The 144,179-nt window shown below is 46.0% G+C and overlaps 1 protein-coding gene across 1 annotated transcript; it reads left to right on the forward strand.

The window, feature by feature from the left end:
• The first annotated feature begins 25,373 nt into the window (after nt 1-25,373).
• Nucleotides 25,374-29,118, forward strand: mex3b (mex-3 RNA binding family member B). Its single transcript, XM_078530451.1, has 2 exons — nt 25,374-25,977; nt 26,733-29,118. The coding sequence occupies exons 1-2, from the start codon at nt 25,716-25,718 to the stop codon at nt 28,160-28,162; spliced, it is 1,692 nt and encodes a 563-aa protein (XP_078386577.1). The 5' UTR covers nt 25,374-25,715; the 3' UTR covers nt 28,163-29,118.
• The last annotated feature ends 115,061 nt before the right edge of the window (nt 29,119-144,179 follow it).

Genomic DNA, 144,179 nt, shown 5'->3' on the forward strand with positions numbered 1-144,179 from the left:
AGCTGCAGAAACCACGAAAATAGATCATTATCTATCTATAAAGCAGGCATGTGAGTGGGTAATATTTTCCAATGCTAATCTCAGGCTACACTTTATTATCAGCTAAGGTGCAATGGACCACAAGCCATATTTCTGGTTTTGACTCAGTCACCTCCTGCATTTTATACATGCTGAACTGTTCTGTGATGGCTTTTCCTGCTGTTGTGATTTTTGTATTCCTGTATGGCTGGAGGCTGAAGGCTAGTTTCTGTTTAGCTGGTCTTCTTAAACACTGACTTTCTGTCATACTCTATGGGCTGCAGTCTTAGCTTGACCTGGCCAAAGCTGCCCTTTCACTCCCATACAGGCTGCTTCTGGACTTTATCTTCCTGGCTTGGGGTGGATTTTGTTTTGCTTAATGGCCAGTACAGAAGTGTTAACTCCTGGACATAAAATATTTTTTAACTGGACATTAAAAGCTTGTTGAAATATTACTTGGGAAGTTCTGGGTGGAAGTCTGAGTGATGAAAGTGTCAATGAGTTATCTCAAAGAGATGTCCAACAAACTACATTATGTAAACCAAGGCCACACCTGCCCTCTCAATTAGACATAAAAGATCACATGGAAAGATTTTGGAGAAGAGCAGGGGAGTTATGCCCAGTGCACTGGTCAATATTTATTCATCAATCAACATCACAAAAGCAAAAGATTATCTGGTCATTATCACATTGCTGTTTGTGGGAGCTTGCTGTGCACAAATTGGCTGCCGCCTTTCCTACATTACAACAGTGACTACACTTCAAAAGTTCTTCATTGGCTGTAAAACACTTTGGTACATCTGATGCTATATAAATTAAAGTCTTTCTTTTTTTTTTGATATAATGAAGCTCATTAGGTTTGGTCCTGGGAATTTCTCATCATTTTGATATAATGGGCAGAATATTGCGCTTGTCGGGTGGGCTTGCGCCGGACCCGAACGAGCGTGAAATGATGCGCGATATTTCGGTTGGCGGGAGCGCGCAGGAGTCGGCAGCCCGCCCGCTGGCAATTAACAGGCCTATTAAGGCCATTAACGTTCTAATTAAATGAAATTTTCCGTTGTCTGTCCAACCTTACAGTTGCAGAGCAGGTGAAAAGGCCAAGCGGCCTTTGGGTTTTTCGTGAAACCTCATTCATGGGCGGGGTGAGATTTCGATCAGCGATTAACAAAAAAAAAAATGTTTCAAACTAATTTCTAACATATCCCTGCTCATGTGACAGACAGAGTCACGTGAGCAGGGACGTGTTATTAACATATTGAAATTCTTTGTTTTTTATTTTCAAAATCCTTCAGCTCCCTGAGGCAGCTCTGTGCGCACCCCCTGCCTATGCGCACACTTCCGCGTTCACGCTCCTCCTGTCCCTGCCCCGGCCGCGCTGAGCGCTGCGGCATGTGTTACCACGCTGGCGTGAAAATCCACGTCAGGGCCCGATTGCTGGTAGAGGTTGGCTTCGTGACTGCTCCCACCGTGTTCGACCGACAAGGGCAAAATCCTGCCCAACGTTTTTTGTACACTGCACTTGGCAATGGGTTTAGCTGAAGGAACACATTAGGCGTTGTAATTTCCCACATCATTTAAGATGGAAACTTTGATGGCCAGATCAGTAGGCCACCTTATCACAAGGCATTGAGGGCTGGGCAAGAGGCTTGCCAATATATCTTTCTTTCTCTTTGTAATATTCGCCAGGCAATATGAATCAGCCAGACAGAGAGAGAAACAGGCTCCAGGATCAGGTACGGTAACAGGGCATATGTGCTAGTTAACTTAGAGGCAGCTAGTTTACAAGTGTGTTTTCCAGAAATAATGGCAGAGTTTTCTATTTTGTTACTTTTCGAAATGTGGGGTGGTTAAAAAATGCCGGCATGTCACTGAGAATAAGTATCCCATTTACAGAAACTAAATTACTTCATTGATTTCTGAATTTTATTAAACACAGAACAAAAGCTGCAACAAGCGCTTAGCTGCATTTCTGGATTTTCAAAACACACAAACAAAGCATTTGTTTGAATAAAACACACGGTCCTTTTGCTAGATTTTTAACTCGCCACCTGGGTGTAAAACTGCCACTGCACTTCGGCCGTCCATTATCGAAATGGCCTAATATTTATTTCCAATGGTCACTTTACTCCATTGCGGCAAGTTTAAAATCTGCCTCTTTGCTTCCTTATTTAAAGTCAATGTGCCGGGTTTTACAGTAGGATTAACAGTGAGGCTAACAGCGCTGACCATTTATTAGACTAAATCAGAAAGCAGCTTCAGCAACTGCACACGCACAGTTAAATGTGTCTTGTTCCCCCAAAACTGCATGATAATCTGAAGAAGAGATTCGCCATTAAAATCCATGGATTGACAAAAAGTTGCTGTTCTTACCTGGTATGCACATCAAACCTGCCCCACCCCGCAAATAAAAGGGGCGGAATCATCCCAGATTTGCACAAAGTGCGGTAGCGGGTGGGATAAAGGAACGTTTTACCTACCGGCCGCAATGGCGGCTTCTCATGCTGTATCATTCCGTTCCCAGCATGTCCCATATCAAAAATAATGCATTCCCAGGAAACACGCCGGGTCGCTGACAGGGTGGCATCTGATTCACCCACCGTGCCATCACCACAGGCCTTCAGTAATCCGGGTGTCATGATTAAAGGGCGCCCCTGCACAGAGCTCGCTCTCTCTCTAAGGCATCGGAAGCTGCTGGAAAGTCATGGCTGCCAAAGGGAGGAAACATGCTGCCCACAAATTTAGTGGTGCCTCCCTCAGGCACCTACTGGGCGCTGTGGAGACCACCATGAAATCCTCTACCCCTGACCTGGGCAAAGACCAACAAGCAAGGTCACCAATACAGCATGGGAGGCGGTGGCAGCGGTGGTCAGCGCCAATGCCCTGCAAAAGAGGACAGCCACCCAGTGCTGAAAGAGGATGAATGATCTCCTCCGTTCTGCCAGGGTAAGTCACTCTGCTCATCATTCTCAACTCACACATATACAAACCTATCACACATCCACTGGGATCTCACTCACTGCCAGTTCAAGAGACATCACCATTCACTCTCTCACACACACCTTCATCTGTCCTGTGGATCATGTCCTCACCCTGTCCATGGGACCACTCACCACCCACGCATGTGAGGCATCCTTATCATCTGGCCTGATAGGCATCCTCCTTACACTCTCTCCATCTATATTCATGCAGGACCAGCTGGCACTAAGAGAACTAAGAGAAGAGGTCGCAGACTGGTGGAGGAATGCCTGACATCAAGATCCTCACAGACTTTGAAAACAGAGCCATCCAGCTGGCTGGTGACGATCTGGACCGTTCCTGTGCTGATGGTGAGGTCGGTGCTGTTCTACCAAGTGAGGGTCCAGCAGTGCAACATCCCTCAGATAACCATGCTGTGAGTGAGCTCCCCTGTTCTGCAGTCCCCTGCCCTGCACTAGTTATCTCTCCTCGCTTTCACAGACACATCTGGGAAGCAGCCAGAGGGGGTCCACAAGCCAGGACATCGAGTGAAGCCTCGAAGACACCGCAAAGGAGAATATGATGACACCCTAATTGAAGTCCTGTCACAGCGCTGACCCACACCCCAAATTCATGGCCACTGGCAGTGGATGCCCTGCATGTACCCATGGTGCCAAACCCTGTAGCAGATGGCGTATGTGACCAACCATTTCAGTCACCTGCAGTAATGATAAGCACCGTCTTTCGGCCCTGGGTCTAACGAGGGGTTTCCGAGCGACGGCTCTCTGTGGATTTTCAGCTGTGAGTGCAGCAGGCCCTGCCGCCCCTTCATCCTGAGGGAGGTGCTGATCCTCCTTTTGCCGAGTCAATCGCCTCTGCTGCTCTCTTATTTTTCTTCTCTGCTCTCTGTAAGCCATGAGGCATCCCGCTAAATCACCAGGCTCCATGACCTGATGTTCTCCTCCTGCAGGATCAAAGAGAGAGGCGAGTGGGTTAGCATAAGTGTCCTAAGCTGTGAGCGCCATGATCACCTTCCGCAAGCGGATTCTACAACTTGCCCAGTCGGCCAATTGCTCTGCTACCCCTTAAAATGCACATTAATTTGCAGCCTGTGCCTGAGGGGTGAAAAGTCCTGCAACATTTGGTGGCACTTTCATGCTTTTGCGTTGCTTGAGGGGGCAGGAGAGCTCCAGAGGTCCGACGTGTCAATGGAGCGGCTGCTGAACAACCTCAGCTGTGGAAGGATACTCACTTTAGAGCATTTTTCAAGCTTTTCCAAGCGTGTGGCCACTTCCCCATCCCCCTCCGCCAGGCATGTGTTTGAGTATTTCCTTTAGTCTGTCTGTGCTGCCTTGTCCCCCCCACCAGCCTCACTCCCACTGGAGCCCTTGCCCTGGCACCGCACTGAAAGCCAGCCAGGGAAAGCGGCTTGTCTGTGCCCCTTCTTCCTGGATGTCCTACAGTGTGATGCTTGCTAAAAGTTGTGTGCACTCACCTCTGAGTTCCCCTCAAAGTTCAGGTTGCCAAGGGGTGCAGGCCTTTTAAAGGCAGTTATGAAGCACGTCCTTCAGAAGTCATGGGCGGTAAATTTGACATGGGGGTGGGAAATGATTCTGACGAGCAGGGCTTATAACTAGATGCAAATGCATCAAAATAGCATTCTTGACTTGCAGGGCTATTGACGGGTGGAGTGGGTGATTGCAAACTGGTTTCACGGTGGCACAAAACCGATTTTTGGCCTTCTTGCCATATTGTCCCCCGCTGCCTGCAGTGATGGCCGACGCCAGCAGGGCTGGAAAATTCTGGCCAAGGGGTTTTTCATTCCAGTGTGAGTACCCGTGTAACAGCGTGGTGAGCCTTAATCCCATAAGGACGTAAAAAGTCAGACCATGAGTGTGGCCCATTGAGCCTGCTCCACCATTCGATTAGATCCTGGCTGATCTTTGACCTCAACTCCACTTTCCTGCCCAATCACCACCTCCCTTGATTCCTTTAGAATCCAAAAATTCATCAATCTCAATCTTGAATATTTTCAACAACTTTGGGGTCAAGAATCCCTGAATTCATAATCCTCTAAATGAAGAAAGTTCTCCTCATCTCTGCTAAATGGCCAACTCCCTATCCAGAGACAATACTCCTAGCTCTAGGCTTCTAGGCGGGAAAACAACCTTATAGCATCGACCCTGTCAAGAGCTTTCAGACTCTTATATGTTTTAATGAAATCACCTCGCATTCTTCTGAACTCCAGAGATTACAGCCCATTCTACTCAATCTCTTCTCATCGTACGCTGGCCCTGAAAATTAACTTTAACAGATGTGGAATCTCATTCCTTCTGATTTTAATTTTTGGAGGCTTAAAAAGAGATAAAAATTTAAACCTCGTTTTAACTTTTCTGTCTGTCTCTTTTATCTCTCTCTCAGTCTAATCTATTTTTCCATCTCTTTATTTAGCAGACACAGAAATGCTTGCCCTGCTCATTCACAGAGTTCCCCAATGCCCTGAAGAGGGAGCCACGCTGTTTCGATAATTGGCTGACAGAAGCATTAGGCGGGAATTTCCGTTCTGGAGACTAAGGGCAGGATTTTCCGGCCCCGTCCGCTGCCGGGATTGTGCGGTCCCGCAGAAAGTCAATGGACTTTTGGCTGGGCTACCGAATCTCCCTTAGCGGGTCTGCCACAGCTGGGCCAAAAAAACCCCGGCCTGGGTGGCGGTGGGGCCTCACGGTGCGTTTCCCGCTGGGTGGCAGGTGGGAACTTGCGCCCGTTTCACGTTCAGAGGCTTACTAATCATGCATTGGCGAGTAGCTCTCTGAATCGTATGGCAGGGCGGGCACTGATTGGTCTGCTCCGCTGTTACCTTGGGGGGTCGAAGGTCCGGGCGCCATGTTTAATCGCATTACTCTCCGCAGGCCCGCAGGGAATGTAGGCAGGGAATTTCTTGATATGGCTCCACTGAAGAAACAAGCTGCTCCCAGGTTCAGCAATGACTCCCTGGAGGCCCTCATCCATGGAGTCTGTCAGCACCAAGGTGACCTCTACCCGAGGGATGACTCCAGGGGGTCCACCAGCCTCACCTCACCAGCCTGGGATGTGGTTGCAAGGGAGGTCAGATGTTGGTCACCTGCCTGAGAAATGCCATCCAGGGCAGGAGGAGGATGAATGATCTGATCCGCTCCGCCAGGGTAAGTCAACCCTCAGCTCACTCCAATCTCACACTCTTATAATGGCATCAAGCACTCAAAGGGTTACACTGCTCAGGGATCTCACACAATATTAACGAGGGACACATCAGCACTGATTGTCTCACGGGCACTTTCACATCACCACCATCTCATCTATCAGGCTGCACATTCTCCATCCTCAACCCTCACTGGGAAGGGCTCAGCACACTCAGCAGGGGTGCTTCCCAACCTCGCCTCCATCTCTTCCCGTCACGTTCCATCCCATTTCTCTTCTTGCAGGCCAAGCTCGCCCACAGCCGGAGGGTGATATCCCAGATGGGAGGAGGGACGGCAGGCATCTGGGAGCTGTCCCAGTTTGAGGAGGATGTACCCGAGCTGGCAGGTGAAGACAAAGATCGCACCTGTGGGGAAGGCGAGATCAGCCTCTCCCAGCAAGTCAGCATGAAGGATCCCTCTATGAGTTGATCATATCCTGATAATCACATGTGAGTCACATGCAATGTTGTATTCTGCCTGCTTATGAACTAAATCTATTTTCCCTCTTTTACAGGTACCAGCAGGCCCCAGGCAGAGCTCTAGGCCAATTCCACCTCAGAGCAGGATGCTGAGGATGCATCAGTTGAAGACCCACCTCTGTGTTCACCTGTCCCCTCCACCAGCGCAGAGACACACACGCCGGTGGGTCATAGAACTAGATTAGGCTCGGGGTCACATTCTGGGGAACACCTCACTGACACGTCTCTGCAGCAGTCAGAGGCAGTGACAGCCCAGGTCTCTGGCACTCGGAGGACAGCTGGAGAACAGCCACCCGCTGAGTCTGAGTCAGATGATGAGCCCCTGCAAGCGGCCATCTCTAACATGCTGGAGATGCAACGCTAGGCGGCGGAACATTAGGTAGAGTTGCAAGAGGCAGTCAACAGACTAGAGCGAAGGATGGCGGAGTCTGTCCGCGTTCTGACTCATGTCGTGGCTCCGACATGCGAACGCCTCGAGGTCTCCGTGGGAAGGGTGGCGGCCGCCTTGGAGACTTTGATCCAGTAAATCCTGCTGGATTTGCACTTCACTCCATCGCAATAAGCATTGGTGGGATCCATTAGTGGCTAGGCGAGAGGGGGGCTGGGCACCTCGACCTCCCACCAGGTGCTCCTTCTCCTCAGGGAATCAGACAGGAGCCCTCGGGCACTCAGAGGGAGGAGGACCAGCAGCTGGATACCCCAGGGCCATCCACCCAGGTGACTCCGAGAGTGCCCAGGCCATCCCAATCCCCTCTGCCTGTGACCCCGTCACCTCCAGCTGCACAGGCCAAGGAGGGTGCATCTGCCCCTCAGCAGGGCACCCACAGCAGACCAGGGCCCTCCAGCTTTCGGCCCTCCAGAGGACACCTGCTAAAGTCATCAAAGACAACAAGGTGCAGCAGTCAGCAGGCTGCCTCCACCTCTGCTGCTGGTGTCAGGGATGAACCTAGATGTAGTGGTAGGGTTAGAAAAATGATGAAACCTTGACATCACTTCTGGGTAATGGGCATTCAATCACTGTATGTATCACGCACCTTTGTAAATACATTTGCTGCTCATGAGAATGGTCTTGTCATTTGACAACGTTGTGTGTATGCATCTATGTGCCCTCTTATTGCGAGGGTGAGCCATCGCCTCCCTTTGTGAGCCTCACATTCATGTAATGTGTACCTGAGTCATGGTAGTTACTCGATCCTTGTGTTGTGTCCAATTCTTTACTGGAAGCGTTTGCAAAATGCATTAGCAAGTATACTCCTTACAAGACAACGTGGAGTCAGGCATGCTCAATGGCCTCGGAGGGTGAGCTGTAATTGTCTCTCAAAGTGAGATGGCTGTCTGGCGATGCCAAAGCACAGGAACTAGAGCCATGCTGGTCCCTCCAACCATGCGCGCATCTGTGTCTGCTAAAAGTTTCCCATTAAGGTGGTGATGACTGCGTCAAGTCTTTTGATGCCGTTGACCTTTCCAAAGATTATGAATCATGAGGGTTAAAGGTATAAGGCCGAATGGTGAACTTACTACTGGTTGTAAAGGCCTTTCAGTTCACTGGCATGGCACTAAGGGACAGAAAGAATGTTCCAATGCCTGTACCTTAATCCTCCTGGAATCTTGTGGCTATCAGTGTGGCACTGGCACGCCTTCCACCTCATCCTTCTTCGATGGCATCCTCACATGGAAGCTGACTCTCATCTTCCTCTTCAGTTTCTTGCCCTTCCTGCCCTTCATCATCCGAGGAGCTCTCAGCCTCCCCCATGTCTCCCTCTGACAAGGGTTCCCCACTTTGAAGCAGCAGGCTGTGAAGGAAGCAACAGGCCACGGTTATGTGAGACACCCCCTGTGGAGAGTACTGCAGAGCCCCACCTGAGTGGTGGCGCATCTTCAGGATGCCAATGATCTGCTTGATGATGGATCATGTTGAGTTAGGCACTATGTTGCATCTCTCCTCCGAGGCACTCCGAGGACAATGCACAGGCGTCATGAGCCATCGTTTGCGTGGGTATCCCTTATCCCCAAGCAGTCAGCCCTGTAAGCACTGAGGCTCTCCAAATACATGAGGAGCTTGGGAGTGGCTCAGGATGTGTGTGTCATGGAAACTCCCAGGATACCGGGCGCAAATATGCTTCTGATGATCACACACCAGTTGAATGTTCAGGGAGTGAATCCCTTTTCTGTTAATGAACATCAGGGGCTGCTGCCATGGAGCTCTCAATGCCACATGTGTGCAATCGATTGCACCTTGTACTCTTGGGAAGCCAAGCCCCAGAAATCCAGCAGCCTGGCTAGCTTCATCGAGTGTGAATGATGAGCCTTACTGTAGAGGGCATCTGTCACCTCCTTGATACATTTATGTGTTGAGGACTGTGAGATGCTGCACAGGTTCCCTGTGGGTTCCTGGAATGATCCAAAAGAAAAAAAGTTGTGCCCGACGGTGACCTTCAGGGCCACTGGCATGGGATGTCCTCCCAGTCCACGGGATGTTAGATTCTCCTGCAGGATGTGGCAGATATGATCTGTCACGTCTCTGGGCCAGCACAGACGGGCACGGCATTGTCTGTCCCTCATCTCCAGATAGGAAAGTCTTCTTTGGTCACACAAGTCACCTCCGTGGGAACAGTCTGACCTCCTCATCCTCTGGTTCCTGCTGGGACTCTGCTGGACCATGGACCTCAGGCCCGGCCTCTTCTCCAAGTTGCGCTGGGTTGCGCTGGGCTCTTCTCTTCCTCAATCAGATCACGGCCATCAAGAAGGCAGCATTGAGCCCAGGCTCCATTATTCAATCCCCCTTCTCCCTTTTGGACTGATAGGTGCAACAGATTAAGGAATACTGGGCAAATATAGCAGAGCTTCCACTCACTAACAGAAAGCCACTGTCATGCCCTAGAGCTGCGTCTGCACTATTAACTTGTCGCTAATACGGCCTTGCAGCTGAGGCGCGCACTCGCAGATCTAGGTGACCAAGACGCCAGCCCTGATACTTGACATCTCAATCCTATAGAGCTTGGAAGAGGTTTGGGCGCATTCATGAAATGTGTCACCTTACCAAAGGCATTCCTGCAATCTCTGATCTGATATGCTGATCAAGCTCATCTTGCACTTCAGCAATGACTGGATCCCTCATCAAAACACACCAAAAGGCAATGGCTCCAATTGCACCTTCTTTAGGAAGTCTCTTTTCGTTCAGCTCTGACACTATTTCGATGTTGTGACTCTCAGCGGTTTGAGGGTGTCCCCCTGAAAGGGCCCCTTTGTCCAGCCCTGAGCTCCTGCTACACTGCCTCAGACCCCTCCCATGCACATTCTTTTCCAGTTTTGATGTTAAACTGGGACATAACTTTGGTGTTTTGGATGGTGATGCTTCATTTCTACTTCAAAACCAGCTTCAACGTTCCCCCTATCTGTGTTTGGGTTCCTCCAATCTTCCTGGAACTGCGCAATGTGCAGGTAGACCACCCTCGGGCTATTCTCCAGCCTCCCCCAGTAATCCTGGATTACATTGTAATTGTGATGGACATTCCTGCCCCCTGAACCCGTCACTGTTGATGTCCCCATGCCTCATGTGGACCTCACCCCTCCCCATCTCGAGCATTGTGTGTACAGTGACTACAAAGGAGAGCTCCCCCAGGGGAGCTTGGAGTATCCTCCTCTTTTTTACAGGCTGCAGGTGCCTCCCCCAACCATGACCATCCCATCTGTAGTCCAGTACCAAGCCAGACATCTCCATCGCCACCGACTGTAAGGCAATGACCACGCCCAGCACACCAAGCTGTACCTTATCCCAATTCAGCACACAGCCCGTGCCCCTCCCTGGAGTGGGACTACAAAGTACACTCCATGCATAGCCCTGTAACATGGCCGCAAAGCCCCAAGACTGCCTTTAATCTCTCACTCTATGAGGTCCACAAAACCCCAGGCTTAGAAACATAGGGCAGAATTTTTCCCTTGATGGGCATGTGGGCCCCACTGGCTCAGCGGTAGGCGGACAGCTGACCCCCACCACCGAAACGGGGCTTGCCGCCATTTTGAGCGGGCGGGCCAATTAAGGCCCACCCAGCGGCCTGCCCAACAGGAAGCGCTATACACTTCCTGTGTGGGGGGAGAGGGATTCCCCATCTGTCAAGTGCGTTCTTTCACACATGCGCACAAAAGTACACACTGCTCCCTGAGGCAAAGTCCTGTCTCAGGGAGTTTACTGACAGGTAAGAAAATTCAAAAAATAGAAAAATTAAAAAATTATTAACATGTCCCCCTCATGTGACAATGTCACACGAGATGGGACATGTTAATAAAAATGACATAAACTTAATTAGACATTTTAAAAATGGACATGAAACTTCATCCCGCCAGTGGATGAGGTTTCATGTATTATCAGAAGCCCCCTGGGGCTCCTGGCCTGCCCGCCAGCCTTAAGGTTGGACGGGCAGGTCTTTAATGATCTTAATGAGCCTGTCAATGGCCTTAATTGGCCATTGACAGGTCGGCCGGTGCACAGCTGATTTCGCTGTCCGCCCGCCTTCCTGAAAATTTAAAGGGACCGGGATGACGTCGAGGGTTCCTCCCAACCTTATTCCGCGCCATTTTCCCGTCGGTGAGCAGGCCCCGCCCCCAAATCGCCGACGGGAAAATTCAGGCCATAGAAAATAGAATCGGAATAGGTCATTCGGCCTTTTGAGCTTGCTCTGCCATTCAATATGATCTCAACTGATCCTCTTTCTCAACGCTGTGCTCCCACACTCTCCCCATACCCCTTGACATCTTTAGAGTCTAGAAATCTATCTAATTCCTTCTTAAATATATTCAGTGACTTGGCCTCCACAGCCTTCTGTGGGAAAGAATTCCACAGGTTCACCACCCTCTAAGTGAAGAAGTTCCTCCTCATCTCAGTTCTAAATGGCTTGCCCCATATCCTGAGACTGTGACCTCTTGTTCTAGGGCACCCCACCCCTCCCCCACCCCCCCACCCCCCGCCACCCCAGCCCGAGAAAACATCATCCCTGGTTGCCTTAACCTCTCACTCCGACCCCTTGGCCCCAAACCAGGGTTTATGACTGTCTTTCAATGAGCTCTCCCATCCCTTCATGACTGATCACAATAGTCTCCCTTCCCCCCTCCCTTATGGGTCTCAGTGCAACCCATCCCTCTTGTTTCACACTAACAAAACACCACGCACCCCTGTCTATTCCGGAGTCTGCGTGCACCCCCTCCCGTTCATAAAATTCGATTCCCATCCACCTTTCTGTATTCTAGTCTTCCACGTCAGGCTCCAGCTTCCCTGCCCTTGGTCTCCCCTCGGCCTACCACCGCTCCCCCAACCTCAGCATGCCCCATTGTCCCTCATGTCTCTGTCAATCCTCCCCCCCACCAAACCCCACCATACCTCATTGACCCCCATGGGTCATCCTTTCCCTCTACCCCACCCCCAACCCCGGTCACAATGTTGGTCTCTGTTTCAAAGAGCAGACCTATTTGAGAATCGCAGCACGCTTAGTGCGGTCTTACTGGAGTACAGAGGCACCCAACATGAGCAGCCCAGCTCAACACCTTAGGAGCCCACCATGAGCAAACCAACCCTACACCCCTGCCATTGTGACATTAACACTGGCATCGCTGAAAAACTGGAGCAGCGATGTCGCAGGTAGGCTTTGAATGTTGCACTCATCTCAAAGTCACGAGTGATGTGAGGGCGGACAGCTGCACGCCACCTATACCCGGTCATGATTTAGACCAATCGAATTTCCCGCTGGCGTGGCACGGAATTGGCAGGGGGAAAGTGATTCCGGCAAATTGCGTTTTTAATGAGTATTCGTGACATGGTGATGCCTGAAAATGGCATTCCCAACATGGATCAGCCGGAAAGCTGACCTGCCATCAGCCCGCCACGAAAGCGGTGAGGAGAAAATTCCAAATCGTCGGCGGGATTCCGACCTTTGGCCTCTCTCCGAATTTTCCGCTCCCACCCGCCACAAACCCCGCTGCTGGCTGGACTGGAAAATCCTGCCTGTTCATTGCAAAAGCCTATCAAAAGACTGCGGCCAAGTGCAAGCATAACAAGAGGGACCACAAATCTAGCCCCATATAAACCTTATCTGAATAAAGCTTTTGAAATTTGCCCTCCAGCTTTTGCTGTAAATAATTTTGAAAAACAATTGAGCTAACCATTGGAAGATAAAGAAAAATGTTCCAACATTTCCAACTACTGGGTGGTATTGATACATCCTTCGAAAGGGGGTGGGTGCATTGTACATTCTCAGACTATGTCAGTTCTCAGAAAAAAAAATCAAGTTCAAGGCCCGGCGTTCTGGAAAGGCTATGTCTTTAATTAACAATTTCAACTTGACTCAGTAATTTCGCTCTCATTACTAGAAGTTATAAGTTCACAACCCTGATGCAATGCTTAGGCATATAATCTAGTCTGATATTTCACTTCAGTATTAATGGAGTGCTGTGCGTTTGGAGGTACTTTCTTTAGGGTGAAACTTTGAACCAAGATGGTGGATGCAAAAGATTTCATGGCCTTATTCATGGTAGCGTCGGAGTTCTCTAATGACCTGACTAATGTTTCTCCCTCAAACAACACCATCATTCAGTCCTTTATGTTATTGCTATTCTTGAGAACTTGCTGTATACAAATTGGCTGCTGTGTTTGTTTACATAACACTGGCAAGTACACTTCAAAACAAATTATCTGTGCAGCATTTTGGGATGTCCTAAGGACATGGAAAGCACTGTATAAATCCAAGCTCGTTCTTTAATGAAGGCGTTAAAATACACAAATGCAAACTGATGGATAAGTTAAAACCTGTTATTGCAAAATGCATTTTATATGAATTTTTAATTTAGTTTGAACTCTTATTCTGGATATTAGAAATTTTAGTCACTGAGACGAAAAGTGATAGCAAGTTTTTAAGAAAATATTTTGAGTGATTGATGAGGAATAGAGGCACAAGTGCAATAAAAGAGTGGGTCTTATGTGATAGGCAAGATATGACATTGAAGGCTCTATCAGATCTTACAGATAATCAAAAAATGAATACTTTTATAATGAGATTCCCCATAAAAGCTGGTTTATATCAAATGTTTACAATAGAATACGTGACCCACATACCAAATTTAGAATATTATATCCTTGAATTCACTGCAGTGGTGATGTTAGTGACAGAACACTAAGGGCAGAATTTTCTGCTTGTCGGGCGGGTGGGCCTGACCCAATCTCTGGCGGGCGGGGAGCCGATCCCTGCCGGAGAAGCGGGCCCCACCCCAATTTTACGTGGGCCGGCCTATTAAGGCAGGAAGCGCTACGCAGGATTCCCCAAAAGCGAGAGTGCGCTCTTTCGTGTATGCGCACGAAAATGCGCACATCTCCCTGAGGCAAAGCGCTGCCTCAGGGAGATCACTGACACTTTTAAAAATATTAAAAATTGAAAAGAAAAATTCCTTAACATGTCCCATCTCATGTGACAATGTCACATGAGATGGGACATGTTCATAATTTACATAATAACTTTATTACAATGTTTAAAACCCTGCATGAAACCTCATCTCGCCGCTGGATGAGGTTTCATGTTTTTTCTATTCCCCGCCGGGGCTCCTGGCCGACCCGCCAACATTAAGGTTGGACGGGCAGGTCCTTCAATTGTTTAATTGATCCTGTCAATGGCCTCAATTGGCCATTGACAGGTCAGCAGGCCGTCAGCTGATTTTGCTGCGGGCCCGCCTTCCTGAAAGTTTAAATGGGGCGGGATGATGTCAGGGCCCCGCCCCCTGCTCGCCGACAGCAAAATTCTGCCCTAAAAGTTAGACTGTGATGCTCCATGATCCTACAGTGGCAAATTTACATCAAATTTTGCTGACAGTTAGGTCACAGGGAGTGTAGTGAGGGATAAGCCGGGACAGTGGATGTCTGATACAAATCTCCAATACAGAGCAACAGCCTATTTAACAGGGGCAAAATGGAGGGGCAATGGCTCTGTTCTCATAATGTGGGGATAGGTTGTAAACTGTAGGGAAAGAATGCCCTACTCAGGTTAAATTTGATCGATGAGCTTGTAAATAAATAAACTGTCGCCAAGAAGGGTCCTGTATGCAGAGGGTTGTCTCCCAAATTGTAGGCAATCCATAGCCATATTTCATCACGAGTTACAATCCACACTTAGAGCACAAGCTCAATAAATATTAATTTAAAAATAATGGGCTGGAGCTTGCTGGACCAGGGCATCTCACCGTGTTCCCTGCTATAGTTTTTTTCTGTACCCTTCAGTTCAACATTTTCTTGCACCATATCTTGCTGGAAATACAGGCTGAGAATGATGTGGCAATGGTGCATCTGGGACCTCAGTAAATGGTGGACCAATGGGGTACCTCCTTAATAAAAGAGATTTAATGATTGAGAAAGTTACAGAGGAACAACTGGGTAGGAGGATGACTTAAGAGTTAAATCGGGTACAGCGAGAGAGGAATAATGAGAAGAGAAGAGGGATTGGATTAAGGGACGGAGGGAAAGTGACAGAAAAGAAAAGTAAAAGGTAAAATTAAATTCAATCTTGGAATAATTTATCACTTAAAGGATGAGCCCCCACAGTTTAAATTGTTCGACTCCTGGGCCGGGGTTTGGCTGCCATTGTTGCCACATCGTCAAAAACGTACTCACCATTTTAATTACCAGACTTAACAATCTGTGGCAAGTTTAATGAGTGGCTAATGTGGAAATCCAGCAAGTTCTTGAAAATAATGAGGTGATTAAGGATGAACGAAGCTGATGGTGGAGTGGCATAAATCAATCAGTAAATTCTGGAGATCTGCAACTCACACCATGGGCGGAATTTTCTGAGCCCTCTGGTGGCGGGCGTGGGAAATATAGCGCAACGTGCTTCACTACAGCATGAAGGCAGAACGCGATCGTCCGCTCAGCCTGCCGACAGCGAGCTGCGTTTCCCGCTATCGGTCGGTGGGGAGCTAATTCTAATACATCAGCATACCATTAAAAGGCCATCCCGCCAGGTTCTTGGACCCCCGCTGCATTGTCCGTCCATGTCACCGGGAAAGCACGCCGACGTGTTTCACAACAGCACACAGGCGACATGCACTTGGCGGCCGTCACTTTGGGGGAACTGAGGTGAATGAGCAGCAGCGTTCTCCACAGCTCGGCCTGTTTTTCACAGGCCCCAGGGGCACCGGAGGGGGTTGGGGAAACTGATGCTTGGCCCAGAAGGCGACTGCTGAGGGTGGGGGGAGTGTCCGGGGCAAGTGCTGGCCAGCCTCCGAGGTAACTGCTGAGAGGGGGGTGTCTGGGAGCAAGTGCTGGCCAGCCTCAGAGGCAACTGCTGAGGTTGGGGGGAGTGTCCGGGGCAAATGCTGGTCAGCCTCCGAGGCCAGCATTGTTGGGGATGGGAGGGTAAAGTGCCGCTCTGGCACTGCATCCCACACACAGGCAATCGAGGTGGGGGGGCAGGGTAAGCGAGGGAAGTAGCATTAGGGGCACCTGTATAAACTGGCCATCCCTCTGCAACTGAGACAGATCAGGCACAGCCACTGTGATATGATTGGGGTTGAGCTCCTAGCCTGCCCGCCCATGCAAGCAATGCAGAGGCACCAAAGGGCCACCGAGCAGTCCATACCTTACCATTCCCACCCCAACACCCCACCCCCCAGCACAGATTTCGAGGCTGCCACCACTTTATTGGACCACGGAGCAGTTGGTCTGTACACGTTGTACAATCTCCTTGCCAACACTGCAATTTCAGCATCATGGTTTGGACCTGTGCTCCCCATGTCGTAGGTTGACAGGGCAGCCATGCAGCGCACTCATCTCTGGCCATCCGAGGGGTGGCCAGCACTCTCCGGGACGCATTAAGGGGAGTTCACACAGGGTCAGGAAAGGTGCTAAGTACAGCCATGATAACCACGTCTCTCTCTCTTTCATGCTGCAGGAGGACCACGTCAGCATCATGGAGCTTGGTGACCTAGCTGTATTCCTGATGGCCTACAGAGACCATAGAAGACGGAGGAGAGAGCGACTGAGGCTCCTGGCTGCACAGAGGCAGGAGCAGCAACCTCAGGAAGAAGGGGCAGCAGGGGCTTCCACACAGGCTGCCCAGGAGTGACAGTGAGCCATGGCTGGTCGGCGCCTAGGGACACCCAGGGTCTATGGACACCGCCTGCCAATCCTGCAGATGACTGAGAACCAGTGTTGCCGATGACTGCATATGTTTAGGGACCTGGTGGCTCACATCTGCCACTTACTGCAGTACTTGGCACCAAAGGGACATGGAGGACATCCACTGCCAGTGGCTGTGAAAGTGACAGTGATGCTCAATTTCTATGCCAGTGGCTCCTTTTGGGGATCCACAGGTGACCTCTGTGGGATTTCACAGTCCGCCACCCACAAATACATCTATGAGGTCATGGATGCCATCTTCTCCATGGCACACAACTTTGTGCATTTCGCCCGGGACCGGGACAGCCAGGTTGCAAGGGCCATTGGATCCGCCCAGATCTCGGGATTTCCATAGGTGCAGGGTGCGATTGACTGCACTCATGGGGGTCTCAGGTCTCCATCGCTACACTCGGTGGACTTCACCAACCTCAGGACTCACTGAATGTTCAGCTGGTGTGCGACCACCAGAAATGCATCCTGCAGGTGTGCACACGGTTTCCAGGGAGTGTGTGCACGACGCCTACATTCTCAGTCGGTCACAGATCCCTGCAGTCTTCCAGAGTCCACAGAAGCTGCAGGGTTGGCTCCTCGGGGACAAGGGCTGCCTTGTGGCCGTGGCTGATGACACCCGTGCGGCGGCCTCAGACTGCAGCAGAGCAATGGTATAACGAGGTTCATGCTGCAGCTCGCAAATTGGTGGAGCAGACCATTGGGATACTCAAGATGTGGTTCCGGTGCCTGGACCGGTCTGGTGGAGCCCTGCAACACAGTCCGCAGAGGGTGTCATGCATCATCATTGCCTGCTGCGCCCTTTACAACCTGGTGCTGCAACGGGGAGAGGAGCTGGCTGAGGAGGAGATGGAGGAGCTGCATGTCTCCTACGATGAGGGGGACACCGATGGGGATGAGGGTGAGAGGGTCCTTGGTGGTGACGATGATGAAGATGAGGCTCTCGCACTGGCTAGACGAGGCAGGCGTACTCAGGAGGCCCTCATAGCTGCTAGATTTGTGGAGGATGATGACGACATGCAGTGAGGTATCCCTGTAGATCCTCACATTGTAGTTGTGAACGTTTGACTCCAGTCTGGCTTATGGCAGCGCCAATACCCTCTGTGAGAATGCTCCTGTCATGGAGATGCAGTGGAGGCCCTAATAGTCACTCGATCACAGGAGGATGATGACGACATGCAGTAAGGACACTCCATAAATCTTCACATAGCCTCTGAGAATGTCTGAATTCTGTCTGGCCGAGGGCAGCTCACTTGCGTTCCATAATCAGGGCCATCTCAGAGATGCAACCATGAAACTTTAGACGCACCTGATGCTGTGACCTCAGCCCTTCAGGAGCTGGTGCACAGCATCACTGGTCGCAGATGCTGGTGTAATGGGGGCCAGCCCCACCTTAAAGATGCTGAGAGCACATCGAGAGAATGATGGAACTCTGTGACACCTGCCCACTACATTCTGGCAGCAATGACCAGCACCATCGAGGTGCAGGCATCAGTAATGTGTCCAGGGAGTGTGAGGCCGGACCATCACTTTGGTCTGAAGGCTGCACAGAGCACAGGGGAAAGGCCCTGGACTGAGACACCTGCCTTTATCTTGTGCAGAAAGGTTTCACATCTGAGTGACAAGAACACTGCTCATCAGAACAAGGAGCCATCAGCAGGGAGACATTCTTGAGAGTTTATTGACAATAGTGAACACCCCTCTCACGTACACACTGTTGGAGGCCAAATATGGTTTCTGCGATGGAGTTAAGCCCGCGCAGCAGTGCAGGAGCGACATCCTGAACCAAGGATGGTGGCCACCATCCTGCCAGTGTTGACCTCGGTGTGTTGGCATGCCGGCGCTATCACCTCAGACTGAAGGCGGATGGATTCCTCCATCGTGTCTTGCAATCTGAGGAGTGCAGCGGACATCCCTTCCTGATGTTCCCGAACTTGCCTTTACAGCTCCAGCAACTGTGACATGACTGAGTCCAGAGGCTCATCATCTGACTCGGGCTCAGCAAATTTCTGGCCTCCAGCAGTCCTCCGAGTGCCGGAGACCTGGGAAGTCTCTGCCGCTGCCTGCTGTGGATCAGAAAGTGCGATGTGCTCACCCGATTGTGATCCTGAAGCTACTCCAGAACTAGGTCCCACAGAGTTGAGTGTCTCTGCGCTGATGGAGGGTGTGGGTGAGCGCTGTGACAGGACTTCAAGGAGGGTGCCTCCAGATTCCTCTTCAGAGGTTTCCTCGGGGTTTGATTGGAGGCCCTGGGCATGGATTCTGTCGGCTGTTTGGTAGATGTGCCTGCGAAAGCAAGGGGAGGTAATTAGTGCATGGCAGTGGCCTGTGAAACAGGACACATCACTCACAGCATGAAACAAAAACAGAAAAAGCTGGAAAAACTCAGCAGGTCTAACAGCATCTGTGGAGAGAAAAACAGAGGTCACATTTCGAGTTTGTATGTTCTTTGGATGTTTCGGACTTGAAATGTTAACTCTGTTTTTCTTTCCAAAGATGTTGTTAGACCTGCTGAGTTTTTCCAGTATTTTCTGTTTTTTCCCCCAGATTTCCAGCATCCGCAATATTTTGCTTTCACTCACAGCATAGTTGTCTGATGGATGTTGCACTGCTGGAACCTCACTTGGCAGAGAAGTGCCGATCTCACCGTCAGCACAGGACTGGTCCCGGTCATCGCCGGCCAGCTGGATGGCTCTGTTTTCCAATTCTGTCAGAACTTTGATCTCCAGCATCCCTCCACCTGTCTGCTTTCGTGAGCCAGTTTGTCCTGCATGGATAGAGATGGGGAGAGCGTATCAGGACGCCTGCTGGGTCAGATGATAAGGATGCCTGGCCTGCGTGAGTGGTCCCATGGACAGGATGAGGACAATGACGGTGAGTGTGAGAGAGTGAATGGTGATGTCCCTTGAACTGGCAGTGAGTGAGGGCCCTGTGGATGTGTGATGGGTTTGTGAGCGTGTGAGTTGGGAGTGATGAGGAGTGACCTACCCTGGCGGAATGGAAGAGATCATTCATCCTTTTGCGGCACTAGGTGGCTGTCCTCCTCTGCAGGGCATTTGCGCTGACCACCACCGCCTCCCAAGGGGGACAGAGCACATCCCGGCGGGCCTCCATGCGGTTACTCGAGGGACCTTTCGTTGTAGCGGGGGTGGGGGAGGTGCAGTCTTTTTTCCATTACTGGCCATGTCTCCTGGACTGCGGTGGTGAGTTGGTGGTGATGAGCGCTTTGCTGGCGGCTGCCTTTTAAAGATGGCGATTGGCGTGATGCAACAGCGGGGTGTTGGCGAGCGGGCAAATGAGGGCGCTCTTGCCATAGAAACTGCGCGTTTCTGGGGATTAATAAATAGTGAGGTGGGCTTGGGATAATACGGTGTGAAAACCTGCCATTTTCGCAGCAGGTGGGGCTCCATTTTACCCACCCCGCTACCGCAGTTAGTGTAATTCTGGGAAAATTCTGCCCCATATCTTTTAATCGCCTGACATTGCTGGTCAATTTGCACATTAATAATGACATGCATTGTAATATAGCAAGATCCAGACCAATATCAGTTGGGGAAAATGCCCGGCTGGCAAACTACTTATTTTATTAGTCGGTTCAGGTTTTGAAGTTCCTACAACAAGTCAGAGAAGATGTTACCCTCAGGGCAACCTGATGAATGATTGAATATTTTACTGTTTCTGAGCCCTCCAACACAATTCTGCAATGGTCTAAGCGACATTGATGATCATAGTGACGTTAATGCAGTTAACTCGATCTCATCATTGATTTTACTGGGAGATGGGGTGAAGGGGTGCGCAGAGTTAGGCTAATTGGAAAGTGTCTCTGTGGAGTAGTACAAAACTCCCCAGAAATTATGCTGTAACATACATTGTGGTATAAGTGACTCAAGCCATAATTCTGCAGCATGGTAATGGCTTACAATTCGGCACATATTTTCAGCTAATGCAGAGCTATGAATATATGTCTCTGCACTATATAAAACTGACAATCTAAATGTGTGTGTACATATGTTTTATACATGCAATTGTTCTATCTCCCTTAGATTTATTATGGCAATTCTTAATCTTAATCAATCTTAAACGATTTCCCTCCTCTATTTTCATGAACTTGCAACTGAATGTTTTTCTGCGCCCATGTGGATTAAGAACTAACAGTACTCACACTGAACACCAATTATCCTAGCTGCTTACACCTTCCGTGTGCAGCTGCACTCCTGCTGCATGTATTTTACCTAAGGTTCTCAATTCATAATTCAAAAAAAAAATCTTATTTAAAATCTCTGCACTGGCAAGTTTGATTGGAACAAGCAAACAGAGAAATGTAAGATCACAGCTTGGTTTATAGGGCCACAGAGGAATGAACTCCTGGTACAATCAGTATTTTATGGGGTGGGGGATGATGCAAGCCAGGATCTCTATTAAAATCCACCTACAACAATTTCAGCACAGACGCTCCTTCAAATTCCCCAACATATGCCACCACAGATTGTTTTTTTAAAAAGGCATTTCTTGGACTAAATTGAGCACCATGAAAATCAATCCAAAGTGAGTAATCAGCCATTTAAAACATACATTTAGAATCAGCCCTCGTGCTTGTATTGACTTTGCACTGACCGTGTGCATCCTTAAAATAAATGCATAAATATGTGGGAATATTTCAGTACTATAAATGATTCAGAGTTTTCGATGATAGCACAATTACCGACAGAAAGTGTTAAAATTGGCGCTTGAATTAGCACAGAAATCTGACTATTTTCAAAAAGATTAAAACTGGTGAACTAAACACAATTGAAGTATATGGTGCACACTCTGAAGCGGGTGTGAACATAAATTATTAACAAGATGTGGCTCTGACCAATAGCCAAAGCCTGTTATATTTCCCCTATAATTTGCATGATTATATGTGTTTATCAGATTTTATTGGCTACTCAACATAACCATTCAGCAATCATGAACGAGGCAGTTTACCACCAAATACAAGAATGGTGCAAATGTTGGTATCATTATTCATCTATTGATGTGGTGTGTCTTTCTTTTATTGACAATGCTTTTGAATGCTGATTTACAACTTAAATAAGTGAAAGGTGTGCAGATGATCATGATAGTGGAAAAAGATAACTGTCTTTCTTATGACACATAAAACTGGCATTCATGCTGTATGGTGAAAAGTTGAATTCTATTGTTTTTTTTATGTAATATTCAATTTGAAAGATTTTGCCCTTGGGCCTTATTTCTGCCGTGGTTTGTACATTGTAATCATTAAGAGTATTACAATTGCATTGAGGCACCTCAGTGTAGAACATGCTGTATAGAGAAAAGTTGAATTTTATTGGACTTTCTATAATTTTCAATCTGAAATGTTTTGTGATGTACATTTACAAATGTCATACATGAAGTTTATTTTTGGAAGAAACAACACGAGGCTCGTGAAACGTCTTTTGGTTTTTATTTTCCGAAACTCATGTGGCGTTTTAAAATCAAATCAGACTACACTAACACCGAAGACCCCCCCCCGCCCCTATCCAGCTACCAAAATGACCTTACTCTCATGTTGAGATGCTGCTTTACAACAGCAATAAAAAAAATGAGACCTGTTTCCTTCTTTTCTTTTCTCTTGATTCCCGGGAAGGGAATATCGTTGATGGGAAATGTCCTCGGGAACTGTTGACTTTTAGTCTTGCCTAAGCTTTGCGGGGGTGCGGCGCAATGTCGGGCATGTCTTCACCTGAAGGCACACAATAACCTTTCATCTGGAAGACCTTGGGACATCTGAGTGGAACCTTGGCGTTCATAAAAACATCGGCAGATCATGAATAGCAACGAAATAGTAACAGGGATAAATTCGCTAAAGCTTAAGAGATGGGATGGAAATGAGCTTCTTGCGCATCCTGAAAGGGGAATTTCGTAGGAAATAATTTAGGGCAGGAAAAAACGCGGTTAATGTGTTATAAAGCTTGATGTGATTATGTTAACTAGACAGGCAAGAGACCGATGGACAAAAAAAAAAGCCTCCCCATGGTGAGAGGTTTTTAAGCATTCCATATTAACATAAGCATTGTGAGGGCAGAGCAGGTACTTTCCGTCCCAGCGATTTCGAACTGAGCAGAAATGTCTTTTGTGATCGAGGAGCCGATCCATCTCCCTCCCCAAGCTCACGTCCACAAATAGTCTTTTCTTCAAATCTGAATGAAGGGTCGAGCTTTGTGGAATTCTCTTCTGTGTGTGGCTGTTACCATTCTCAAACCATGTGTTCCTCCCCCTCGTTCCCATTTGTCAAGCAAAATACCTTTTTTTTTAAAAAAAAATGTTGCATTGTAAACCTTAAACTTTTTAAATTTAATTACTAGTTATCCTGAGAGCGTCGGCAATTATGATCTGGCTTTTATGATGCTTCTTTTAGTTTCTATACATTACATTACAAGCTGCACCATTTTTGGAAGGCGTTAAAATTTCACCATACAAATGGGGTTTGAAACCTTAAACCAAATGGCTCACTAATAACACAATTGCAATATCATCTTTGGTAAATCAGTTAATAACTGGTGGCACATAAAGTGCGTTGATACTTAGGTATTTGAACCAGTTATTTCAATTAAAAAATGAGAATCTGTATTCTAGGCCATTAATTTAAAAAAAACACGAATTAGATATATTTCTTGCCCGTCTTATGTTTGCCTAATAGCCATTGAACAAGCCATCCTAGAAATCTCAATGGAAATGCCCCATACTAGTTAACGGGGTTGAGTAAACACGGTGCAGAAATGGATATGTTTACCTGTGTTGCTCATCTGCACCGAGCTGTTAATTGATAGCAAGTTGACCCTCTTTGACACATGGGTGCGATTTCTCGCTTACATGAAACAAACGAGAGAGAAAAAGGCGCTATCGTGCCTCCCCCCCCCGCCCCCGGCAACCTGTTATCAAACGGATGACAATATGCTCGAGTGATGTCGCCAGTACAATGTAGATATTTCTACCTAAACCAAGGTGTGTCCGTAGTAACAATGCCCAGGAATATGGTGCACTGCAATGGAACTTGCAACACAATTTCCGAACCATCACTAATTGTCTTAAATATATATGGAGAGAGGTATTCTTTATTGTGTGTATGTATGTTGGGGGAGGGAGATCTGATTTGCGATTCTCTAACTCGCAGAGCTCCGTTCTGACGTAATTACACACAAATATGAGACGGTTAATTCTTCAACAGTTCACAAAAAAAAAATCATTTTCATTTTATTTGAAGGTTCAACTGTTCTAGCTGTAATCACCAGCAACTCAAACCTCAGACCCCGCCTCCAAAATCAGGACTGCAAAGTCGCCGAATGAAATAACAGTTACAACAAAGACACGTTTGGATGTTGTTTCTGGAGAATCTGGGACCACCAGCTCTCTCCGTGACAAGTGTCGCTGGACAATCCCTTCATTCTCTCACTACACATTTGGCAAGGATGGTGTAAAATATATCCTTAAATGTTTCTGTTGGATTTCAGCGTGCGCCGCTCGGTTTTGTCAAAAAAACACCTTAAGGCAATAAAACCTCTCAGTAAACAATCACAGAAAGGTCCCAGTAAAATGATGACACCCATTGTTGGCATCTGGTTACAAATATGGCCCACTATGTGCAGCATGGGTCATTAATATTAAGAGCAGCAATGATATAATGCAGTGTTAGTGTGCAGTCCATAAGTGATCCCACTGCTATTATTAAAGAGGGTACACATTTTTATCTTCATAACATCGTGCAATATCGTTAATTTGAAAGGAAAATATCCCATGAGCTATTTATAACACCGTGCAGACTATAACGTTGATTTTGGTGGCTGCTTCATTAACATGTTCTGCACATTGCACCATAGGCACACGGTGACAGTAAACTCATTGTGGGGGGAAAGATTCAATATTTGCAACTCAGACTGCAAGAAAAACCTTTCAGGTTCTATATATATGTCGACTACCTGTTCTATAGAAAAGGAAGACCGTCTCCATGCTGCTGCTCGCATTGTTTCATTGTTGGAGAGTTGTAGGAGAGAGGGAGGGAGGGAGGGGAGGAGGAGGAGGCGAGGGGACGGTCCCATTCACTTGCTGCTGCCTAGCTCCCTCCTCCCTCGCCGGGCCAATGAGGCGGCTCGCCGCTTCACCTCTGCCCGCCGACCCCGCCGTGTGTGGCTGATGTCATGGGGCCGCATTGCTCGGCAGCACTGCCGGGGCTGAGACTGGAGCAGGACACGGCGAGACGGTGCTGAGAGCGGGCGAGAGAGAGAGAGAGAGAGAGAGAGCGAGCGAGCCAGCCAGCTCCCCGCCCCCCACCAAATCCACCCCCCCTCCCCAAAATAACACACACACACACAAAGAGGGAGAGAGAGAGAGGGAAGCCAGCCAGGCGGAGCCCATACCCTGCAGCCGGCCGGGGAGGGAGGGAAGGAAGAGCTGCTGAGGATATATCATCTATATATTGTACAGAACTCCCACCCCCCTCCCACCACGACACCTCAGTAAACCGGCTCTGGGTGCCCACTCGCTGTGTTCACTGCCTCCCTCCTCCCACTGGGAGCAGACACAAAGGCAGTGGGGGGGAGCCGCGGCCCCAAGAGCCGGCCACTGCCTTGGCTTCGGGCTCCCACCCGGGGAGCCTCTCCTGCGCTGCTTCGATCTCACTCCAGCTTTTCCTCTCTTGTCTCTTTCCCTTCCCCCCTCCTCCTCCTCCTCCTCCACTACCCCCCCCCCCTCCCCTCTCTCTCTCTCTCTCCCTATACCCTCCCCTCCCGTTTGCTTTTGTCTGATTCCTTCCTGCTTCTCCCGGGCTCAGCCTCTCTTCTCTCTTTCTCTCTCTCTCTCTCTCTCCCTCTCTCTCTCTCTCTCTCTCCCTCCTTTAATAAAAAGATGCCGAGCTCTCTCTTCACCGACATGGAGCGGAACCCCGGCGGCAGCAGCAACAATAACAACGGAGGAGGAGGAGGAGGAGGAGAGACGCTGGATGACCAGAGAGCGCTGCAGATCGCCCTGGATCAGCTCTCGCTGCTCGGTCTGGACAACGACGAGAACTCCATTTACGACAACGAGCCGAGGAAGAAGAGCGTCAACATGACCGAGTGCGTGCCCGTGCCCAGCTCGGAGCATGTAGCAGAGATCGTGGGGAGACAAGGTAAAGAGCAGCCGGGGGTTTGTGTTGGCCTTTGCGATCCCTTCCTGGGTTTGAAATGTTGCAATTTGGCGGTGACATGAGCTGATATGATACAGTGTATCTTTATCCTGTGTCTCTGGACTCTATCTTTGTTTAGGCTGCCGATACAATGTATCTGTTCAGCCTGGTGTGTATCTTTATTCTGTAACAATGTATCTCTTTATTCGGCGTATCTTCATTGCATCCTGAACAGTATCTCCTGAAACTATGCATCATTTCTCTCTCTCTCTCTCTCTCTCTCCCCTCTCTCTCTCTATATATATACGTGGTCTTCATACTGTGTCACCCAGTATTCTACAGCATGCATCCTTATACACAGTGCATGTGTCTCTTTATTCGGGAGCTGGTGTGCCGTTGCTAGTTACAAATAAATCATTTGAGTAATGATCACAATAGGAAAGTGCAGATCTGTAACAGAGGCAGAGAAATGCTGGCAGCAGGAATCCTGCGCACTGAGTGTTTTCACTCTGTTGCTTTGTGTTCTCTCTCTCCCTCTCTCTCTCCTTGAGTAATGGTGATGACAAAGGAAAGTGCAGACATGCGAGAGGAGCGCATTGTACAAAGGGGGAAGAAATGCCATGTTTGGGCTTTCAGTCTTATTTTCATTCTGTTGCTTGTGTTTTTTAAAGAGACATTTGGTTGTTTTGTGACTAAACGATGGGGTTTGTTTTTCTCCCTCTCTCTTGTCTCTCTCTCTCTCTCTCTCTTGCTGTAAGGTTGCAAAATCAAAGCTTTGCGGGCAAAGACTAACACCTACATCAAGACCCCGGTGCGCGGGGAGGAGCCTGTCTTCGTTGTGACCGGTCGCAAGGAGGATGTGGCCATGGCCAGGCGGGAGATCATCTCGGCGGCCGAGCACTTCTCCATGATCCGAGCTTCCCGCAACAAGAACACGGCGCTGAACGGGGCGGCGCCGGGGCCGCCCAACCTGCCGGGCCAGACCACCATCCAGGTGCGGGTCCCTTACCGGGTGGTGGGGCTGGTGGTGGGGCCCAAGGGGGCGACCATCAAGCGGATCCAGCAGCAGACCCACACCTACATCGTCACCCCGAGCCGGGACAAGGAGCCGGTCTTCGAGGTGACGGGCATGCCGGAGAATGTGGACCGGGCCCGGGAGGAGATCGAAGCTCACATCGCCATGAGGACGGGCGGCTTGATCGAGCTCACCGACGACAACGATTTCCACGCCAACGGCACCGACGTGGGCTTCGAGCTGGGAGGCCCCGGCAGCCTGTGGAACAAACCCACCCCCGGCCGCAAGCCCTTCTCCACTTACCGGAACGACAGCTCCAGCTCGCTGGGCAGCGCGTCCACCGACTCGTACTTCAGCCCCGCCGGCCGCCTGGCCGACTACAGCCCGCCCGCCCACTTTCCCGCCAACGGCGTCAACGGGAACGGCAGCAGCTTCGTGTACGGCGGCGAGCCCCTGCCGGCCTCCCTGGCCGGGGAGAGCGAGCGGGACCTGGGCTTCGAGTCTCCCAGCTTCGACCCGGCCCCCGCGCCCCCGGCCTCGGCCATCATCTGGTCCCAGTTCGAGCGTCCCAGCGCCGGCGCCGCCTCCAGCAACGGCGGATCCTCGGCGCAGCAGCAGCATCATCACCACCATCATCATCATCATCACCATCAGCAGCAGCAGCAGCAGCAGCGGCGGGCCCACAGCGTAGGCTCGGCGGGAGTCCCGCCGCCCCGGCTCTCCCCGCCTCCGCCTCCCCCGCCTCCCCCCCCGCCCCTGCAGGTGAACGGCGCCGCCGAGCACCATCCGCTGGCCCGGCGGGTGCGCAGCGACCCCCTCAGCGGCGTGGCTTCGGCGATCGGATTGGTCCCCTTCACCAACGGCGGGGGGCCCGCCGCCTCCGCCCTGCTGCCCAGCGGCGCCCACCTCGCTGGCGGGGTTGCCGCCGAGCCGAGTGGCTCCTGCTCGTCCTCCTCCTCGTCCTCCTCCTCCTCCTCGTCCTCCTCCAGCATGAGGCGGAAAGGCAGCCGGGACTGCCTGATGTGCTTGGAGAGCGAGGTGATCGCTGCTCTGGTGCCCTGTGGCCACAACCTCTTCTGCATGGAGTGTGCAAACAGGATCTGCAAGACGAGTGAGCCCGAGTGTCCTGTCTGCCGCAAGGCTGTAACTCAGGCTATACGTATATTTTCTTAATACAGCAACAAAGCAACCAAGCAGAAAGCAAGTCCTTTGTAATACTGCATTACCAAGATCCAGAAGAGTAAAGTTAGCAAAAAAAAATAAATAAATAAAACTACATATCGCGTATATTATGTGAAATCCGCAGGTTTAAAAAGAGAATTCTAAAGGAGAATTGCGTTACAGATTGAAGTATTTTATTCTTTTTTGACTTGAAAAATTATATTTCGTATGGCAGATGTTTACAAGTATTTTAATTTAATTTCAGTGAGACTTTTTTGTAGCTGGGTTAAATCTTTTTATTTTCGAATGGCCTTAAACCAGGGCGCCACCGAACACTGTATATGGTTTTGTTACTATCTCACACAATACTGTTGTCTGGGTCTTGAGGCCACACCGTGTGTCATAACAAGCAGTATTTCAGGAGGGGAGACGGTTTGAGTAGAAATAGAAACGGAAAAGAGAGACTTTTAAAAAAAAACCCGCTTCACCCAGCATATTTTCTAGTCAATGATATAAAACATATTTTATTCTATATTATTACGAAAATAAAATTATAAAAGTAGCAAAAATCAATGAAAGGAAACAGTTACGCTTTCTAACATTTGTACAAGTAGAAACCAGTGAAAAATTACAAATTCTGTTGCACCACTATAGTTTTTAGTATTTCTATTTTAATACATTTGTTTACCACTTGTTTATGTATATGTAGGTGAAGTTACTTGATCGTAAATGTACTTTATTGAGCAAAGTTTAAAAACGAAATATATTTTATTTTATGATAAAGGGCCTTTAACCTCATGGTCAAATACTAATATTATATTTGCTGAGACGAGAATTGAAATTGTATCAAGAGTTTTATTTTTCTGACATTTAAAGTTCTACATAATAAAGGTAAAACTTAAGTAATGGTGCTACTTCATGTTTTTTTTAAGTATTTCTATATAAATAAAATTGGTACATGGAATCAATTCTTGAAGCATCTGTTGGTCTTAATATACTACACACACTTATAGAAACACTACAAGTTGCCAAAATGGTAGAGTACTTATATGGAAAGCTCCAAACCTCATAATTGACAAATTTGTGAATGGGTTAATAAATCACTGACAGCAGTGAATACTTGCTTTAGAACAGAGTACCTGGTTCTACTATGCATGCACACTGTAGACCCTTAGATCTGCTTAAAATCTGTATTAAAGTCATGCTTAAGATACTGTGGATAAAACCGTATACTACAGCTGCATTAATAGTTGCTGCACGTGCTGTTTGGCTTGTAGTTCAGACTGTTGTTAATTTGCAATAAATACCAACTATTTTTAAACGATTGTGGCTTTTTCAGAATATTGGGTAGCAGAAGTGCAATTAATTGTTTTTAATCTTCATTTCCACTGCTTTTTTAAATTGGGTGCACCTTAGCTAATTCTAGTGCTCGGTGTAGTTGTGAAATGGTTTTTGGTCTTTGGGTGCCCTGGTCTCACAAACAGACGTACACTCCAGCTGTCGTGACAATAATGGACCAGAGCAGACTTGGCCTTATGTGGCTCATGATTTAATGAATTGGAAACGTTTCCTTTTCACTAGCCTTGCATGACCCGTCTTCTGTTACAGTGAATTTGCTGCTTGGACCTGTTCCAGGGGTATGAAGCTGCAGCTGCTTTCAAAAAGTTAACTGTTATTAGGTGTGGTCTGAGCTTACGTTCGGAGGGAAAAAAAGTTTCTAAAACAGTAAAGCAGATGTTCTACGGGGAAAACTCTTTAAAATAAAACACTCTTTTCTGTTAATTGGGCTCAAGAACAGGATTCAGCCACGTACAGATATTTATGATGTTCAAGATGCTCACTGTAGGTATGAGTGAGCTGTGGAAAGATAACAATCATTGGTTAGCTTTTTAAGATGAGAGACCCATTCTGATTTGGTTTGTGCTCCTGTGAAATTGATATCCTAGTGGCATGAAACCTTGTTAATGTGTTGTTACGCATTAGAAAGTTTGCTGGTTTCAATAAAACAATCCGTGGACTAACATGAATGATACTATACCTTAATTTCCTATAGATGGATATTTGCATGAATAAAATCCAGCTAAACACAATTGCCTGGTAAGCCTTAAAACCACACCCAAAGAATTTCACATTCACTAGCCACCACAGTTTGTTTTGGTAGGTTTTCTATTGTTTTCTATGTGTATTGTTTTTGGTATGCTGCACTCAAATGGTGTAGCTCTCAAATGTTTTGGTTGAAGGACCTATTTTCAAATGGATTAGTAATCAGAAAGTCCCTATCTAAATTATGGTGCTATATAACAGCGCAAAAGTGCTGAGTGTAAATGGTGTTTTTTAACTTGGAGGAAAACAGGTATTTATTTACTAATATCAGTGAGATTGCTGTGCGTGCTTCTCATTGGAAGAAGCCTGGGCAGAGCTGTACCCAGAGAAAACATCAGGGGAGCAGGCGCCCAGAGAGAACAGGGGCGTAGATAGGGTACAGAATGCCTCCAGCTGCTACTCGTACAATTACCGCAGTACTCGAGGCGGTTGCCCACTTGTAAGGCTGGCCCTGTATCGCGGACCCTCTATAAAGTCTCTAAGGACCCCCAGTTATCCATGAACTCCAGTTTGAGACTCAGGTCTAAATTTTTAACTGGCAGACTTCTGACTTCCCTCAGTCCTGTTATTTATTTTACCAACAAGTAACTGTTCCACATACAAAGTTTTCCCCTTTGACTTTCCAACATCCAAAGCTTTAGCGAGAAGGCCAGGAGTGAGTGAAATACCTAACTGCTACTACAGGCTTTATTGCAGTCTTTAGGAAGCTGCTCTGCTTTCAGATTGGTTTTATCCCTGAATATATGACATTTACTTAATTCAGCTATTTATTTCTTCACCTCTGTTGTGGGGCCAATACTAACCATTCCCATCAAAAGTATTTTTTCTTAAATTGTAAGGAATTGACCATATAGCAATCAACTTTTAGAGAAGGTAGGATTTTATATTGTGAAACTCTGAATCTTAGTCAAGGCCATTAAATATATTAATGGCATAATTTTTTGTAGACAATCTTGATGACGTATTGAATTAATGTTATTAGCAAGGACCAAAATGCAGAGACTTTTAAGGGCTGAATTGTATTTTTTGTTGATTTGTCATTTATGTTATTTTTAAAAATCATGCACATCAACAAACATTTGTTTAAAATTATGTTGAGAAAGCTTTCTTCATGGGTTTGAAGCTGTGGGGTCAGTTCACCACTGGTGCAGTTATATTTGTTCTGTTAAAGCATGGATATATTTTAACATTGCTTCTCATTCTTAATTTAAAAGAGTTCTCTTATTATTTTATTTCGGTCCCACTTGACCATATCCAGTTCATTGATTGTGAGGGATGCAGCAGATCTTTCTGGTGTCTGTCAATGCCACTCTTCAGCCAATCATTCCTGGGTGTGGAACAATGACCTGAGGCCACTCTGCCTCTGATATTTTGTCTTTGTGATTGACTGACTGGATTGTGGGTGTAAATCTGTGTCCTGCCACTTTGGGCCAGCGATTTATGAATGGGGTTTGACTTCATTGATAGCCCTCCATTGTCTTGTCAGGTACCTATTCTTTGTCAATGTGCCCAGTGAATGTCAGCAGGTCATTCCATGGAGGAATTTGATCAAACCAAAACCTGTCCCCAACAATAAGTTGAATTTATACAACAGCTTTAACATACATAGTAAAACATCCCAAGGTGCCTGACAGGAGTGTAATCAGACCACAATATTGACACTAAACCAAAAAAGGAGACATTAGGAAAGGTTTAGGTTCTAGGCAGCTGAAGGCATGGCCACCAATGGTGGGGTGAAGGAAGTACTTTTGTGTGAATAGCAACGGATTGGTGACTGATCTTCACCCTGGACCAGGGGCCTCAGGCCAAAGGTAACCCCAATCACAGTCCTTGTTGAGCTCCGGCCCATCATAAAACAGCTACCAAACTCCACATGGCCCAGTCCCATACCAGATGGTGCTTCTATTCCTTGGGCCACAGGGAGCTCTATTAGAGTTTATGGTAAACATGTTGACACAAACTATTATATGTTTTGCTAGAGGCAATGAACTGATGAATTGTGTTACTTAAATCACTCATTTACATAGATACAAATTATCCTTTTACTTCTGGTCATATTTGTGCTTTTGACTGACCACGCAGTCGTAAGCTCAAAACGAATTCAGAATGTAGATCATTGCGATTGGGTAAATATCAATCAGGGAATGCCAGGGGAGTGTCTAATTGCATAGCTCTTTCCAAAGCGCATTAATGGATGCGATGGGCCGATTGGCCACCTTCTGTGATTTAAGATTCTATGTCCATTTGTGTTTAATCCATGGTCTAAGTTAACTCATAACAATTTTCTTTGCAGTTGGCAGAATAAAGCAAGCATACAATACCAAATGAGTACAGTATCCCTGGATCATATGTGAACACTGTTCAGTGGCTTCTTGCCTCTGCATTTTTCATCCATGACCCAGATTAGATTTTGGCTTGGTCCAATTGGCGAATGCCAGCTGCTGACTGAAGCTGAAAAACCCAATATGTAAACATGTACAGTATTTAGCAGTTCCAAAACTGCTGGGGCCACTGTTTTGATGTCAACAATAACAATAATATAAGAGATAATTATAGCACTGAGAAGGCATTTGTGGCACTAAGTATCTAATGGCAAAATCCAAATGCTTATTATACAGAATGTTTACATATACAGTGTGCTCATCATGAACGAGGTAACACAAGGAGACCGGAAACCCGGATGTGAATCCCGAGTTTGAGCTGACGTTTTCACCGGGCATTTGTCCAGCTGGTGAGCTGCCAATCCCAGCCAAATTTACTTGGCACAGCACAGAGCAAGCTTCTGAAGCGATGGAGACGGAAGGAACTTGGCAGGAGTTCCAGCGCTGGTCACACTTCAGTAATCCCTACTGGTTGGCTAGAAATACAACACTGGTAAAGGCACTGAAGCTCTCCACAGTTGCCTGTATAAGTCTTAGGATTTGTGAGTGATCTGGGACTGCCTGAACAAGATTAAAAAAAAAAGCACTGAACATGTGATTGATGCTGAAGGAAATATCTTGTGTCCTAATAGAAGAGTCACATGATTAGCTCACACACGCTGGTTGGAATAGAAAACAAAGGGAATGCCTTGTCCTCTTGAGCAGACTCAGGCCTCTGTCTGTATTATGTTTGGAAACTTGGGCCTTTACGTTGAAGTAGCAATGATTTCTTCGGTGAAAAGGATTTAATGTACTTTACTTAACTTGCACTTCTGTTTATTTTTAATAAAAAAATAATGTATTTTTGTTTTGGTGGATGTTGCTTCCACCCATCACTTCTGCAGGGAGAGGGTCAATTTTATTTTTATTGCACTGCACAGCGGAAGTGGTGGAAAAGATTAATCGGGCTATTTTCAATGCAACAAGGTCAAGCGTCTCAGATAATTGGGAACCTCCTTGGAGCTGCTCCCACTCTGCCAAAATTTGCTGACAGATTCTTCGCCACACTTCCAGGAAAGGCTCAGCAGCTCTGAGGAAATTCACGGACTACTGCACGAAGTTCCGGTCTATTGGCTGAGTGAGGAATTGATGTGCATCATCTGGCTGAGACCAAAAGTCCTGTGGGAGTTTTTGGATGGCAGACAAGCACATAATTATGGTAGGGATACTCGATCATTTATGGGAAGGCAACCTGTGATCATTTACACTGTGCAATGATTCTTTTGTTACTTGTTTTTACAGTGATCACACAGGTCTGCCAGCTGACCCAAGGCACTTGTGCTGAATGAAGAAGGTATATTTTGCACCCACTCACATGCTGTACATTGCAAGGCATCAGTGGAAAACAAGAATTCCCTTTTCTTCTTGTGGATATTTACCACTTCACCTTCAGATAGCTTAACCTTCTTCAACCAAAACCTCCAAAACAGACAATCCAGTCATTATCTCATTGCTGTTTGTGGGAGCTTGCTGTGCACAAATTGACTGCCACATTTCCTACATTACACCAGTGACCACACTTTCAAAATACTTCATTGGCTTTAGAACACTTCAGGAAGTCCTGAGGTCGTGAAAGATGCTATATCAAGGTAAGGCCTTAAGTTCTTTCTTTGAAAGACATTTTGGGAGGGGGACAGTCAGCTTTTAGCATCTTTCTCAACTAAGCACTATTCATGAGCCAAGGCTGAGATCGACATCAGCAGATTTATTAGAACAAGACATGAGCATTGAGTCCAATTTTATTGTCACTAGATATCTACACAGACTCTTCCAATAGGGCGCAGTGGGCAGAAGTGGAGATGTTAACTGCGGACTGAAGCAGATCACTTATAACCCTCAATCTTCCATTCTGACTACCTAATGGACTATGTTTAGCCAACTCATATAGACTGGGAAAACAGACAATTGAAGTATGGTCACAGGCAGGTTTAAATGATTTGCTTTTGCTACTGCCATCTAGTATTACTATTGAATACACAAGGGACTGCAACAAGCACAATCGTATAACATTAACACGTTAGGTCCGATTTTCCCAGTGTGTGCCGCTGGGCTGATTAACCCAGTGTGTGCCGCTGGGCTGATTAACCCAGTGTGTGCCGCTGGGCTGATTAACCCAGGGTGTGCCGCTGGGCTGATTAACCCAGTGTGTGCCGCTGGGCTGATTAACCCAGTGTGTGCCGCTGGGCCGATTAACCCAGTGTGTGCCGCTGGGCCGATTAACCCAGTGTGTGCCGCTGGGCCGATTAACCCAGTGTGTGCCGCTGGGCCGATTAACCCAGTGTGTGCCGCTGGGCCGATTAACCCAGTGTGTGCCGCTGGTCTGATTAACCCAGTGTGTGCCACTGGTCTGATTAACCCAGTGTGTGCCCCTGAGCTGATTAAGCCAGTGTGTGCCGCTTGGCCACTTAACCCAATGTGTGCCGCTGGGCCGATTAATCCAGTGTGTGCCATTGGGCTGATTAACCCAGTGTGTGCCCCTGAGCTGATTAAGCCAGTGTGTGCTGCTTGGCCACTTAACCCAATGTGTGCCGCTGGGCCGATTAACCCAGTGTGTGCCCCTGAGCTGATTAACCCAGTGCGTGCCCCTGGGCTGATTAACCCAGTGTGTGCTCCTGAGCCGATTAACCCAGTGTGTGCCATTGTGCTGATTAACCCAGTGTGTGCCCCTGAGCTGATTAACCCAGTGTGTGCCCCTGAGCTGATTAACCCAGTGTGTGCCCCTGAGCTGATTAACCCAGAGTGTGCCGCTGGGCCGATTAACCCAGTGTGTGCCCCTGAGCTGATTAACTCAGTGTGTGCCATTGTGCTGATTAACCCAGTGTGTGCCCCTGGGCTGATTAACCCAGTGTGTGCCGCTGGGCCGATTAACCCAGTGTGTGCCGCTGGGCCGATTTTCCCAGTGTGTGCCGATGGGCTGATTAACCCAGTGTGTGCCACTGGGCTGATTAATCCAGTGTGTGCCCCTGAGCTGATTAACCCAGTGTGTGCCACTGGGCTGATTCTCCCAGTGTGTGCCGCTGGGCTGATTAACCCAGCGTGTGCCCCTGAGCTGATTAACCCAGTGTGTGCTGCTGGGCTGATTAACCCAGTGTGTGCCCCTGAGCTGATTAACCCAGTGTGTGCCCCTGAGCTGATTAACCCAGAGTGTGCCGCTGGGCCGATTAACCCAGTGTGTGCCCCTGAGCTGATTAACTCAGTGTGTGCCATTGTGCTGATTAACCCAGTGTGTGCCACTGGGCTGATCAACCCAGTGTGTGCCACTGGGCTGATTCTCCCAGTGTGTGTCCCAAACCCGCCTCATTATGTATGCACTCTTGGGAAACACGCCATTTCCATGTCGGGCCAGCTCTCGTTCACCCGCTGGCCATCACCCTGCCGTCGCATCATGCCAGATGCCATGTTTACAGTCCAGCTGCCAGCACAGTGCTCATTGCTTCCAGCTCACCTCCGCTGCACAGAGAACATGGCCAGCAAAGGAAAAAACACTGCAGCCCCCCCGCTTCAATGACAGGTCCCTCGAACGACTATTGGATGCCATGGAGGCCCACTGGGATGTCCTGTACCCCCGCACTGGCTGCTGGATGGGCAGCAACATGACCAATCCAGCCTGGGAGGTGGTGGTCAGCGCCAACGCCCTTCAGAAGAGGACAGCCACCCTGTGCCGCAAGAGGATGAATGATCTCCTCCGTTCTGCCAGGGTAAGTCACTCTTCTCATCACTCTCAACTCTCACACTCACAAACCCATCACACATTCACAGGGCCCTCACTTACTTCCGGTTCAAGGGACATCACCATTTACTCTCTCACACACACCTTCATTGTCCCCAACCTGTCCATGGGACCACTCACCACCCACACAGGCCAGGCACATTTATCACCTGGCCTGGCAGGCGTCCTGCTTACACTTTCTCCATCTCTACCCATGCAGGATAAGCTGGCATACAACAACAGGGAGAGGTCACAGAACCAATGGCAGAATGCCCGAAATCAAGGTCCTCACGGACTTTGAAAACAGAGCCATCCAGCTGGCCGGCCACAACCTGGACTGTTCCTGTGTTAAAGTGAGGTTGGCGCTGCTTTACCAAGTGAGGATCCAGCAGTGCAACATCCATCAGATAACCATGCTGTGAGTGATGTGTCCTGTTTCACAGGCCACTGCCATGCACTAATTATCTCTCCTTGCTTTCACAGGCACATCTGGGAACAGCCAACGAGGTCCATGACCCAGGACTTCCAATCAAGCCCTGAGAAAACCTCTGAAGAGGAATCTGGAGGCACCCTCTCTGAAGTCCTGTCACAGCGCTCACCCACCCTCAACCAGCACTGAGACACACACCTCAGTGGGACCTAGCTTTAGAGTAGCCTCAGGATCACAATCTGGTGAACACATCGCACTGTCTGATCCACAGCAGGTGGAGGCAGGGACTTCCCAGATATCTGGCACTCGGAGGACTGCTGGAGGCCTGACCTTTGCTCAGTCCGAGTCAGATGAGGAGCCTCTGGACTCGGTCATGTCACAGTTGCTGGAGCTGCAAAGGCAAGCTCAGGAACATCAGGAAGGGATGTCCGCTGCTCTCCTCAGATTGCAAGGCACAATGGAGAAGTCCATCCACCTTCAGGCTGAGGTGATAGCGCCAGCATGCTAACACACTGAGTTCAACACTGGCAGGGTGGCAGCTGCCATGGGGACCTTGGTCCAGCTCTTCGCTCCTGCACTGCTGCGTGGGCTCAACTCCATCGCTGATGCCATAGTTGGCCTCCAACAGTGTGTACGTGAAAGGGGTGCGGGGCAGTTCAATCTCACTCCTGCTACCCCTTCTCCTCAAGGAGTCAGCCTGGGGCCCCCGGGCACCCATAGGGAGGAGGATCAGCAGGTGTACACTCCAGGCCCATCCATCCAGGTGACTCTGGGAGTGTCCGGCCAATCTGACTCCCCTCTTCCTGTGACCTCAGCAGCTCCAGCTCCACAGGCCGAGGAAGGTTCCCTTGCCACACAGCAGGACCCTGAAAGCAGGCCGGGGTCCTCCAAGTCTCGGACCTCCAGAGGGCGCCCGCCAACGTCATCACAGTCAGCAGGCTGCTTCCATCTTCATGTGGATGTCTGGGGAGGAACAAGATGTAGCAGCAGGGTTAGGAACGTTAAGGAGAATTAGTTACACAGCCTGGGCACGGGTGTTAATCACTTGTACATACTGTTCAACAATGTCAATAAACTCCCAAGAATGTCTCCCTGCCTATGGCTCCTTGCTCTGATGAGCAGTGTTCTTGTCACTCAGATAAAGGCAGGTGTCTCAGTCCAGGGCCTCTTCCCTGTGCTCTGTGCAACTTTCAGACCAAAGTGATGGTCCAGCCTCACACTCCCTGGACACATTACTGATACCTGCACCTCGATGGTGCTGGTCATTGCTGCCAGAATATAGTGGGCAGGCGTCACAGAGTTCCATCATTCTCTCTGTGTGGCTCTCAGCACCTTTAAGGAGGGGCTGGCCCGAATCTCCTCAGCATCTGTGACCAGTGACGCTGTGATCCTGAAGGGAACAGGTGCTGAAGGTGGACAAAACATCAGATGCTTCTAAAGTTTCATGGCTGCATCTCCATATGACCCTGACCATGGAGCACAAGCGAGCTGCCCTCGGCCGGACAGGAGTCAGACATTCTCAGAGGCTATTTGAAGATCTATGGTGAGTCCTCACTGCATTTGTCATCGTCTTCCTGCAATCGAGCCACTATTAGGGCCTCCAATGTGTCTCCATGACAGGAACATTATCACAGAGGGTATTCGTGCTGCTATAAGTCTGTCTGGAGTCAAACGTTCACAGATGCAAAGTGAGGATCTATGGGGTCACCTCACTGCATGTCATCATCATCCTCCACAAATCTAGCAGCTATGAGGGCCTCCTGAGTGTGCCTGCCTCGTCTGGCCAGTGCGAGGGCCTCACACCCGTCAATGTCGCCTCCGAGGACCTCCTCAGCCTCATTCCTGTTAGTGTCCTCCTCATCGGAGGAGACGTGCAGCTCCTCCATCTCTTCCTCAGCCAGCTCGTCTCCCCGTTGCAGCGTCAGGTTGTAAAGGCACAGCTGACGACGACGATGCACGACACCCTCTGTGGACTGTATTGCAGGTCTCCACCAGACCAGTCCAGTCGCTGGAACCTCATCTTCAGCATCCCGATGGTCTGCTCCAACATGGTGCGAGTTGCAGCATGAGCCTCATTATACCGTCACTCCGCTGCAGTCTGAGGCCGCCACACGGGTGTCATCAGCCACATCCCCTGCAGGTAGCCCTTGTCCCCGAGGATCCAAGAGAATCCAATGGCCCTTGCATCCTGGCTGTCCCAGTCCCGGCAAAATACACAAAGTTCTTTGCCCTCAAGAAGATGGCATCCGTAACCTCATGGATGCATTTGTGGGTGGAGGCTTGTGATATCCCACAGAGGTCACCTGAGGAGCCCTGAAAGGAGCCACTGGCATAGAAATTGAGCACCGTGGTCACTTTCACAGCCACTGGCACTGGATGCCCTCCATGTCCCCTTGGCACCAAGTCCTGCAGCAAGTGGCAGATGTGAGCCACCAGGTCCCTAGACATGCGCAGTCGTTGACGACACTGGTTCTCGGTCATCTGTAGGATCTATAGACGTTGGTAAGCACCGACCAGCCACAGCTCGCTGTCACTCCTGGGCAGTTTGTGCGGGAGCCCCTGCTGCCCCTTCTTCCTGAGGCTGCTGCTCCTGCCTTTGCACAGCCAGGATCCTCGGTCGCTCTCTGTAGGCCATCAGGCATACAGCTAGGTCACCAGGCTCCATGCTCCTGATGTGGTCCTCCTGCAGCATGAAAGGGAGAGAGAGACACTTGGTTATCATGGGTGTACTTAGCACCTTTCCTGGTCCTGTGTGAACGCCCCTTAATGCTTCCCGGAGAGTGCTGGCCATTCCTTGGATGGCCAGAGGTGATTGCACTGCATGGCTGCCCTGTCAGCCTGTGACATGGGGGACACAGCTCCTAACCGGGATGCTGAGATTGCAATGGGGCTGTGAGCACCTCCAGCAGTGACTGCGCCATGGCCAGTGTTGGCGAGGAGATTGTACAACGTGTGCAGTCCAACTGCTCTGCGACCCAGTAAAGTGGTCGCGGACTCATAGTCTGTGCCGGAGGGGGATGCGGGGTGGGGGTGGGATGGAGGGGGTGGGTAAGGTCTGGGCATTTGGTGGCCCTTTGGTGCCCCCACGTTGCTTGTGTGGGCGGGCAGGCTAGGAGCCCAACCCCAATCATATCCCGGTGGCTGCCCCTGAACTGTCTCAGTCTCAGAGGAACGGTCAGTTTATACAGGTGTCCCTACTGCGTGGCCACTTCCCTCGCCTACCCTTCCCTCACCTCGATTTCTTGTGCACAGGATCCAATGTCAGGGCAGCTGTTACCCCCCTGCCCACCCCACCTTCCGGATAACAGTCGTCTCTGAGACTGGGCAGCAGTTGCCCCCCGGACAGTCCTCCCCGCCCCCGATAACAGCTGCCTCCGTGGCAGGGCGGCACTTCACCCTGACACTGCCCCTGGTGCCCCTGTAGCCTGCGAAGTAACAGGCGACCCTGGTGAGCTCTGCAGAACGTTGCTACTCACTCACCTCAGTTCCCCCAAAGTGAAGGTGGCCAAGTGGGCATGGAGAATTCCGCCCCCAGTGTGTGCCGCAGGGCTTATTATTCCAGTGAGTGTTGCTGGGCTGATTATTCCAGTGAGTGTTGCTGGGCTGATTATTCCAGTGAGTGTTGCTGGGCTGATTATTCCAGTGAGTGTTGCTGGGCTGATTATTCCAGTGAGTGTTGCTGGGCTGATTATTCCAGTGAGTGTTGCTGGGCTGATTATTCCAGTGAGTGTTGCTGGGCTGATTATTCCAGTAAGTGTTGCTGGGCTGATTATTCCAGTGAGTGTTGCTGGGCTGATTATTCCAGTGAGTGTTGTTGTGCTGATTATTCCAGTGAGTGTTGCTGTGCTGATTATTCCAGTGAGTTTTGCTGGGCTGATTATTCCAGTGAGTGTTGCTGGGCTGATTATTCCAGTGAGTGTTGCTGGGCTGATTATTCCAGTGAGTGTTGCTGGGCTGATTATTCCAGTGAGTGTTGCTGGGCTGATTATTCCAGTGAGTGTTGCAGTGCTGATTATTCCAGTGAGTGTTGCTGTGCTGATTATTCCAGTGAGTGTTGCTGGGCTGATTATTCCAGTGAGTGTTGCTGGGCTGATTATTCCAGTGAGTGTTGCAGTGCTGATTATTCCAGTGAGTGTTGCTGGGCTGATTATTCCAGTGAGTGTTGCTGGGCTGATTATTCCAGTGAGTGTTGCAGTGCTGATTATTCCAGTGAGTGTTGCTGGGCTGATTATTCCAGTGAGTGTTGTTGTGCTGATTATTCCAGTGAGTGTTGCTGGGCTGATTATTCCAGTGAGTGTTGCTGGGCTGATTATTCCAGTGAGTGTTGCTGGGCTGATTATTCCAGTGAGTGTTGCTGGGCTGATTATTCCAGTGAGTGTTGTTGTGCTGATTATTCCAGTGGCTGTGTGGCATTACCCTATATATTCGTGTAACCATTGATCTGATATAAAAGTCAACCCCATGATTTTTGGCCTAAAAAACGATAATTTCTTTCCTATACCTCATGTAAATGTTAACTCTAGTTTTTCGGGGATCAAAGCCAAAAATTTCAAAAGCAAAGTATAATCCAGGAGCTATTAATAATTTGATTTCAATGTAAATGTACAAATACTGCTGTAAATGAGTAAAGTAAATACTTAAAACATTGATGTGTTTCAGTTTTGTATCAATTTATTTGAATAATTAAAGTGATCAGATTTTGAATGATAATTATTATAAATTATTTTGTTTTGTTGGTTGTTACTTCAGTCCATTGCGATCGTCTTTTTTGGGTCCAAATCAACCATGTATGTCAACCCCTCGAAAACATTACTTGTGTTAAAGTTGACCCTTCGAAAATTGGTCTAAAAAATTCAACTCTTACACAAGTATATACAGCATGTATTTGGAAAATGAGCCCTGCAGAGTAATGATAAGATGATGATGTTAAGCAATGCTTCAGAAAGCTTGGTGCTGATTTTATATTAAAAAATCAAACATGAAATTTTAATAAGTGGGTTTCATAAAACAATTTTACAGCATTTGAAGAAAATTATGCAACGTAAGTTATTAAGTTTTCTGTGAAAAGTAAAAGCAGCTTCTGGCATAGTAGCTGACCTTGAGGATGTTTTCTGTGATTATACTGGTGTAAAGTCAGGATATGCTTAAAACCCTATTGGTGAATCTAACAACGTGAGTTCAAGCCACATAAATCAAAGAGGTTATCTGAAGAACAATAGTGTTTTGAAATGAATTTGAACAGTATTTATATGAATTGTTTTATAGCCTAGAGGTAACCTCTGGTGGAAAAGCTTTTGATGTCCTGTTAGAAATAAGTTAGTTGCAGATAGATCAAAGGAGAAAGCAATGTTCACCTTATAAGCACAGAGGATCATTGTTGATTGAAGTTATTCTACTTATTCATAGTTGAATTATCATTTTATTAAAATATGCATGAACTTTAAAATTAAGTTTTAACTCCCATTACTTTGTCCAAATGGATTTGTGAGGCCAAGCAATGATTATTGCAATCAAATTTGACCCAGGACTCATCCAACATCCATACAAGCACCATCAAGAGATTTCAGCACACAGTCTAGGCTGAGCTCTGGTACTTGCTCAGAGTCGTGCAATGTTGGAGGTCCCATCTTTCAGTGAAATGTTAATGCTCCCTCCCAGGTGGACATAAAAGTCCCATGGCACTACTTCGAAGAAGCACAGGGTAGTTCTCCTCCGTATCCTGGCTAACATTCACCGGTTTTCTTCAATCAATGTCGCCAAAAAAAATTACCGGGTCATTCATTTTGCAGCAATCTCTCATGCCATGGATGATTCTTCCATGTGGATGGTTGGGTACTGAAACAGTCTGTGTCCATATGCAACAAGACCTGGACAATATTCAGGCTTGGTTAATAAATGGCAAGTGACATTTGCGCCACACAAGTGCCAGGCAATGACCACCCTCACAAAAGGGAATCAAACCACCTCCCCTTAACATTCAATGGCATTACCATCACTGAATCCCCCACCATCAGTATCCTGGGGGCTACCATTGACTGGAAACTGAACTGGACTAGCCATATAAATACTATAGCTACAAGAGCAGGTCAGAGGCTAGGAATCCTGCAGCAAGTAATTCACCTCCTGACTCCCCAAAGTCCGTCCACCATCTACAAGGCACAAGTCAGGAGTGTGATGGAATACACCCCACTTGCCTGGATGAGTGCAGCTCCAACAACACTTAAGAAGGTCAATATCATTCAGGAAAACACAGGCCACTTGATTAGCACCCCAACCACCACCTTAAATGTTCACTCCCTCCATCACCCATGCACATGGCAGCAGTGTGTACCATCTACTAGCTGCACAACCGCAACTCACCAAGGCTCCTTTGACAGCACCTTCCTGTACCTGTAACCTCTACCACCTAGAAGGACAAAGGCAGCTGATGCATGGGAACACCATCACCTGCACGTTCCCCACCAACTCACACACAATTGTTACGATCCCAAGCTGAGATTACCGCTGGACAGGCCTGGTTCCGGGGTGGAACCAAGCTTGATAGATCCTAACTTTTATTTGTTTGTTTAGATACGTGGAGAGTAGCAACTGAACAGAGTCACAGGAGTCAGTTGATGAACTTTTAACAAAAGAATAACATATTTATTAAACAAGGAAAGATGAACTATTTTACAATATCCTTCAGCCATAACTGTACCTTTACAGATCTATACAGATTTGTAAGGATAACACAAGTCACAAAAGCTATCTTATACTTAAAGTCCGCAGTAAGTACACAGTCCATGTACCAATAAGCACCCTGTGCTCAGACACACCACAGTCTGAAACCAAGGGCAGAATTTTCAGGGCAGTGGGTGGGTGTGATCAGCCGGGAAACGGGCTGCCACCCGTGATTGGCCCATGGTGAAACATGGATCCCCAATGGTCAGGAAGGGGGCGGGGCATGTCAGCAGCTGGGTCCAATGGCGACTGATTTATAAACGCCACAGACAGCCCCTTGATGGCTGCCATGGAAGAATGTATCTTCTGTGTTTCCAACAGTAAAGTGATGGAATCAAGTGCAGCTGAAGACGCCAGGTGGGAGGGTAGGTCGGGTGGGAACTTGGCCCCCTGCTTTTTGGATGAGTGCCTTGCCATGCTCCTGGGGGAGGTGGCTGCCAGAGGGACATCCTTATCCCAGAGGTGGGAGGAGGAGGACACCACATGTCACAAAGAGGGCATGGGGGAGGTGGCAGCTCAGCAGCCAAGATATGGTGCGGCGCACATGGGTGCAGTGCCACAAGAGGTTCAGTAACCTGCTACACTCCGGACGGATGAGTACCATGTTGGCATGGATCAGTGCGCAGAAGTGTTAGGCTGGCCATCTCCCCATGGAGCTCAGGGGTGTTAGAGTCTGAGTGCCAACTGACAATGACGCTGGAGCTGGCCAAGAGGACGATCCCTGGCTGCTTGGACTGAGTGCCTTGCAGCTCGAGGGCTACGACTCAGATGTGCCCTGTGTGGTGTTCCTCAGGTGGGGTTGGGCAGGCTGCAATGGCGCTGCAGGTAGAGAGTGGACTAATCAATGGTCCTCTGTCCTTTCAGGAGAAAACAAGCCATAACCAATTGGAGATGTCATTGACAGGCGGAGGCCCTCCCAACCTGCTGCTGCTGACCAGGTTCGAGCAGGATGTCATGGCGCTGGAGACTGTACGCTCCCTATGCAACCAGTCGTGGAGAGGCTGGGGTGTCAGATGAAGGTAAGAGTGAATTGCACAGTTTTGGATTGTGCAACTATTCTAGTGTAGTCTCTTAATTAATGGAGTCTTAATCATTGATCATTGAAAGACGATGGCACCATGAAGCAGATCTCCATTGTCTCACCAGGGTGCCTGGCATGCACAGTGACAGTGTGGTGACTTTAACTAGTGACTTGTCCTTGTTCTCCCTTAGATTCGCCAGCACGCATGCATTCTCAGGACCCCGAAGGGCCACCCCTGACACCAGAGGACCGTCTGCACCATCGTCACGCCCACACTCTGAACCAGGCACCAGCGCAGATACCAGCACCTCAATGGGCGTTAGATCATTGGCTACAATGACAGTGCACATTGGTGAGGGCACTTCACACTCTCTGCCTCCGCCTGCACCTCAAGTGAGTGCCCAGGGCTCCGGCAGTCTGAGGACTTTTGGGGACCAGGATGATGCTGGGTTGAAGGCAGGTGATGAGCCTCTGAAGTCATCCATTAGGTGGCAGATGCTGGATGACCAGCGGGATGTGCGGGAGGATCTGGCGGAGATCCATGAGGGTATGCATGCCATGGTCTCCATTGTGGAGGATTCCATGCGGAGCGTGAGCACTGCATTGACATTCATGGCCGAGGGCACTGCCTCCTCCATTGAGAGAGTAACGACTCTCATGGACAGGCAACTCCAGTGACAGAATGAGGGGTTCCCGGGGTTGTGCTCGGACCTGCAAGCCCTCACACAAGTGATGACCTCAGGCAGTCAGTGCCAGTGTGGGAGATGGATAAGGCACCCAATACCCCAGCTAGGTGCCCGTCCATCAATGGCGAGCAGGGAGGTCCAGAGCGACCTCACGTTGGCACACGACCTGCTTGTCATCTCCGTGAACTCCACTCAGAGTGCTCCAGATGATGGCAGCACCTCCTCTGCCCCTCCGCAGCATCTGATGAGGTTGCGGTGACTGGGGAGATGCCAGCCGTGGCACTGGCCGCTCCCTCCCAGGCGGGGCCAGCACAGGCTCCACTGGCCAGAGAATGATTGCCAAGGTCATCAAGGCCAACAAGACAGCAGAGTGAGCAGGCTGCCCACAGTGCCAGTGCCAGCGAGGTGGGGGTGGGGGACACACACCAAGATGTGGCACTTGCAAACGTAAGTTTAAGGCATCTTGAACACAAGAGGGAATGTTCATGGGTAATATTATGTTCAGTTGTGTTTGATTTATATGTCTACACCAGTAATGGTCATGTCAAAGCAATAACATTAAATTTGCTTTTGTTGTGATGGTCTGAGTATGCTTCACCTTTTATTTTTGGTGCAAGGTACGCCAGTATGTAATGGGTGGCTCTAAACTTTATTGCACAGGCACTGAGTGGACTTTGGTTACACATGACCGGGGCATTTTGGACATCCTGGATGGAGGTGGCAGCCCTGGCATAAGTTGGGAGCGGTCATTTGGTAGCCTAGCTGAAGGAGTGTTGGATTAAGGTGTCCCTTCCTCCCTGGAGATTACAGAGATCTGCCTCCACGTCCTCAGTGTTCTCCTCACCGTGCTCCTCTTCTGACTCACTACTGGATTCATCCTCTGTGGCCTGTGGCAAGATCCTCTTACTCCATTTGGACCCCCTTGCCAGAGTCAGATTGTGAAGAGCGCAGCATTCAACCACTGTCAGTGACAACCGCTCTAGGGGGTATTGTAGTGCTCCCCCTGAACGGTCCAGGCATTGGAAGCACATCTTCACAAGACTTATGGTTCTCTCTATCACTGCCCTTGTGGAGGCATGACTCCTGTTATAACGCTGCTCTGCCTCTGTTCTTGGGTGGCAGAGGGGCATCATAAGTCACTTCCTCAATGGATAGCCCTCGTCACCCAGCAGCCATCCATCCAGTTGGGCTGGAACACTGAAGTTTCTCAGCACCTGGGAGCGTCTCAGGATATAAGCATCATGGGAGTTGCCTGGGTACCTTGCAGAGTTGCAGAATATGCATCCTGTGATCACACACTATCTGCACGTTCATGGAGTGGAAGCCCTTCCTGTTAACGAAGGTGCCCGGCTGACCCGCTGGCGCCTTCATGGCCACATGTGTGCAGTCGATGGCATCCTGGGTGCGAGGGAACCCAGCAATCGCTGCAAAGCCTCTGGCTGACTCAGCCTGGCTAGCCTCATCCGTATGGAAATGAATGAAAGTCAATACCCGCCTGAACAGAGCTTCTGTCACCAGTTTGTTGTAACCATGGACAGCTGATTGGGAGACTCCACACAGGTCCCCCACTGACCCCCGGAACGAGCCGGAGGCATAGAAGTTGAGGACGACTGTGACCTTCAGAACCACTGGCATGGGGTGTCCACCCACACAGTCGGAGCTGATCTCAGACCCAATCATCTGACAGATGGAGGTCACAGTCTCCCTGAAGAGGCGGAGCCTCCTTCGGCACTGCACCTCGGACATATTGAGGTAGCTGCATCGCCGCCTGTAAACCCTGGCAGCAGGATAGTGGTGTCTTCTGCGGCCCCTTCTGCCTTGGACTTCCTGCTGGCCCTGCGCCCCTTGTGCCTGCGCCTCTCCTCCCACAGGTCCCTCCCCTGGAAGCTGCACTGGGACACCTGGCCTCCTCTCCCTTCTGCCCCTCTCTTCCTCCTCAGAGGAGGTGCCTCCAGTGGAGACCACAATCCCCATCACCAGGGTAAGGGAAGGCTGTCTGATACCTGGAGGGGTCCACATGGTCAAAATCCTCCAGGGGCCTTGGAGACACCAAGGAGTCCTGAAGTGAAGCCTGGAAATGCTAAGAATGAAGCCCTGAACAGAGATGAAGCTGCCAAGTACCAATAAGCAACCAGCAGCAAACTATCTCCAAAACCCCTCACTACTCACACTGGCAATGCTGCTGACCCCTTTTATCCCTTCCTTCAATGAGGTTCTGCAAATTGTCGGCTGCCTGCCTGCCCGTTTTACCCATGCGACGAGTGCCAAATTGCACGGGCAATGTGAAGTCTTGGTCTATTGCCTTTTAAATTTGTTAACTGGCCTCTTAATTGATGGCAGGTGCAGCTCTGACACCCGTACGTGCCCGCTGACCAAAATATCGCTCGAGTGCGGTATGAGATTGGGGCACTTGCCCAACGTCATCTTGCACAATTTCACATCCAATCAGGTTGGGCGCACGCCCGCCCAATCAGCGTAAAATTCTGCCCCAAGTGACAGATGCCACCTCAACCAGATGCTATGGATCGCTCTTCAACCCCCAGACGCTTGTCACACCTTGAGCCAACCAGTCTCACTGAATTCCTTCTTTCACTCTCCAAGACCTCACCTTGGAATCTTCTCCCAAACCGATGCTTTCTCTCAGATGCCTTCTGCAAGGGTTCACCTTCAGGGTTTCAAACTCTCCTTCTGATGTTCCTCTTCCCTGCGTCACCACATGCATTCAAGCTGCCTTCCACGCACTCTCTCTCACTGACTCAGCCATTAACAATACACCACAGCTTAACATGTGCATAGCAAAGAGTTACAAGGCCTTCAGTTGTCTCTCTGGGCCTTCTTGCCTCTTGCAAGCAGCCTCGCTTTAAATCTGCTTTATGTAGCTTTTGTCTCTTTAAATCTGAAACTTGGAGCCTTTCTCTCTGCCCCTCACTCTTAACTTCACTTCACAGGAAGTTTTCCAGGTTCTTGTCCTTCCTTTGACTAGAAGATCTTCTTTGGACTTTCCCCTCTTCCACTCCCCTGGATTGTGGGGTTTTTCTTTAGCTTGGGACTGGCTATCTGTCCCTTCTAGGTTGCTTCTGCTTCACAGCTGTCTTCAAACCAACTGCCGGCCTCGCCAGTGACCCTCACATCCCATGAAAGAATAAAAAAAGTGAAATGTCAGCGTGTACTGTGAATTTGCTGATGGTTTACGAGCCCTACATTAGCCTCGCAGGTTCTCCCACAGTGAGGACATCAGTTGTCAGCCGATAGAGGTGATGGCGAATTGTTGGCTCGAGCAGTTGCCCTCTCTTGCCGTTCTCTCTCACTGGCTGCTCTTGTTGATTGGCAGGCCTTGACACCATGTTCGATGATGGATCACCATTTTAGTTATAATTGGGCATCTGATTCCCATATGTCGACGTTAATAGAGCAGACCTTATGGAGGTTTTGAGATTGTCTTTGAAATGTTTCTTTTGGTTCTTGTGTGAGTGGGCCCCCTGTCCAGGGATGGCTGGTCATTATCATATTGCTTTTTGTGGGACCTTACTGTGCATAATGAACTGTGGTGTTTCTTACATTACTACAGTGACCACGCTTTCAAAGCACTTAATTGTTTTTTTTAAAAATGTATTCTTTGATGGGATGTGTGAGTCACTGGCAAGGCCAGCATTTGTTGCCCATCCCTAATTGCCCTTTGGCTGTGTAGCTTGCTAGAACATTTCAGAGGGCAGTTAAGAGTCTGTGCGTCTGAAGTCACATGTCAGCCAGACCAGGTAAGGATGGCAGATTTCTTTCCCTAATGGGCATGAGTGGACCAGATGGGCTTTTACAGCAAGTGATAATGGTTTCATTGAGACTAGCTTTTAATTCCATATTTTTATTAATTGAATTTAAATTCTGCCAGCTGTCATGGTAGGATTTGAAACCATGTCCCCAAAGCACTTGTGCCCTCTGGATTCCTAGTCCAGTGATATTACCACTACAATACTGTCGCCCTACAAAACACTTTGGGACGTCTGAGGCCATGAAAGATGTTATATAAAACCAACTTCTTTCTTTTCTTTTTGTCCTGACTGCTACCCTGCTGAGATCAGTTCAATGAGAGTTGTAATGAATCAAACCTATGACTATTATTGCTACACCAGCTGTTGCTTTTCCCCACTACGCTATCAAGGACAGTGATCTAATTCATCGCTAATTGTACTGTATCCTGGAGACAATCACAACGAACGAAGGAAGATTCGCATCCGTCCATTTTTTTTCAGGAGTGAGACATTAAAATGATAGCTGGATATTTGTTTTCCTGTGCCAATGCCAAACTTGGCTCAGTGGTAGCGCTCGCACCTCTGAGATGAAGTGGCATCAAAGTTCACCATGGCCTGGAACCCATCACCGCGGCTGACTCTGCAGTACAGTACGGAGGAATTGTTAGCTGTGCTATCTTCCTGCTGAGGCAGTAAATGGAGGTCCTTTCGGGCCTGTTTAGGTCAATGTAGATGTTCTCCTAGTGTCCTGGCTAATATTTATCCATCAACAAGCACCACCAGACCAGAATAGACAGTCATTATCATGTTTGTTGTTGTTTGTAAGAACTCGTTGGTTGCAAATTGGCGTCCACATTTCTTACATCACAATACAGTAATGTGATAAGGTGCTAAAGTGCTCCTTAAATGCAAATTCTTTCTAGGCTTAAATCCAAACAACATCTAATCTCAGTTTAGAGAAATCGTCAGATTTTATCTATTTTACCTCTCGAGCCATCAGCCTGCTGTTCATGCTGCAGCCTATGGAGTTACGGAGCAGGTTTTTCCCGGCCCATGGGTTGGTGGAATTGGAGGCAGGGAACGCTGGGAAAATAGTGTTGGGATCACACCCCAAGGCATTTCTGCTGCCAGGGAAGCTTCCCAGGAGCAGGGGTGGAGTTGATTCAGCTGCCTGTTGAATGGAGGTGGGCAGCAATTTGCCTGCTGAGGGCCCCAATTAGGGGCAATATTAATAAGACCATAAGACATAGGAGCAGAAATTAGGTCATTCGGCCCATCGAGTCTGCTCTGCCATTCAATCATGGCTGATAAGTTTCTCAACCCCATTCTCCTGCCTTCTCCCCGTAACCTTTGATCCCCTTACCAATCAAGAACCTATCTATCTCGGTCTTAAATACACTCAATGACCTGGCCTCCACAGCCTTCTGTGGCAATGAATTCCATAGATTCACCACTCTCTGGCTAAAGAAGTTTCTCCTCATCTCTGTTCTAAAAGGTCTTCCCTTTACTCTGAGGCTGTGCCCTTGGGTCCTAGTCTCTCCTACTCATGGAAACATCTTCCCCACTCTATCCAGGCCTCTCAGTATTCTGTAAGTTTCAATCAGATCCCCCCTCATCCTTCTGAACTCCATTGAGTATAGACCCAGAGTCCTCAAACGTTCCTCATATGTTAAGCCTTTCATTCCTGGGATTGTTCTCGTGAACCTCCTCTAGACCCTCTCCAGGGCCAGCACATCCTTCCTGAGATACGGGGCCCAAAATTGCTCACAATATTCTAAATGTGGTCTGACCAGAGCCTTATAAAGCCTCAGCAGCACATCCCTGCTTTTATATTCTAGTCCTCTCGAAATAAATGCCAACATTGCATTTGCCTTCCGAACCACCGACTCAACCCGCAAGTTAACCTTAAGAGAATCCTGGACTAGGACTCCCAAGTCCCTTTGCACTCCAGATTTCTGAATTCTCTCCCCATTTAGAAAATAGTTGATGCCTCTATTCTTCCTACCAAAGTGCATCACCTCACACTTCCCCACGTTGTATTCCATCTGCCACTTCTTTGCCCATTCCCCTAACCTGTCTAAATCCTTCTGCAGCCTCCCCGCCTCCTCAATACGACCTGTCCCTCCACCTATCTCTGTATCATCTGCAAACGTAGCCAGGATGCCCTCAGTTCCTTCATCTAGTATCTTGGTTGCAGTTCAGTGACCTCCGCAGCATTCGGAAACCAAGTGGGGCTGCTGAGGGTCAGGAGCTGCCAACCCTCTGATTAGGCCAGCAACATCGGGCCCTGCCCACTGCCCTTAATTGGATGGCGGGCTCCGAGATGGCCAATTAGAGGGCTTTGGATAAACGGCTGCCCTAGTCTCACTGCTCAGTGCGGGCTTAAGATGTGGAGCCGATGCTGCAATGATAGCATTTGGGAAGGTGAGTGGCAACCAGTCCCTGGGTAACAGGCGTCTAACTCTCTACCCAGCTAGATGTACATGAGTTCAGCATCCGTGTGCTCATAGGGCTCCCTAATGTTGCCACAGAGGCTGCCCAGTCGCATCACTGGGATACCAGCCGCCCTCACATGTGGGGCACAACTGAGAAGGGGACATCAGTGAGGAGCGCAGCAGTTCATGTCAATGTCACAGTGTGAGAGGTGAGGGAGGGCAGCCTATTTATCCATCATTCTCCCCTCACTCTGCAGGAAAAGAGTCTTGCCAAAACCCGTGTGTTGGCATGGGCAGGGGGCAGAGTGCTGGACTTGCACCAGCTTATGCCATGGAGGAGGCATCACTGGACATTGTGCGGGTACCATTGTGACAGGCCACTGGCGATCAAAAGGCTGGAAGTCAAGAAGAGCAGGGTCGTTTGATTGTTTTATCTTTAGGTGAAGAGTATGGAGGAGACTCCTGCCCGATGCGCACAGCGGCTCATCGACCACTGTCATCTCTGGGCTTGGGTGATGCTGTTGCGACTGCTTTGTTGTCCAAGTTTTCATCAAGACCTGTCTGTCTCCTACAGGGACTGCAGCTGGTGGAAAGCAAAGTGGGTGAACGCAGACATGGTCACCCTCCTTGGTGGAAAATCGGAGACAATGCCAGTGCCAGCTGTGTTTCAGTTGGTATAGCGCGATCACCTGTGAGTCAGAATGTTTGGCTTCAAGTCCCACTTTTATGCTCCTGTCCTATTTTCAGGACACCAGCATAAAAGAATACCAGGCTGACACTCCCGTGCAGCTCTGAGGGAGTGCTGCATTGTTGGAGATGCTGACTTTCAGGTGAAATGTTAAACTGAGTCCCTGTCTGCCCTTTCCAGTGGATGTGAAAGGTGCTACGTAAATGGAAAGCTTTCTTTTTTTGATCTGTAATTAAATAAAGGGAAGGTGGGGTTGGATATCCAATTTAGCCTCCAGTTATATCATTAACTTAAGTAGCACTTTCACAAGCTGTAGATTGTATGACACACTATCCATTAACAGTATTGAAGGGATAACAATATTTGATTACAAATCACATTTTTTCCAAACTTAGTTATTCATTAGCCATGTATCGCTGGTGAGTAAAATACATGATCACTGTTAACTGCTTCTCACAGCAGTACCTTAATATACTCTTGTAAGCATTGTTTATATGAATGATTTCATGATAACCAATCAGCTTCCTGTATTACCTCAGTTACTGGGACTGTGTCCCAGTAGAGCAGTTTGAAGGTATATTAAATGGTGAATATTTTAAGAGAGCTGGGCAAGTGTAAACAGCAAAAAACTTGGAGCAAAACATATGATCTATATGCTCTAGCTTTCTCCTGTTCTCTGCTGTGATCTAACTGTTGCTGTCTGTCTGGATGGCAGACTTAGTAAGTACTTACTGAAACACAGGAAGTTACGACATTAGCAGCATGAAGTATGTAAGAAAATGAAGCACAGAATTGGGCATCTTACAAACATGGAGGGGTTAATTTTAACCTTAGCAGGTAATATTCCCATGGGATTCAGTGGAATGCTGGCTTTAAGCCCTGTCAATTTTACTCTGTTGACTTCAAAGCAGAGTATATTCAGGCAGAGTCTAAACCCAGCATCGCGCCCAATCCCATCAGCTTTCCGACAGGTGAGCGAGATAAAAACTGTCCGAGGGCTATCAGTAAATCACATGCACGAAAGATGGCTAATTGTTCGGTGGTTGATTGTATGTGTCTGTTGAGTGGTTCTCTGTGCTGTAGTCCAGCCTGTGGGTGTGGCTACTGAGAAAGAGAAACTGAAAGTAAAGCTGGTGGCTGCAGACATTCAAAAAAAAGACTTTTGTAATTAAAGTCCTGTTCACGCAGAGAACCTGGGGCAGTATTTTACATCCTGCAGGTGCGCGCGTGCCCGACCTGATTGGGCGTAAAGTAGTGCGCGATGACATCGGGTGAGCGTCCCAACAGCATCGCACACTCGCGTGATATTTCGGTCGGCGGGCACGCGTGAGAGTTGACAGCGCGCCCACCGACAATTAAGAGCCTATTAAGGCCCCTAATCGATTAATTTAAACCTATTTTTTGCTGCCCGTCCAACATTAAGGTTGGCGGGCAGGTGAATTGGCCAGGCTGCCCTTTGATTTTTTTAGGGTGGAATGAGGTTTCCACAGTTAAATAAAAAAATATATATAAATTTTTGGGCAGAATTTTTATTCTGCTGATGTTATTGTGAGTGAGTCCCATGTCGGGACTTTTTTTTTAAAGATTTTAAAAATCTTTATTTTCAATTTTAAAATTGCTCAGCTCCCTGAGGCAGCTCCCTGTACAGACTTTCGCACTGACATTCCTCCCGCACCCCCATCCTGGCAGCGCTGATGTTCTCAGCGCGCGTTTCACGTTGGCTGGCCGTTAATTGGCCGGCTAGTGTGAAATCGCAGCTGGGGGTCGATCGCGGGCGGCTGACCGTTTCCCGGCCACTCCCGGGCCCGCCCACCGTGACCGCCCGATGACCCAAAAATCCTGCCCCTGGTGTGTGTCATCTCTGCCTATCTCCGAGGTACAAAACAAAGTACGAAATGGCATTCAGTGCTTGATTTTGCTGCAGATTCATTTTGCATGAATGGGTTAAGCTGCGTATGTCATTAATATGTATCCAGTTTTTGGAACATGCGCTCCAGCACTTGCTAGCACAAGCTTCTAAGGGTGATAACCAGTGAATGCCAAATACAGTGGCCTGAACAACATGTGGATAGACTTCCAGATGGAGGATTAGAGGCAAAACACTTGGAATCATTTAAGAGACAATTGGATGGTGCGACGGGTGTGTGTTAGGTTCTCTCTAGATAGATAAATGGCCTTATCTCTAATAATCGCATGAATTTCCGTGGACTGTCGATCCTGGTGTACATTCTGGGATCCTCTGGGAATGCCCAGCAATAAGAAAGAACATGCACGCTGCCTCTTAGAGACTCAGGATGTCCTAAAGTGCTTTACTGTCAAAATTTTGAATTATGCTATAATGTAGGAAACATGATAGCTGTTAATAGCAATTTACTCACAGCGAGCTCCCACAAACAGCTATGTGAAAATCGCCAGATAACCTATTTCTTTGTGATGCTGGTTGAGGGATAAAGATTTTTTTCTTAGTTTATTCTTTCATGGGATAACTGGCAAAAAAGGCCAGCATTTGTTGCCCATCCCTAAGTGCCCTTGAACCAAGTGGCTCGCTGGAGCATTTCTCAGGGCATTTAAGAGTCAACCACATTGCTGTGGGTCTATCGTGACATGTAGACCAGACCAGGTAAGGAGGGCAGATTTCCTTCCCTGAAGGACATGAATGAACCAGATGGGTTTTTGCAGCAGTGATAGTTTCATGGTCATTATTACTGAGGCTAGCTTTCAATTCCAGATTTAAAAAAATATTAATTTAAATTCCACCAAATGATTTAAACCATTTTTAAAATTTATACATTCACAGGAAATGGGCATCGCCCTCTAAGCCTGCATTTATTGCCGATCCCTAATCACGCTTGAGCAGGTCGTGGTGAGCCGTCTTCTTGAACTGCTGCAGTCCATGTGGTGTAGGAAGACACACAGTGCTATTTAGTTGCAGGATTTTGACCCAGAGACTGTGACGAACCAGTGATATAGTCCCAAGTCAGGAGGCTGAGTGGCTTGGAGGGGAACTTGCAGGCGGTGGTGTTCCCATGCATCTGCTGCCCTTGTCCTTCTAGGTGGTAGAGGTCATGGGTTTGGAAGGTGATGTCGAAGAAGCCTTGGTGAGATGCTGCAGTGCACCTTGTAGATGATATACACTGTTGCCACTGCAGTCAGTGGTGGAGAGAGTGAATGTTGAGGACGATGGATTGGGTACCAATCAAGCGGGCTGCTTTGTCCTGGATGGTGACAAGCTTCTTGACTGTTGTTGGAGCTGCACTCATCCAGGCAGTGGAAAGTATTCCATCACAGTCATGTCTTGTACCTTGTAGATGGTGGGCAGGCTTTAGGGAGTCAGGAGGTGAGTTACTTGCAGCAGAATTCCCAGCCTGAGACCTGTTCTTATAGCCAGTATATATATGGCTGGCCCAGTTCAGTTTCTGGTCAGAATGTTGAGAGTGGGGGTTCAGTGATGATAATGCCATTGAATGTCAGGAGAAGATGGTTAGATTCTCTCTTGTTGTAGGTGTTGCCTGACTCCAGGGCATTAGCCTGGGCCTCTCGATTACTAGTCCATCTGTAATCCGTAATTACCATCCATGGTAATATCCATGATGTTACCACTACACCACCACCTACTCCCATTAAAGGCCAGGACAACTGGGAGACCTCTCTACCCCTCTTTGAAATAGTGCTATGGGACCTTTGGCATCAATGTGATCCTTCTAGAGTCAGCATGGTCAAGGGCAGGATTCCTGGTTTTAAATATTTCTGGCAGGTGACTGTGCCAAATGAATGTATTTCAGATACACTGCACGATTGGGAGGGGATGAATCATTATCCCCGGAGGCCCAATGTTCCAAACTTCCCAGCAACATCTGGCCCAGAAGCCTTTTGGCTCAGGCCTACCAGTCTTCTTGTAAGGACAGCCAAGTCTGTTTTGTTCTTCGTTTGGACTTCAGGGGCTTGAGCTAAAATGCCGAGATGGATCTTCAGGTGTATCTTACTTCTGCTCAGTCGGGAGGTCCCTCCCAATTGTCATAGTGGCTGCTTGGGAGTTGTCATGCCAATGTTGAAGAAACGCCTTTCCTGGGATTCCTACCCCCAATCCTGAGTACCTCTGGCTTGGGGGCTTTGCTTGGGGCCACCGAAGGTTCGATCCCAGACAACGTCCTTTGTGAAAGGGCTGGTCCCTCACTGCCACACTTTCAGTGCATCAATGGAAAGTGGATGGCCCATGTGATCTTTCATCCTTTAAAATTAATGGCTGAGAAAAGGGTGGGGGAGGGGGGGAGGTTGTGTCACAGAATCATGATTCTTCATGTTATCTGTTTTCATCAAAAAGCGGGACAGAGCAGGCATTATAGTTAAGGATGGATATTAGATGGATAAGCATAGTGAGGGAGGAAATATTAAGGTGTTTAACATCTTTGAATGTGATAAATTACCAGGCCCGGATGAAATGCGTCTCAGGCTGTTAAGAGAAGCATGGGAAGAGATAGTAGAGGCTCTGCCCATCATTTTCCAATCCTCTCTGGCTACAGGTGTGGTGCCGGGAACTGGAGTTGCTTAAAAAGGGAGGAAGGGATAACCCAAGTAATTATAGGCCAGTCAGCCTAACCTTGAGGGTGGGCAAATCATTGGAAAAAGTTCTGAGACAATATTACTAATCATTTAGAAGGGTACAGATTAATCAAGGACAGTCAGCATGGACTTAAGGGAAGGTCATATCTGACTCACCTGAGGGAATTTTTTAAGGTGGTAACAAAGAAGGTCAACGAGGGTAACACATTTGATATAATCTACCTGGATTTTTAGCAAGGCTTTTGACAAAGTTCTACATGACAGACTGGTCAGAAAATTAAAGACATATGGATCCAAGGGGAAATGGCAAGTTGGATAAAAATTTGACTCTATGATATGAAGCAAGGTGTTGTGGTCAACAGGTGTTTTTGTGCCTGGAAGGATGTTTCCAATGGGATTCTGAAGGGCTCAGTACTGGGTCCCTTTCTGGTTGCGGTATATACATCGATAATTTAGACTTACATGCAAGAGGCATAATTAAGAAGTTTGCAGATGGTATGAAAATTGGATGTGTGGTTGATAGTGAGGAAGAAAATTGTAGACTACAGGAAGATATCAATGGACTGGTCAGATGGGCAGAAAAATAGCAAATGGAGTTTAATCTGGAGAAGAATGAGGTAATATATTTGGGGTGATCAAATAAGGCAAGGGAATATGTAATAAATTGTTGGATTCTGGGAAGTGCAAAGAAACAACAGGACCTTGGAGTGTATCTCTACAGATCCCTGAAAGCAGCCAGGCAAGTAACTAAGTTGAGAAGCATATGGGATATTTTACTTTGTTGACCAAGGCATAGAATATTAAAATTAAGGAGGTTATACTAGAACTGCATGAAACAATGAAAATAGGAGCAGGAGTAGGCCATTCGGCCCTTTGAGTCTGCTCCGTCATTCAAAATGATCATGGCTGATCCTCTATCTCAATGCTGCACTCCTGTACTCTCCCCATAACCCTTGACACCTTTAGAGCCAAGAAATCTATTTCCTTAACAAAAACAGAATTACCTGGAAAAACTCAGCAGGTCTGGCAGCATCGGTGGAGAAGAAAAGAGTTATTTCCTTCTTCAATATATTCAGTGACTTGGCCTCCACAACCCTCTGTGGTAGAGAATTCCACAGGTTCACCACCCTCTGAGTGAAGAGGTTTCTCCTCATCTCAGTCCTAAATGGCCTACCCCGTATCCTGAGACTGAGACCCCTTATTCTGGACTCCCCAGCCAGAGGAAATATTATACCTACATCCAGTCTGTCCAGCACTGTCAGAATTTTATACATTTCAATGAGATCCCTTCTCATTCTTCTAAACTCCAGTGAATACAGGCCTAGAGGGCCCAATCTCTCCTCATACGACAATCCTGCCATCCCAGGAATCAGTCTGGTGATCACTGCCTCCCTCAATGGCAAGCATATCCTTTCTTAGGTAAGGAGACCAAGACTGCACACAATACTCCAGGTGTGGTCTCACCAAGGCCCTGTGCAGCTGCAGTAAGGCATCCTTGCTCCTGTACTCAAGTCCTCTCACAATGAAGGCCAACATATCATTTGCCTTCCTAACCGCTTGCTGCACCTACATGCTTGCTTTCAGTGATTGGTGTACAAGGACACCCAGGTCCCTTTGTACATCAACATTTCCCACACTATCACCATTTAAATAATACTATGCAATTCTGCCACTAATTAGACCGCAGCTAGAGAAATGCATATTGTTCTGATCATCACATCACAAGAAGGATGTGATCAGATTAGAGAGGCATGGTGATTTACGAGATGTTTCCAGGAATGGAGATCTTTAGCTATCAAGACAGATTGGATAGGATAGGCTAGGGTTGTTTTCTTTGGAAGAGAGGAAGCCGAGGGGAGATTTCATTGAGCTGTATAAGATGATGAGGGGCCTAGGCAGTGTGGGCAGGAAGGATCTATTTCCATGAGCAGAGAGGTCAACAACCAGGGGGCATAGATTTCAAGCAATTGGTAGAAGGATTAGAGGGCAGCTGAGGAGGTATTTCTTTGTATAGAGAATGCTGGGGCTCTGGAACTCACTGCCTGAAAGGGTTGTGGAGGCAGAAACCCACATCACATTTAAATTTGGGGCGGAATTTTACAGTCTTCCCACCAGCGGGGTTTTCCAGTCCCACTGAAGTCAATGGGCTTCTGAATGGCTCACTGCATTTTACAGCCCTGGCCCCAGCCCCATCACAACAGGACCATAAAGTTCCACCCCGCCACGATGTGCATGAGGTGCAGTACTCTACAGGTCTACAGACCAAGAGGGGGAAGGTGGGATTAGGCTGGATACCTCTTTTTCAACACGCACAGACATGGTGGGTCAAATGCCATCCTTCTATGCTCACATTTTTCTATGTTTCTATGTTAATCAGCAGCAATATTTTCACCCTTTCATTCTAGGGAACAATTCTGGGTCAGTAACATCATTTTTGCACTGCTGCAATTACGTAATCGGACCAATGTACGATTGAGGTGCTTCCGGACTGGAGCATCTCCCATGAGAAACACATATCTGAAAATTCAAAGTGCAATCCCATTATTTTCCATCCATTCTTGATAATGAGCTCTTGGTTGACAAGATCCTAGGTCATTAAAACCTGTCATAAAATTAGCCTTGAAATGCTCCCACATGTCAACCTGATTTAGATATATATCATCATTTGTTCATCGTCTATGTGTCAATGTCCTGGTATTACTTACTTAAGAGCACTGTGCCATCACCTCAAGGGGTGGAATCACCCCAGATTTGCACTAAGTGCGGTAGGGGTGTAAAATGACGTTTTACCCGCCGGCCGCGATGGCGGGTTTTCACGCCGTATTGTCCCAAACCCGCTGCATTACTTATGCATTTCCAGGAAACGCGCCGTTTGCTTCGTGGGCAGGCTCTCCTTCACTCACCACACCATCACCTCGCTGCTTCATCTTGCCAGGCGCCATATTTAAAGTCCAGCTGTGCACACACATCTCAGCGCTTCCGACCCACGACTACTGCAGGGAAGATGTCCACGAAAGGCAAAAAGACTGCAGTCCCCAGGTTTAATAACACGTCACTGAAATGCCTTTTGGACACTGTGGAGGCCCACCGTGATGTCCTCTACCTCTGCTCTGGCCACAGGGTGGGCAGCGGTGTGACCAGCCAGGCTTGGGAGGCAGTAGCAGTCGTGATCAGTGCCAATGCTGCACAGAAGGGGTTGGCCATCCAATGCAGATGGAGGGTGAATGATCTCGACCATACAGCCAGGATATGGCAACCAGCTCATCACTCTAAACTCACACACTCACAAGTCCATCACACATTCACTGGCATCTCACTCACTGCCAGCTCAAGGGACATCACCACCCATTCTCACACACATACCCTCACATGTCCACCTGGCCTCATCTCCTCTGGAGACTGCTTCCTCAGCCCTCACCACCTTGAGGCCACTTGCACAGACCAACAAGTGCCCCCCACCCCTACACACCCTGGGATACCCTCCTTCCCCAGTATAGCTCTCGTCTTGCAGCCTCGTCCCTTGCTGGAGGCCACTTCTCCCCCTTCCCCAAGCAAGCCCGAGCGCTGCAGCCATTGAAAAGCCACCCACATGTGGCTGATCTGGTAGGTAGAGACCTACCCGTCAGTCCCCCTAAAAGTGATGTGGTGCTGTCTGTGAAGTGAGTGCTGACTGAGGCAAGGTAGGCAAACAAACCTTGAAGTCCCAAGTGAAGTGCAGCCCGCCTGGTGTATGTCACTTATGTGTTGTTGTGAAACACGGTGTGTTTTCCCGCCAACATGGACAGCCGATCCAGCGGGGAAGGTGGAGGGGGTGGGGGGTGAGTCCAGTGAGCTGGCCTTATAATGATATGCTGATGTATTATAATGATATGCTGATGTATTACAATGAAGTGCCTCAAGTCCGATGGCAGGAAATGCAGCCCGCCATTGACTGGCAGAGCGGACGATTGCAAACTGGATTCACGCCGTTGTGCGACCGATCGCGCCATATTGTCCGCTCACGCCACCAAACACACCTGACGCTGGAGGGCACGGAAAATCCCGGCTAAGGGCTGCAGTGGTTTAAGAGAGGTGGTGGCATAGTGGCATTGTCACTAGTCTAGTATTCCAGAGACTCTGGATAATGGGAACCAGGGGTCGAACCCCACCATGGCAGATGGTGACATTTGAATTTTAAAAATAAAACTGGAATTAAAGGTCTGATGTTGATGACCTTGAAACCAATGCTGGTTGTTGTAACAACCCACCTGGTTCGCTGATGTCCATGTGACTCCAGCAATGTGGTTTACTTTTAAATGCCCTCTGGACTAGGGCAATTAGGGATGGGCAATGAATGCTAGTCTAGCCAGTGACACCCACATCCCATGAACAAATAAAAAAACCCTTCTCCAGGTAAATAGTAATGGGCAATAAACACAGCCTTGCCAGCATTGCTCACATGTATCCCCACATACACCCTGGGATACCCCACTTACCCAGTACATCCCTTGTCCTGCAGCCTTTTCCTTTGCCAGAGGCCACTTCTCCTCCTCCTTGTCCTACCCTGCAATTTGCTTTAAAGTAATATATGGCAAATATCTCTTTTTCTATTCGTTTTACTATCTTACATACCTCAGACACTCAGCTTTCAGCGAATTCCTTTCCAGACTGCGTCACCCAAGTGTCTCCAGTCTTTCTTCATAATTCACTTCTGTCACAATTGGGATCATCCTCGTGGCTCTTCTCTGCATTGCCTCCAGTGCTTGAATGGATCCATTGTTTTTCAGCGACCGGAATTGGTCACAGTTCTCAGAGTGTGGTCTATCCAGAGGCTGGAAGAAAGCTTTGTATTTATGTAAGGTTGCACTGAAGTGCCAACCTAGATTATGTGTTCAAGTCTCTGGAGAGGGAATTGAATCCATAACATTCTGACTCAGATGCAAAAGTGTTACCTTGAGCCAACACATTCACTTTTAAAGTGCTGTTGAGTCTCTATTTTACAGAATATGTTAAGAGAGTGTTATTAAAATGCAATCAGTAAAATCCACAATGGGATCCAGCAATAAAATGGTTGCAATAACCTTAGCAATGAGTATATAATTTTCTTCAAGGAGTGAGCAGGCACCATTGTGTCAGTCAACGAGTTGGAAGCAGGGTGGGACCTACAGTAAACAGCCTATCTTACAGAAAACAGAATATATTTAAACAGACTCTCCATGAACTGCAGCAAACAGAACTCATGAATACAGCAAAGTCTTCCAATAAAAGCAGAATTATTTCTCCAGCAAAATCCAGTGAGCGGAGGATAGTTACATAATGCAAATAACGTGTGTAAAATCAACCCCAGTTCACTTACAACAGTGTAGTCTCTACATGTGATTGATAGGGAAACCATCCAACTATCTTGATTTTGGTTGGGTCAATGGTATCACTGTATCCAGCCCTTTTTTAAACAGATGGAGCTGATGTATATGCCACTGGGGTGGAATGTAAATACTAAATACAAGGGCATCAAGGATGGAACTCTGAGGCACCAGTCCTACGTTAAAGCTTAACTTGAGACTTGACTGTGTAATCTAGGCTGTCTCTTCAATGCAGAGTTGCTGCATTATTGAAGGTGCCACCTTTCAGATAAAGCACCAAACTGTCTCCTTGGGTGCACATCAAAGATCAAAGAAGAGCAGTGAAGTTATTCCAAAATCTTGGCCAACAATTATTCCTCACTAGCTACACCAGAAGTGAGATGATGCCGCACCCGTTGTTCAGATGCTAAACAGCCAATTAAGCATCGACTATGATGGGTGGGGTGCACGTACTCATTACACACTGAATCTATGCCTACCCCCATATAAGTAAAGGCAGAAAAAGAGGCATCCAAGGCTTGTACCTGAAACAGGCATTTGCAAATACAGGGCCTGATGCCTCTTTGAAGCCCCCTTTGCAAGATTGGGTTGGCTTGAATACAGCTAGTGCTATGTTGGCTGTGTTCAGGAAAACATGGCCTGTGTTCAGCCTAACCGGTGACCCTTAAATAGACTACAAGAGGCCTTTTCAAAATTTTCTTACTGAGGTGTGGAGCCAGGCAGTGGAGATCCACTGCAGTGCTGAACAGCATTGCCACTGCAGCTAATGCAGTGGTCTGACAATGCCCTGAAGACACTCAGCACTTGTACAACTTCCTGGGTCTCACATAAATGAGGCCCAAGGCCCAATATCAGGTGGGCTTTGGGCCTACCCATTATCGCTTAGGCTGACATGAACCAAATTCCAGCCCATTTTGTGGTTATTGATCTCATTGCCGTTTATGGGGCGAAGCTATTTGTGAAAATTCATTCTTCTGTTTCCCTACAGTGACTAAACTTCAAATGTACTTGTCTGACTGAAGCACTTTGGAGCTGAGGACAGGAAAGATGCTATATAAACGCAAGTTCCAAGAGACCATGGTTTCCCATGACACTGCTAAATAAACACCATTTTGTTCATCAGGGCAGTCTCAAATATCAAGTACTTTAATTTTTATTTTACAATTTATTTTTCATAATCTTCAATATCCAGGATAGCTAAAAAATTGCTGCCACCCTCTTCAAACTTTTACTTTGTTTTATCTGCGCTTCCTCACTTGGCAATATTACTTCATATATTTGCCATTATCCACCTCAATCAGTTATATCCCAACGGTGTATTCACCTTTTCTGTCTGTATTTGGATTTCTGGCCCCTTTGTCCCAGAGCTAATGTTAACATTGATCATGTTTCCAAGATCCAGTTTATTAACACCTTTTACAACCTAAATATCTAACTAAGTCCACCATTGAGCCACCTTTTTTTTTGCCAAAGAGTAAACATACCGAATTAACTTGGTCTTGTAATATGTTTGCTCATCGCTATTTATCAATTTACAACAACAACTTGTATTTATACAATGCTGGTGAGGTTATAAAACCAAGGTGTTTAACAAAAGCTTAATCAGGCAAATATTGACAATGAGGCAAAGGTGAGTTTAGGACTTGTGACCAAATGTTTGGTCAAAGAGGTAAGTTTTAAATAGCCTCTTAAAGGAGGAGCGAGAGATGGTTTGAGAGACAAGGTTAGAGGAGAGAATTCCAGAGTTTAGGGCTGTGATAGTTGAAGGCACAGTCACCAATGATGGGTGTGGGGTGTGAAGGAAGCAGTGGATGCTTAGTTTCTTTGTTTTATACTCTCAGAAGACTCTACACAGTGCACAAGGTGAGTACCTCCTAAAATCTATGAAACATTTCCTGAATCTTGTATCCTGTCTCTTGAGATATAAACTCTGAGATCGTATTCGCCATTTTCACTGACTAAGCAAACTGTGCTGAGGTTTTCCAGTAAAAGTGCCAGACTACCCCATGTCATTTCCTGTGGGACTGTTCCAATTTATTTTGTGCTCCTTGTTTTTTTTCCCATTCTTAGTTTCATGATCATCTGTTTCTCTGCAAATACTTCCTGCTTTTTTACCCAATCTTCCAACCTGTACAGACACCTCTGTTACTGATCATTTCTGACCATTTACAAGTTTGTATCATTGGCCAACTTGGAGAGTTTTGCTAATGTTTGTCTCTCCAAATCATTAATCTATACCAAAATCGGCAGTTCCGCAGAATAGACCATGAAGGATTTTGTTGCAGACATTCACCTGCCTTTCCATTGAGTTTCACATTTTGCACACCCTCCGATTTGAAAAAGATCATCAAATCCAACAACCTGGATTTTAACACAGGGCCAGATCAGAGATTAAAATTTAAAAAAAAAATCTCAAACTGACCACACCTCCAACCAGTCTATTTCCAAGTATAACAGAGACTGGACAAGCAATCAGCAGCCCACTAGCTCCCAGGAGGCGGGTTAGACAATCAAAATATTTTAACGAGCTGCAGCCTCAGCTTAACCAGTTTTCCAAGTTTAATAGTGACTGGCCGGGTTTCCCTAGTTTCTCTTGTCATGATGAAATTAGAGATTGTACCTGCCCTTGGGATCAGACCCTTTTGGATTAGATACCCTCCACCCCTGATCCAGAATTGGATCCACACCCTGTCCCCATCCACCCCTCCCACCCTGACAAAATTGGACAACAATCCCCAGGTTTGGCGATCAAACATCTCCTCCCTGGATCATAAGCCTCCACACATCCCCCCCACCCCCCACCCCCGCCACCATTAGTGTCGGGAACCATACCCATATCCTTCTCGGAGTCATGGATATGACCTACATGGGCCTGTGGCCTAGCTGCTCTCCACCTGACTGGTAGCCAAGCCTGACATTTGGGTTGATTTCTGGGCATGGATCTATCAAGGACAAAAGACCACATGCAGGGAACTTCAAGTTTCCAATCAGATATTTTGATACCCCCTGCACCTAAATCACAAAATTTTTCACGACAGATTTCTCAAAGGCAAAAAGGTGCAAAAGGTGCTACTTTAACAAGTGTCTGCCAGTCTTGGTTCAATGGTGGCACTCCCGCATTTGAGGCAGAAGATTGTGGGTTTATAGCCTCAATCCAGGCATTGACACTCCAATGCATTACTGAGGGAATGCTGCACTGTCAGAGCTGCCAATTTTCGAATCAGACGTTAAATCGAAGACCTGTCCGTGTTCTCAGGAAGAAGATTCCATGTGAACAGGGCAGTTATCCCTGGTGCCCTGGCTGCAATAAACATATAAAAAAAATGTTTATATATTTATCACATTGTTTGTGAGAGCTTGCTGTACACATATTGACTGTCACGTTTCCTGTTCTAATATATTTCAAAAATGTTTAATTCTCATAAAGTGCTTTGGGACATTGTGAAAGGCACTATATGGTCAATTACAGCCACAAATTTGCTTATGGGCATATTGGACTTAAGGAAGACTGGTGTGTTTTAAAGAAATACAAGCAAGGACGCTGAGCAAAACATGGCTGATAATGTAAAGTGACCACTTTCTGGAAAATTACTATGTGGATTATACTGACAGACCTGCCCTGGGGGAACATGAAATGTTGCACCTGAAAAGGTGTCATGGCCTTCTCCAAGCAGAGACACTTGAAAGGGAGATAGGAAAGATGCAGAAGACTGAACTTTAATCTCCTGTAGCTGCGGAGACAAAAGACTGATTACCACATCTCAGCAGTCACCCAAAAATCCATCTCCTGTCGATTTATATCTCAGATTGTGTAAATAGTTCTGAGATGGATGCAAAACGACTATTTCCGGTCATGGAGTACACAGGGGAAATGGATTAAAAAACTAGCTGCGGAACAGTGCAGTGTGTGTTGGCGTACTGTTAGAATAACAGCACAAGAAGTCCCACTAGTCACTTCTGCAGTTTCAGGCAGACTCTCTCTTTCTGTTGCTGCAGGCAAGGCTCAGCAGAAGCCACAATCAAAAAGGAAATGGGACAACCTCTTCAGCTACCCTGCAGAACCAAGTGTCTCCAAACTGACTACGAAACTGCCAAAGTTGTAACAATACAAATGCAAGTATTCTTTCGATAATGGGTGGTTTCTGCTTGAAGATTGGTAATTGTTTTGATCTTGTTATATGTTTGGGAAATCATGGGCAGAATCTCTAGCCCATACTGGGACAGAGAACTGGTATTTTACTTGGAATTTGCAAGAAAGGGAACAAGTTGAATTCATATGACGCCTTTCAAATCCTCAGGATCTCAAAACTCAGCATGGCTGCATTCAGCAATTCCTGTCACTTTGTAGGAAGCCTGGCAGCCTGAATGTTGCGCAGCAAGGCCCCGCAAACAATGAGAGTGTAGTAATTATGGTTTTATTTAGTATGTAATGTACCTTTAAGAATAATACTTGTTAGGCAAGATCACATGATCTGTAGTAACCAATAGGAGAGTAGCGTGGCCTACCTCAGTGGTCAGTGTCGAGTTAGAGCTGGAGTTGAAAGCACATGTACAGTTGCTGCTGAGTATATTGTAAATAAACTTAATGTTTTTGCTCAAGAAGTTTCTGCAGATCAACTCTATCATTAATAGTACAGCTCGGCCACTCTAAAACAAACTGGCGATGAGGATAAAACAGGATTGAACAGTAGAAATCAAGTTAGAAAGAAATCGGCACTGTACCTCTCCCAGTGATTGAAAGCAAACTCCATTAGAACTGAAGAAGTTATCCTCTCTCAAAATGCTGCAATTTGGGAGAATTGATCCTTTTGAACCAGCCACAGGCAATTGGGTCTCAATACATAGAATGCCTCACATTCTTTTTTCAAGCAACCGAGATTACGGGAGAAGAGAGAAGGTGAGCGATCCTCTTGAGTACTTGTGGGAGCAAAACCTACGGTTTGATTTGAAGTTTCATGGCATCCAGTGCTCCAGATTCAAAGAATTTTGATGAATTGGTGGACCTCGTGAAGGGTCACTTTCAACCAAAGCCCTCAGTCATGATACAGAGGCTCAGGATTAATTTGCGAAAGGGAGCTCTGGGTGAGACAATTGCATGCTACATGGCAGTTAATGGAACATTGTGAATTTGGTACAGCTCTGAATGACATGCTCAGAGATCGTTTAGTGTGTGGTGTGAAAGAGGACACTATTCAGAAAAGATTATTGTCCAAAGTGAATTTGGATTTCAAGAAGGTGCTAGAGATAGTGTTGGCTATGAAAAGTGCTGTAAGAGATTCAAAAGCATTACAGGGTGTGCAAAATGATGCTGTCCTCCAAATCGGGTGGGAAACCACAGCCGAAAGTGACGCGATAAAGCGAGACTCTGCCGAGAAGCGGGAAACAGCCCTTGCTAGCCAAAAAATAAGGAAAAATAACTTAGCAGTGAAATTGAAGAGTAATTTCAATAGAGGTGGAAACAATCAGCCTTTTAGCGATTGGCAGTTTAAAAAAATCGAATGCTACTATTGTCACAGAAATGGACATATGATGAGGCAATGCAAGGAAAGATTCAAGCAGGCTTGTAAACAAAAGAAGAAGCCCAATGAAATCTACAATGTAGAAGAGCCTGAAACAACAAATTCAGACATTTACTCATTATTTAACCTGAAAGTTGGAAAGACAGAACCAATTTTTGTCACAGTGACAGTAAATGGCAAACCTGTTAGAATGGAAATGGACATGGGAGCTTCCACTACAGTAATTGAGGAGCATACCTTCGGATATTTGAATAGTGGTGAACATCAATTAAGTTTAGAAGAAATAGCCACCACACTAAAAGCTTATATGGGTGAAAACATTCAAGTAAAAGGCATAAGCAGAGTTACTGTCCATTATGGAAGCCGATCGGCAAAGCTAGTCTTGATGGTGGTAGCAGGTGAAGGGCCAAACCTCCTGGGGCAAAATTGATTAAAGGGGATTAAGTTAGAATGGGCTTAAATTTTCCAGTTGAGAGCAAGTGGGCTACCAGCTACTTAGAAAGTACGCCACCATCTTCAAGGATGAACTGGGGGAAATCCAGGGCCTGCAGGCCAAAATTCATGTGGATCAGGGAGCAACCCCTTGCTTCATGAAGGCAAGACCGGTGCCATATGCCCTTTGTGAAATAGTTGACATTGAACTGAACAGACTAGAGAAACTGGGTGTTATACAATCTGTGCAGTTCTCAGAATGGGCAGCACCCATAGTTTGATGGCACCCAGTGCCCCAGGTTCAAAGAATTTTGATGAATTGGTGGACCTCGTGAAGGGTCACTTTCAACCAAAGCCCTTGGTCATGATGCAGAGGCTCAGGTTTATTTTGCAAAAGGGAGCTCTGGGTGAGACAATTGCATGCTACATGGCAAATTTGAAGCAGTTTACAGAACATTGTGAATTTGGTACAACTCTGAATGACATGCTCAGAGATTGTTTGGTGTGTGGTTCTTCCACCTGACAAAAGCGTCCGAATTTTTGGAGACTACAAACTGACGGTTAATGAAGTAGCGAAGCTCGACAGACACCTCATTCCAAAAATCAAAGACCTGTATGCCAAATGGGCAGGAGGGACAACATGCGTCATGCTTATCAACAAGTAGAGTTAGATAATGCCTCCTGGGAATTTGTCACAATTAATATGCACAAAGGGTTGTACCAATATACATGATCGCCTTTCAGTGTCTCCTCAGCTTGTGCCATCTTTCAGAGAACAACGGAAAGCTTACTGCAGGGAGTGCCCCAGGTTGGAGTCTATTTAGACAATCTATTGGTGACAGAATTCACTGAAAAAGATCATTTGGCAAACTTAGAAGAAGTCTTAAAACATTTCTTGCAAACTGAAGCACGTTGAAAAGAAGAAAAGTGCATGTTCCAAGTGAGGGAGGTAATCTATTTGGGTCACTGGATAGATTCACAGGCCCTCCACCGAATTGAGGAGAAAGAGAGAGCCATAAGAGAGGCACCTGTGCCAAAGATCGCCTCAGAGCTTAAATCATTCCTAGGAATGATCAACTATTATGGACGGTTCTTACATAATTGGTCAATAGTGCTGCCCCCCTGCATTTTCTACTCAAAAAGAACCAGTGTTGGTTTTGGGAGGCACCCCAGAAAGATGCTTTCTTAAAGGTGAAACCATTGTTGCACTCGTCCAATTAGTGCATTATGACCAGACAAAAGAATTGGTGTGTTGACATGTGACGCTTCTCCCTACAGAGGGGGAGCAGCGCTCTCTCATCGATGGACAATGGCATGGAACATGGTTACAGATCAAGAACGCTCACCACAATGGAAAAAGGATACTCACAGACAGAAAAAGAAGGCCTGTCCAACATCTTTGGTGTCAAGAAATTTCACCAGTACGTACACGGCCGCCATTTTACAGTTGTTTCAGACCACAAACCATTGCTAGGATTGTTTAGTGAGGACAAGACTATACCACCCATAGCCTTAGCAAGAATACAACGATGGGCCTTAATCCTGACAGCATACGTATACACTTTCGTACATAGGCCTGGCAATCAAATCACAAACGCCGATGCTTTTAGTTATTTGCCTTTACAAGAAATTGAAGAGCACGTCCCAGTTCCACAGGAACTTATTTTATTGTTAAATTTCTTAGATTCCTCGCTGGTATGTGCTCAACAGATCAGAGACTGGACAAGTCGGGACCCAATCCTATCTCAGGTACGAGAATAAGTGCTACATGGTTAGTCACAGGAGCCCGTATCTGACTAAATGAAACCGTACTTCAAAGAACAAAGAACAAAGAAAAGTACAGCACAGGAACAGGCCCTTCGGCCCTCCAAGCCTGTGCCAATCATATTGCCTGTCAAGCTAAAACATTTTGCACTTCCGGGGTCTGTATCCCTCTATTCCCATCCTATTCATGTATTTGTCAAGCTGCCTCTTAAACACCACTATCGTACCTGCTTCCACCACCTCCTCTGGCAGCGAATTCCAGACACTCACTACCCTCTGCGTAAAAAACCTGCCCCGCACATCTCCTCTATAGTTTTCTCCTCTCACCTTAAATCTATGTCCCCTAGTAATTGACTCTTCCACCCTGGGAAAAAGCTTCTGACTATCTACTCTGTCCATGCCACTCATAATTTTATAAACTTCTATCAAGTCGCCCCTCAATCTCCGTCGCTCTAGTGAGAACAATCCGTGTTTCTCCAACCTCTCCTCATAGCTAATAACCTCCAGACCAAGCAGCATCCTGGTAAACCTCCTCTGCACCCTCTCCAACACCTCCACATCCTTCCGGTAATGTGGCGACCAGAATTGTACGCAATATTCCAAGTGTGGCCTAACCAAGGTTCTATACAGCTGCAGCATGACTTCCCAGCCTTTATACTCAATACCCCTGCTGATGAAGGCAAGCATGCCATATGCCTTCCTGACTACCTTATCCACCTGTGTTGCCACTTTCAGTGACCTGTGGACCTGTACACCCAGATCCCTCTGCCCATCAATGCACTTAAGGGTTCTGCCATTTACTGTATAATTCCTACCTGTATTAGACCTTCCAAAATGCATTACCTCGCATTTGTCCGTATTAAACTCCATCTGCAATTTCTCCGCCCAAGTCTCCAACCGATCTATATCCCATTGTATCCTTTGACAATACTCTTCACTATCTGCAACTCCTCCAACCTTAGTGTCATTTGCAAACTTACTAATTAGCCCAGTTACATTTTGCTCCAAATCACTTACGTATAATACAAACAGCAAAGGTCCCAGCACTGATCCCTGCGGAACACCACTAGTCACAGCTCTCCATTCAGAAAAGCACCCTTCCACTGCTACCCTCCGTCTTCTATGACCAAGCCAATTCTGTATCCATCTTGCCAGCTCATCTCTGATCCCGTGCGACTTTACCTTCGGTACCAGTCTGCCATGAGGGAGCTTGTCAAAGGCCTTACTGAAATCCATGTAGATAACACCTTCAACAGAAGACATGAAATAACCAGCCAGCTTATTATGGGGATCACAAGTGATTAATCATCCAAAGGGAAGGGAGCCACTTTAATTGAACTACACAGAGCCCATCCAGGAATTTCCCGAATGAAGACCATAGCATTCAGCTAGCTATGATGGCCTGGGATGGATGGCGAAATAGAGAGTTTAGTAAAGTATTGTGTGCAATGTCAACAACTGCAAAAGTTGCCAGTTACAGCTCCGTTACACCCATGGGAGTGGCCAGGTAGACCCTGGGTGCAGTTACACATTAACTATATTGGACCTTTCCTGGGAACAATGTTTCTGCTCATTGTCGATGCCCATTCAAAATGGTTGGATGTATATGAGGTGACGTCACCAATGTCGGCAGCTACAATTAAGAAACTACGTCAGAGTTTTGCCATTCATGGACTACCAGAAGTAGTAGTTTCTGATAATGGCACGGCATTTATGAGTGCTGAGTTTCAACGGTTTATCAGCCTCAATGGTATCACTCATGTGAAAACTGCACCGTACCCCACTCCCTCAATCGGACTGGCCGAAAGGGCGGTTCAAACATTCAAGGCAGGTATGAGAAAGCTAACTGGCGATTCCTTGGCAACCAAGCTAGCACAGTTTCTTTTTCATTACAGGACTACCCCTCACACAACAGCAGGTGTCACACCTGTGGAGTTATTGTTGAAACACTGTCTCAGGATGAAATTAAGTTTAATCATTCTGAATTCAGAGAGCAAGGTGAAAAGGAGTCAGGGAAGCCAGAAAACTAGACAAGACTGGCATAGTCGCGAGAGAGGATTTACCGTGGGAGAACCGGTATGTGTTAAAAATTTCGGGGAAGGACCATAGCCTCCGCTGGTTGGGTTGATACCTAGCACAAAAGAAGATGGTTGTGGTTGTTGGAGGTCAGTCATCTCAGCTCCAGGACATCACTGCAGGAGTTTCAGGGTAATGTCCTCAGCCCAACCATCTCCAGCTGCTTCATCAATGACCTTCCTTCCATCATAAAGTCAGAATTGGGGATGTTCGCTGATGATTGCACAATGTGCAGCACCATTCGTGACTCCTCAGATACTGAAGTAGCCCATGTCCAAATGCAGCAAGGCCTGGGCAATATCCAGTGGCAAGTAACATTCACGCCACACAAGTGCCAGGCAATGACCATCTCCAACGAGAGAGAATCCACCCATCGCCCCTTGACATTCAATGGCATTACCATCACTGAATCTCCCACTGCCAACATCCTTGGGTTACCAGAAACTGAACTGGACTATCCATGTAAATACTGTGGCTACAAGAGCAGGTCAGAGGCTAGGAATCGTGTGATGCGTAACTCATCTTCTGATTCCCCAAAGCCTGTCCACCATCCACAAGGCACAAGTCAGGAGTGTGATGGAATACTCCCCACTTGCCTGGATGAGTGCAGCTCCCACAACACTCAAGAAGCTTGACACCGTCCAGGACAAAGCAGCCCATTTCATTGGTACCACATTGACAAACATTCACTCCCTCTACCACCAACGCACAGTAGCAGCAGTGTGTACCATTTACAAGATGCAATGCAAGAATTCACCAAGGCTCCTTAGTCAGCACCTTCCAAATCCATGACCACTACCATCTAGAAGGAAAAGGGCAGCAGATAGATGGGAACACCACCCGGAGGTTCCCCTCCAAGTTACTCTCATCCTGACTTGAAAATATATCGCTGTTTCTTCACTGTCGATGGGTCAAAATCCTGGAACTCCCTTCCTAACAGCACTGTGGGTGTACCGACACCACATGGACTGCAGCATTTCAAGAAGGCAGCTGATCACCACCTTCTCAAGGGCAACTAGGGATGGGCAATAAATGCTGACCCAGCCAGTGAAGCCTACATCCCGTGAATGAATTTTTAAAAAAGTGGTCACCGGGTGAAGTAAGTGCAGTGACTGGACCTCTATCTTACCATGTGGAAGTGGAAGACTGGGTCTTTCATAAACATTTAAGGAAGAGAGAGACAAACCACCAAGATTTGGTTCCACCAGTGATCATGACCGGGTCTGCGTTTCCTATTGAGGATACTCAACCCAGGATTGATATGTCTGATGTAAGAGTTGAGGATACAGGGCTGCAAGTGCCCACCGAAGCACCTGATGTTCTGGCAACTCTGGAAAAGGAGGTTCCTGACAAAGAATCTGAAATTGTGGAGCTGCGACATTCCAGACATACCAGGAAACCAGCTGAAAGACTGAACTTGTAAATTCCTTACCCAGTGTAAATATTATGTTGTCTTGAAAAATATGTACTTGTAAATATAATATGTATAGCCGAGTTAAAGGGGGAGGGATGTAATAATGTAATAATTATGGTTTTATTTAGTGTGCAATGTACCTTAAAGAATAATACTTGTTTGGAAGATCACACGATCTGTAGTAACCAATAGGAGAGTAGCGTGGGCTACCTCCGCAGTCAGTGTAGAGATAGAGTTGGAGTTGAAAGCACACGTGTAGGTGCTGCTGAGTATATTGTAAATAAAATTAATGGGCAGAATTTCACCCAAGTCGGACGGGCTCGGTGGGGTGAGGGGTGGGAGGTGGCAGTCAGGAAGTTGCCCGCTGCCCGCGATCGGGGTTGGAAGGCGATTTCACACTGGGGGGCCAATTAAGGCCCGTGCAGCATGAACTGCAAGTTTATGCTTATCTCAGGCAACATTCCCTCTATTTCTTTTCCATTCATGCATGTAATTATCCATAGTCCACAAAGGACCATAGGGATCTCTCCCTATTAGAGGGGGAGAGAGAGACAACTGGTTATATATAGCTAGAAGGGCATCACTCCGCAAGTGTGGGTCAAGGCAAGGAGGAGACCTCCATGAACTACAGCCAGCATGGGGACTGAACCCAAGCCATTGGCATTTTTCTAGCCATCTAGCCAACTGAGTGAACATGTGCAGAATGGAGTTTGTTATGTGCGCCAACATCATGGCAATGTGCAGATGGGCGCCACCAGTAGAAACAACAAAAAAACCCATTTGCCTTCGTTTAAAGATGGAAAGGATATGCTGAAGGTAACCTTCACATGGAGCCTTACTTGAACCGGTAAAATCTCATTATACCCAGCTCAAACACATTCAAACTTAATTAATTCAAATTTATTAAGTAGCTCACCAGTTGACAATCTACTGCAGCATTTTGATGATGTGAGCCCTTTCAGAAAGCCGGTCTAGATAAAAGAAAAAGCTTACATTTATACAGTGCTTTTCAACACCTCAGGATGTCCCAAAAGGTGCTTTACCACCAGTGAAGTGCAGTAATTCCTCACTAAGCACTCCTAATGTGTTCCTAAAAAAAGGTGTGCCAAACAGAAATGATTTTCCCATAACAAACTATGTAATAAGAGTGTTATGTTCCTGATCTGTAATTTTTCAAGGAAAAACCTATTGGTTGTGTTGAACCTAACTGACCCAAAAACCCTCTTACTAACTCTCAATAATTTACTAACTCTTGCTAACTTACTAACTCTTGATAGTGTTATGACATAGCAGTTGGTAAAGGCTGAGTTGTTTAAATCCCAGAGGGAAACTTGAACAACTGTCATAGCCTATATTTTCAATTGCTATGTTTAAGGTTCAGCTCTGAATTCAGGAATAAGACTATGGAGCCTCAAGAGGTTTTTTTAATATAAAACTAAATTAAACTTTTATTAATTTACCAACAAATTAAACACATGTCTACAAATTACTACCATAATCACTTTTAAGCAAATCCCCAAATTAATCACTCCCAGGTAAGTCTTCACCAAGGCAACAATAACCCATAGGGCTGAATCTTCTGGCTGATGTGCGGGTGGTGGAGCCCGCACGTCAGTGCTTAAAATGTCGTGCGCTGATGTCGTGCGAGCGTCCCGACATCAGCGCGCGGCATCGTGATGTTTAGGTTGGCGGGCGCGCTACGCAGCATGACACGCGCCCGCCATTAATTAAAGGCCTTGTTAAGGCCATTAAGTCACCAACTGATGACGATTTTGAGGAGCCCGTGCGAACTTCGGGTCGGCGCATGGGCCCAATGGGCAGCCTGGTAAGTGATTTTTTAACAAATCTCATCCAGTGGCGGGATGAGGTTTGTTTTCAGATTTAAAAAAGTTTAATAAAGTTTTTGTGTACTTCATTAACATGTCCCATCTCGTGTGACATTTTCACCTGAGGGGGACATGTTAATGATTTTTTTATTGTTCTATTTTTATTCTTTCACAGCCTTTCAGCGATCTCCCTGAGGCACCACTTAGCCTCAGGGAGATGTGCACTCTTTCGTACGCATGCGTGAAAGAGCGCACACTCGCAGTTGGGGAATCCCTCCCCCGCCTGCACAGGAAGCACATAGCGCCTCCCATCGGGCGGCAAGCTGGGCAGGCCTTAATTGGCCCACCCACGTAAAATGGCGGCGGGGCCCATTTCGTCGGCGATGATTGGCTGCCCGCCTGCCGCCGAGTCAGTCGGGCCCGCCCGCCCGTCAAGGGCAAAATTCAGCCCATAGACTTTAAACAGACATCAGGCAAAGCACATTTGACCTAACAAATTCAAAATGAGGTTCCTTGCAAATTGCTCCTTTGCAGAAAACCATTGTAGGCTTACAGGCTGGTTAGATCTTAAATGCCTTTACTTTACACACAATCTCCTTTTCCTCTTTGTACCTAGCTTCCATTCTCAATGTAAATTTTCCATGGTCTCTCTCGGCTTTTCTTCACATTTTCTAACAATAACATTTTCACTCCACTAATTTTATTAGTAATATAAACACATTGCTTTGCATTTCCCTGCTAGGTGTAAGATTTCACCCATTCTTTTGAATGGTTTATTTAAAAATGCAAATTGCTCCCTTAACACCTGTGTTTCTAAACTTCTCCATGTTTATCTAATTACTATTTCAAATCTACATCTTTCTATACATCAAAGCACCCAGAGTGGCTTCCTTTAATCTAATTAAGACATACACAGACACACACCTCATCACAATTCTATTTAAAAAAAAATTCCAATAACATTACAGACATTAATATCTCTTCATGGCAATAGCTTACTTTCTTCTTGCTACTTCCTGCCTACAGCTTACCTGCTTTTCCAATTCTCTGTTTCCCTTCCAAACCTTCTCACTCACCACCTTCCCTGTGCACATTTGAATCAGTAAATTCCCACATCTCTGTTGGGATATCATCAGTCAAATTACATTGAATAATTAACTGCATCAAATTGCGCCTCAAAAATAAATATTTGCACCCACAGAGCTCATGGTCCCTCAGAAACTATTCACTGGTCTGCAGCCAATCAGACAAACTCCTCAACTCCTTAAATGGCACCTCCTTTTCTCCATCTATTTCCCCCTTCCAGAACTCTCCCTCTTCCTGCACTGTCATTGGGTGAGCTGCCAGCCAATCCGCTGTTGTCACATGGCTTGGCTGGCTGCATCGAGCGGATCAGGCACCAATGGAAATCTGGCCATGTGTGACATCACAGCTTTGTGATGCATTGACTGGTGGAGCAGCAGAATACTCTCCTCATGCCATGTGCGTGGCATTAATAATCAAATACAGGGCACTTGATCCCAGGACTTCACTCTTCATGTGCTGAACTCGCTCAGCACAACATGGCACAAGCCAACATGAAGAATCCCATTCACTGGGACTATTTAAAGGAATCACACAGCACAAATAGCTTAGTTGCTGGTTTATCATTCCAAGCTGCTGCTTCACTCCTGGGCATTCTTTGGGTCCGTCCTATCATTCTGGAAGGTTCACATTGTCATTTCCAAGTGTGATCAGTTTCCTGGGCCTTTACGCACCTGAACAGGCAAATGGGGCCATAGTTTATCATGTCTTATTGGAATGATATCACTACCAACAATGTAACTGTTATTACACTAAAGTGTCAATTTGGATTGCAGAATTTCAACTATCACCCTGTAGTCCTTAAATCTGTAATGTTTAATCAAGAAAACTACTGTTAAATCTGCCATTAATCATCGCCATCAAAATGAAGATTGGCAATATGTTTCGGGATGTCCATTTCACAGTCATCTTGCTTTCTGTTTTACATATTTATGATCCATTGCCTTGTACACCTTCAAAGTCTTTGACAAGCCTGAACACATTATATGGCAGTTTTCTTACATAACAAAAACTTTATCCCAAAGTAATTTTTTTACATGAGGTGCTTTCAGATTTTAAATGATATGAATAGCCATTCCATAAATTCATACATTTTCTTCTTATTTCTTTCGAAAGGTCATTTGGTGCTACAGAACTTAAATCTTGTTGAATGGAGAGACATGTTGCTGAAGCTTTTCATTCTGCACTTGTCAGGACAAATGCAAGAATGCCAAATTTCAAAAGGTCACAATAATTGAGACTATAGGAGAAAAGGGTTCTGATTGGTTGGCAAGTCGACTCTGATTGGCCAAAGTATTACCATGGAGAAAGCAACCTTTCTTTGCAAACAAAAGGAATGTGTTCAACCTTTGCACCTTTTTTGAATTACCCAGGAACTTGGGGAGTCTACAGTTCCCCGTTGCTTTTTCCATGGCAATGCCTTGACCAATGAGAGTTGATTTGCCAGCCAGTCAGCACCCTTTTCTCCTGTAGTTGAAATTGTTGTGATCATTTGACATTTGGCATTCTTGCATTTGTCCTAACGAGTGCGAGATGAAAAGCTTCAGCAACATGTCTCTCTTTCCAGCAATATTTCTTTCACGAGAATTATGTCCATGCTTATCTCGTTTCCTCTCGTGACTCTGTGCTGTAACTGTAGACTCAACAATGACTCTTTTGTATTAATTTGATGTTTTCTGTTCCTTCTCCATATCAACGAGCTTCTTTACTCAATTGCCCAATCTTACCCATTGCTTTGCTGTTGCTTGCACTCTCCTTTGATCAACTCTCAATGTACACAACGTGTGTTGACTCTTGCAGTACAATGGCTGGATCCCCAGTCTGGATCTTGACCTGTTAGAGCCATGAAAATCATACTTTTTTTCCCCCAATTCTGCAACAAAATAGTGGCTTAGGTTTTCCTTCCATTCCAAATCCACTGCAGGCAAACGCAGGAACATTAGGACAGCCTGTCTCAGCCCACACATGAGGTTTGTTTCTAGCATGAGCTATGAAGACTTGTAGCCCTTTAAGTACCCAGCCTTTATAATAAGCTTGAAGCTGTTTCACCTCAATGTGCTGACATCTATGTTTGGGGCACTCAACCAATTCCTCGGCATCAATCAGTCAGTAGAATCAGAAGATCCTCAAAAATAACTGAAAGCAAAGAGGCAGTTACCAGTTCCAACTCCGTCCCGGAGCCCTGAAGATATTCATGAACTTTGTTCTTATGTTTTATATCGCCATTTGAATCCCTTGGCTGAATTATGGCCTTATAACTCCTTCCTAAGCAGCTGCTATTCCCTATTTATTGCAAGACTGGTTTTAGTGTTTGTGAGTAATAAATGTGTTCAGCCATTTATAAAGTGCTGTGTATTGCAGCAATGTATTGCTGTTAAGGGTGCTCAGCTAAATCAGTTCTCTCAGCAATGCTGTCAATTCCTGCACTAGTACTGTGATTAGGTTAAAACTTTACTTATTGCGTGGAATTACATAGAATAAACAGTGCAGAAAATTACCATTCAGCCCAGCTTATCCAGGTTTGTGATTCCACCCAACACAAGCCTCCTCCCTCATCTCACCCTACTAACATATCCTATTCTTTCTTCCTCTGTGTTTATCCAGCTTCTCCTTAAACACATTTGTGTTATTTAGCTCATCTACTAGATGGGATCTCCGTATTCTCACCACCATCTGAATAAAGACGTCTCTCCTGAATCCCCTATTGGGTTTATTAGTGGCTATCTTATAGTTAGCCCCGCAAACAAAAACACCTTCTTTATATCAAATCCTTGCTTAATTCGAAAGACCTCTATCAGGTAACACCTCAGTCTTCTCTTTTCTTGGGGGAAGAGCCTTAGCCCGTTCAATCTTTTCTCGCGGGCGTGGCCTGTTCAATTCTCACCAAGAAGGTGAGGAACAGGAGCCGGGTCTAGTTTCGGGTCAGAAATCCACCTCCCATGGGGAAAATGATTAAGTTCCCAATGTTCATGTGGGGAAGCCCTCAATTGGTATGGAGATGGGTTTCATGTGCAATTAGAGCCAGTGAGGGCGGGAAAGGAGGTGAGCCACATCAAGTGCATGACTGACTCTCCAAGGCAGCCATTGCTGAGGCAGCTAGCTGCCCTGAAGAAAATTGTACACTATGCCTAAGCTTTCCACTGATCCAAGAGGAGGTGATGTGACTCAGAACAACCAGAGGACTAGCACCTGGTGTAGGGCTGTCCCTCACTTCATTGACGTGGGCCTGAATTTCATGTTGGAGGCCGTGAGGGAGAGGAGGGCGACCGGAAGAAGCCAACATCTAAAACTATAGTCAGACCCGGTTGTAGATTGCTGCCACTGTGAACAGCAGAAGTGAAACTTGGAGAACCTGAATCCAGAGCTGAGAAAGATTCAACAACCTCCTACATTTTGTCAAGGTGATTGCAACCCCCAAGCTCCAGGGAGGTCCCAGGGCTTGCACTGTCCAGCAGCTACGAGACCAGAGGAGCCTCAGGGCACATGGTGCTGAAGATAGGGGGGTGTGTGCCCAGGGCACTCACTCACCCCTCAGAATGGCTCGGAGCTGTAGTTCTGGAGATCTGTCTCTACTTAGACACATAGTTTCTAATGGATAGGGGCAAATGACATTGGAGACAGAGGACAGCAGTGCCTTATCTCGCTCTCTTTTGTCCTTGTAGGAGAAACACTTTCAAAAGGGAGTGAGAATGCCTAGGTGGATGGGGGGTGCCCTTCCTGTTTTGCATCATCCTTGTGGAGGAGGAGGCCTTAGACGTAGTCAGAAAAGTGGAGGAGGAGGCAAATGTGGCTGGAAAAAGCCCAGCTCCTGATGCACCTGCTGATTTCAGAGGGCAAAGTGGTCATTAAGTGGGTGCAGTGCACTCCACCCCATCTGATAGCACTGATTAACACTGGATGGCCTCAGCACTGCTGAGGTTTCCAGTCTCCTTGGCTGGCTCTCATCATCTCTTCTTGTGTCTCCTCCAAGTGCAGACATTGAACGCTCTCCCTTTACCTCTGCAGAATGTGAACTAGAAAGGGGAGAAGAAGAAACATCATCACAGCTTACTATCGCACAGTCCAGCAGCGCAGATACTCTTGGTTAGCCCCAGCACGCTTTTAGATATGGTGGCACTTGGTGATGATCGCAGCACTGGTGTGCAGGAGGAGGTACCAGAGGCATGGCCCTGCTCAGCTGGGTAAAGGTGTGAGCGTCAGGAGTCAGAGGAATAAAGGAGCCACAGGAGATATGTCCCACATGTCAGAGGCAGTGCGGGCTCATGGGCTGAGGATGGAGGAGCCTGTCCAGCTCATGTGTGGTCATAAGTCAGAGCTATGAGCTCCTCCATAGACAGAGTGGCTAATACGAGCAGCTCTTGGAGAGCCATATGCAGCATCATTCTGAGTGCACACAGGGATTGGGCACTGACATCTACAGCAGCCGAGGAATGCTGGGTAGCATGAACCATTTAGTGGCACTGGTAGTGCAAAGATGCTTGGAGTGGTTGTCAGTTGCACCCAGCTGGTATCCTCCATCAGGCAAGTGCTGAGGATGTGACGGAGGAGGATGAGTGTGTTATCCTTCATGGAGAGTCCCCATCATCCTCTGCCTCCTCTGACTGTGGGAGCCTCTGGGCAGCAAAGGCTGCGTCTGCAGTGATGAAGGTGCAGCAACCTCTGGAGACACCCTCACAGGCACCTCCATTCTGAGGGCGATCACTACATGCATCTCAACCACAATCCAAGGTGAATGAACAGGCTGCCTCCACCTCCTCCGATGCCACAAGGGGAGAACCATGTAGCAGTGACCAAGTGCGGAGGCCGCCAAGTTATAGAGGGTACAGCAGACCACCATGATGACTGGGACCCTTGGGGGAGGGTGTTGGAGGGTGCCACCCGATTGATCCAGGCATTGGAACTATATCTTCAGAAGCCCGATGGTCTGCTCAGTGGTTACCCTAGTGAGTAGGTGGCTCTGGTTGGATCACATCTGTGCCTCTCAGGCTCCTGCAGAGGGGTGAGTAGCCATGTTGTCAAGGGATATCCCTTGTTCCTTAGGATCCACCAATACATTCTGGAGGTTGGAGTGAATATCTGAAGCAGCCTGGACTGGCAGAGGGTGAAGGAGTTATGGCAGCTGCCAGGAAAGAGAGAACACAGACGGAGGAAGTTCAACTTTGTGTTCGCAGACTGGTCGGGATTTGAGGAGTGGAATCCCTTCCTGTTGATACATCTCATGGGACAGTGACTGGGTGCATTAATGTCCCCAGGTTGCAATTGATGGTGCTCTGAAGCTGGGAAAATCCAGTGAATCCTCTGCCCTCTGTCCCTGTGAGACCATGCCTGTGGTGAAGTGAGTGCAGTCCAGCTCTGGCACAGAGGGCATCAGTGATCTGTGCGATGTAGCGATCTGCTGCTGCTTGCCAGATGCCACCAAGGTCCACCGCAGCTCTTTAGAAGGGGGCAGAAGTGAAGAATTCCAAGGCCAAAGTAACTTTGATGGCCACTGGCAGGGCATGGTGACCAGTGCTGGGAGGTGCGGGATCTTTGGCGATGAGGCCACAGATGTCAGTGATCATCTTCCTGAGGAAATGCAGGCTCCTGCGGCCCTGGCTGTGTCTTCAGCAGTAGATCCTATTCTGAGGGCATGTAATCTTTGCCCCTTTTTCCTCTCCTGTGCCCTCCTGATGCTCAGGGCTCTGCCATTTCTGTGGAATTGCCACTGGACCAAAAGTCTCAGCCCTTTTGCCAGCTGCAGCCTTTTTTCTGGGAAGGTGGTTGCCCAACTGTCTTTGGTAGCCTTGTCCCCTGCCCCTCTGCCCCTATGATGCCAGGAGGGTGCTGACATGTTAAGTGCCCCGGTGCTCTGTGCCTACTCTCTCTGCTTCCTGCGGAGCTCCAAGGGAATCCCCTTACCAAGAGATACGTCCTGCTTCGCCACACTGACCCTTTTATGGGGCTGGGGCGATACCCTGGGGCAGCAGTGATCAGTCCCTCACCCTGTGCCCACCTCCCCTCAGCTGATCCGTTTCAGAAAGTCTGTGTTCCTCCTGTGACCCTTTGAAAATTTCAAAGTCAAACCCTGCAAGTTCTTTATGAGATTTCGGCAGTTTTAATTGGTCTTAATTGGCAGGAGAGCAGGGTTCCTGTCCCACCCTCTCTCACCTGGTGATTAATGCCAGCGTCGAGATCAATGTCCTGAAGTTAACTAGCTGCCCTGCACTAGCATTTTTGGGGCTGCCAACAACTAATGCTGACTTCGGGGTTGGGGGGAGCGGGATCATGAAAACTCAGGCCAACGTCTTTGTTCTGGTATTATTTGAGAATCATTTTTACTCTTGTTCCGGTGCCTCTATATTCTCTTTATGTTACAGAGACCAGAACTATGCACACTTAAATCTATCCTATTTTTGTTTTCATTCTGTCTTGAATCTGTTAACCAAATCAGACTCAAAATATTTCCAACTCCTTTCACAGGAACATAGGAACATAGGAAATAGGAGCAGGAGTAGGCCTTTGGAGCCCTCCAGCCTGCTGCGCCATTCAACTAGATCATGGCTGATCTTTTACCTCAACGCCACTTTCCCACACTATCCCCATATCCCTTAATATCTTTAATATCTAGAAATGTATTGACCTCTGTCTTGAATATGCTCAACAACTGACCCTTCACAGCCCTCTGGGATAGAGAACTCCAAAGATTCGCCACCCTCTGAGTGAAGAAATTCCTCCTCATCTCAGTCCTAAACGGCCTGCTCCTTATTCTGAGACTGTGTTCCCTAGTCATGGCCACCACCCCCATAGCCAAGGGAAACATCCTGCCTGCATCTACCATGTCGAGCCTGTAAGAATTTTGTGTGTTTGGATGAGATCACCTCTCATTCTCCGGAACCCTGGATGATACAGGCTCAGTTACCTCAACCTCTCCTCATAAGACAATCCCGCCATAATAGGGATTAGTCTGGTGAACCTCCATTGCACTCCCTCTATGGCAATTATATCCTTCCTTAGATAAGGAGACCAAATCTGTACACAATACTCCATGTGCAGTCTCACCAAAGCTCTAAACAATTGCAGCAAGACTTCTTTACTCCTGTACTCAAATCCTCTTACGATAAAGGCCAACATACCATTTGCCTTCCTAATTGCTTGCTGCACCTGCCTGTTCACTTTCAGTAACTCATGAACAAGGACACCTAAGTTTCTTTGGACATCGACACTTCCCAATCTCTCACCATTTAAGAAATACTCTGCATTTTTGTTTTTCCTACCAAAGTGGATAACCACTTTTTCCCACATTATATTCCATCTGCCATGCTCCTTCCCATTCACTTAGTCTGTCTAAATCACCTTGAAACCTCTTTACACCCTCCTCACAACTCACATTCCCACCTAGTTTTGTGCCATCAAACTTGGAAATATACATTTGGTCCCCACATCCAAATCATTGATATAGATTGTGAACAGATGTGGCCCAAGCACTGACCCTTGTGGTATTCCACTATTCAAGCTTGCCAACTGACTCTCTGTCTTCTGTCTGCTAACCAGTTCTCAATCCATGCTAGTATATTCCTCCCAATCCCATGTGCTTTAGTTTTGTTTACTAGAATTACCTCTTGGGTGGGACCTTATCAAAAACCTTCTGAAAATCCAAATACATAATATTCACGGGTTCCCCCATGTCTATTCTGCTTGCTACAAGTGTCGCCGAAGACTGTGCATGTCTAGGGAACTGGCTGGTCGTCTCTGCCAGCTACTGCAGGATATGGTGCCATGGAGACATGGAGGGCATCCACTGCCAGTGGCTGTGAAAGTTACCGTGGAGCTCAATTTCTATGCCCGTGGCCCCTTTAAGGGCTCCACAGGTGACCTCTGTGGGATATCACAAGCCTCCACCCATAAATACATCCATGAGATCACCAATGCCATCTTTGCGAGGCACACAACTTTGTGCATTTTGCCTGGGACCAGGAAAGCCAGGATGCAAGAGCGATTGGATTTGCCCAAATCTTGTGTTTCCCACAGGTGCAGCGTGCGATTGACTGCACTCATGTGGCGCACAGATCTCCGTCACAACACGCGGTCCACTATGTCAACCGCAAGGGCTTCCATTTGCTGAATGTGTAGCTGGTGTGCAACCACCACAAATCCATCCTGCAGGTGTGCGCACGGTTTCCAGGGACTGTCCATGATTCCTAGATTCTCAGTTGGTCACAGATCCCTGATGTATTCCAGGATTCAGAGAGGCTGCAGGGATGGCTCCTCGGGGACAAGGGCTACTCACAGAGGCCGTGGCTGATGACATATTTGTGGCGGCCTCAGACTGCAGCAGAGCGACGGTGTAATGAGGCTCAAGCTGTAGCTCGCAACTTAGTGGAGCAGAAAATGAGGTTCCAGTGCCTGGGCTGGTCTGGTGGAGCCCCGCAATATTGTCCACAGAGGGTGTCACACATTGTCGTCGCCTGCCTGGGGTACTAAGGGGTGGAGGGGAGGGCTTCTTGGGGGAAGGGATTCGGGGGGAGTGGAAGGGGTCCGGAGCAGGGGATACCCAGGTGAACCTGCAAGGGAGGGGTCTGAAGGGTCCGTGACTGCCTCCTGGAGAGTGAGCGGAGGGTGGGAATAATATGAGGGAATGTGAGAGTGGCTGAGGGCAGAGTGACCCAGTGAGGTGGGAGGGTAAACGTTCAATGATAGCAGTAGAAGGGACTGCGAGGGTGTTTGGTGGGGACTCGGAGGCGGACACGGACCCTGGGGGTGGGAAGGAGAGGGTCGGGGAGGTGAATGTGGATGGGGGTGGGATTTTCGGGAGGAAGGGAACGTGCACATTCACCTCGCCATCCCCGAAGGAAAAGGGTTTTGGCTGATCGGTCACAGAGGGGGTGCGGAAGGTGAGGCCAGGGGGGGGTCAACTGTGATGGGAGAAAGGAAATGGGTGATTGGGGGAAGGGAAAAGATGGGGAAACGAATGAAAAACCAAATCCAGACCATGCTGCCTAAATCGAAAGTGAAACAACAGTCGTGGTGGGTGAGATCAGGTGCTGTTTGGGAGTGAGATCAGTGGCTGGGCGGAGATGCAGCTCAGATGGACAACTGAAAGCGAATCCCAGCAGGCAGCATTGAAAACACTCAGGACATTGAGATGAGTGAGATACGGGAAGGATCCCCGTGTGTGGGAGAGGCTTGCATGAGGCTCTGAAAGGCCCTGCCACATACACACACTTCCCGCTCCAGAATCACTCGTTGGCCGGCTGCTCCCTCTGTGGTGACAGAGGACGAGGTTGAGGGGGTCACAGGCAAAGGAGACTCGGAGGGAGAGGACAGCCTTTGAGATTCCTGAGTGGGTGAACCAGAGGTGTCCAGCTGCCTCTCCTCCTCCCTTCAGATGCTTGGGAGTCCCAGCCTGACTCCTTGAGGGGAAGGAGCACCTGGAGGGATGTCGAGGTGCCCCATTTCCCTCTCACATTGTAACCGCGATGGAGTGCTGGTCTGTACACATCTCCATGTTCTGCTGGACCAGGGTCTCCATGGCGTCCACCATCTTCACCATGGAGACCTCCGTACATGCACATGTGGGCACCACTTCATCAGAGAGCAGGTGGACGCACTCCTCTGACTCATGTGCTACTCTTCTGAGGGCTTCCAACAGCTCTGTGTGGTGTTCCCACACTTTCTGCTGACTTTCCTGGATAAGTTGGAAGGCCAAATCTGGAGACTTGTCATCTGACTTGGACTTCACAGATGCCTGGTCCCCAGCAGTCCTCCGAGTGCCAGGGAGCTCACATGAATCTGTGCCCTCCTGCTGCAGACACGTGTCCATGCAGTGATCACCAGATTGTGAACCCGAGTCTGCTCTAAATCTAGGTCCCACCGAGGTGTGTGTCTCTGAGCTGGTGGAGGGTGTGGGTAAGCGCTGTGACGGTTCTTCCAGGCTGCTTATTTCCAGCTCTTCAATGGAGGAGGTGTCCTCTTGGCTGGAGGTGAGGACATGGATGGAGCTGAGGGACTGGCTGGCTGAGGGTGTCAGTCGCTTGGCAGAGCTCCCTGTGAACCAAAGTAGAGATAATGAGTGCATGGCAGCAGAGTCAAAAGCAGGAGAGAGAGCCCTCACATTTGCGTTGAGAGAGGGATGATGTGATGCAGGATCTACACGTGGGTGTTCGCCACCGACCTCACCATCACCGCAGGCATGGTCCACATCCTCACCAGTCAGTGCGATGGCACACTCCTCAAAGTGAGTGAGGGGCCTAATGTGGGCCATGCCACCCCCCAGTCTGGGACCTCTCCCTGCTGGTGTGAGCCAGCTTCTCCTGCATGAAAACAGATGGAGAAAGTGTGAGCAGGATACGTGGCACTGTGTGGAATGTTTGTGTGGAGAGCGGAGCCGCAGACAGGATGAAGACGCGAGCTCAAGAGGATATGAGCCTGATGGAGATGTGAGGGTGTGTGAAAGTTAGTGTTGTTGTCCCTTGAGGTGTGAGATCCCTGTGCATGTGTGATGGGTTGGTGAGTTGAGAGTGGTGAGAAGAGTGAAAACATAGGCAGAACGGATGAGACCATTCATCCTGTTGTGGCACTGGGTGACTGTCAACTGTTTCAGGGCATTGATGCTGACCACCCCTGCCTTGGCCTCCCAAGCCTGATTAATAAGGTTGCTGCCTATCCTCCGGCCAGAGCGGGGGTAGAGGGCATCAGGGCGGATCTCCATTGCGTCCAAAAGGTGCTTGAGGGATGCGCCGTTGAACTTGCGGGCTGCAGTCTTTTGGCCATGTGATCTTTGCAGCAGTCATGGGCTGGAAGCACTGAGATGTGTGCACGTGGCTGGTCTTTAAATATGGTGCCCGGTGTGCTGAAGTGGCGAGGTGATGGTGCGGCGGGTCAATGAGAGCCCGCCTGGCATGGAAATGGCGTTTTCCTTGAAACCGCATAATTAATGCAGCGGGTTTGGGATGATATGGCGTGAAAAGCTGCCATTGTGGCTGGTGGATAAAACATTGTTTTACCTGCCTGCTGCTGCACTTAGTGCAAACCTGGGACGATTCCGCTCAAAGTAGTTGTTTATATTTCCTGCCTTTTCCTTATTCCCCATTATAAATTCCCCTGTTTCTGCCTGTAATGCTAATATTTTCCTTTTTAAATATCTAAAGGATGTGCTACAGTCTGTTTTTATGTTTCTTGCTAGTTTGCTTTCGTATTCAATCCTCCCTTTCTTTATCAGTTTCTTAGTTCCCCCTTTGCTGAATTCTAAAATGCTCCCAATCCTCAGGCTTACTACTATTTTGGGCAACTTTATAAGCCTCTTCCTTTGATTTAATACAATCTTTAACCTCTCTTGTTAGCCACAGGTTGGATCACTTTTTCTGCCTTTTTTGTGCCTCAAAGGAATGTATATTTGTTGTAAACCATGTATTAATTATTTAAATGCTAACCATTGCCTGTCTATCATCATACCTTTTAATGTATATCTACCATAGCCAACTCGACCCTTATACTTTCGTAGTGTCCTTTGTTAGGCTCTAGTTTTGGACTGAATTATATCACTTTAAAACATAATGTAAAATTCCATCATATTATGGTCACTCTTCCCTAAAGGCTCCTTTACAATGAGATTACTAATTATCCCTTTCTCATTGCACAATCCTAGCTCTAAAATAGTTCCTCAACACACTGTTATGGGAAACTGTCATAGAATCTAGGGGAAAAATTCCCCCCCCCCGCCTGCCGTTGTGGGGGGGTGGGGGGGTGGGGGGGTGGGGGGGTAGTGCAGGAACAGGCGTGATTTTTATTAATTTTGTCCCTCCCCACTATCAAGCCATAGTTAAAGCTCATTTTTTGAAAGTCAGGAACATGTCGTCTTTTAGTAAGCAAACCAATTCTTCAGTCACTTTCTAGTTTGAATGTGTTTGAAAATACACATTCTATGGATTTGCCCATTCTTCACTATCATACTGTTGAAAGTACAAAATGTAACCAAAACTTTATTACAAAAATGAATGTTTTGTAGACTTTAAAACATCATGAATTTTTTGATCACAAAGGGGCTATTTAAACCTGATAAAATTCAATATGTGGTTTAAACCACGCTGTTAGATGACACTTCCCAATTCTAATGTTCTAATAGTTTTCATTTGTTGACTAAGCAATAATAATCCTAGGTTGTAGGCGTATTCCTGTTGTTAGATAAATTTGTCTACTTTCTGCACACAAATTTTCTGACATTAGTGACGGGATAATTGGTTGTAAATTTAATAGTAGCTCAAATGTTACAAGGAACTTCTTAGTTATTCATGATGAAAGATTTCAATGACAGTATTACAACAGCCTGCAGGTCACCGTTGACCAGAAACTGAACTGGACCAGCCATTTAAATACTATGGCTACAAGAGCAGATGAGTGACTCACCTCCTGACTCCCCAAAGCCTGTCCACCATCTACAAGGCACAAGTCAAGAGTGTGATGGAATACCCTCCACTTACTTGGATGAATGTGGCTCCAGCAACACTCAAGAAGCTCAATACCATCAGGGACAAAGCAGCCAGCTTGATTGGCACCCCATCCACCAATGTAAATATTCACTCCCTCCACCACCAACACACAATGATAGCAGTGTGTACATGTAGAAAATGCACTACAGCAACTCATCAAGGCTCCTTCGACAGTACCTTCCAAACCACCTCTACAAGGGCAGCACACACATGGGAATACCACCACCTGCATGTACCCCTCCAAACCATACACCATCTTGACTTGGAACTATATTGGTGTTCCTTCAATGTTACTAGATCAAAGTTTGGGAACTCTCTCCCTAACAGCACTGTGGGTGTACTTACACCACATGGACTGCAGCAGTTCCAGGAGGTGGCTCCTTCTCAAGGGCAACTAGGGATGGGCAACAAATGTTGGCCTAGCCAGCGACTCCCAAATTCCATAAGAAAATAAAAAAAACTAATATAATATCTGAAGTAATTCGGAATGATAAATTCGGAAAAGAGTGGCGTTTCTTCAAATGTAAGCACATGCAAAAATTGCATTTACTTCATGAAAAAAACACTGTTAAAACTTACTTTTCAAACTGGCTTTTCACGTGGCGAAAGCAATTTGATGCGATCGCAGGGCTATCAATGACCTTCGTTCCAAATATTTTACAGACAGCAGATCTCTTTGTGACCAAACTTTCATAGCTTTTATTACTAAAAGATATGACTTTTGGTGACGACATGGTTGTTGTTTTGCTTGCGAGAGCAATACATGTGTTACACATTAAGCAATTACCAAAGTGACCTCAGCATTTCAGCATTCAATGCTGTTAGTACATGTAATTCATGTAACACGGTTGAGGTTTCACTTGTTTGTGCTGATGGCCTGCTCCCCTCTCTCCTGTCTCTCTTCCATGTCCCTCTCCCCTCTTCCTCTCCCCTGTCCGCCTCCCCTGTCTATCTCCCTTGTCCCTCTCCCATGTCCCTCTCTCTTCTCCCATTCCCCTGCCCCTCTCCCCTGTCTCTCTCCTGTCCCATTCCCCTACCCCTTTCCCCTACTGCCCTCCCTGTCCCGCTTACTGTATCCCTCCCCTGTCCCCTTCCCCTGTCTCTCTCTCTCTCTCCCCTGTCCCTCTCCTCTGTCACTCTCACCTGTTCAGGTATGGGGTCTTGGCAGGATTGGTCAGGGACAGACATGGAAAGTTTGGGTTTCAGGGGACAGCGTCTACCAGCCGAAACCGGGCCAAAATCCTTAATTTAACTCACGAGTTCACGTTGCACCTCCTGCCCCTGGCTGTTTCCACTGATGCCAACAAACAGCCCTCTCCTCACACGAGGTCAGTGAAAAAGGAGGGAATGGGGAACCTGGCATGGAGACCGTCCCTGATTGACAAGGTGCTTGGCCAGTCAGGGCTGTGGATCTGGCAGCCCAGTCTACAAAACAGCCAACCAGCAATGGCAATGGGTGTGACCAGGCAGGAGGAAACACATCCTGTGCTGGATTCCACGCGTCGTGGTCCGTGCTGAAACATCGATCGACTGTATCATGTCGAGATTTCAAAATTACCGTTTTTTAAAAGTTGAGGGACGTTCAATTTATTCCAAGTCAAGTCTAAGGGAAGAATTTTGCCCTTGTCGGGCGGGTGGGCCTGGGAGTGGTCGCAAAGCCAACCTCCACCCGCAATCGGGCCTTGACTCTGGTTGACCAACTAACGGCCGGCCAGCATGAAGTGCGCATTGCAGAGGTGCAGGGGTGAGGGCGGGAGGAGCGCGAGTGCAGGAGTGTGCACATGCGCAGGGACGCGCACAGTAAAAGCTCCCTGAAGGCACAGAGCTGCCTCAGGGAGCTGAAGGTTTTTAACAATAAAAACAAACACATTAAAAATAATGAAAACATGTCCCCTCATGTGACTCTGTTACATGTGCAGGGACATGTTAAATATAAGTGTTAAAAGTTAAACATTTAAAAAAAATCATTGGTTGAAACCTCATCCAGCCCGTGGGTGACGTTTCGCCAAAAATACAAAGGCCGCTTGGCCTTTTCGCCCGCCCGCCACATGAACGGTTGGATGGGCAGCAAAAAATTCGAGTCAATTGGGTTCTTAAGGGCCTTAATAGGCCGCTTACTTAATTAATGGCAGGTGCGGCTCCGACTCCAGTGCGTGCCTGCCGCCCGAAATATCGTGCGAGTGCGCGATGACCTCGGGACGCTCACCCGATACCAACGCGCGTCATTTTATGCTCGTTCGGGTTGGGCGCGTGCTTGTCCAACGAGCGAAAAATTCTGGCCTAAGTCACTGATTTGAGTCAACGACTCTGGTAGTCCCCTCTTGTACCCTGTCCGAGTGTCCATTATCCATGTGTGAACATGGACAATGAGCATCGATGTGCCATTGGACTATGAGAGTATCATAGCCAAGCTTCAACTAAGGACCCGTGCATTCCAGTGTTGTATTCTCGTGGATTAAAGAAAGAAAAAACTTGCAATTAGTTAGCGTTTTTCACAGCCTCAAGAGTGTGCCAGAGCACTTTACAGTCAATGAAGTACTTTTGAAGTGCAGTGATATAATGTAGGAAAAGCAGCAGCCAGTTTCTGCACAGCAAGCTCCCACAGTCAGCAATGTGATCAAAACCAGGTGATTTGTTTTAGTTATGTTGGCTGGGGTATAAATATTGATCAGGGCTCTTGGGAGAGCTCACCTACTCTTCTTTAAAGTAGTGTCCTGGGGTTGTTTAAATCCACCTGAGAGCGTAGATCCATGTTTGGTTCAACATCTCATCTGATATATGGCATTAATGACGGTGTAACACTCCCTCAGTACTGCATTGGAATGTTAAAGATTATAAAGAATATTATTACTTAATCATCTAGATGAAAAGCTAAAATGGCAACATCTGTACCATTGGAAAAGTTCTTACCAAAGAGTGAATCTCTGTTGAATCTTTCCAGACTTGTTGGGTTTTGATTTCTGAGTGTGTGGTGCTTATCAGCAGTGTTGGGTATTTCTAACATTAGTAAATAGAATCAATCCAGGTAGGAGAATGGCAGACCTACCCCATGAATAAAGATGTGGAAGTTGTTTGGCCAGGTCGTGGGAGTTGTTGATTTGTTGGGGGAAGATCCAAATCACCTCTTTCAATTCAATTCTGGTAGAGGGTGAATGGGAGCTGATTATTCTAGCAAGCAGTGGGGAGAGCAGAACTGCTAGGTCTAGAAAGCTAACAATCTTGTGTCTAGTTTATCTCTGTCACCTCACACCATTGTAAAGTATCACATCTAGGCTTTGCCATGCCCGTAGGGCAAAAATTTATGATTAGCTGAAAAGAACACATATTTGCTAAGTTGTCAATTATCTAAAGGGTCAAATGTGAATGAAATCAATGAAAGGGAAAGAGTACGGGCAGAATTTTTTGCTCGGGGACTGGGTGTACGCCCGACCCACTTGAGCGTGAAATAGCGCGCGATGACATTGGGCGAGCGGTCCCGACGTCATCGTGGACTCGCGCGACGTTTCGGTCGGTGGGCACGCGCTAAACTCAGAAGCATGCTCGCCGGTGACTAAGAGAGCTATTAAACCCATTAACGGTGCAATCAATGGAGCTTCCTCGTTGCCTGTCCAACGTTATGGTTGGCGGGCGGGCAAATCGGCCGGGATGAGGTTTCTGTTATTAAATTTTTAAAAAATGTATGGACAGGATTTTCACCTTGTATATGTTCAGGCTGATTCTGACGCGTGGGCATTTTCTTCCAGATTTTAAAACCCGTTTTTATTGCATTTAAATTCTTCAGCTCCTGGAGGCAGATCCCTGCCTTTAGGGAGCTTTCTGTGAGCACTCCCCCCATGCCCTCGCTGACTTCATTGCTTGCCCTCCTCCTGCCCCCCCCACCATCCCAGCAGCGCTGAGCCTTTCGGTGAGCGCTTCACGCTGGCTGGCGGGTAATTGAATAGCCAGCGTGAAATTGTGATCTGGGGCCGATCACAGTCGGGGGTCCGTTCCCCGGCTGCTCCTGGGCCCACCAATCATAGGCTCCCACTGAACCAAAACTCCCGTCCTATGTGTATGAACAAGAAAACAAAGAGGACTTTCATTTATACACAGCCTTTACTGACCTCAGGCTTTCCATCCGTTGATGTACTTTAAGTGTGGTCAACTATGACAATACACATAGAATTACACAGAATATACAGCACACTAACTGGCCATTTGATCTATCCACTCCATGCTGGAGTTCGTCCATCACTTGAGCTTCTTCCCACCCTTTCTCCTTAACTCTATCGGCATATCCCCCATTCACCTTTTCCTCATATCCTTATCAGGTCTCCCCTTAAATATATCAATACCACTCACCTCACCTGCTCCCTGTGGTAGCGACTTCCACATTCTCACAACTCTCTGGGTAAAGACATTTCTTCTGAATTCCCTATTGGATTTCTTGGTGACTATCTTATATTGGAAGCTTCTAGTTTTCTCTTCCCACAATGGAAACCCCCTCACCAGGTAGAATTGTCCGAGGCTGTTGAAGGTTTGGAAGTGAGAGGGGTGAGAAAATCTCAGAAAGTGATGTTGGGCTGGAGGCTGTGATCCTACCTTCTTCCGGCCTTACCTGGGGACAGGGTTGAAGGTGAATGGGGAATCCCTTGGATCGGTTAGGCGAGTAGTTAAGAGCTTGTTGAAGTTGTTAAGAAGCCTGGAATTCTGGAATTCCCAGCCAGGGAAACCATTTTCCATCCTGCTGGCAACTTGCCAGGGTGACAGAGGGTGAGTGCACAGGGGGAAGAACTGCTTCAGTGAAGTTAGGAAGCCTGTGATCAGTCGCTCTGAGGAGCTCGAGCCATGGCCAGGCGAGAGACTGCAATCACTGCAAGACAGGTAACTCCCAGCTTCTTGCAAGGTACGTATTTCACCTGGTGTTTCACTGATCTTCAGCTACACTCCCCCTGCTGCCAGCCTTCATCACAACATGGGAGCAGCTCCACCTGGAGCAAGCTCCACCTCCCACCTCAGCTGAGCGGGGCAGACAAGAAGCTACGTCACTGCCAATAGCTCCAGCAGAAGCAGGGGCAACACCAGCAGCACCAGCTGCCTTCTCCTCAGCGATATGCATCTCCACAGGGGAGATGGGATTGACACCGAAATCCAGCCGGAAGGAGGCAAGGCTCCCAACACGGGGTCTACAGATGGGGGATCAGCTCTCTTGACATGTTAGAGCCCCAGTGCCTCAGGGTGCACAGGCTCTCACAGCAGGTCACTGCTGACACCTGCAGCCTCCTGGGACAAGACCTCCTTCCCAGTGAATGCACTGGCATTGGCCGACAAGGTGCCTGTCACATCCGGAACTCTCCGCAATGTCCCTCCCCACGTCGCCGGGTCTTGCCTTCTTGTCAGTTTGTGTGCACTCTTCTCAAGGAGAGGTGTGAGTGTTCGCAATGGCTTGTGTGCAGAGGAGGGAAGGACATTGGTGCAGGGTGACGGTGAGTTCTGAGTGTGAGAGGGCAATGGGCTGAGGGTGAGTATGAAAGTTGACTGTTCAGATGGGGATGTAAGGGGGTGCCTGGAGAGAGAGAGAGGACTGTGTGTGGAACTGCAAAGTGTGTTGAGGAGTGCCATGCAGGAGAATGCTGGGCAAGTCGGAGCGTGGTGTTTTGCACCTGTAAGTGTAATGTGACTCATCTGTCATGAGGTCCTAGATTCTATAGGTGTTAGCGCCTGGAGATTGGAGGAAACACACTCCTGCTGCTGACTGCCTCGGCCATTTCCATCCACGCCTGCTTGGTGAGTGAGGTTGTCCTCTTCCTCCGGCCTTTGGGAGAGTTCACCTCACTGCAGCCCCGGAGATCCTGCAGCAGGACCTTCTGCTAAGAGTGAGGCACGCAGGGAGCAGCCAACCCAAGTCTCCTCTCTATTCTTGCGGCCTCCAGAATCCAAGTGCTGCTGAGCGTTTCTGACCCATGTCATAGTTCCTTCAATTAGAAACCCTTCCTTTGACAGAATGATCTCACCCACCCTCCCTCAATGGCCAGGAAACCTGGAGGCAAGATGGCAATTAGTTTTCTCTGGTAAAGAACAATGGCCGGGGGACACCAATCAAAGAATGAGTTTCCAGACCAGAAAATGGTTCTGCCATTCTGCCCATTTTCTTGAAAATCTTACTGGAGCTGAACTATTGAGTTTTACAATGTGGAAAAATAACCACAACTTACATTTTGCCTCTCTAATGCCTCGGAATGTCTCAAGTTGATTCACAGGTGCTTTATCAAATAGCATTTGACACCCAAGCAATAAGGTGACGACAGGGCTGATAACCAAAACCTTTGCCAAAGAAGTAGGTTTAAAGGAGGAGAGAGAGGTTTTGGGAGGGAATTCCAGAGCTTTGGGTTCGGCAGCCGAAGGCTGCTGGAGAGATGAAAATTGTGGATCCCAGAATTGACAGAAAAACAAAAAAAAAGGCATTTGAATAATGTAACTGTAGAAAAATTTCTTTCTTTCTGGTACGGTAGAGAGAGTATTTAACAATGATGTTTTTGAAATTAAAGAAACACTAAAAACTTGAAAATCCCACGTGAAAAGTCACCATTTAAATACAGCCTACTCCAGTTAATACATAGTTTCTGTTCAGTCTCTGATGAGCAGATAATTAGCCCATGATTACACAGTAAGGTCACCCTGTTGCTTTTATGCTTGACTTTCAGTAAACCTTTATTTCTAATTTGGAGGTTCCACCCTCTGTGTCTAACTCATTCAAAAACTTCCATCATTTTAAAGACCTCCATTAGGTTACCCCACAACCTTAACTTTTCAGGAGAAAAGAGGTACAGTCCATCATTCTTTCCTGGCAGGCAGAACCTCACATTTCTGATATCACCCTTGTGAATATCTCCATATCCTCTTTATTCTCTTTATAAAACGGTGACCAGAACGGTATACAGTACTCCAGATGTCATCTAACCAAGGTTCTACACAAGTTGAGCATAACTTTGCTACTTTTCAATTCTAGCTCTTTAGAAAGAAACTCTCACACTTGATTTACTTTTTCTAGATCCTTATTAACCTGTTTTGCTATTTTTAGCGATTTTGTATATTCTCCCAGATCCCTTTGCTCTTCTCCCCCATTTAGATGATTTTCCAAGTAATATGTGACTTCCATATTTTTCTTCCTAAAATGCACTAACTCATACTTACCTGTTTGAAATTCATTTGTCAATTATTTGCCCATTCTGCACATTTATTAATGTCTTCTTGCAATTAGTCGCAGTCCTCTTGAATGTTGACTACCTCCCTTAATTTGTTGTCATTCGTAAATTTAAAAGATGTATTTTTTGATCCCAAAGTCTAAGTTTTTAAGATAAATTATGAACAACAGTGATCTCAGCATTTATCCTACCCCACCTTCAACCTTCTGCCATGCTGAATAGTTAACCTTTACCCCTACTTTCTGTTTTGCAGACAGCTATCCGTTTGGCTACTTGTCCCTTGACTCTGCATTCCATGAATTTATTAATTAGCCTATTACGTGGTACCTTATCAAAGGCCTTTGGAAAATCCAGATAAATTACATCTATTGCACTATCCTTGCCTAAGCAGACTGTAAAATCTTCTATAAGTGCACAAAAAGAAAAAGATAGTGAAGACAAATGTAGGTCCCTTGCCGTCCGAAACAGGAGAATTTATAATAGAGAACACGGAAATGGCAGAGCAATTAAGCAACTACTTTAGTTCTGTCTTCATGGAGGAAGACACAAATAACTTCCCGAAAATGCTAGAGAACCAAGGGTCTGGTGAGAAGGAGAAATTGAAGGAAATTAGTATTACGAAAATAATAGCGCTGGAGAAATTAATGGGACTGAAAGCCAATAAATCCCCAGGGCCCGATAATCTATGTCCTAGGTTACAAAAGGAAGGGGCCATGGAAATAATGGATGCATTGGTTGTCATCTTCCAAAATCCTGTAGACTCTGGAACAGTCCCGGCAGATTGGAGGGTGGCAAATATAACCCCGCTTTTAAAAAAGGGAGGAGGGAGAAAGCAGCGAATTATGGACTGGCTAGCCTAACATCAGTAATTGGGAAAATGCTACGGTTTATTATGATGGATGAGATAACAGGACACTTAGAAAATATCAAAAGGATTAGACAAAGTCAACATGGATTTATGGAAGAGAAATCATGTTTGATAAACCTACTGGAGTTTTTGAGGGTGTAACTAGTAGAATAGATAAGGGAGAACCAGTGGATGTGGTGTATTTGAATTTTCAGAAAACTTTTGATAAAGTCCTACAAAAGAGGTTATTGTGCAAAATTAAAGCACGTGGGATTGGGGGTAATATATTGGCATGGATCAATAATTGGTTAGCAGATAGGAACAGAGAACATAAGAACATAAGAAATAGGAACAGGAGTAGACCATTTAGCCCTTTGAGCCTGCTCCGCCATTCAATAAGATCATGGCTGATCATCTAGTGTTTTGATTTCCACATTCCCATCTAACTCCGATAAACTTTGATTCCCTTGCCTAACAAGAGTATATCTACCCCCGCCTTAAAAATATTCAATGACCCCGCCTCCACCATCTTCTGAGGCAGAAAATTCCAAAGTCGCACAACCCTCTGAGAGAAAAAAATTTCCCCTCATCTCTGTTCTAAAAGGGCGACCCCTAATTTTAAAACAGTGCCCCCTAATTCTGGACTCACCCATAAGAGGAAATATCCTTTCGTCACCCACCTTGTCAAGGCCATTCAGGATCTCGTATAATTTAATCTAATCACCCCTCATTCTTCTAAACTCCAGTGGAAACAAGCCCAGTCTGTCCAACCTTTCCTCATAAGACAACCCACTCATTCCAGGTATCAATCTAGTAAACTTCCTTTGAACCGCCTCCAATGCATTTACATCCTTCCTTAAATAAAGAGACCAAAACTGCACACAGTATTCAAGGTGCGGTCTCACCAATGCCCTGTGCAACTGAAGCATAACATCCTTACTTTTATGTTCAATCCCTCTCGAAATAAAGGATAGCATTCCGTTAGCCTCCTTAATTACTTGCTGGACCTGCATACTAACTTTTTGTGACTCATGTACTAGAACACCTAGATCCCTCTGCACCTCAGAATTATGTAGCCACTCTCCATTTAAGTAGTACTCTGCTTTTTTGTTCTTCCTGCCAAAGTGAACAACTTCACATTTTTCCACATCAAACTCCATTTGCCAGATCTTTGCCCACTCACTCAACCTCTCTATATCCTTTACAACCTCCTCATGACATATTTTCCCACCTATCTTTGTGTCATCTGCAAATTTAGCTACCATGTCTTCCCTCCCCTCATCTAAGTCATTGATGTAAATTGTAAAAAGCTGAGGCCCCAGTACAGACCCCTATGGGACACCACTCATCAAATCCTGCCACTCAGAAAAAGACCCATTTATGCACACTCCCTGCTTTCTGCCAGCCAGCCAATCTTCTATCCATGCTAGTATATTACCCACTACACCATGTGCTTTTATTTTCCATAATAATCTTTGATGTGGCACCTTATCAAATGCCTTCTGGAAATCCAAGTACAGTACATACCTGCTCCCCTTTATCCACTGTGCATGCGACTCCTTCAAAAAACTCCAATAACTTGGTTAAACATGATTTTCCTTTCACAAAACCATGCTGACTCTTCCCAAGTGCCTTGAGCTCTTCTAAGTGCCCAGCTATAACCTTATGATGGATTCTAATAACTTCCCGACAGATGTCAAGCTAACTGGCCTCTAGTTTCCTGTTTTCTGCCTCCCTCCCTTCTTGAATATAGGGGTTATATTTGCTACTTTCCAACCTGATGGAACCTTTCCAGAATGTAGTGAATTTTAGAAAATTAACACCAGCGCATCGACGACCTCTTTTAAGACCCTAGGATGAAGATCCGGAGACTTGCCAGCCCGCAGCTCCATCAATTTGCTAAGTACTGTTTCCCTAGTGATTTCAATGTCACCAAGTTCCTTTCTCCTGTTCACCTCCTGATTTGTAGCTATTACTGGAATGTTTTTTGTATCCTCCATAGTGAACACAGAAGCAAAATATTTGTTCATTTCTTCTGCCATTTCCTTATTATCTATTATTAACTCCCCACTGTCACTCTCCAGAGGATCAACACTCACTTTACTTACTATTTTCCTTTTTAAGTACCTGTAGAAACTCTTGCTATCCGTTTTTACATTTCTAGCTAGCTTCCTCTCATACTCTAATTTCTTTCTCCTGATTAACCTTTTAGTCATTCTCTGCCATTTTTTATATCCTGTCCAATCATTTGTCCTGCCACTCATCTTTGTGGAGTTGTATGCCTTTTCCTTAAGTTTGATTCTCTCCTTAATTTGTTTAGTTAACCACGGATTCTGGGTCCTCCCCTTATAATTTTTTTTTACAGTAGGAATGTACTTATTCTGAATACTCTGAAATATCCCCTTAAATGTCTGCCACTGCTTCTCTATGGATCTATCCTCTAGCCTAGTTTCCCAGTTCACTTCAGGAAGCTCAGCTTTCATCCCCACATAGTTGGCCTTATTTAAGTTTAAGATACTAGTCTTAGACCCACTCTTTTCCCTTTCAAACTGGATGTAAAATGCAATAATATTGTGGTCGCTGCTACCTAGGGGTGCCTTTAATATGAGGTCATTAATTAATTCTGTCACACTACACAGTACCAAGTCTAATATAACCTGCTGTTTGGTTGGTTCCAGGACATGCTGCTCTAAGAAACTATCTCAAAAGCATTCTAAGAACTCCTCATCCACGCTACTACTGCCAATCTGATTTTTCCAGTGTAGATTAAAATCACCCATGATTATTGCCATCCCTTTATCACAAGCACACAATATTTTCCCTTGCATACTTTGTCCTACATTCTGGCTACTGTTGGGGGGTCTGTAGACCACTCCCACTAATGACTTTTTCCCCTACTATTCCTCATCTCCACCCAAAGCGATTTTACATCCTGATCTCCCGAACCAAGGTCATCTCTAACTATTGCACCAATGCCCTCTTTGATTAACAGTGCTACCCCTCAATCTTTACCTAGCTTCCTATTCTTCTTCAATGTCATGTACACTTCAATATTAAGGACCCAATCCTTGTCATCCTGCAGCCACGTCACCGTAATTGCTATCAGATCATATTTATTTACTTCAATGTGGGCCATCAGTTCATTTACTTTGTTATGAATGCTACATGCATTCAGATAGAGAACCTTCAGTTTTGTCTTTTTGTTAACTTTGTAACATTTAGTGTTGACTGTTGATGTATTCTTAGGTTTTTTTTCTCTGTCCCTTCCTGCCATTTTCTGACCCTCAATTCTCATATTACTATTTTGCTCTGTTGTCTTGACTCTACACCTTGAATTGCTACTTCTACCCAAGCTTGATCCCTCACTCCTCTTGTTCAGTTTAAAGCCCTCTCTACTTCCCTAGTTATGCGATTTGCAAGGACACTCGTCCCAGCACGGTTCAGGTGTGAACAGTCCCAGCGGTACAGCCCCCACTTTCTCCAGTACTGGTGCTAGTGCACAATAAACTGGAACCCACTTCTCCCACACCAGTCTTTGAGCCACACATTTGTCTCTCTAATCTTATTTGTCCTATGCCAATTTGCACGTGGCTCAGGTAATAATCCAGAGATTATTACTTTTGATGTTCTGCTTCTTAATTTGGTACCTAGCTTCTCATACTGACTTTGCAGAACCTCTTTCCTAGTTCTACCTATGTCATTGGTACCTACTTGGACCACGACAACTGGATCCTCCCCCTCCCACTGCAAGTTCCTCTCCAGCCCTGAGCAGGTGTCCCAAACCCTGGCACCGGGCAGGCAACATAGTCATCTAGACTCTTGCTCTTTGCTGAAGAGAACAGTGTCAATCCCCCTCACTTATACTATCCTCTACTACCACTACCAAAAGCACCCACATCTCACAGCTGCAACATAACACCTGTCCTGCCATTCTAACTCGTTATTTAGTTAATTTACTTTAATTACTTTCTTCCTATGTATGCTACAATTTACTGTGTTTATTGAATGCTAGTACCACTGACAATTAAAGGCTATATGCTTCTTAACTTCAAAGTATGTGTTTTAGATGTTTGTTTAAATTACTTTATTTTTATTGCTTTTTTTATCTTTACAGTTTGACATTAATTTTAAAGTTTTCAATTTTTTTATTTTAAAGTTTTAGTTATTTTTATTTATACCTTAGCTCTACTCAGCTGTCCTAAGCTGGTTTCTCACACACTGTCCCTTAGACTGAGCACTTACCAGCCAATCAACTTACTAGCTTCCTGGATGTCACAGTTGCTTTTCTCCTTTTTCCCTGGCTGAGAGTAGGGATAAATGGGTCTTTTTTGGAGTGGCAGGCTGTAACCAGTGGGGTGCTGCAGGGGTCAGTGCTTGGGCCCCAGCTATTCACAATATATATCAATGATTTGGATGAGGGAACCAAATGTAATATTTCCAAATTTGCTGATGACACAAAACCAGGTGGGAATGTGAGTGGTGAGGAGGATGTTAAGAGGCTTCAAGGCGATTTAGACAACTTGAGCAAGTGGGTAAATACATGGCAGATGCAGCATAATGTGGATAAGTGTGAAGTTATCCACTTTGGTAGGAAAAACAGAATGGCAGAGTATTATTAAAATGGTGATAGATTGGGAAATGTTGATGTACAAAGGGATCTGGGTATCCTCGTACGCCAATCACTGAAAGCAATCATGCAGGTGCAGCAAGCAGTTAGGAAGGCAAATGTTATGTTCGCCTTCATTGCGAGAGGACTTGAGTACAGGAGCAAGGATGTCTTACTGCAGCTGTACAGAGCCTTTGTGAGACCACACTTGGAGAAGTGTGTGCAGTTTTGGTCTCCTTACCTAAGAAAGGATATACTTGCCATAGAGGGAGTGCAGAGAGGGTTCACCAGACTGATTCCTGGGATGGCAGGGTTGTCGTATGAGGAGAGATTGGGCTGACTAGTCCTGTATTCACTGGAGTTTAGAAGAATGAGAGGGGATCTGATTGAAACATATAAAATTCTGACAGGGATGGACAGACTGGATGCAGGGATGATGTTTTCTCTGTCTGGGGGGAGGGGTCTAGAACAAGGAGTCACAATCTCAGGATACGGTGTAGGCCATTTAGGACTGAGATGAGGAGAAACCGCTTAACTCAGAGGGTGGTGAACCTGTGGAATTCTGTACCACAAAAGGCTGTGGAGGCCAAGTCACTGAATATATTTAAGAAGGAAATAGATAGATTTCTGGGCTCTAAAGGTGTCAAGGGGTATTGGGGAGAGAGCGGGAGTATGGTGTTGAGATAGAGGATCAGCCATGGTCATATTGAATGGCGGAGCAGGCTCGAATGACCGAATGACCCACTCCTGCTCCTATTTTCTAAGTTTCTATGTATTCTCTTTGTTACCTTTTTAAGGAATTCAGTAAGGCTGGTCAAACAAGATTTTCCCTTTTGAAATTCATGCAGACTATTCATTATTATATTTTGATTGCAAATGTTTTTCTATTTTCTCCTTTAATAGGGATTCCACAACTTTGCCTCCTACCAATGTTAAGCTGATAGGTCTATAATTCCCTCAGCATGTTTTATCTCCTTTCTTAAATACAGGTATAATGTTAAATATCTGCAAGTTCTCTGGCACAACACCTTTTCCTAAGAAATTATTAAATATGTGTAATAGTGCCTCTGATATCTCTTCCCTAGGATCTTTCAAAATACAGAGATGCAATATGTCTAGACTGGGGGTTTATCCTCTTTCAGTTTATTTAATATTTCTCCTTTGTACTTGAAATGTGGTTATATCATTTCTATTCTCATCCTCTGATGTCATGGCCACCTAATCTGTCTCCCGAGTAAATACTAAAGCAAAGTAAATATTTAATATTTCTGTATTTGCTGCTTATGATTTTATCCTTTTTATCCCTTAGCGGCTATCTTCTCCTCCAACTGTGTTTTTTCATTTTAGTGTCTGTAGAATATTTTACCACTTTATATCCCTTGGTAATTTAAGTTCATGGTTCCTCTTTGCCTTCCTAATTGTTTTAACTTCTCGTCTAATCTCTTTGTATTCTCCTTGGGCTCTCCACTTCTGTCCATTCACTTATAGTATGCCTCTTTCTTTAACACCAATCTTTCCCTACATCTTTATTTATCCATGGTGTCTCATTAGTATTTAGTTTTTTCTTGCTTTTAAATGGAATATATTTTTTCCTGGACTTTACTGAACACGGTTTTAAAAGTTTTCCCCTTCATCATCGCTTGCCAATATTTTTGTCCACTTCATTTTCCTAACTTCTATTCTCAGTCCCTCAAATTTGGCTTTTCTCCATCTATTACCCTGGTCTTTGTCAAACTTATGTCCTTCTCAATCATCATCTTAATGTGTATTATATTATGGCCGCTTTAGTGAGGAGAAAGAGCATGATGCATCACAGGAGTTGCAGTTTACATTTTGTTATAAATTTTAGCTTTTACTGTGATCAGCAGAAAGAAAATTCTTAAATAACAACTGTGATTTATAAAGGGTTTTGTTTTTCTCCAATTTTATAGCGTCTAAGTCTGAAAATTCTAAACTACTGACACTGCTCAGGTTGAGATTTTTTGCATTGCTGAGGGGTCTGTTGTGCCAAAAACTGAGCCGAATATATCTGCAGTATTTAGATGCTGATTTGAGACTTTACAGTCAGAGTTAGTCAGCCACACAAAGGATCAGACCATGGTGAGTGATCACTTGTTCAGATCCTGCTCACTGGGGTCTTGGCTACAGGAACATTTCTACTTCACCGGTGACAGTGTCAGCAAGAGCTACTCATCCACAGGGGAGAAAACACTAATAACCAAGCCAGCAACTCAGAAACAGGAGGCAATTTCTGGTAAGTGAGGAAGGAATGACTAAGTAAGTACAGCACTGATGTGTTATACAAGGGGTGGCCGGTTAGCTCAGCTGGCTTGTGTAGGGATCAGATTAATACCAACAATACGGGGCCGAAATCCAATCTGGCTGAGGTAAACTCTGAGGTCTGCCTCCACATCCTACCCGTAGTAAAAAAATATCACAGCACTTTGCTGTGGCTTAGCAAATAATCACCAAGGAGCAGCCTTCAGACAGAGAACTGAAGGAGACGAATTTTAGATCATGAACTCTCTCCTCCATCCCCACTCCCTTTCCGATTTTCCCCCTCCTTTTTGTTTTTTTCCAATAATTTATATAGATTTTTCTTTTCCCACCTACTTCCATTATTTTTAAGTGTATTTCCATCCATTGTTTTATCTCTACCTTTTAGCCTATTTCGATCCCTTCCCCCCATCCCACCCCCACTAGGGCTATCTGTACCTTGCTCGTCCTGCTTTCTACCCTTAAGTAGCACATTCCTTTAGATAATATCACCACATTCAACACCTCTTTGTCCTTTTGTCTGTGACATCTTTTGGTTATCTCCACCTATCACTGGCCCTCTATCCAGCTCTTCTTGTCCCACTCCCCCCTTAAACCAGCTTATATTTCACCTCTCTTCTATTTTTACTTAGTTCTGTTGAAGGGTCATTCGGACTCGAAACGTTAACTGTATCCCTCTCCGCAGATGCTGCCAGACCTGCTGAGTTTTTCCAGGTATTTCTGGTTTTGTGCTTGGATCTTAAACAAATACCTCCAAATACACTACGAGAGGGACGATGGTGAAAGATAATATCAATAACTGAGAAATAAGAGGTTTTGGGGAGGAAGGAACATTTGCAAAGTGGTTGTAAAATTAATTGCCAATATTTTACCTGTGAGGCACTGAATCTTTCAGTATCAGTGAGGTGTGTAATGCTTTTTGCTTGAGTTAGTCAGTAGTATATTATATATTAGACATGAGTGAACCAGTGTCATATTTTGGCTGCATCAACACCATAATAATATTAGAACCAACACTCCAGGTCCTGGGCTCACCACAGAAGATATAGGAATGACTGTGTGGAGAAACCAGAATTAATTGACTTGTATGTGAAAATTGATATTGTAATTTGGCATTGATAAAGGTAACACCTTACCCTCAGACAGGACACTATTTATTTTGTGTGAGTGCAACTCATTCACTATAAGTGAGTATCTATGAAAATGTCCTTTAGGGAATGAAATCTGCCATCCTTATCTGGTCTGGCCTACATGTAACTCCAGACCCACACCAACATATTTGACTTTCAACTACCCTCTGAAGTGGACTAGCAAGCCACTCGGTTTTATCAAAGCACTACCAATGCTTCAAGAAGAAGGCTCACCATAACTATCTCACCATAATTATCTGGACAATTAGTGATGAGTAATAAATGCCATGCAGAAGACAATGGCAGTCACTGTAGTACCTTGCCAAGAATAACACGTGGAAATCCACGGTCACCAATGCCTTCTGAGGGCACGGTATGTGAAGAGAAAGAAGGTAAATGCCAACCTTACCAGCGATGCCCAAATCTTGAATGAAGGAAGAGAAAAGAAGCAATGGTGGCAGGCAGGCTCCTAACCATGATTCACTGCATTGCTGAGTTCCCTATTTCCAACAAGCTACTAATGTAATACAGCAAACTCATTGGAGTAATGTATTGCAGACTAATTCAAGATAACAAAGCTCACACATGCCCCTGCTAGTGAAAGATTCAGGTCCCCACAAATATAATCTTAGTTGTACTATTTACCTATCCCTTGATCATGCTTCTTTAAGATATAATTAATTCTGTTGTTGATGATTTTCGTTTAGAAAGACTTATTTATGAGAAATTATATCACAAAGTTTCTCTAGTAAAAATGTCAAGATTTAGACTTCTCTGATAAGCACGATGATGGGCCAAACAAGAATTTTCCAGAACATTAACTATCTCTTTAAACCTTCATGTGCAGTGGTATCTCTGTGCAATGTGGGAAGTTTAAACAGCAAGGCTTAACTTCTGTACTATGTTATTAATCATTAAACCGTGCATAGTTCCATTCCCCATATTATAAAAAGGATAAAGAGACACTGGCAAAAGTGCAGTAAAGATTCTCAAGGATAACACCAGAGCTGAGAGGTTGTACCTGTCAGATAAAGCAGAACAAGCTGTGGCTCCTCTCTCAAAAGAGAAGACTGAGAGCTGACTTAATGGCTATTGTTCGGAGTATGTAAAAATTTAATAAGGTGGATGTAGAGAAGATGTTTCCGCTTGTGGGAGGGAGTCCAAAACTAGCAGCCATAAATATAAGATAGTCACCAATAAAGCCAATAGAAATTCAGGAAAAACTACTTCTCACAAAGAGTGACTAGAATATAGAACTTACTGCCCACAAGAAGTAGTTGAGGTGATTAGCGTAGATATCCTTAAGGGGAAGCTAGATACACACATGTAGAAAAAAGAAATAGAATGATGTGTTGATAGGATTAGGGGACGTAGGGGGGAATTTAACCACCGGCAGGATTTTTGGTCCTGCTGAAGTCAATGGAGTTTTGAACGGCTCACTGCATTTTCTGGCCCCACCCCCACCACGACAGGGCTGTAAAATTCTAGGCCGAGAGTGCAAGGAGGCTTATGTGGAGCAGAAACACGGACATAGATCTGTTGGGCTGAATGGCCTTTTTGCGTGTAAATGCGACGTAATTCTCAGTAAAACACTGCTAACAAGATCCCGGCTCTCACAACTAAAGATGTCTCATGGATAAGATGCCGCGTTCTGTTTGTACTTTGGTACTCAGTTAAAATACTTCTCCATCCCATATTGCAACATAAGCCGGCCAGTACAAGTCTGATTTTGCTAGTAATTTAAAGGCTGAAAATATCACTCAATTACACTCCCTACAGAGGGAAAGGAAGCTGTGAATAGCACTCATCCACAGGCAGGCCATCATTTACTGTGTGTAAGTGCAGCTCAGTCATTTCCATTCAGCTCTAATAGTGGCAGACAGATTCATCGCCATGGTCTGTGCCACACTGGGCTTTCGCTCTCCGATGGAGGGAAGCGCTGAACACAGGCTGTGAACTTCTCCCCCGGGGTGGGGTGGGGGGTCAAAGCAGTGCGAGAATCCTCTTGGTTAGTCTGTGCAAGATCTGGTGGCCAATTACAGAGCAATTACAGATGGAATTCTAGGAGCAGACTATCTGGCTGCTCAGATGTTGATTGCAAATACCTTGGAAGCAATTATATCTTTGAGCGGTGGTGAAAATGGACAAATTATGATCAGTCGCCCTTTATACATTATGTCCTCTTTTATTTTTATTAGGTGTTGGCCTTGGCAACAGTCTCGTCTCTGGCTGTTGGTTCATTCCAATCCAGGGACTTAACTTTCTCAGGTGGATGTAAAAGACCCCATGGCACTATTTTGAATCAGAACAGGGCCTTTCACAGCCAATAAATCCTTTTCAAGCGTAACCACTGTTGTGATGTAGAAAACTTGGCGATGAATATGTGCACAGCAAGCTCCCGGATCAGTTGTACATTGGTGAACCTGCATCTCGAATACTGTGTGCAGTTTTGGTCTCCTTATTTAATGAAGGATCTAAGTGCGTTGGAGGTGGTTCAGTGGAGGTTTACCAGATTGATACCTGGAATGCTTGGGTTGCCTTATGGGGATAAGTTGGACAGGCCGGGCTAAACTGGAGTTTAGAAGAGTGAGGGGTGACTTGATTGAAGTGTATAAGATTCTGAATGGTCTTGACAAGGTGGATATGGAAAGGATGTTTCCTCTTGTGGGTGAGTCCAGATCTAAGGGACACTCTTTTAAAATTAGGGGTCAGATGAGCAGAAATTTTCTCTCTCAGAGGGTTGCGTGGCTTTGGAACTCTCTGCCTCAGAAGGCAGTGAAAGTGGGATCACTGAATATTTTTAAGCCAGAGGTAGACAGATTCTTGTTGGCCAAGGAAATCAAAGGTTATGGGTGGTAGATGGGAATATAGAACTTGAAACCCAAACAGATCAGCCATGATCTTATTGAATGGTGGAGCAGTTTTGAGGGGCTGAATGGCCTACTCCTGCTCCTGCCCTGTTAATCTGATTTAGTAAAGCTGGTTGTCTGATAAATATTGTCCAGGACACTTGGTAAAATTCCCATGCTGTTCTTCAAAGTATCACCTTGGAATCTTTTTAAGATGGCAGCCAGGACCTCGGTTTAACATCTCATCTGAAAGATAACACCTCCAACAGCGCTGTGCTCCCTCGGTATGTTCAGGCGATGTTTCCAGGGGCGGGATTTTTCAGTCAGTGGGCGGGGGTGGACCCAACACGCCGACGCGTAAAATGACGCGCGATGACATCGGGTGTGCGTCCCAACGTCATCACGCTGTCTCGCAATGTTTCATTCGGCGGGCGCGCGCCGGAGTCAGCTGCGCGCCTGCCGATATTTAAAGGGCCGATTAAGGCCATGAAGGAAGTAATTAATGTAATTGTTAACGCTGCCTGTCCAACCTTAAGGTTGGCGGGTAGACGAATAGCCAAGTGGCCTTCAAGTTTTTTAGGAAACCTCATCCACAAGTGGGATAAGGTTTCCTAAATCTTTAATTAATTAAATGAATAAAATTTCCGATAAAAGCAGGACACAGTCACATGAGGGGACATGTTTAAATAGATTTTGAATCCATTTATTTAATAATTTCTATAGCAATTCAATCTCCCGGAGGCAGCTCCGTGCCTCAGGGAGATTGAAGAGCTCTTTCGTCCGCACACACGCGAAAACGCGCTGAGCGCTACGGCTCGTGTCTGGGCAGGCCTTAATTGGCCCGCCTGCGTAAAATGGCGCTGCGGAGCCGATCGGGGGCAGCGAGCGTCTCCGTGACCGCTCCCGCCTGTTCCCGCCTAGCCTGCCCGCCAACTGAAAAATTCAGGCCCAAATCTCTAGACTGGAACTTGAACCCACAACTTCCCGATGCAGAGACAAGAGACCTAACCACTGAGCCATGCCTATTGTGGCATCGTGCCACAAGGAGGTTTTTATCTCTCTAAAGACAGCAGTGGACCTCAGTGGGGGTGCTGTTGGCATCCAGTGCTGCAGTAACTGATTTTAACAGAGTTATATCATGTATTTGTCCCTGAGACAGGTTTCTAAACACTGTACTAGACCACCATAAATATCAGACCCTGGTATAAAACACACAAACCACTGGTCAATATTTTCTTCTTCTGTTTGAATAGCAACAGGAAAAACCAATTGGGGAGAGGGTTAATTTTCATCTTTAGTGTAGTTGGCACATGGATCTTTAGATACCTGGAGTGCATGCTGGGAATTTACTATCATGGAGGTAGCGCGCAGCCACATTTCATCCTGTATTGGAAATGCAAAATTTTCTACTTGGAGGTTGAGCCATGAAACCCAGATTGACAGCCCAGCAAAGCCAATTGTGATCAAGAGAGAGAGAGAGAGAGAGCAGAGGGGCCTGAAGTTGGAAGAAGCAGAGGGGTCTGAGGATTTTTTAAATAAGTTCATTCACAGGATGTGGGCTTCACTGGCTGGGCCAGCATTTATTGCCCATAACCTAGTTGCTCTTGAGAAGGTGGCGGTGAGCTGCCTTCTTGAACCGCTGTAGTCCATGTGGTGTAGGTACATCCACAGTGCTGTTAGGGAGGGAGTTCCAGGATTTTGACCCAGCGACAGTGAAGGAACAGCAATATATTTCCAAGTCAGGATGGTGAGTGACTTGGAAGGGAACGTCCAGGTTCCCATCTATCTGCTGGCCTTGTCCTTCTACGTGATAGTGGTTGTGGGTTTGGAAGGTGCTGTCTAAGGAGCCTTGGTGAATTCCTGCAGTACATCTTGTAGATGGTACACACACTGTTGCCACTGTGTGTCGGTGGTGGAGGGAGTGAATGTTTGTGGATATGGTGCCAATCAAGTGGGCTGCTTTGTCCTGGATGGTGTCAAGCTTCTTGAGTGTTGTGGGAGCTGCACTCATCCAGGCAAGTGGGGAGTATTCCATCACACTCCTGACTTGTGCCTTGTGGATGGTGGACAGGCTTTGGGGAGTCAGGAGGGGAGTTACTCGTTGCATGATTCCTAGCCTCTGACCTGCTCTTGTAGCCACAGTATTTATATGGCTAGTCCAGTTCCGTTTCTGGTCAATGGTAACCCCCAGGATGTTGATAGTGGAGGATTCAGTGATGGTAATGCCAATGAATGTCAAGGAGCAATGGTTGGATTCTCTCTTGTTGGAGATGGTCATTGCCTGACACTTGTGTGGCGCGAATGTTACTTGCCACTTGTCAGCCCAAGCCTGGATATTGTCCAGATCTTGCTGCATTTGGACATGGGCTGCTTCGGTATCTGAGGAGTCGTGAATGGTGCTGAACAATGTGCAGTTATCAGCGAACATCCCGACTTCTGACCTTATGATAGAAGGAAGGTCATTGATGAAGCAACTGATGATAATTGGGCCTAGGACACTACCCTGAGGAACTCCTGCAGTGATGTCCTGGAGCTGAGATGACTGACCTCCAACAACCATAACCATCTTCCTTTGTGCTAGGTATGACCATAAGACCATAAGATATAGAAGCAGAAATTAGGCCAATCAGCCCATCGAGTCTGCTTCACCATTCAATCATGGCTGATAAGTTTCTCAACCCTATTCTCCCGCCTTCTCCCCGTAACCTTTGATCCCCTTACGAATCAAGAAATCATACGGACTCGAAATGTTAACTGTTTCTCTCTCTCCACAGATGCTGCCAGACCTGCTGAGTATTTCCAGCATTTTTTGTTTTTATTTCAGATTTCCAGCACCCGCAGTGTTTTGCTTTCATCGTGATTTTTGGGGCAGGTCAACCTTTAATTCTTTTGAAAGCTCTTAGACCTCCCTCCTTCTCACCATTCCACCCCTCAACTCTCTCTATCCCACTAATTCTCCCTCCGGCCTTCCCTTCCTCCACCATTTCCTTTATATTCCTATTCATTTCTCGGCTCCTTTCATATCTTTCCATCTCGCTTATGCTCACACGTTCCCCCTTCCACAGAAATAAAACAGATTTTTGATGTTAAAATTCTAGGAAAAGCCCCAGTGAGATTTGAACTCGTGACCCCTGGTTTACAAGGCCAGTGCTCTATCCCCTGAGCTATGGCGCTAATTTGCTGACTCCAGCCAGCGGACAGTTTTCCCCTGATTCCTATTGACTCCAGTTTTGCTAGGGGTCCTTGTTGCCACACTCGGCCAAATGCTGCCTTGATGTCAAGGGCAGTCACTCTCATCTCACCTTGAGAGTTCAGCTCTTTTGTCTATGTTTGAACCAAGGCTGTACTGAGGTCAGGAGCTGAATGGCCCTGGCGGAACCCAAACTGAGCTTCAGTGAGCAGGTTATTGCGAAGCAAGTGCCACTTGATAGCACTGTTGATGGCCCCTTCCATTACTTTACTGATGATGGAGAGTAGACTAATGGGGCGGTAATTGGCCGGGTTGGATTTGTTCTGCTTTTTGTGTACAGGACAGAACTGGGCAATTTTCCACATGGCCGGGTAGATGCCAGTGTTCTAGCTGTACTGGAACAGCTTGGCTAGGGGCGCGGCAAGTTCTGGAGCACAAGTCTTTCGTAGTATTACTGGAATGTTGTCAGGGCCCATAGCCTTTGCAGAATCCAGTGCCTTCAGCTGTTTCTTGATATCACGTGGAGTGAATTGAATTGGCTGAAGACTGGCATCTGTGATGCTGGGGACCTCCGGAGGAGGCCGAGACAGATCATCCATTCGGTACTTCTGGCTGAAGATTGTTGCGAATGTTCCAGCCTTATCTTTACACTGATGTGCTGGGCTCCTGCATCATTGAGGATGGGGATATTTGTGGAGCCACCTCCTTCTGTGATTTGTTTAATTGTCCACCACCATTCACAACTGGATGTGGCAGGACTGCAGAGCTTAGATCTGATCCCTTGGTTGTGGGATCGTTTAGCTCTGTCTATGACTTGCTGCTTATGCTGTTTGGCGCACAAGTAGTCCTGTTTTATAGCTTCACCAGGTTGACACCTCATGTTTAGATATGCCTGGTGCTGCTCCTGGCATGCCCTCCTGCACTCTTCATTGAACCAGGGTTGATCCCTTGGCTTGATGGTAATGGTAGAGTGGGGGATATGCCAGGCCATGAGGATACTGATTCGAGTACAATTCTGCTGCTGATGGCCAGTCTTGAGTTGCTAGATCTGTTCAATACCTATCCCATTTAGCACAGTGGCAGTGCCACACAACATACTGGAGGGTATCCTCAATGTGAAGGCAGGACTTCATCTCCACAATGACCGTGCGGTGGTCTGTCTTACTGATACTGTCATGGACAGATGCATCTGCGGCAGGTAGGTTGGTAAGGATGAGGTCAAGTATGTTTTTCCCTCTTGTTATTTCCCTCACCACCTGCCACAGACCCAGTCTAACAGCTATGTCATTTAGGACTCGGCCAGCTGTGGTGCTACCAAGCCACTCTTGGTAATGGACATTGAAGTCCCCCACCCAGAGTACATCCTCCAAGTGGTATTCAACATGGAGGAACACTGATTCATCAGTTGAGGGAGGGCGATACATGATAATCAGCAGGAGGTTTCCTTGCCCATGTTGACCTGATGCCATGAGACGTCATGGGGTCCAGATTCCATGTTGAGGACTCCCAGGGCAACTCCCTCCTGACTGCATACTACTGTGCTGCCACCTCTGTCCTGCTGGTGGGACAGGACATATCCAGGGATGGTGGTATCTGGGACATTTATCTGTAAGGTATGATTCTGTGTGGATGACTCTGTCAGGCTGTTGCTTGACTAGTCTGTGGGACAGCTCTCCCAATTTTGGCACTAGCCCCCCAGATGTTAGTAAGGAGGATTTTGTGGGTCGACAGGGCTGCAATTGCCTTTGTTGTTTCCGGTGCCTAGGTTAATGCCGGGTGGTCCGTCTGGTTTCATTCCTTTTTTGTGTCTTTGTAGTGGTTTGTTACAACTGAGTGGCTTGCTAGGCCATTTCAGAGTCAACCACATTGCTGTGGGTGTGGGGTCATGTGTAGGCCAGGCCAGATAAGGATGACAGATTTCCTTCTGTAAAGGACATTAGTGAACCAGATGGAGTTTTATAATCATCGACAATGGTTTCATGGCCATCATTAGAATTTAATTTCAGACTATTTTCTTGAATTCAAATTCCACCATCTGCCACGATGGGAATCGAACCCAGGTCCCCAGAGCATTACCCTGAGTCTCTGGATTACTAGTCCAGCGACAATACTACTAAACCATCGCCTCCCCCACTGAGGATGGGGAGGGGAGCAGCGGGGCCTGAAGATGGAGGGGAGAAGCAGATCTAAATAAAACAATATTCCTGTGGATGTAAAATACTTTATTTTTTAAAGTCTTGCTATTTGAATTTATTTTGAAATATGAAAGGTGTGTAGCACTTACTGATTAATCTGACGTACAGAGTTGGTGGTGGAGGGAGATGAAAAAACAGTCAGACTTATTGTACCGTTTAAATGAGCACTTTTCCACCTCTTCCTGGGATCTTGTGTTTTTCTGCTGAGTGGGATCCAGACACCTTCCGCTTAAAGTTCATTTCTAAATCCAAAAAAATCTTAATTCCTGTCCCCAGGGTATAATGAAAGAAAGTGTTGGTCCACTGCCTTGCTCTTATGGGTAACTTTCACTCAGCCTAAAATATCTCCAATAGGTTAATGTATTGGATGATACAATACTTGTACATACTGGCTCTATGTTGGTTATTAATATTGAGGTTTTAACTAATGAACTAATTCAAGGGCTCTGTTGAAAGGTCACAACTTGAAACGTTGGGCCGGATTTTCACAGAGTTGTGGGGGTTCCACGGACCTTTATAAATAGTGGATGGAACCAGGATTTCCGGTAGATTTCAGTTTTGTCATTAGGGCATATGACTCTCACGTCAAGGAAAACCTGAACTCAGCAGGGTCATTTGATCTCAGTGCTGAGTTCAAACAGGCCCCATTTTGCAGTAGCAAAGGCCTCAACCTGGGGTAGGAATTTCCCTTCGTCGGGCGGGTGCGGTGGGCGGGCCCCGGGAGCACATGCGCAACTTACTGTCGCCTGCGATTGGGCCCCGACCGCACGCTGGCTGGCCAATTATCGGAAAGCCCAGCGCTGCCCGGGGTGAGGGTGTGAGGGGGGTGAGCGTGGAAGTCTGCGCATGCACAGGGGAGCGCGCGCTGACAGCTGCCTGAGGGCACAGAGCTGCCTCAGGGAGCCGAAGGTTTGGACAACGGAAAATAAAGCTTTAATAAATGATATAAACATGTCCCCACATGTGACTCAGTCACATGAAGAGGGACAAGTTTAAAACAAAGTGGAAATCTTTTTTGAGTACTTTACTTACCATTGGAAACCTCATCCAGCCCATGGATGAGGCTTCGCAAAAAAAGCAATGGCCGCCTTGCCTATTCGCCTGCCTGCCACCTGAACGGTTGAGTGGGTAGCGAAAAATACAACTTAATTAATACTTTAAGCACCTTAATTGTTCTCTTGCGTGCGCCTGCCGACCAAAAGATCGTAGGAGTGAACAATGACATTGGGATGCTCGCTTGACGTCATTGCGCGAGATTTTACGCTCATTCGTGTTGGGTGCGCGCCCGCCCGATGGATGTAAAATCCTGCCCCTGAAGTGAGGGAGTCATGAATTTATGGAGGAGGTGTAAATGCTAATGAAGGGAGGATAAGGTCTGTAAAACTGTAAAGCTGTGATGTTATTTATATCCCCAGCCCTTTAAAAAATTAAGGCAATGGACTGCCTGTGTCAGTGAGAGTTGAAAAAAACCTGTTCAAGCAGTTGCAATACCTGTTTGTTGACATAACCCCAAAGGCTATCATTATACCATTATTGATGTTGGCTGATTTCCATAGCCTACAATTATCCCAGCCGGGGTTCCTAACTTCACAGTTTGATTGACAGCTCAAAGAGGTTATTAAAGGATTAACTGTCTTTGATGTGGAGTCATGAGTACAAGTCTGTTTGTTTTTATAAGGGATTATAATCTTGAGGAGCTTTTAAAGCTTTAAATGGGCTTTCCTGAATGGGAGCATTTTAAAAAATATAGTAAAAGCTATAATAGATATATAGACCTTTAACTTATTTCATCTCAACATGGCTCCTGAGGTCTGCCCATGGAGGATATTAGGTGAGTTGGCGGGGGTTCAGAAAGTGGCCATGGGAGTAGGTGGGGGGCATGGTGGTGGCATGGTGTGTAGGTAGGGTGTGATGTGGTGTGAGGGGTGAGGGCTAGAGGGCCTAAAATTTAAGGAAACAACAGAATGAAGTCCCAGAGAACTGAGGCGACCTTTTAAACAGCCCGCCTTAGCACTTGACAGCCCCTATGGCCAGCTCTGATCTGTGTCTGGGGGCAGTGGACCCGATTCTATCCTGCACTCACCCCTCCATCTGGTGTGAAAATCGGGACTGATGGGGCACTCTCACCTGAGGCTGGTGTGAGGGGCCAGGAAATTTCCCGACTCACGCTACCCACCCTGGGAATGACAATCTGGCCATTCACTCTGTTTCTCTCTCCACGGACCGACTGACCCTGTTGAGTATTTCCAGCATTTTCTGCTTTTGTTTCAGGTTCTCAGCATTTGCAGCATTTTGCTTTTGGAGCATTTCAACGTTGAACAAGCATCTCAATGTGCTTTGGTCTTTTTGTTCCTCATGAAGTTTTAATGTGACTGAATGAATTCATGTTGCAATTTCGATGATCAGCTTACAGTGATTATAACAATGCTCCAATCTGCTGCTGGTGTTCCTGACAGTTCATTGGACAAACTAATAAATCCAGATATAATTCCAAAAAGCGCATTATAAACCAGCCCCAGCTATCATACAGCTCTCTCTTTCTCTAACAATCCCCATCTAACAACTGAACCCATTTAGCTCCTTGTGCCTTTGCTAATGCTGGCTCTTCAAGTGGTGTTGTTTAATCATATTTCCCTGCTCTTTCCTTTACATAATTTAATATTAAACATCTATCCGGTTCACTTTTCAGATGTCTTTCTTTTTCTCACTCAACCTGGGCAAGAAGTGGGCCAGAGAAATTGAACTGAAACCCAGAGGTTAAAATTGCTGTGGCCCATGGCTACCTCTGGTGGGGTGGTGGGGGTTTTGGTGGGGTGGGGGGGGTGGGGGTGTGGGGGGGGGAGGTGGCAGTATGGAGGAGGGGAGGGGTTGTTAACTCCTTAGAGCAGTTTCCCACCGGAAACCTGTTCTGATTTAAAATTCAGCCCAAAGTCCAGAAGAGAATGTCTCCTGGGGACTGAGAAAAGAAAGAGACTGGTTCAGATATGATGGAGGAAAGATGGCAAGTTCAACATCCATCTCTCCAAGAACTGTCACATAGCGCAGGGAGGAATTTAATGATCTCACAAGGTCGGCCAAGGTTTGCAAAAACACTGGTGTTTAAAGAGGGTTTTTAAAAAGGAGCCTATAACTTTAAGCCTGATAACAGTGATATTCATAGGCAATAAGAAGTGACCTTATCAATCACATTCCTTTAATGTACTTTCTCTAAGTGAGAGATCATTGCCAAAGAAAGACCACTGGAGGAGGAACATGTTAAGTCTGCATAAGGAACAAGCTTTGCAACTTGGAGGAGGTTAAATAGGGAAGGCCACGAGGGATGGAAAGGAAGACGGTGAGCTGCCAAGATCAGGTTGGTGAAGGCAGGGCGAGGAGCAAAATGGATCGTATGGATTATCAAAGCATGGCAGTGCCCATGTACTCAGTGGCTATTTCAAGGATTCATGTGCATATTCACAGAGTTAAAAAAAGCTTCTGTGTTTTTGAAGTTCTGGAGAATGGATTGGAGGAAGAGGTGATTGCTCAGATTTACAGCTAAGTCCATCAAAACCAATACCTCTTGTCCCATCCTGATCAACACCATCATGGCATTTTACCAGCTGCAGAACCAGCCCACATACACCCCGTCAGGAGGAACTCGCTCGTAACAAAAGAGGTTTTCATGGCGTGAAATACCAAGCACTAGTGAGCAAGGAGATCTGCAAATGGAAGGGGAGAATGACACTTGTTCATGGAGGGTGGAGAAATGGCTGCCCCTCAACTGAAGAGGGCAGTGTTGGGTATTAACTCTTTAGTGTAATCAGAGGTGAGATTAACCAAGGCTTTAAACTTTTCTAACTAATGATTTTATTAGCATTAAAGCAGCACAGGTTTTAAAGTTGAGATGTTGCTGGACCAAAAACCATTATAGATCAGTCAACACAGGGGTAGATAGGTGAATGAAACTTGGCACTATTTAGAATATGGATAAGCTCAAGTTTAAGAAAGATGTGAGGTTGATGGCTGTTTAGGAGGGTTGCTATGTGTTCTTGTTGTCTTTTGGTTCCCAGGTATTGGTAATAACCAAACTTTAAGTTTGAAAAGATGAAAGCTCATTATTTTTAATACATACCATGCTGCCTTGTACAGGGCTGGTTTGAACTAGTCTGTTACACATCACATGACTCTCCAATGTAGCTGTGAAAAGTAACACCTGGAACACTTACACATAACAGTTAATTCCTAGCTAATTAGTTCTCTGCTTTTTACAGATATTTACAGATAATACAACAAGATATAACAAAGGTATTGGATTAGACACTTCTAGAGGTGAGCTGAGGCACCTCTGACAGTGTAGTACTCCCTCAGCACTGCACTGGAATGTCAGCCTAAATTTTGTACTCAAGCCCCAGTCTCTGAGGCCCCAAAAGTCACAGTCTCGCATTCAGCTACATTGTAAACATTCACAGGCTGAACTCTATGTGGTCAAATATTTTAAACTTTCTACAGCAAGGTTTACAGAGAGAGCTGTATACAACCTTTAAACCAATAATATGATTTGAAACATAACATGAACAATTCTTCTGCTTTGTGAACAATGAAAGGCTAATTCTCCACTGACATTCCGAATGGTAAATTTCTTAATAGCCCCCCAACTCTCTGTGACGCAACCTTTTGATCTGACTGGTAGAATGATCCATGGTCGGTCCTGTGTACTGTCTCTTGTACTATTCTTGCTGACAGTCAATAACCTCTCAGTAACTTTTCACTGTTTCGGTTACACAGGCTGTTGTTGCCAGTCAGCCCCTGGTGTGTACAAAGGTTTCCCACAGTCTCTCAAAGCCATTTTTTCTATAACTTTTCAAATAGTTTGCAGACCACTTTTCGAGTTTGGTCAAGTTTCCTAGTATGCCCTCATGAATAGTTAAATGTAACAATTCTTTTAACCAAATGCCACACCTTTGACCAATTACTAATCCAGGTAAAGTCCAAAAATCCTTCAGAAGGAATGCAGATCTCATGGATTCAAACTTCCAAAGAATAGCGATTTGGAAGTGTGGTTCACATGTGAAAGAAATGGAGGTGACTCCTGTAAATATGATAGTGATCATGGAGAAATAGATGCTACCCACATCTACAGCATATTGTGGTAAGCGTCCAGGAATACCCTTGAGAGACTAACAATCCCAGAGATTTCTGCCGGAACAATGACCCAAGAAAGAATTCTAAGGAGATTTGACATGGGCTTCTGCAATAGCTGTCACAAATGCTTCAGAAGATGCTTTGAGACTCAGTCTGAACACAACCTTCTCACAGAGCTTCCTAGAATTCATTAACACTATTCAATGTTAAATGACTCTGAACAAGACCACACTTGAACCTGCAGGTGGCAAGGGACTGATCCTTCCGTCTCTTATGCATGATGTTTAATATTGGTGACAGGGGTCTCACCTGCCGGCTGGAGAACTGCTGGGTGGGCATTAAATTCTGTCCAGTGTGTCTACTACATCTTTACAGTTCTCTCTGATGCCAGAACCTGAGGGAGCTTCAGGCCTGGGCCCAGCACCACTTAAAATTGCAGGTATGACAAACACACATGGATCCCTCAAGGAAACCAGCAACTTTACAGGTCCTCAGCCCTTGAATACGCCAGAGAAATCTTCCCCGCTGTTCACCTCTCAACCCCTTAGCACTCAGAGAGTTCCTCACAGAAATAGAGGATTCATAGCTCTAACATGGATGCCTGCTGGGGCAAAGTGCAGACACAGTGCTAAGAATTAATTGCGGTTCGAGTGTAGGAAATTATTGGAATGCTGTAGAAATTTAAAAAAAATTTGATGGCATAGAGTTCATCTTGTGAATGTTTACAACATCGTGGATGTAAATGTTGACATGTGAGATTGTGGATGTAAATATTGACATGTGAGATTGTGACTTCTGCATTATGGAGGCCAAGTCCAGAAGCCTTTGGGAGTTTGAGTCCTTGTGAGGTGCTGTTGACTGGGGTTGTACAGAGAGGCAACATTATTTGATTTCTCAACTTTTAGTTAGTGAGAGCACTCAGCTATAAGCTTTCTCCCTCTATTTCTGGCTTCTGGCTGTCTTGTTCCACCTCCTGTCCTTCACATCCCCCTGATATGGGGATGAAATGCCTTTATCTTCTTCACCTCAGCCACCATCTCCTGGAGCTTTGGGAAATTGTGACCCTTCCTATTTGACAAAATAATGTAGAATGTTACTAGCGCTGTTGATTCTGAGACTCTAGGGTTTCATCACTTATATTCAGGGACCTACAACAAGCCCACCGAATGCCTAATGTCAGCTCCAGTAGCATTCCATGGGCCTCATTTTATTTGTTTTCCAACTCTGAGAATGCTTCTGCAGCCATTAGATAGCCCTGATCATCAGTCAAACAACTTGATGCAGGGTCTGAGTCGTCATCATCAACAAGAGCAAAAAGGCTTGCATATAGCAATGAAGAGAAACATCCCAACACTTCACAAAGCCATAGTCAAGAAATGGATGCTGAGGCAAGAAAAGAGATATCAGGAGGCAAGACCAAAGGCTTGGACAAAGTGGTGAGCTTTAAGCGAGGACTTAAAGGAGGAGAGGAAGGTGGACCGGCAGAGGTTTCAAGAAGCAATTCCAGGGTATAGGGCCTAGGCAGCTGAAGGCACAGCCCAGTGATGGTGTGGCGGGGTCTACACAGGGGTCTAGTTGGATGAACAGAAAGTTCAGGAGTGGGGGTGTTGTAGTGATAAAGGAAGTTACAGAGATAGGGCAGCTTAAGACCATGAAGATGAGAATTTTAAGTTTGAGGTTTTGGAAATTAGGAGCCATTGTTGGATATTGATGACACGGTTGATGACTGGGTGAGACTCTGTAGGATAGAATATCAATAACAGGATTTTGCATGACTGGTGTTTACTAAAGGTGGAGATAGGAGAAAAAAAATGTTTGCATTTATACCATGCCTTACAAGACCTCAAGACATTGAATACTTTGCAGCCAACAAACATCAAACTCCCACAAATAGCAATGTGATAATGACTAGATGATCTATGATTGTAGTCATGGTTTAGTGATAAAAATTGGCCAGGACGTCCGGAAGAAATGCCCTGCTCTTCTTCAAACTAGTGCTATGGGATCTTCCATATCCATCTGAGATAGAACAGGAGACCAGTGGAACAGCATTCAGGAGGTGACAAAATCATGGATGAGGGTTTCAGTGGCAGATGGACTGAGATTGGGGTTGGAACCGGGCAATATTACAAGGGCATAGGTGTATTTTTTTTGTGAAAGGATATGTAAGATTATCTCAGGGTCAGATCAGTTGCAGAAGTTGCAAACACTTTAATTTAACCTGTGACAGTAACCAGACAGGGGAATGGAGTTGGTGAGAAAGGTATAAATTAATATGTTGGGGGCAGATGATGAGTCTCAATCTTCTTAGTGATCAGCTGGAGGGAATTGCAGCTCATCCAAGACTGGATGTTGGACAAGCAGTCTGACAACACAAAAGGAGTGAATAGGCTGTGAAAGGTGGGAAACAGGTAGAGGTGGGAGTTGTCAGTTTACATGTGACCCCATGATACCACCAAAAGGCAGCCCGTAGATGGGGAAGAGAAAGGGAGCAAGGGTAGAGCCTTGGAAGATTCCAGAAGAAATAGTGTGAGGTCAGGAGGAGAAGCTACTGCGGAAATATCCTAGGTACAATTGGGACCAAGTGAGGGCAGTCCCATGGAGAAGGGTATTGGAGGAGAGACATTGACAGAAAGGTGATGCGATTGATCACATCAAAGCAGAGAGATAATGCACCAGTGTCACAGAGAATGCCGTTGGTGATTTTGGTTAGAGTTGTTTTGGCAATTTTGGAAACCTGATTGGAGAGATTCAAATAGGGAGATGAGGATCTGGTGGATTTAATGCATTAATACAACTTCTGGGTAGCAAGCATTAACATGAAAAGCTGATGACAATTACACAATATAGCTGGATGTTTATGGAATGAAAGTCTTTCCTAGTAATGGCATTAGAGGGGTTGGGGTATTGGAGCTTTCAATGACACTTGTTCCTTGCACCTGGTGGACCCCTGACAATATATAAGTTTCACTTTCTGTGTTTTGCAGGTTCTTCAGATAGGGTGTTCAGGGTTGAAAGGGTTAACATGTGGGACTGGAGAAACATTATCTCCCACATGATGATGTAAGAGAGAGTCACATGACCTGGAGTCTAGAAGGAGAAAGCTCATGGCTTCAACTGAGTAATACCTGTAGTGTTATGTTCAAGCAATAAACCCATTATTTGTTCAGGCATATCTACGGGTGGAATTTTACATGGGCAGGATTTTACAGTCCTGCCGAAGTCAATGCATATTTGAATGGCTCGCTGCATTTTGCGGCCTTGCCCCTGCTGTGGTGGGGTTGTAAAATTCTGCCCTCTGTCTCCGCTACTGTGCCTTAGCCAGTCACAACCAACATACAACAATAGGGTACTAAATTGAGAGGGCTACCTGGATAAAGTGTCAGTGATCTTCATAAAATGGAAAACTATTGTCTGACTGTGTGACAGAGGGTGACCAAAGTTACCTGGAAGGACCTCATGGCCCAAATATTCCATACCATGGGCACTTTCATTGTTACAGCCACTGATAATATCCTAATGGATGTGGGACTTAGGTCTTCTTACGGCAGCTGGCATAACTCCCCATAGCCTTCAAGGAAGAGCCGTAGACAAGCAAAGGGATCCAACCTTTTGGTTCTTCAGCCTTGTGAAGTGACTATTGAGTTCTGAGAAACAAATGCGTTCTTTGATATGGTGCCCGAGGAGCTTTCAAAGAAAAAAGAGACTTGCATTTATAAAGCCCCTCTCACACCACCAAACAGCCCAAAGCACTTTCCAGCCAATGAAATACTTCTAAACCATAATCATTTTTGTAATGCAGAAAATGCAGGAGCCAATTAGCACTCAGCAAAGTCTCACAAACAGTAATGTGATACAGGAAGTATTAAAAAAGACTTGCATTTTTGTACCACCTTTCATGGCCTCAGGACATCTCAAAGTACTTCAAAGCTTCTGAAGTAATTTGGAAGTGTCCTCACTGTTGTAATGCAGGAAATGCAGCAATGTAATAAGGACCAGGGAATCTGTTTTAATGATGTTGATTAAGGCATAAATATTGGCCAGGACACCAGGGAAAGCTCCCTGCTCTTGAATAGTGCCCTGGCATCTTTTCCATCCACCTGAGAGGGAAGACTGGGCCTCTGTTTAACATCTCAACTAAAACTTGTATTTAAATAGAGCCTTTAATGTAAAAATTCCAAGGCATTTCACATGTGATGTGCAAGAGGAAGAAATCTCAGATGGCTGGAGGAGGTAACAGATATTTTAGGGCCATGGAAAGATTTGAAAATAGAACCATAGAACCATAGAACATCACAGCACAGAAAACAGGCCATTCGGCCCTTCTAGTCTGTGCCGAAATATTATTCCGCTAGTCCCATTGACCTGCACCTAGTCCATAACCCTCCAGACCTCTCCCATCCACGTATCTATCCAATTTATTCTTAAAACTTAAGAGTGAGCCCGCATTTACCACATCAGATGGTAGCTCGTTCCACACTCTCACCACTCTCTGAGTGAAGAAGTTCCCCCTAATGTTCCCCCTAAACCTTTCCCCTTTCACCCTAAAGCCATGTCCTCTTGTGTTTATCTCTCCTAATCTAAGTGGAAAGAGCCTACTCACATTTACTCTGTCTCTACCCCTCATAATTTTGTAAACTTCTATCAAATCTCCCCTTATTCTTCTACGCTCCAAGGAATAAAGTCCTAACCTATTTAATCTTTCCCTGTAACTCAACTCCTTAAGACCCGGCAACATCCTAGTAAGTCTTCTCTGCACTCTCTCAATCTTACTGATATCCTTCCTGTAGTTAGGCGACCAGAACTGCACACAATACTCCACGGTTGGCCTCACCAATGTCTTATACAACCTCACCATAACATCTCAACTCCTATACTCAATACTTTGATTTATGAAGGCCAGGATGCCAAAAGCTTTCTTTACAACCTCCAATAACGAGGACAATTTTAAATTCCAGATGTTGCCGGTGCTATTTAGAATATGCTCAACTGAGTTTTGGATGAGCTCAAGTTTGTGGAAGGTTGAAGGCTGTTCAAGAGGTTGTTGGGTTAGTCAAGTCTCGAGGTAACAAATGCATAGCTCACCAGATGAGCTGAGGCACCTCCAGCAGTGCAGTCCTCCCTCAGTATTGCGCTGGAGTGTCAGCTTAAATTTTGTATTCATGCCTCAGGATCTGACTCAGCATCTGATTGAAGGGCGCAAGTGTTACTCACCGAGCCATGCCTAACATTCAATTTATTAGTCCTCTCAGCTTATTATGTTCCCTACTTTGGATTTACCAACAAACTTCAAAATCATTCTTCTTGTGCCTACAGCACAGTAAATTCAAAACAAAGATTCAATCACAGACCCAACAACCACATTAAGTTAATCTGAAAGACATTTATCCTTCCTCCTTGCTTTCTGTCCCTGAATTAATTCTCTATTCATGCACCCACATTTACCACCTCACCACTTCTCTCAACCCCTCGACTACCTCTGCTTTATTAGGCTGAATGCTCAACATCCAATACCCAATAAACAGAAATTTCATCCAATTACTTTTTGGGAAGACCGATACCAATGGCTCCAATCTTCCGAGATTCTGAGCAGCACAATCTCGACTTAAGTCCATGATGTGCAGTGGGATCCTGTGGAAGTCTTTATGCATGCACAGCTGCTGTAATTTCCCAGGAAGTTTAAACTTCCAATGGGCTGATTTGTACTGCCCTGGACCCTCCGTGATTGACACTGAGCTCAGTGTTGGAGACTTGGGCCAGATATACGGGACTTACGCAGGTATTTACCCTAGAATTGCTACACAGTTTAACTTCTGGTGTAACTTAGTGATTAACAGCATAACCAAACTACCCGCCCCCCAACACATAGCCCTCCCACACCCCCAATCACCCTGCTGCCCTGATGTGACCCGATCCAACTACCCCCCTTGACCCGACCTGACTACCCCCCATCCTGACTTCCCATTTCCCCAACTGATACCCCCCTGACCTGACCTGATTCCACGCCCCAGACACAACCTGACTATCTACACTCTCTACCCAACTACTCCCTGACCAATTTGACTACCCACCTCCACCCAACTATCCCTGGCCTTACCAGCTGCTCCCAACCCACCACCCACCCACCCATCGCCCCATTCATCAACTCCCTTATTCTCACCCAGACACTCATCCACCTACCCACTCAGCCACTCACTCTCCCACTGAAGGACTTGAGACCTTTAAAAACTGACCTGAATACCATAGAACCTTCGAACCATGGAAAAGTTACAGTACAGAAAGAGGCCAATCAGCCCATCATGCTCTGCGCTGGCCAAAAAGAGAGAAAAAAGAAACTAGCCACTCATTTTAATATAACCATAGCCATGCAGGTTACAGCATTTAAGTTACAGATCCATGTAGCTTTTAAATGAGTTGAGCGTTTCAGCCTCAACAACCAATTCAGGCAGTGACTTTCCAGACGTCACCACCCTCTGGGTGAAAAAGTTTTTCCTCATGTCCCCTCTAATCCTTCTACCAATCACTTCAAACCTATGCCCCTTAGTAATTGACCCCTCTGCTAGGGAAAACAGGTCTTTCTTGTCTACCCTATCTAGGGCCCTCATCATTTTGCACACCTCAATTAGGTTACTCCTCAGCCTCCTCTGTTCTAAGGAAAACAATCCTAGCCTATTCATACATAGCTGCAATTTTCAAGCCCTGGCAATATTCTTGTAAATCTCCTCTGCACTCTCTCCAGACCAATTCTACCCTGCCTGTAATGTGATGACCAGAACTGTACACAAAACTCCAGCGTTTTATACATTTCGATCATTACACCCCTGCTTTTGTATTCAATACTTTTGTCCAATAAAGGAAAGTATTCCATGCAGCAGTTAATGTTGTAAAATGTGGCTGCATACCTCCCTTTGCCCGTCCCTCCTGTGCTTGTAGGCCTCCTGCTGCGGCCAGGATCAGAGGCCCCAGGCAAGATCAGCGTACAGGCAAAGACCTTCACGGTCAGTGGCATTGTTCACAGCGTCACCACTGACCGGAAGATCTGGGTCATTGTGTTCATTCCCAGCCATAGGACAGAGTTTTGCCCTTGGCTCACAGGGCTTGGCGGAGGTGGCCAGAGGGCAATTTCACACTGACGGGCCAATTAAGGTCAGCCCAGCGTGATATGCGAGCGTCAGCGTTGAGCGCTGCCTGTGCAGGCGGGAGGGAGGATTGCGAGATGGGCGAGCTGCCTCAGGGAGATGAAGATTTACGAAAAAAAATAATTAAAAAAAATAAAAATGTAATGAAACACGGCCCCATTTTAACAATGAAAATTGACATTTTAATAATGAAAAAAATAAAGCTTTTATTTGATTTTTATTTGCTTTTGGACACCTCACCATGCCCGTGGATGAGGTTACCAAAGAAGTGCAAAGGGCACTCGGCCTTTTTGCCTGCCCGTCAACCGATACGATGGACGAGCAGCGAAAAATTGATTTTAATTAACTTGTTAATGGCTTTAATAGGCCTTTTAATTGTCGACTCCGGTGCCTGCCTGCTGACCAAAATATCGCACGAGTGCGTGATGACGTCAGGACGCACGCCCAACGTCACTGTGTGTCATTTTACGCTCGGTCAGGCCGGGCGCGTGCCTAGCCGCTGAACTAAACTAACACCCATAAACTCTGTTTCCTAATCACTGACTTCATCCCTCTCCTTGGCAACTCTCTGAGGCTGAACCAGACTCTTTGCAACCTTCCTGTCCCATTGACCCTGAGATGAGTTTCTGATCCCATACGCTCTCCATCACTAACACTACCTGGTACCTAGTTCCAACTCCGTAACATCTCTCATCTCCACATCTAACTCCACACATCTGCTGCTGACAACCTCACCCATACATTTGTTACCTCTAGGCTTGACAATTCTAAAGCTTTACTGGATACTCTCGGAGCTAGCACTTTCTCTAAACTTGATCTCATTCAAAACTCTGCTGCTTTTATCCTAACTCATACCAAGTCTTCTCTGCTTGCTGACCTACATTGACTCTCTGTATGGCAAAGTCCCGACTTTAAAATTTTCAATCTTGATTTCCAATTGCTCCATGGCCTTATCCTTCCCTAGCTGTGTAACCTCATCCAGCCATATAACTCTCTGATGTCTCAACATTATTCCAGTTCTTGTGCATCCCCAATTTTCATTGCTCCATCATTGGTCACCGTGCTTTCAGTTGCCTTGGCTCCAAGCTCTAGAATGCCCTCTCTACACCTCTCTACCTCTCTCTCTTCCCTACATCTCTCTACCTCTCTCTCTTCCCTATACCTCTCTCTCTCCTCCCTTCACCTCTCTATCCCTCTCTCCTCCCTATACCTCTCTCTCTTCCCTATATCTCTCTACCCCTCTCTCTTCCCTATACATCTCCCTCTCTCCTCTCTTCACCTCTCTATCCCTCTCTCCTCCCTATACCTCTCTACCCCTCTCTCCCCCCTGCAACTCTCGCCCTCTCTCTCCTCCCTATACCTCTCTCCCCCTCTCTCCTCCCTATAGCTCTCTCTCTCTCTCTCTCTCTCTCCTCCCTAAACCTCTCTACTTCTCTCCCCTCCTTTAGGATGCCCCTTAAAAGTTACCTCTTCAACCAAGATTTTGGTTACCTGTCCTGATATCTTCTTATTTGTCTCATTGTCAACTTTGCTAATGCCCCATGAGTTGTTTTACTACAGCAAAGGGACGATATAAATGCAAGTTGTTGTTCTTTAATTCCATATGCCTTAACTTTCAGAACAAGTCACATATGTGGCACCTTATCAGACACCTTTTGGAAATCCATATGTACAATCACATTTGCCTCTGTTTGTTCCTTGAAACATTCTGTTGCAGGGCAGGAGGCCTATGAGCAGGCTGTCTCTCTCTGTCCTGCTGGCCACAGACATCGCTGACATCCATAAAGGGGGGAAGGGGAGAGATTAACATAATAAAAACAGGATGTCCCATTTCCTGTTAGAGGCCTTCATTTTCATTCGCACAAACAGTTCTTGAAATTACCACCAGTTGACAGTTTTAGTACAGTGGCTAGTGATTTTAATAGTATTTGTTGAAACCTTCAGCATGCAATAAAAATATGTGGCCACTGCATTCTGGTTCAGTAAAGAATCACAACAGATGGCTCTCTATCTCATTCAGACCAACGAGTCTCCTTCAATAAGCACACATACGCTCAGCAAAACCTCTCCATTGATGCCAGAGGTTTACTCTTCTATGCTACCTGACTGACGTCTATTAATAACTTGCTCCGAAGAAGTGCTTCCTGACATCCCTCCTGAACTACTGTCAACAGTTTGTTCATCACCTATATGTCCCTTTCGACTGCAAATTTGGGTTTTTTGCTTTGAAATAATGTACAGGATTAGCCTGTTCTACTTAATACTCTCGATCAGATCAGGTGGGTGTAAAGGGTGGCTGACCCAATCCTATCAGCAATTTTTATATTCGTTCATGGGCTGTATGGAAGGCCAGCATTTACTGCCCATCACCAAGACCCTTTCAATAGCACCTTCCAAACCTGTGACTTCTACCATCTAGAAGGACAAGGGCAGCAGATGTATGGGAACACCACCGCCTCCAAGACCCCCTCCAAGCCACTCACCATCCTGACTTAGAACTATATCGCTGTTCCTTCACTGTCACTGGGTCAAAGCTCTGGAACTTCCTTCCTAACAACACTGTGGGTGTACCTACACCACATGGACAGCAGCGGTTCAAGAAGAGGGCTGACCACCACCTTCTCAAGGGCAATTAGCTGGCCTTGTCGGCAACATCCACATAGCCCATGAACAAATTTTTAAAAAAATTTTAATGTGTTGTGCATCTCAGTATTAGGTTAATGGTGATTTCTAACTTGAATGATATTGCATTACATCTGTGGTTAACAATGTGGTTTAGTGTTAATAACCACAAAAATAATATTAAAATCAAATATTAACTTTCGATGAAGTAAAACATTATCACAGACCGACAGCCCCACCCTTACTGATATAAGGACCAACTGAATGAATCCCAGGACACCCATACCACAAGCTCCCAACAATATCCCCTTTGTGTTTTCTGTGAATGTAGGATTCAGTACATTAACTAATGGAAATCACATTTACCTTCGCATGCAGGAATCTTGGAGCCCTTCCAAATGACCTTATTTAATTTAATGGAATGGGGTGGGCGGGCGGGGGATTAACCAAACATTATCTTCACAAAATCTGAGCAATGCTCGCCACTATTGTAGGGAACTGCCACATCTGCTAAAGGACCTGTGTCATTTTAGTTTGAATGTGCAACTTTCTTAACTTTGTAGAAGAATGATTGCAGTTGATTGAGCCTTTGAGTTACTGATTGGCAGGAACGTGGACAATCTAACTGGAACACGGTTTCCAGATTGACATGAGCGGACGGCGATGAATGGATGGCTGGGATTGCATTATGTACAGTACACTGCATTCAGCAGTTGATGAGAGCTAAACAGCGATCAAATGTGCTGCAAGGCAAGGCAGTCGTTAATTAAGGTCCTGTGTATTTGATTTACTGCAGAGCAAAAGAATAATTTGCTGCTTTCAAAGGTGAGGCGTAAAAATATTATGCTGAGAAATATCTGCTCTTAGCCGTTCCAGGAGGAGTTTGAGTTTACTGCAGCTATATATTCCTAGGAGTGCTCATTAGAGAGAAGGAGGTCACTGCTGGAATTTGGAACTGTCTCCCACACCGACTGAATTGTGTTTAGTGTGTTTAGTGTTACAGGGCAGATAGACACGAGGTGAAAGTTGCCTTGAACGTCAATGATGCGGAACTCTGAGCACGAGGGGCTGTCTCTAAATTCACCATGCTCAGCAGCTGTCCATGTCTCGGAGTGCGACTGCCAATTTAAAACTTCTTCCTGCATTAAGGTCAATTTGAGAATAGATTAACGAGCAACCGGTCTGAAGGTGACCAGTTTAATTCATGGGCGACATTTGTCAGTGTCAGCTGTGGCTCAGTTTGTAGAACCCTTACCTGCAAATCTCAAGATGATAGGTTCATAGTCCTACACCAGGGATTTGAGCTTACATTTCAGGCAGATGGTCCTGTCAGAGGTGCTGTCTTCCTATCCCCTTGGGTAGACGTTAATGATTCTATGGCACCAATTGCTAACATTTATCCCTCAATCAACATCTCTGAATCACAACTTATTATTTGGTTATTATCACATTGCTGTTTCAGGGGCTTTATAGTCTATTCATTCTCTGTCAGTTTACTTGTCTCTCACTGTCTCATGGGCTACACTACCTCAGTGACTACCCAAAAGTATTTCACGAGCTATCAAGTTTCCTGCATTGCAACAACGCGTACACTTCATTGGCTATAAAGCTCTTGGGAAGTCCCGAGATACAAAAGGTGCTATAAAAATGCAAATTCTTTCTTTCGCAAATGGCCAGCTAGAAGCCACAGAGGCAGTTTGAATAATGAGGGTGATTGGCACATTCATTTTATTTTTACTTTCAAGTTTCAATGGGTTGTGTGCTGATAAATCCAATAATGCAATAACAGCAATACAACCTCAAGAGCTATTGTTCCTCGCTATCAGAAAACACGAGCAGCCCCAACCTCACTTCTGAATCTCACCTCCCTTCCTGTCCGAATGTAAATGTTTGTGCTTCTTAAAGGACCAGGCCACTTCTGGAAGGTAGTCCCATTATTAGTGGGGCAGTCTGTCATATCTGAATAATACTGTGGGAACAGTAATTTCAGACCTATGTTTGCACCAGATACAATTCAAAATAGTAAATCTAATTGTTTCTTTTTTACATAAACTTTGGATTTGACTAATTCTTTGGAAATAATAATCAGTTATTGAGGACCATGTTCACAGCATTTGTCAAATCACAAGTCTGCTGTATGTCCAGCAATGTTTTGACCGGCTGGGTAGAGAGGGGTCGTGGGCCTGATTTTGGTCCACGATCCACCTATTGCACAAGCCTGGTGTAGAACTTCAAAGGCGCATCGACAAGTTGGTGGACTGGGCAAACAGGTGGCAGATGAATTTCAATGCGGAGAAATGTGAAGTGATTAATTTTGGTAGAAATAACATGGAGAGACAATATAAAATAAAGAGTATAACTCTAAAGGGAATGGAAGAGCAGAGGGACTGTATATGCGCATAAATCATTTAAGGTGGCAGGGCAGGTTGAGAGAGCAGTTAATAGGGGCATAGAGTACTAGAGCAAGGAGGTTTTGTTGAATTTGTATAAGTCACTAGTTCGGCCTCAGTTGGAGTATTGCATCCAGTTCTGGGTTCTGCACTCTAGGAAGGATGTGAATGTATTACAGAGGGTGCAGGGAAGATACACCAGCATGGTTCCAAGGATGAGGAACTTCAGTTATGAAGATAGATTGGAGAAATTGGGACTGTTTTCCTTAGAGAAAAGAAGGTTGAGAGGAGCTTTCAGAGAGATATTCAAAATCATGAGATGTCTGGACAAGGAAGATAGGGGGAAACTGTGGAAAGATTGAGAATGAAAGGTCACAGATTTAAAGTAATTAGTTAAAGAAGCCGAAGTGATATAAGGAGAAACTTTCTCATGCAGTGAGTGGTTAGGGTCTGGAATGCACTGCCTGAGAGTGTGGCGGAGGCAGGTTCAACGGAACCATTCAGAGGATAATTAGACAGTCATCTGAAAAGGAAGAATGTGCAGGATTACAGGGATAAGTTAGGGGAATGGCAATAGGTGATTTGCTCATTCAGAGAGCTGGTGTAGACATGATGGGCCAAATGGCCTCCTTCTGCACTGTAACAATTCTGTGATTCTGTCTCAATCTCTCGCTAATTTATCAATCATGTTTAATTATTTATCCTTAAATCCCCCTGTGACATGTACATTGATGAATGAAAGCATTTTTCTTTAAAAGATGGCAATGAAGTTGGGAAAGAGGCTTCAGAAATTTTCTCCACAGGGACATCAACTGGTGAAAACCTGCAACTTTATTGAGACAGTTTACATAGCAAAATTGAATAGTGAATGTTAACAAAAATGTGACAATGGCAAGTATTACTTGTGGTCAGAAATTGCACATTATACAAGACTTTTAATAATGTATGTAGATATATACCCTCAACACAACAGGGCAATCTGGTACAGGGAGTAGGCCAGTTAGCCATTTACCATTGAATCTCACTGAGATCGAATTAACTTCAAATTAAAATGTCCTGGATCAAATGTAATTCTCAAATTTTATTCAAACAATTCCCTGATTCAGTTTGTGTGGCAAGCATCATTATATCACTTGGCTGAGTGTACACTGAGTTTCTTGCATTATGCTGGTGCTTACACTGGCACCATATCAATCTGCACTTTCAGAGTCCAATTAACTGTATGGCCCTGAGTAGGAAGATTTATTCCTGACAAGTTATTACCCAGCCAGTTAGACTTGGCCAGGTTTAAATGTTAATTCACAACAAACTGCAAATTTTCAGCTCCATTATAAACATGACTGAGGGCAAAATTTTAACTCCCCCCCAAAATGGCAGAAACCAAGAAGTGAGGCAATTAAAGATGAGCAAGTCAATTATCTGCTACTCAGCCAGGAGCCTATGACGTGTATGTGAGTTGGGATCCTACCAGTAAGAGTCTGATGGCTTTTTAGCCAGTGACTGTTTGGGTCACCAGTCATGAATATCCCCCTGCACCAAAGCCTGTAGCATTATAAAGATTAAATGCTAAATGTTCCTTTGGTGGGGCCAGGATAAATCTTCCTATCCTCACAAGAAAGGTCTCGACACCTGCTGCTCTGGGCTCCCTGCCCTCCCACCTAGCCATCCATGACACCTGACAAAACCCTCGCCCCGCTGTGCCCACCCAACTTACCTTCTGTAGGGCAACCTATGGGCACTGCAAGTTGAAGGAGCCAGTAAGCAGCCTGTTTCTGCCCATTGGGTAGGCAGTTGCCCTGCAGCTTGTGACTAAGGCCTGGGAGTTAAAAATAGCCTGAACCTAAAATTGATGATGCTGCTGAGGGAGAGGGGAATAACTAACCCCTCATCACCCAGCTGAAACCTGCTAAAATCCTCCCCTCGAGCTGGAAATGCCAATTCAAATCCACTAGTGCCAAAAGAGGAAATTTGATGTTGTGATTGGCGTTCACGATTTGGGGAAGACCTCATGTATGAATCCAGTCACGCAGTTTGAACAGGGAAAGATACAAGACTGATTCCAGGGAATGTGGATTGGCTTCAGAAGTGGCCTTTCAAATGTGGAACCTAGATTCAAATCTAGCGCAGACCCATTGGATGAAAGCTCCTCTGGCTGTAAACGTCCTATTGATAATGAATACTTCCTTTGGCACCCTGTCTGCTTTTGTTTTACAGGCAAATTTTGCCAACCGTCAGGATGTATTTTCAGCCTGATCAATACATGGCTCTGTGGAGTGAGTTCCTGAAGTCCACTCCCACATCCACCTGAAAATAAACCCTTACATTTATAGTTTCCATATGGACAGGAGGCCCCACCATAAAATGCCTGGAATTCAGACTAATTGACAATGTCGTTCAAAGAGCTCAAATGATGCTTGGTGTGGGAAATGCAAATCGTAATGGTGTTGCAGTAGGAATTGTGTGTCTGAGTGCGGGCATGGAGATTATGGTGGAGAGAGTTCGACTGTGCCTGTACGCGATCTCAGAATGCTTGATCCACTTTGCACCTATGCCTGAAATTCAGGGCTCTTCTTGTCAGTGCTTCCCTCCATTACTGAGTTCCATTTTTATAGGGGTCAATAGTGTGATCTTTTGTTTCCTTATTCATTGTGGGGTGTGGGCGTTGCTGGCAAAGCCAGCAGTCACTACCCAGCCCTAGTTTTCCTGGAACAGTGTGGATGTGTCTGCTGCTTGAACCATCGATAAGGTTTTTATTATTAGTGTGACTTGTTAGGCCTCTTGAGAACTAGTTAATAGTCAACTAAATTGTTGTGGGACTGGAGTCACTTATAGACCAGTCTGGGTAAGGGCGGCTGGTTTCCTTCCCTTAGGATATTAATGAACCAGTTGCCTTTTCGTGAGAATCGGACAGATTCTTGGTCACTTTTAATGATCCCAGCTTTGCATTTCCAGAGTTTCATTTAACTAATCCGATTTCCCAAACTGCCAATGGGTGTTCTCTGAAGTATTGGTCCAGTCACATCACTACACAGTTGTGCCCAGGTGCTGACCGACTGACAGTGAATTTCCAGTTTTCTCTGTTTATTATTTCAAACATTCCCTTTCATTTTAGGGAGCCAGGAACTAATGTTTACTAAACTGCTCTTTGGTTGGTCTGCTGACTTCACGACATTTACAATGGAAAACATCTGATGTCAGTGAAAAGTTCTTTTCTAATAATAAATGAAATGTGATATGGTATCACAGTGAATAATTATTTCTCCACATGTGACAAACTTCCTTCTTTCTTTTCAAATCTTCAGATTTGCTTATGTCCAACCACATCTGTCGTAGGACCACATCGAACTCTGGAAATGTGGGTCTTAAGCCCTGGCAACAAATTTTTTGCTTACGGTTATCATTTAATGGCTTGTCCTGTAGGATTTCTGTGTGGCTGGAGGCTTTTGTAGGGTTGTTTTTAGCCTTGACACTCCATTGGTGGTAGCAACTCACAAAAGGCAAAATCTTTAGATGCCCCAACTATAAAAACATTGAGACATCCAAACATACAGAAATGATGGATAGCAAAAGACCCCCTGGTGCAATCAGCCTGTTCCATACATTTTGATGCCTTGTGCATCTCACTCACACTGCCTGAAACCATGTAATCTCCTGGTTGAGGCAAAAATCCAGATAAATACACAGGCCAGCTAGAGAAAACAAAAGGAATATTCCTCTCCCATCCCTCCAGGCAATAGAAACAGGTCCAAGAGATCACATTGATCCTGACTTACATTACAAGGCACTTACCACATGTACAAAGTGGGCTCTGCCCCAGACAGAAATGGCGCCACTCTCCTTAAGGAATGCATCAGATTCAGTGCTGATGTGTGAGCTGGCAGCCTGTTTCACTCATCCACTGTTCCCTGAGAAAAGGATCGCATCCTAACATCCCAACTAGGTTCTGCCCTTACCTAACTCTTAATCAGATCCCTGCTCCTCTTTGATCTATCCAGTTGAAACAGTTTTGCCCACCATAAACACAATCTAGCCCCTTCATTATTTAATAAATCTTGATCAAATTGCCCCCGAGCCTATGCTGCTCTATAAGTAGAGACGCAGCTCTTTGAGCCTATCTGGGTAGCTCAGGCGTTTTAACCTGGGAAAAAACCCTCCTCTGCACCCTTTCCCATGCCTCAACAACCCTAACCAGGGAGACCAAATTCTAAATGAGGCCTAACGAAGATCTTGCACAGGGACGAAATGGTTAATGCTTAATTTTATAGTGAATTGTCCTGTCAGTGCAACCGAGGATCTTGTTAGCTTTAGATATACATGCATGGTCCTAAACCTTTAGCGAGTCATTCACTAAAACATTGGTTTTAGTTCTGCTTCCCGTGGGCTGTAGTTATGTTCAGCATTTGACCAGCCTACGTGCATTGAAATGCTGTAAGTATCTGCTTTAGTAGCTGGATTAGAGCACTCTAGGTTTGATGGATTTCTGTGATGTAGCCTTTGGTTTCAGTGTGAACACTTTGTTAAACCAAAAACCATTAGGAAACTTTGTCTGCCGTGCACTTGAATTAGAGAGGACACAAGTCCTTTGATTGTGATAGCCAATCTGCACCCATTCATGTTATACAATTTGATTTACCACAATTGTTAAAATGCACCGCACAATGTCAATACTGATACAGCAAAAGCAATCATCAAAAGGCAACTGGTGAAGTGTTTGTTCCTTTTTCGATTGTTTGCTCCTAAGAGCAAGGGCAATCTTTTCCCACCATTTAGGAAATGTAATGACCTGTCATGAAAGAAACAGATAGAGAAAGTAAATATTGGAAAAAGAGTGAGCCGTCCACAGGTAAAACTACCTTCAATAAAAACACAATCAAGTCAGTTACTCTTACAGACAGCTTGAGAATTGTGGAATTCTTCCACAGTAGAACTTGAATTGCTGGGAGTATTCCACAGCACATGTTTGATGTCCCCCAAATCAGAGCTTTTGTTCCATTCTACAGTCTTTAATGCAAAGGCTCAAGTTGATAAACATGTAGAAAGTATTTTTGTGCTATTACTGTTTTAATAGTGTTGGCGATAAATCTCCTCTGTCTCCCACTAGTGTGTGAGCACTCTCAGACATCGTTTTCCTTACTACCCCATCAGATGTTCTCCATTTTATGGGGTCTCTGAGGAAGCAGTGCCAGCGTGCAGAACTTTGGGATATTTTAATCTTGCCGGTTTGCAGCCAAATGATCTTAGGCTGAGAATGTGCAAAGTTAGGTCATGAAGAACGGACAGAGAGGAAACTTACATCAGCCTGTGCTCGAGCCAAACTCAGGACTCAAATCCAAAAGGGCAGCATTGCTGATCCATGTTCCACCCCAAATGTAAGTTGTTACGTTGGTCGGGGTATAACGGGAAATGTTTTCACAGAGTGCTCTAGGTACTGAAGAACCTCGGAAGAGACCAAGATGGAATCTTAAGGTGCAATGCTGGCTTAGCCTGTGATTAATGCAAAACAACATCCTGGTAAGGGATTTGGAGCCAGCGCTAGGACCAACCACTCAGAAACCTGATGAACAGCTAGATAGATAGATATAGATATAGATAGAGGGAGAGAGATAATTAGCTTATAAAAAATCACCAAGGTAACAAGTGCCAAATTGTGATGATGATCCAGATAAAACAAGCAATCATAATTCATGACAGTTATAGACAATGATTAAAATAAAAATAAAGTATAAAATATTAAAAGGATTACACAATTATGATAGTTGCAGCATATAATTAAAATATGCCGCAAAATGCAGGTCTCCTTAATTTACAGAAGAGAAATGAAAGGTCTACTGCATTTTGCATTTTGTATTAAAGTTCATGGATCATATGTTGTCAGGTTGAGTTTATTAAATTCTCAGTCATTTAAATGCTATTTATGAGTTTTGTTGGGCACTTTCACAGTCTATTTGTTCTATATCTTATCTGTCGAATGGTGTTGTTTCCCCTTAATTTCACCACACATTTACTTTTGTGTGGTTGCGGTAAGAGCAATGGGAGGTAGGATTCAAGAGTTTGTTAGCAAAGCCCAGACAGAGCTTTTTCCACCTATCAGCAAATGAACAAATATTCAGCAGCTTGATTGTGTCAGAGTAACTTTGGTGCGCATTACCTGGGATCAGTTTCAGTGCACATTTCTGCATGCTTTTGAGCTAGTTGACATGCTCTTTGGTAAGTCCAGCACTCCAAACAGGCACTACGTATTGAACAATTGGTCTCACGTAACTACTGAGCACAGTGAATAAGTCAGTTTGAGATACGTTATGATGCTTGAGAAGACGTAGCGTGCAAAGTCTTGCATTTGCTCTCTTATGCATTTCACGCGCTTGGTCACAGAATCACAGAATTTTAAAGGCACAGAAGGAGGCCATTTGGCCCATCTTGTCTGCACCGGCTCTCCAAATGAGCATTATGACCTAGTGCCATTGCCCTGCCTTTTTCCCATACCCCTGCACATTGTTTCTATTCAAATAGTCATCTAATGCCCTCTTGAATTTCTCGATTGAACCTGCCTCCACCACACACTCAGGCAGTGCATTCCAGACCCGAACCACTCGTTGTGCGAAAAATTTTTCCTTATGTCACATTTGCTTCATTTGCAAATCACTTTAAATCTGTGCCCCTCTCGTTCTTGATCCTCTTATGAGTGGGAACAGCTTCTCCCTATCTACTCTGTCCAGCCTCCTCATGATTTTGAACATCTCTATCAAATCTCCTCTTAGCCTCCTTCTCCCCAAGGAGAACAGTCCTGACCTCTCGAATCTATCCTCCTAGCGGAAGCTTCTCATCCCTGGAACCATTCTTGTAAACCTCTTCTGCACTCTCTCCAATGTGTTCACATCCTTCCTAGAACGTGGTGCCCAGAACTGTACACAATACTCCAGCTGAGGAACAAATGTTTTATATAAATTAGCATAACCTCCCTGTTCTTATGCTGTATGCCCCTATTAATAAAGCCCAGGATACCATATACTTTATTAACCCTTTTATTAATCCCTTTCGAGATCACTTTTAATGAGATCCTAATAGTTTAATGCACACTTGTTGTGCTATGTCAGCATTGTCCAAATTGATGAGAGGGGATCAGGGGATCAAAATACCTGTTGGCACCCATTAAAGGGGCTTCATTTAGGGTCCTTTTCTGACAATGACAAGCTGTTCGGGAACAAACATGGAGTTCATATCGATTTCATGTGCTTTTTAAGGGCATACTCACTATTTAAAGGGATACCAACAATTCCCATGATACGCGCACAGAGCACTAAAATGGAGCTGACTTTGACATCACCATCTGTTTGATTCTTCTTTGTTTGTTCATTGGGACACTGCGCACCCCCAGTCTGTCACTTTATGTTCAGGCATTGGGCAGCCTGGAAGGAGATGCATTTCCTGACACACATCCTGCCACTTGTGAAATATCCCACTTTCTGCGTGATGTTTACTTTGGGCAGCGAGTCAGAGTTTTGCATAAGCACCCTGTGCCAATTACCTGAGTGAGCCATGGGTCTGCCAAACAATGATGCCATATTTTCTCTGGTTGCACCCCTGACAGAAGCATCCCGAAATCATAAGGTACTGCATGATTGGTGTCAGCCATTGGCTCTGCACCTGAAATCCACCAACCCTGCTTTTAGCCCAGTCCTTCTCTCACTCGAGTAGGCCAGAGGGGTCGTTTGAATGATAGGGAGGGATGGCTTGGCATCCCTGATGCATTTCTGCCCTGCACCATATTAATTGGTGGGATTCTGGCAGTGTGGAAGCCGCCTACACCAGATAGGCAGGGCCCAGACCGGAAATGGTCTAGTCGCAGGTTGATGACATCACTGGCACCACCACATTAACTTGTGGGATCAGGAGACTCGCGCAGTTCCAAATCTGCCAGTAAAGGTTGGCTGCAGTCAGCCTTGGGTCAGAAGAGGCCAAGGAGGAACAGGAGTACAGCCCCCCACCCCTTGCCCACCACTCTTCCTGCCCCCAAAACAAGGAAGCTCTTGGGTCTGCAGAGCAAACCTATCTTCACAAATGTCTATGTCAGATAAAAGCTGAAATTGTTGCAGTACTTCTCTGGATAACCTCTGCTTAGTTTTCAGGGATTTCCTGATATCGAGTGTACTGTTGATTTACCTCTCCAGGCTGCTACTGTTGTGTTCATCAGTTATTACACAAAGGAAGTATTGTCATTTGTGAGGAGCAGTCTGTTATGTTGCTTGTCGGCAGTTTGACTGTTTTGAATGGAGCCATTATAATTTCCTGCCTATTGAATTAGACTCAATTACATTTACTTAGACTATAGGAATGAGATGCAATCTTATGTTACAAGTTAGCTTTTCAGTTCCACATAGTTTGTGCTAGCGTGTGGCTTTAATAATGGAGTGGTAGGTACTGAGAGTTCTTATGTATAAGGTTTGAGAAAAGGCTTTTAAGTCTTTAACTTCATTCTGATCCTTCTCTTTTTGTTTTTCTTCTGTAACCAAAAGCCATATGTATTTAAAATCTGGAAGAGATTCAACTCCAGAGTAAAAATAGCAATCGTCCAAAAAATATGGAATTAATAAAATATCCTTTGTTGTAATTGTGAGGTGGAATAGGTCAGATCACTCTGTGGTGCATATGGTGCTGTCTGGTTCTTCATATTTGTGTCAGAGATGCTCTTACGCTGTTCTGTGAGGTTATAGTGTGAGCTGTAGCTCAAATAGTAGCACTCTCGCCTCTGGGTCAGAAGGTCATTGGTTCAAGTTCTACTCCTGAGGCTTGTGCATAAAAGCCCAGGCTGCGAAAGTACTGCACTGTGGGGGACACTGGTGGAATTTAACTGACCCCCCCACCCCCAGGCGCTGTCTGGCAGATGGGGGTGGGTGCCTAAAGTTAATGGCCACTTAATGAGCCCACACCATATGAAAAAGCTGCCAAATAAACTCTGACAGACTGGCAGTGGGCTGGAGTGGGTCCCCCTTCTGTTCAGACTCTCCATGTCCAACAAAGCCTCCACCTCCATCCAATGATGATCGCCTCTCCTGTGGGTTCCCCAAGCCTGGCCAACCGAACGTGGCCCTCCCACCTCCCCCGCAGGGGCCTGTCTGATTGGACACATCAAAACTGCTCCTCTTATCTTGGTGTCTGACCTCCAGCGACAATCCTCGTGGGAGACTGGCTGCAGTCTCAGTGGTGGCCATTAGTCCCAATGGGGAGCAGGCGGGGGCAATGGCACTCGATAAATTGCTCCTTCGGAGAGCCGGTGCAGGCTTAATGGTCCGAATGGCCTCATTCTGCACTGTAACAATTCTGCGGTGCTGCTGGGATTGGAGAGCTGTCGGTCATCTGATTGGCTGACAGGTCTCGGAGGCAGGACTTCCTTCCAGATGGGGGCAGAAGCCACAGCCTGAGCAAATGAACAGCTACAAGGTTAGGGTTTCCCAGCCCATGTGTAGGTGGACTCACCCCTCGACTTTTCAGCAGGGTGGGCGGGGCCTCCATCTCGATGAAAAATTCTGGCGGCTGCCTTTTGGATAAAATGTTAAACCAAAGTCCCATCTGCGCTCTCAGGTGGGCATGAAAGATCCCATGAACTATATTGAGGAAGAGTAGGGGAGTTCTCTCCAATGTCCTGGTCAAAATTATGCCTGAACCAGTATGACTAAACAGATTATCTGCTTGTCATTGCATTGCTCTTTGTGAAAGTTTTCTGCACAGAATTGGTTGTCGCATTTCCCAGATTACAACACTTCAAAAATTATTGCCTGTAAACCATTGGGCATTCTGATGCTGTTAAAGGCTTTATACAAATGCAAATCTTTCTTTTTATGCATTGGGATTAGGGCAGTTAAAATGTGACTTTGACAGAGAAAGGCACCTAACTGACACCTTGACAAAATCTTTTCTGATGAGAAAGAGATACAATTGCAATGAATCCTTTTGGTTACTCTTACCTGCATGTTGTTTAATGATTGAACTGGCAGGGAGTTGAAGAAAATATACAATTATCTAAGCCAACGATTATTGCTCAATGGGTTTTGATCATTTTTCAGAAAGGAATTAACAAAACCCTTCAAAAACATCAAGCATTTTCTGCACCACATTGGAAATCTTTGTATCATTAAATAAAAACAAACAGAATCGAATAATAATACATGAATATTGCAGGCATTTCCTCTTCTGTGTTCACCAAAGCCCAATTCTCAGAAAGAAACTGACTGACTATAAATAACAAGACATCTCCAGTGAATAAACTGTGGCACTTATAGATCCACACACACGCACATTCCCAAGTCCCAGGTGACAATCAAGAGCTTTCAGAGATGAGGTAATACAATGAGTTACAGCTCATCATAGATGCAGAAACTATACTCTGATACCTTTACCAGACAAATTAGGGTAAAAATTTTTTCTACAATGTACAAAGAAAATTAAAATATTTTCCTGAGTTGCAAGTGTACTTGAAACACATTTCAATATACTTAGCGCCAGCAGAAGTACTTGCATAGGATTGAAAGTTGAGGGATGGGCAAAACAGAAATACGCCCCAAGTGGTTTGCAAGGATCTCTATTTGTGCCAAAGTCAATTTGCTCCAGTACCTAGAAATTATAATTGGTGTCACATGGATTCTGTCCACTAATGGATAACATGAACTGGTAGCTTCACCTTTCAGGAGCATTTACTTCACCCACTCTCTATAAAGCTTTTACAGTTACTTCTGAGCTACGTGGATCCAGCAATATGAGAACAACACACTAGGGGTCATTTTGACTGTGGACGAGAGGATAAAATACGTGTTATTGGATCAGCTGTTTGCTATACATCCAGGCTGATTTTCATCCTGTTTCTTCCCTGTGCTCTCCACCCACTAACACAACCACACCTATTGCAATTAGCAGACTGCATCTGGAAGCTATGTTAATAATTTAAAGATTCCAGATGAAAGCCTGAGGGAACATATAATGGATGATTGTTCCAATATTAGCTGATTTATATACTACACAAATTCAAAATTACCCCCAATAATAATACCCTCAGTTGCTGACTTCATTGTTCCAGCATTAGTTCTACTGGACAAATCATTGTATCTTCAGTCAGAGCAACGACAATCTTGTGTTTTACACCTTGGAGAAATGCAAAGATGATACACTCCAGGTCATATGTCTGCAGGAGTTTTATTTACAATGTTTTAAAATGTCTGCTCCCATGCTTAGAGCATCAAAGCCTCCATTCAATTCCCCTCTCCCTCTAAGTGGCCACATCCAGGCTTAATTAATCATACAAAATGAGCAGTCAGCAGACATACATAATCAGACACTGAACAGTTGAACAAACAACTTGCATTTATAATGGCACCTTTAACATAATAAAAATTACCCCCAGGGCTTCATGGGAGCATTATCAGACAAGACTATATACCAAACCACATAAAGGGATATTTTGGACAGAGGACCAAAATCTTGGTCAAAGAGGTATGTTTTAAGGAAAGAAGGAGCGAGATATAGGGAGGCAGAGAGGTTTAGGGAGGTAATTCCAGTGATTGGGGCTTTGACAGCTGAAGGCACAGCCACCAATGCTGGAGTGATGAAAATCAGGGACGCTTAAAAGGCCAGAATTGGAATAATTGATAAGAATGGATAATTGATAAGAATGTTAGATGACAATTATTGAGTCCTGCTCATTATCACCAGGTATACCCAACACCAGTAAGATCCATGTTCATGTAAAAAAGTCCAAAAGTCTGATGGGTTGCCTGGGAATTTTGTAAGATTGGCTTGACGCTGGTCTACGTTATACTGCAGCAGGTAGGAAGTCAAGAGGCCTTTAGAAACTGATCTTTTTCCAAGCTGACCTGTCTTCTGTGATTTGGAGCATAGTGTTTATACCGCTAAACCCATTAGATTGACAGCAAACATGTAGACCTTGGATAAAAATTTATCAGCATAAATATTGAGAGTCAGTTCATGAATGTTAGACATCTACCATTGAGGAAAGTGCCATCAAATGGTTTAATGATGAGAGACTTCGGAGTGATTAACAACTGCTGGCTACAAGGAGCAGGGTAGTTGCCTCGATTATTTGTCAGCCAAAGCCTACCAAATGCAATCCTCAGGTGGGTCTACAAATGACCAAGCAGCCTGACAACCTGTTCCGGGTAAGAAAAAATGAAAAGTAAAAGGAACTTGCATTTATCTAGAGCCTTTCACAACCTCGGAACATCCAAAGCTTTTTACTATCATCAAGTACTTTTTTCTGAAGTATAGTCACTATTGCAAGAAATATGGCAGCCAATTTGAACACAGCAAACTCCCACAAACAGGAATAAAATAATAGCCAGATAATCTGATTGAGTGTTATAGTTTGAGGATAAACATTGGGCCAGCACACAAGGGGAGAACTCACCTGCTTTACTTCAAACTGAGTGCTGTGGGATCCTTTACGTCCACCTGAGAAGGCAGATGAGTCCACAGATTTATCACCTCATCCAAAAGACAGCACCTCTGGCTGCACAGCACTCCCTCAAGTCTTCGGAGTGGGTCCAAAACTTGCATCCTTCTAAGTACCTCTGAACCATTGCTGATCACTGAGAAACTTACTTAATTATACAAGCCAGGGTTCTAGGCTACTATCTTCAAATGGCACTTGAACCTGAATGTGGTCCTGGCCTTATAATGCCAGCCCCGGGCAGGAGGAACTGCTCACTACACTAGCCTTGTATCTGTTTTGGGCAGAAGTCCAAAATCCTCTCACCTTAGTCTTCTGAAGGCCATCGTGCACATGGGAAAAACTCTGGAATTCCCTCCGTAACAGCACTGTGGGTGTGCCTGCACTACATGGACTGCAGCGGTTCAAGAAGGCAGCTCACCACCACCTTATCAAGGACAATTAGGGATGGGCAATAAATGCTGGCCTAGCCAGCGACACCCACATCCCATGAATAAATTTTTTAAAAAGGAAAAAGCTTGCATTGATATAGCACCTTATGACAACCACAGTACATCTCAAAATAATTATTGATAAGGAAAGCTATTCGACCATGTTAGATCATTCATTCAGAAAGTCTCCATGTTGAAACATTCAATTGCCGCCAAGATTTTCATCTCCACTGAAGTGGCTGAAAGTCCAATCCGCGTATTGATCATTCTTTGTATGGAGATTTCCTTTATTAGTTTGAATCTATCATCTCATTTCCTACTCTTTCAAATTAATGTACAGTAATTTTCCAAATGTACCTTCCTCAGACTCTTTGCTACTTGGCAGCAATGGCTCAGTGGTGGCATTTTTGCCAATGAGCCAGAAGGCCATTCGTTTATGACCCAGAGACCTGAGTACAATATATAGGATGTCACCCTAGCGCCAGTACTGAGGGAGTGCTGCACTATTGGAGGTGCTTCTTTTCAGATGAGATGTCTACCTTCTGAGTTGGCCGTAAAATATCACACGGCACTGTTTGTAGAAAAGGTTACCAGTTACCAGGCCAATATTTAATCTGAAACCGATATCAATAGAACAGATTATCTGCTCATGTACCTCTTTGCTGTTTTTGGGAACTTATTGTGCGCAAATCATTTTGCTGTGTTTCCTATCCTACAACAGTGACTACAATTGAAAAAAGCATTTCATTGGATGTAAAATGCTTTTGAAACTCATGGGATCATGAAAGGCTCTATATAAATGCAAGTATTGCTCAAAAAAGAGACATACTGTCAAAGCGTTTTGACAGCTGGGCAGTTAACTGTTCCCTAGTGCATTCTCCATGACAATGCCTCTACCAATCAGAGTCCACTTGCCACCCAATCAGCAGCTTCTTCTCATGCAGTATAAATTGTTGTTCCCTTTTCAGATCTTGTATTCTTGCAAATCTGTCCTGATGAGTTCAGGATGAAAAGCTTCAACAGCATATCTCCTTTCTCAGCAATACTCAAGTTCTGTACTACCAAGTGACTGTAAATGCAAGTTTTTTCTTTATATGCCTTTCATAAGTTCACCACTCCTGCACTTTGATTCAAGGATGTAAAGCAGATCAAGTTA

The sequence above is a fragment of the Cetorhinus maximus genome, chromosome 26 (assembly GCF_964194155.1).
Source record: "Cetorhinus maximus chromosome 26, sCetMax3.hap1.1, whole genome shotgun sequence".
Lineage (NCBI taxonomy): Eukaryota > Metazoa > Chordata > Chondrichthyes > Lamniformes > Cetorhinidae > Cetorhinus > Cetorhinus maximus.

What these genes read in the sequence shown, in the direction of transcription:
- mex3b (XM_078530451.1), top strand. Translation starts at nt 25,716, where the DNA reads ATGCCGAGCTCTCTCTTCACCGACATGGAGCGGAACCCCGGCGGCAGC. An exon ending in AGAGATCGTGGGGAGACAAG is followed by an intron (nt 25,978 to 26,732) that starts GTAAAGAGCAGC and finishes TCTTGCTGTAAG; the next exon opens with GTTGCAAAATCAAAGCTTTG.